At 42.0% G+C, this 129,970-nt stretch overlaps 1 protein-coding gene and 1 long non-coding RNA gene across 2 annotated transcripts; both read left to right on the forward strand.

Annotated features, from left to right (window-relative positions):
• Window positions 1-2,694: 2,694 nt before the first annotated feature.
• hcn4 (hyperpolarization activated cyclic nucleotide-gated potassium channel 4) lies at window positions 2,695-95,675 on the forward strand. Its single transcript, XM_088641458.1, has 8 exons — window positions 2,695-3,826; window positions 35,830-36,253; window positions 60,466-60,627; window positions 62,596-62,814; window positions 76,131-76,277; window positions 77,415-77,655; window positions 84,956-85,120; window positions 93,545-95,675. Exons 1-8 carry the CDS (start codon window positions 3,150-3,152, stop codon window positions 95,056-95,058), a joined length of 3,549 nt encoding a protein of 1,182 aa, XP_088497584.1. The 5' UTR covers window positions 2,695-3,149; the 3' UTR covers window positions 95,059-95,675.
• A 20,436-nt stretch (window positions 95,676-116,111) lies between these two features.
• Window positions 116,112-122,478, forward strand: LOC148659342 (uncharacterized). The gene is made up of 3 exons (XR_015940443.1): window positions 116,112-116,350; window positions 116,575-116,736; window positions 121,464-122,478. It is a non-coding gene; the product is annotated as an uncharacterized LOC148659342 (long non-coding RNA).
• Window positions 122,479-129,970: the final 7,492 nt, after the last annotated feature.

Raw genomic sequence — 129,970 nt, forward strand, 5'->3', positions numbered from 1 at the left:
AATTTAGGATGAAATGCACTGTGCAAATTAATTATTATGAGTATCACAGATATGATCTGAACTAAATTTTTATCATCATCGCTTTCAATCGTCCAGAGCTGGACCGTTTAGAGCCTTAGACAGCAAGGAAACCTTGAAGGCCAGCCTCAATATCACCGAGAGCCAGTGTGGTTCACAGAGGACGGGGGTTTAGTGATGCCGACTTGTTTATTTTGGCTCACAAGCCTGTACAGCCTGCTGGGATTGGCTCCGGCAACCCCTCAGCCCGGAATTGGATGGATCGGTTTGAGAAGGGATGGATGGAGAAGCTGCACATTGTACGTACTACCACCACTGCCGAGCAGATCTGAGTCCTTTCATCACTGCGGCGATGTAGACTGCAACAGAACAGGTTATCCTTTATTCCCACAAATATTAACCTGCTTAACGTGGGCAGGTGATTGTATATTTTACTATTGATTGTATGTTTTACTTTATGTATTTATTTTTCATCATAATGTATGTTTCTTATGTGTTAATGACTTAATGTTGTGTTCAGTGTCTTGTGTATTATGTTGTGTCTTTTACTTGCCTACAAAGCATATTTCTCATCTGGGCAGATAAATGAAGTACTAAAGCTTATTGAGTATCTTTCACTGTCTTCTTTCAAAAAACAGCTGGATATGACCCTTGGATCATTTATCTACTACCAAACTAGATGGATGAGCAGCAAGACCTTTCTCATGTCATCTTTTTCTATTTTAAAAGATACACCACTAAGTGTTTAATCCACTTGCTGTATTTACTGTGCAGAATGTTTTCCCTTGTTGAACAATATTATATTCCGTTTGTCTACACCTTATTTCGATTAAGGAACAAGTAATAGGTTTATTCCATGCTGAAAAAAAGAAAGAAAACACAACGTTTCGGCCGTGGAGCCTTCTTCGGGTGTGTCAATTTAACTTATTTCAGTTAGTTTTCTACAATCAAGCGTTTTTGCAAGTTGTCTTGAATAAACGTTTGATTTGGTTAATTATGTCTTCAATCACCACACCTCGATATATACCAAAAGGAAAAAAAAAAGTTTCAACCTTATTAGCCGTATTGGAGTCCATCGGCTCGCATTAGAACTCGAATCGTGAGGGTATATTTCACTGCAGCAAATCTCTCATCACCTACATTTTCATCCATAAGTTCTTCCATAAGAAAAGTTGAAATCACGCTTCCCAATCCCACTCTCCCCAACTTCAATAAGTACTGTGAAAAGAGCACAGTCGGAATAATTTCACCCAATTTCTGGTAAAATTTCTTTACCATAGCGGCTTGTTAGCATGTGCTGGACCACACGCTTCGAGAGACAGGTGAAGCGCGGAGATGCGCCTCCAGCTGCCTGCGGATTTTTCCAGACCGAAAAACACAACAATAAAAAAGATTTCCATCTTACAATCTCCAGTAACCTGCAAACCATTCTTACATTATTTTTAAATAAAATAAATTTAATAGAAATAACTTTTTATTTCTTAAATCTAGAGAGGAAACCGAGGCTACCGTTTATACCCGATGCCTCTCAGTTGGGAGTTTCGGTGCAGATCTAGTCATACAGTGTGCAGAGGAACGGACATTCCTGGCGACTAGCTGTAGTTCTCTCAATTAAAACAAAAATAATTGAAGCCTTCTTTCTGTCCTTCATTAACCTTCCGGGGGTTGATGGGTGTGATGACCATTATCTTATAGCATTTCGCTTGCGTGGCTTTTAATCCCCATGGTATTTAATTAAAGCACTTACCCAGTCATTGGAAGAAATTTATCAGCGGTGATAAATGATCCATTCAATCTTCTCTTCGAATGAGATGCTTCAGTAGGGGCTGCAGCAGTTAACACTCGCATCCCTGAAACCGGATAATTAATCGGGTTTCGGAAAGTGTAAATAAATGTTTTTCTTACCATCTTATTTAACATCGGGTCACTAAGTAATTTACATTTGCGGTTTTCAGATCTTAGATCAGCAGTTCCCTACGGAAATAATTGCTGATTAAAAGTTTTTGTCTACAATATACAGTATAGTGCCATTACATTTTAGCTTTTTTTCACTGTAGTTTAATGTTTGTGATCAAGTTTTTTTCTGTAGAAGCGAGGAACAACGTGACTGTTTGCGTGCACGTACTGTAGACTGATGCTAAGTAGAGTTTTATGCTTTAATTTCTCTACCGATATTTCTATTGTCAGCGCAGCCTGTAGAAAACCTCCAGCCGAATTTCTCCCGGTTTTAAATTAGTGGGTGTAATACAGTGTTTTTAGCCAATTCTTACAACTGGAGTACTAAATACTGGCGATTCTTTTTTCAATAATAGTTGTTCGTCTTCAGATCTATCGTACTTGACATTCAAAATAAAAATACATAGTGAGGGGGCAAAGACTATCTGTACACACACGTTTTGTCGGTGCGTGGCTAAATGCCGATTCGACCAGCTCCACAGCTCGCTGTGCTCGGAAAACAATTCCCCGCAATGATATTCTGAAAATCCCATTTATACAGGAAGAATAAGAGAGCCCTCATTGAACATTCGCCCTTTTAAAGCCCAGGCTGCAGGCTTACAGTAGGTGGGGTGGGCTTATTTGCAGTTCCTGCTCCTATGGCAACCCAATAGATCAGATAGCTTCATGAATATTCCCAATACCAGAAGCTGGAACGATAGATCAGTGATGTCACCGGTCTCAGGATGCGGCTGTAGATTTCATTGCACTGTTCATTATTGACAGCAGATACGGATCTGGGCAGGGAGCACGCCGGGGTATTAATGACCTCCTCATCCTCGCACGCCCCTCACCTGCCATGCTAAGGTTTCGTGTGATTTTATTTTTCTACTCAAAGGATTTTGCATTCCAGTGCCTTGCAAGCCGAGACTGAAGTACAGCGGGGATCGAAGCCGGGTAGAGGAGGCATCTTAAAGTGCCAAGAAATAAACGAGATGGTCCGTTTCTTGCTAGCGCATCACAACCGCTACTACCACCTCTTTCATGTGCATCAGGATGAGGCTTGGAGTCTGAGATGAGCACCAGACGACACGCACACAGCCACAACTAGGGTGCTGCGATTCGTGGCAATAATCGCAACAGTAATAATCCGGTTTTAGAATTTTCCAATTGGTCGGTGTCAATTCAATATCATAATGGACAAGTTGCCCCCTTCCATGCGCAAGAGGCTGTACAGCCTGCCCCAGCACATCGGGCAGAAAGCTTCGATCATGGGAGATGGAGAAGACGGAGACAAGGACACACGGAGGAAGAGCATTAAAATGAAGCCCTTGCCTTCACCGTCCTCTGCGGGTAGCTGCAAAGGTATGGCGGAAACCAAAGGCGGGGATTCGGTGATTATGGAGACAGACATCGGGAGACCCGTCAAGACCAGCTCAAACGGTGACTGCAGGAGATTCAAAGGCAGTCTCTCGTCCATCACCAGCCGGCACGTCCATGACCCGGACTCGGCGGAGGAGAGACGGCTCATAACGGAGGGAGATGTCACGCCGTGTGAGGAGAGCCCCCCGCCGGGGGCGGTGGGCTCTGTGGCGGAGCAGGGAGCGTACGGCGGCGGCTCCAAGGATCAACAGGCATCCCCGGACCAGCCATCCGGTTTCATAAAGTTGGATGGAATCGACCAAATCCTGCCGGACGACGAGCAGAGATTGTACCAGGCTGGCTTCATTCACAGGCAGTTCGGAGCCATGCTGCAGCCGGGGGTCAACAAGTTCTCCTTAAGAATGTTTGGGAGTCAGAAGGCAGTGGAGAGGGAACAGGAGCGGGTTAAATCCGCCGGATTTTGGATAATTCACCCCTATAGTGACTTCAGGTAACAGTGTGCTCCGTGTATTTTTTTGTCTTCTAGTGCTGCATGTGTGTGTGGTGGTTGTTGGGGGTTTGTTGAGAAATGTCCGACACCTGCACTTCATTTATATAGCATGTGTGACCGCTTTTAAGCTTTTAAGTAGTCATCTTTGTTTAAACCATATATATATACAGTACACAGCACTGGAATGAGATGGAATTTCATTGTTCCAGAGACGTGATTTAGACGCAAAACCTGGTGGGAATTATTTTTTTTTCTCTCTCTAATTCCAGTAGGTGATCGGAATTAATGTGCCACAGCGACATTGTCTGAAACGAGTTCTCGGTAACACAAAGAAGTTGTATATAATAATCTGCTCCTTATTTTACCCCGATGTGCACAAGAGATTATTTAAGGAAATTAGAGACACTCTTTCATTTTTGTATTATGTAGATACAACAGACAGCTCCTGGGATTCGTTCTGAAGGGCATTGATTCGTACGGTTAATCTTTATTTAAACAATAAGAGAGGTATTGCATTGCAAATCATTATGGCAAGAGTATTAATTTTCATTGTGTAATGTGTTTTCATGTATTGGGAAAAACATTGAGATGATTGCTTTTAAGAGACTATACACTACTTGAAGTCTATTATTACACGTCCACTGTCCACAACAAAACTGAAAAAGAAACATCAAACTGAGACATCAAGAGACATTTTGAGGCAGGGGATAGTGCAGCTGGAGGTGTTGCTGTCACAGCAGCCCGGAGCAGGGAGCTGCACGCAGTGTTCCAGCGCCTGGCTGTGGTGCTCTTGAAGGGATCAGCACATCCTAATTACAGCTGCTGAGGCTGGGAGCCATGCACACTGGGAGGGACCTGCCTGCAGGCTTTGTGGTGATGTCCCTACATGGCTGCACGAGTTCTGAGATGGGGGTGTCTTTACTGAGGGCTGTCCATCATCAGTACTTGGGGCAGGTCACCAACAGGAGTATTAAGGCTCTACACTAGTGTCTAAGGCATGGTGGGTAACCTGTGCTGAACTAGCACAATTTACAGGGCTGTTCATGCACGTACTCAGTTTCTTTGGTAGGAGCTGTGTCTACTGAATAGCCAGAAGTATTTTTCTGTTAATTGAAGTTCTTGATTTATTTATTTTTCTTTTTCCAAGATATTCAGGTGTTAGCAGTGGAAAATAACCCTCAATCTGTGTTGATATTTATTTCAAAGAGTGCATCTTTGAGATCTTTATGGGAAATGCTTTATACAAGATCGAAAGTGAAATACTGTAGGATTTCTGAAAAAAAAACACATTTTAAGATGTGTGCAGGTTCTGAAAATAGAACTCAGAACAGTTTTAAACGCCGATAATTAAGCAAAGTTCAAGCATGTTTCAGAACTGTCCCAATTTCTAACCAAAACCACAGTACAGAAGGAAGTGCTTAATTGCAGACACTACAAGGTACCATGTTCTGGGAGAATAAACGCCACACTGGCCTTATGAAAGGCAGCATCCGCAGGGGGAGAAGCCTGGTTTCTAGGCCTCAGATCTACATTTAAGTCAGACAGATGGATAATGCAGCTCCTTGTGTTATTAGAGTTGGTCTCGAGCGGTCAGGCTTGTTCCGGAAATAAGTACCGATCCTGCCAGATGTACGGCTCACTAATTTGTCATTACATACAGGCACCAAACAATAACCTATGACCAGTGGACACCCAGTAATAAAATCAGCTTCATTTATTAAAGACCTGCACAAGGAAAGGAAACAGATGATCCTGATTCTTCCAGGGCTGAGGTTAACAAGACCCTTCATTTGGAGGAGCTGAACCTTTTATAAATGAAACGAAGTAGCCATTGACAGATTATGCTTGGGAGCCTCTGTGTGTGTGTGTTCTATAACTCTTAAGTCAATTTTATATTTTGCCACTTCTCTGTATTTCAATCTGTAATAAATACAGAACCAGAAGAACAATGATAACTGGAAGGGAATTCATACTGTTTCTTTTGAGGAACTGAGGATGTATTGAAGTTAAGTGCATTACAGAGTTCAGAATTAGGATAAACATGAGGTCAGCTGCTCTTTTTCTGTTTACTTTCAGTACCTATTAAAGCGGCTATGATCTCTCAAGCCCTGTGCAGCTCTGAAGATTTAGCTACTAGAAGCCACCCAACACAATCTGTGATGTGATCTGTTCATAGCTTTAGGTAAAACAGCGACTGCAACTTTAATCTTAAAGATCCCTTATATAATACACTAAGAGCTTTGAGTGGGGAGCTGTGTCAGTAACCAAGTTGCAAAGGAACGAGCAGATGTTGATTCCTCTCTGAAAAGTGAAAAGAAAAATGCAGCAATATTTCAGCTGTGGAGCCTTTTCCTCTCCTTCTCTCCCCCACACACTTGACAAAAACTCTATAACCAAAAGGTGTATTTTTACTTTTTAGTTCTGTATTGTGGAAATATCCTGCTTGTTCCATTATAACAGATTTTGACTGGATGGGTGGTGCATTAATTGCTTTAGGTAATTTTCTGTCTGGAACCTAAAGGTGCTCAGGGAGTGGTTTCATATACCTCAGTGCATCTGCGAGGAGTTGAAACTCAGTATTGCACATGCAGGAGCACCCTCAAGGTGAGCCACAGTGATGCAAATCTTTTTATACAAGTGCTCTGTTTTTGAGTTGGCTAAACCGGCCTTGAAGACATTTGCATGCAGCGCTTCAGCATGCAGGGGCTGCAAAGGAACAAGTAAAGGTTCATTCCATGCTGAAAGTAAATGAAAAGAGACACAACATTAGACACCTGAAGCAGCTCCAGCTGAAACATACTGTTTCTTTTCTTTACCTTTCAAGATGGAATGAACCTTCACCTGTTCCTTTTAAACCAACTTTGTTCTAATTAATTAACCCCCATCCTTCAAAAAGGACATTGTTTCCTGGTTCACTAAAAGAACATTACTTCACTGGCAGAAAATGTAATCAAAATATATTAATTCAAAGTAGATTTATCTTTTGTTGTTTTAAAAATTAACTCCCCTTCAGTGTTTAACCTGAAGGCATCTAGTCCTATTTCACAGTCTTGAGATACAGTATTCAGAACTGTTCTTCATACACGGGAATAGCACGGCTGTTTCCCACCATATTCAAGTAAGGGATAGAAGGTTTCAAAACTCTTTCAAACACTAGGACAGCTAGTTTTCCCCTTGACTGTTATCAGAGAAATACCACCGCAGCATATAATCTGACATACTGAACCCTAACTGTGGCACACATGTCAGTGGCACACTGTGAATGTGCATTACTGTGTTTTGTGATAAGTGTGCAAGAATGTTACACTTTAAAATGCTGATAAATCAACCATGATCATTAGAATGCCACAGAGGAATGTGAAAGATAGAAACATAGAATGCATTTAGATTATCACTGTAAAGACTGATTACTTTCTGACCTAACATTTAAATTGATTCACAACCTATCAACCTAATGGCTAGGCACAAGTAAATTTTTTTTTTTTCAGAACCGCACCGTAGGGACCCTGTGAAAGCAAAATTAAGCAGGTGTGGGTTCACAAAAAAGTGAATTAAAGCAGATTTTTTTCATTCTTGTCAAATGAGCCAGTGTTTCTGAGCTGTCACTTGCCAGCCCTGGTCTCACAATGCAGAGTGAAGCGGAATCCCTCTGGCTCTGAGTGCATCCGCAGCCAGAGAAAACCCGTCAGCCCAGAACGAGAACACACCAGGCTCCCACTGGTGGGATCACACCTGGAGAGGAACTGCTTTCAGTCCCTTCTTTCCTGTGCTTAACGTCTCTCACTCTACCATTCTCCGTGTACGAATGATACTACATACTCTAGTTTATGATTTTAATTTCCAAGTTTAACTTTTTTTTTGTCATTTTCATTGTTTCTTTTTCATTCTCATCAGCCTTTCCTGTCCTGGTAAAGTCAAACCAACACTGTCACATGGTTAACATTCAGTGTAATGACAGGCTTCTGAGCTTTACAAGACAAAGCTTCCAGTTCTTATAACAGAGGTGTCTATGTTGTCTGTTATACAAGTAGAAAAATTCTAACAGAGACTACCAGCCGCAAACATTGACTTAATACATGCAGACCTCAGTCTTCTGCAGTTCTGTTTTCATCACAGTGTGTTCTACACAGAGGACTCGGCGTGAAAGACGGTAGAAGTATCTTTTCTTGCATCAAATGGTTTCAAATAATATCAAAAGGTCATCATGGTATTGAGCCTGAAGAAGCTGCCAGTTCGGTTATAAGGATTACGAGTTCATGTTCATTCATGACTGTCTTCATCTAGTCAACATGAGAAAGCAATACATCCAGTCAAATATGTGTTGGGAGATTATGGAAACTTTAGTTTTTTAACAATTTTTTTGTATTTCCATTTTATATCTAGGTATTGGGAATAGACAATGACTTTCTTATCTGTCTGATGATGACAACTACTCTTCTAATGCCCAGGGAGAATGAGGAGGGCAGACAATCTCTGCTGACCTCCCCCTCCCACCAAGCCAATCACAAGGTTAGAACTGTAAAAAGTAGTGTTCAAATGATGCAGCACAATTTTTAAACCCTAAAATCTTCAGTTTGATTTTCAGAATGGCAAAAACAAGAACGAAGTTGCAAAGAACTTTCTAAAATCTGTTTTGAGTCTCTAAATTTCAAGTATTCAGATTGGTATAAAACATGCCACTATAAAAATTCAATATATTCAGTTGCATATACCAGGGGTTCAAAATCACTTTGATATCTGATTCTAACATATATTTCCTCATTCTGATAATGATGTCTTTTGGTCATCGCAGTGCAAACTGGATAATTTCTGCTAAGGCAAAAGTTTAAGAAAAAGAGTGACCAGAATAATTCTCAGTCTTAAAACAATGTTGTTCACAGAAAGGTTAAAGGAATTAAATCTTTAAAGATGTACAGTATAGAAATGGATGCTATTGAGACTAATTCTCTGGGTCTCTTCAATGACCTCTGGCCATAGCTGCAGTTAGTGTAATTGTGTTACACTGAGAGAGAGAGGAAAAAGGAAGTGAACATTATTGATTCTTCATAGTGGACTATGGACGATCTCAGTGCTGAATTAAGACTAAATTAAGATATGGAACATTTGATTATTCATAAAGCTGAGAGAAGGACTTTTCCAAATCACCATCATCTTGAGAACCTAAGAAGGCTTGCAGATGAGAAAAGGCCATTTGTCCCCTGTTATTGTTTTGGTAATTTGTTAGCTATGTGAATCTTAAATTTCATCTATCAGATTCCAAGAGTTAGAGTTTAAGCATCACCCACCTGACAGAGATGCATGTCACAGACACCTACAACTCTTTATGTGAAAAACTGTTTCCTACTCTGTTTCCTAATTAAATTAACTTTTAGTCTCCGGCAGTGACTGTGTCCTCATTTCCAGTACACTGGCAAACACCGTTTGCAAACGTTCCATTTGCAAACACCTACAGTATGTGAAATATTTATTTAGTACATTTAACATTTCTTTCATCTTTAGAGCTGTATTTTTAAAACTCGTCGACATTATGTATTTGAAACACAACCATCTTTCTTCTTTCATTGGGAAATTACTGTAAAATGTCCAATTTCTCATTTCCCATTTCTCTGTTTGCAGGCCCTGTCTCAATCCTTCATGGATTCATGTTCATGTTTTTCTTAAATTGAAAAATGTCTTAAAATGTAAACCCTCATTTAGTAGTCACTTGGTAGTAGTTGGAAATAAGACATTCTGTAGAGTGTTATGTGATTGTGGCACTTTGATCCATATTCTCTAACCCTGTTATAACACTTGATGGTACTTTAAATGGGAGACTTTAAATTCCCACTTAGCAGTGATTTAGCAGTTTAATTACATTTTGACTATACACATTGTCATGTGCAGGAAACCCACAGGGACCATCAATTCCCAAAGAGGCAGTAGCTTGTGCTCAGTATACGAAATGTAAACGTTATACTTTTGCAACAGTGCAGTTATAACTGCATTTTAATTGTTCAGGTTTTTGAAAGCATGAAGTATTTTTATACCCATCCCGATTTGATTTGCCAGTTTACAGTCATCCTGCCTTATGATCGCTCCAGTAAACTGGGTACCACACGTAGAGCAGGAGGAACTGGGGGCAGCTCATTCAGAGTGAGGCCATCCAGAACAAGTCCCACAAAGGCTGCTCTCAATCCCGCTGAGTCCATGCCCCTGTCTGAGTTAGTGTTGGTTTCTTTGGTAAATAAAAGCTTAATACTTAAATATACTTAATATATAAACGTATTTATTAAAATCAAATTTATTGATGCAATGAAAAAAAATGAACACTGGGAGTATATAAAGATCTACCAGCACAGGACTCAAAGTGGGCAGCTACAGCAGACACATGACAATACAGGTGATGGGTTTCTAAACCTTCTCCATTTAATCATTATTTAAACCATTAAAAATCCACACAAAGCAGAGAATGGAGGTGGAAACTGTGTGGAGGTGCATTCAAAGGATAAATACTCGAGGTACAGAAATGTTTGCTGGTGTCTGGGTTGAAACCACTTTCTAGGCTTCTTTAAAGAAATGATCGAATGAGATCCTGGATTAATTACCTATGAGCAATCAAATGGGCAATTTAGGCCAAAGAAGATGCATCCTGGCATATGTAAACATTCATATTTTAAGTTCTCCTGGGATCTTTCTTATTTCCAACCTTTTTTTCTCCAATTGTTGTGCTGGTCACAAATTTGCAACAGCTGTCCCTGTGTGCTCTGTGTTGGCATCCTCTCCAGGGTGCCATCACAGTCGCACTTTGTCTTTGCTCTTTGTTCCTCCAGTCTTATGAGGAATTAAACAGCTTTCTGATTAATGAGATGATTTTAAATAATTTCACCTACTGTAAGATACAAAGTTTCTGTGCAGCAAAAAAGTGATGTTCATGTATCCTTAAACAATAGCAAATGCAATGTGTTCCAGTTTTTCAAACAATAAATCAATGCAAAGATCTTTTTCCTCTGAAAGTAAGTTTAATTAAAATGTGAAATTAAAAAAAAAACATGACGGGTTAGAAAATAAACATGTGGGACCCCCAAATATCACACCTCATATTCAGAGAAAATATTTACAGTAGAAAAGTTCAGATGATATACTGATCAATTGTCCAATGAAAATGCAACTTGATTTACATTCTAAATATTAAGCAGGGAGGTTAGTGATGTATTTGGTTGGGATAAAAATATTATAAAAAATAACAGGTACACAGTGTTTATTTAATTTGAGCATAAATTACCAAACAACTTAATGAAGAATCTGTATAGACATCCAAAAATACATTATTGAATTCATGAGAGAACAACGAAAGATACGACCATGCCTTGCATGAGCAATGAATATTGTCCGTCTGCTATTAGCATTATTGAAGGAGGCCAGTCTCTGGGAGTCTGTGTGAGAAGAGCACATGAAGAATGAAAAGTTCTCCTTCAACAACAAGGACACTACTCCAGAGAAACCAGGACAGATCCTGTTCTGGAAAACAGAGGGTCACCACTCATCCACGTCTGCAGTGATAACTGCACAAGAAATAACAAAGGCAGAATGGCTGTATACCTCACTATCTGCATGAAAATGGTCTGCACACTTTAAGGCTGAACACAGATCACATGTTAACAACTGCAAGAACCACTGTCTTCTATGGGCCAGGGAATTTCTGAGACATTGGCAGAGAGAATGCTGGATGGTTTCTTCGCCCATGGCTAGGTGCTTAGCCTTTGATAGACCTGATGGAAGACAATGTGTGTGGACGTGTCATGGTGAACATTGTGCTGTCTCTGGCTTTGTTCAAGCCAAGCAGTTCAAGAAAGTTGTGTTGATTTTCCAACAGGACAGTGGAAGACAACACTGACCTCCGATTACAATAATTACAACAGCACAACTTCAAAAAACTGTGGGACCAGCACCCCAATGTCATCAACATGTGACAACCCCACTGGCTTGAGCAGCTAGCCGCAGCTGCAGAGTTTAATCACATCATTTAAGGCAGTACTTCCTGCCTTTAATACCTCTACTGCTGGACCTTTGTCATCATTAAACAACTTTAATGCAAACGTCCATGAATACTATTTTTCTAATTTCGGTTTCTGAGGTGACATAATGATTAATTCAAATTTATAAAGAATCTGTGACAAACCTTACAACCTTGAAACCACAATATATTTTGCTTTTGTTGACAGCTGGTTTGTCAATGTCTGTGAACCACTTTCCCCAGATCTGCATACCATTTTTGGAGTCGGACATCCTGCACGTTAGGTGGATTAAACAGTTCTTGAGAACAAATGTGACATGAGGTGAATGATGCTTTTTTTATCTGGCTTTTTCATCAACTGCCTATATCACTTTGTCATGAGCGAATGGAGAAAGCCTGTATTTTTTGCATAATGGTCAGCAGACTGACGTGTACAGTATATCTGATGTTCAAAGTCCTGTACATTTGCCGGGCACATGCATCTAAAAGTTGCATTTGTTATTCAAATGAATTATATGTCAGCAAGATTCTTTGTAACTTAGTGAAATCAATCATTACATCTCATTAGCTGTAAGTCTGGGAACAAAGTCCATGAAAGAGTAAAAAAATATATAATTTAATCCTTCCTCTTCCTTAAGATGAATCATACTGTGTTTTCTGTTTCCGGTCGTTAAATCTTCAACCTTCAGTTTAATCCTTTGCTATTGCAATGACATTTAGATGATCCTGAAAATTTGGATGCATGAGTAGAACACTACAGTACTGTATTTCCATGAATCACCACTGGTATGGCAGACGATGACTTGAAGTAGGGAAAACATGCAGTTTGTGTTCAATACTGTTACCTTATTGTACACTGTACAAACTGACAAAGGAAATAATGACAGTCCTTTTATGAACTATGTTTCAAAGAGCTTCTAAATAAGACCACAATTAGTGCACTCAGGTGAAGTAAAGATATGGATTAAAATATTTACTTGAGGTTTTTTTATGCAAATACATGAATACTCCATACAACACAGCACGTCTTTAAGGAATTGAAATCAAACTACATGCAGCACTTAAGGTGCAATAGAAACAACTCTTGGTTGACTCTGGAGTGCGTGTGTGTCTGTGTCTGGAGTGTGTGCGTGTCTCTGTCTGGAGTGTGTGCGTGTCTGTGTCTGGAGTGTGTGTGTCTGGAGTGTGTGTCTGTGTGTCTGTGTCTGGAGTGTGTGTCTGTGTGTCTGTGTCTGGAGTGTGTATGTGTCTGGAGTGTGTGTCTATGTGTCTGTGTCTGCAGTGTGTGTCTGTGTCTGGACTGTGTGCGTGTCTGGAGAGAGTGTCTGTGTGTCTGTGTCTGCAGTGTGTGTCTGTGTGTCTGTGTCTGCAGTGTGTGTCTGTGTCTGGACTGTGTGTGTGTCTGGAGTGTGTGTCTGTGTGTCTGTGTCTGCAGTGTGTGTCTGTTTCTGTGTGCCCTGTGATGGACTGGCGTCCTGTCCAGGGTGCATCCTGGCTTTCTACCTATTGCTTCATTGGATGGCCCCCAGTTCCTCCACGACACAGAACTGGTTAGAAAGTAGGTGGACGGATGGATGGAATTATATCCAATCAATTTGAAAAGGTCAGGGTAGGGCTGAGGAGAAAGTCTTTACTATCAAATATATCTAAATTGAACTAGAAAACCTTGAAATTCCTTTTAATTAGTGCATCTTAAACAATATATTAGAAACCTTTTTGTTGTAATTTAATTTCTTTAAATGCAATGCATCACGAAAAAAATTGTCAAGGCTTTTTGGCAAAGACTCCATTGACCACTTTTTATTACGCTGAGACAGTACCGCAGACTTGATTATAGGAAAATGTTATCCTGGCCCACTGTGCCCATCAATCATCTCCTTCCTGTTTCCTCTGCCCGAAGCTTTCTTCGGCCTTGTGCTTCCTCACTGAGCTCTCCTTTGTGACGGTTAATCACTTTCCATCTGTAGGATTAGGCTTCACTGGGGTGCACAGAGGGCACCTCCTCTGTTTACTTTGACAACAGTAGCAGAGAGAAAAAAGTCGAGAGAAAGAGTTTTGAAATGTGCTGATGACATCCAAACTGACTCTTTTGCAGTATTTAAGAAACTGCTATATTAAATATTATATAAATATTATATATTAATACATGGTATATAATATATAAACATTACAAAGTGGAGGCCTGGACAGACAAGTGATTTTTTAATAGTAGCTTAATATGTGCGATGTCATCAAAATAACTGTGTAACACAAATATGGTCAGCTCTGCCTTGTTGGTGCTACATTTCTGTATGACACGTTGTATTACAAGGAGAGAAACTTCAGGAGTGATGCTGCTAGGAAGACACCTTGCATTTCACCCCAACATTCTTATTGTTTCTGTGCCTCTAGTCTGCTTTATTTTGCTTATCACAGCATTTATTTTTCAGACCCTAGTATTCTTATAAGTATTTCATTTTTATTCTTCCTATTGTATAGTTTATGTCCTCACATTATTTGAACTTTTGGATTATAAGCCGAAATTGTGGTGTATACCACTCTGCATTGCAGTGTACACAAAGCGAAGCTGAGGGGTTGTGTTTTCTACATACAGAAGACCTAATCCTCGTGATTATTCTGAGGGTCCTGTACCTTCAGGTCTCCACTGGGCTGTACAGGAAGCAGTGGACATACTGACATGCAATTCTCTCTGAGGGCACAGAAGCTTGTTCTGTACCTGCAGGTCTCGTGGAGAACTAAGAAACTGGTGGGAAATGCACGCATCCCAGAAACACAGCAAGGAAAATATCATGCTTTGTTGGGCTGTGTGCCAGCTCAAAAAGGCAGATGACTTCAACAACACAGCCTAAAACTGGTTCAGAACAACTAGTGCCAAAGTCTCTTGCCACAGCCAGGGAGAATGTTTGCTTACAGTAATGTCACACAGTCCCTCTGGGCTGATCCTCCAGCTCTGAAATGATGCAGAAACCCAAGGTATCTCAGCCTGTCTTCCCTGCTGTGTCTTCTTCAGGCCTCCATGGTGTTGAAATGTTCACTCATCTTATCTCAGGAGGCTGCCCTGAGCTTGGTCAACTCTTCTGCCTGAGTCCAGCACAGGCCTCTGGTTAACAAGGCTGCTTTTCAAAGAAGAAAGGATTAGCAGATGTACCGGAGGACACTGAAAAGTGGGGTAATCAAAATAGGTTGTTGTGCCCATCTAAGAATATTAGGAGTGCGTATCAGTAGAGATTATTATGGTACAATTTATTTAATGGACAGGCAGCAGAGTGATGGAAAAGCACCACGTGGCTGGGGTGGTTTATGACAGAGAAAGAGCGAGCTCAGTGTGACTGCAGAGTGCAAGCTTTTACCATAAATGTGTTTTTTATTGTAATCCAAGATAAAAAAAATCTTGCAGTTACACAGGATAACAGCTGTGAGTGAATGCCCACATTATGATGCAATCATAATCTCTTAACCCCAGATTTGCTGGTTTCTGCTAGTAAGGTAATAGTCATGATATAAGATGTGCATAGCGTGAATTAGCCCCTTGTCTTCCTTTACGCCTCCGCTGTCCCTGCACTGTTCGGTGCGATTGCCTGCTTCTCATATTGTTGGCAGTATGTGTACCATGGTAATCATGGCGTACTATAATGAACATCCTCAGAAAAAAATGTGTTTTAAATCATGTTGTTCCCACCATTCATTGCAGCAAACACAAGTCAAAACCAAATGTGAATGTACTAAGATACATTCATCATGCCCAGCTTTCATACAGGGGTTTACAGTAAATTTAATATTATTTTGACTCCATATGTGTATTAAGGCAAGTTTAAATTAATAAAGCTATGAGTTTAAAAATCCAGCACCTGATGTGTGTTTATTCCAAACTGCTTTGGATTGTGGGGTTTCTGCTTCCCTAGACATTATGCTGCTCATTTGCTCCTTACAAACAGGAAAGGAAACAAAGCAAACCTAAAAATTCCTCAGCAATAGGAGAATACGCCATTAAACTTTCCCATCCTCTGGAAGTTTGGGACTGGCCCTGTCACTTTCCTGAGACATGTAGCATGCTCTTCTGCAGTCTGTGTCTCTAATGGGAACGGGTGTGAGAGAAAGGGAGAAAAAATAATTCAACTATTGAGTCTGATGTCATTTTTCATATTTATCCATTTGGGATAAAACTTCTTCCATCTCCAAAAGAGTGTGTGCCCCCATAATGTTTTATGGAAATAGGTTGCCTATTTGTTAAATTCTAAGCTGGAAAATAATTTCAGCATCAGTTATTTCTTTTTTCTTGCGCCTCTGCCTCATCTGCTGTGCCACGCTCATCCTCGCCTGGCTTCTTATTTCCATGTGCAAGAGGTGCGCCGCAGGTACTGTTGTGTTCCCCTTCTCGAGGAACAGGCGATCAGCTCTTTCATCTGCTCCGCTCTGCTGGGAAAGTATTTCATTCTCCAAAGGGAGGGGGTTTCCTGCTTGGAAACGTCAGTTTCTCTGCAGCTCTCCTTTCTGCTGCAGTGATCTAATCCTGAATTAGGAGGCAGATCCTCCTTCTTTCAGGCAGTTACACTTGTCATTTTGAATGAGTGTCAAGTACAGTAGCTGGGGAGGGTTCCTGTGGAAAATGTTCTCGTATTTGAAACTCACTTCATTGCTAAATGCTACTGACAGGTGTGTCTCTTACTGCCTTTTGAGTGCTTATACCCCAGTATAAATAAGCCGCAAAATAACACTACTGAGATCTTCTTTTATTTGTAAGCATGTCACAAATTACTGTTAGGAATACCAGGTAAATATCACCCAAACCACATAGTTCCACTTGTGCCTTCTGTCTCATACTTCAGTGTTCATTCTGAAAGAACCCACTGGGATGACGTCAGTGTCTTTGAAGATGTTGAATACTTGTATCGGGTCCCTTCATGGTCTTCTCTGTTCACTAAATGACTAACATGACTAAAATGAATAAAATGTTCAGTTCCTTCAGCTCGTCAGTGCAGAGAGGAATAATAATGTAACTTTCAAGAGGTTAGCACAGTGGCCCAGCTGTTAGCATTACTGCCTTGCAGTGCTGAGGCTCTCGGTTCAATTCCTGAGGTGCTGTCTGTGTGGAGTTTGCATGTTCTTCCCGGGTTCATGTGGCTTTTCTCTGAAGGCTCTTGCTTTCTCCCACAGTCCAAAGACATGCTGGTAGTTTAATTGGCTTCTGGGAAAACTGTCCCTGGTGTGAGTGTGTACGTGTCTGCGTGTGCCCTGTCATAGACTGGCATCCCATCCTTGGTGTATCCCGACTTTTGCCCAGTACTTCTCAGGACAGGCTCTGGGCCACCATGACTCTGAATTGGATAAGTGGTTAATGAAAGTGATGTGATGATGATGATGTGATAACTTTCCAGAGCTTTGCACTAACCCTAACCTGGTCCAGTGTGTGAGCAGTTGAGACACTCATGAGTGAACGGCAGTCTGGTCAAGAGGCAAGACTTAAAGATCCGCCCATCCTTTATAATAAACCAAGCAGCTGCTGCAAAGCAATGTGTGCTGGGATACAGACATTTGTAACCCCTGTTCTGCTTAGTTGAGAATTGTATAGAGTTCGATTTTTTTGTCTGTAGTCTGGAGTCACTGTTTGTATTGGTCTAGATGCTGCTAAGCAGTCCGAAAACAGAGCCAGTGAACTGTCTACTCACTTGTCATTCAAGCTTTACTTTCCAATCACAGTATTTTATTGTAATATTTTAATATGTACTGCTAGATAGGTTCAGGTCAGACAGTGGGGGTTTTCTTGATTGGGCACGATCAGAAATTAGGTTTCTGGAACTGACAGCATCTTATAGATAGAAATATTCCCTCCCTCTGAGGACTCCCAAATACAGGACTAGACGTTCGTTCTTTGGGGAATGAAGTTTTCTCACAAGAAAAATAACTTGATTGTGGAATTTTGCTTATAAAGGGAAAATTGAATAACCTTTTCTAAAAGAAAACAAATTGCTGTTAATTAATCCCGTGTTACCCTTCAGTACCTTTTTTAATCTAATTTTGATTTGTAATCAGCCCCAGTGCAGGAGTGATTATAATAGCCAGCTTCACCCTCTGGCCCGCGAAGCTGACTCGCGTATTTAGCATTGATCCCTCTTTGTCAACATGCTGCTCGGGCCTAGAGCGGTCTGCTGGCCTCAGAGGGCAGTCCATTACACCACGGCTCTGGCACTTTCTCCACTTGTTTTTTAAGATAATGAGTAAGCTGATAAAGTTAAGCCGGAATCAAAATGGAAATGAGTGACTTTCCTAGCTGATACTAAAGGTGTTATTTGTTATCATTTTTTTCTTTATTCCAGCACAACATTATGTCATAATCTATGTCATCTAAATTATGGATAGCTATAAAAATCATGCTCTTTAATTAATTACTGAAAATCTTTTTTCCTTTATCAGATAAATTAACTGTGATTTAATTCTCATGTTCACCGATGACCAGAAATGGCTCTTGTTAACACACTGCATATTTCCTGCCTATTGTCCAGTTTGACGCAGAAGTTAAAACCATTAAGAAGATTTATGAGCCTGTATGTACTTTTCTTTACCATTGTGAGTGACAATATGGTGTTAATCTGCAAGGCAATGACCTTATCAGCTGCAGAGATTTTAATTCATCGAACACAAAAGCGTGACTTGGTGTTGGGCACGATGACAATGAGTTGTTCTTGTGTTAAATGTTTTGGTGCGTGCGGCTGTCCTTGAGCTGAAAACAAAAGGTTGGATCAGAAGCTGTAGGAAATAACTGGTTTTTCTTTCACCCCTCTGAGAGCCCTTTGTTCCAAATCAATTGACTTTACCAACTGTGTTTTAAAAGGGATTTCAATTGCACCTCTTCTGTAATTTGCATCCTTTCTCATTGCATAATTTATCTCATCAGTCACTTTCCGTCTCTGGATCTGCTTCAACGACATAGAGAAAGAGTCTTGAATAAGAACAGCGTCGACGGGGGCTTGGACAAAAGATGGATTCTACTGGGTGTTCACAGATGTCCATAGAAATGCAGCAGCAGTCTGTCAGCAGTGAAGTCAGTTAACTGCAGTTGAGATGTGGGTCACAACTCAGAGTCGTATGTACAGTACGTCTAAATGATGCTAAATCTTGGAGTTTTTAACCTGTAAGCTACTGCCTGTAGCCTTGAAGCTCTCTATCGTATCAGATTAGCCAAGTTTGCTGTTGCCTTAAATAATACCAGAGGTAAATGCATCAACAATCATACCTCTTTTGAGGCCTGGTGTGCTCCCAGTCCTATCCTCAGGAATCATGGAGATAAACATTGTGCTGCTCCATTCCCAGTATTTTGGGCATGATCCATAATATTTTGATGAGCAACATTGTTCATCAACTGTCCAGTGAAAAACTGCTTCTGGGCAGCTTCTCCAAACACAAGAAGAGGTGCAGCTCAGGTTTCACTGGTGTCTTTTCTTGACTCTTCCCCAGCTGGCACTCGTCCCCTGCTGCTCTGGGGTTCGACAGCATGAGTGATAAACAAAGCAGAGTAATCAGAGAACTGTGGAACAATAGACTATGGAAAATAAATTAATAAATTAAGTCAGATAAATTATTCCTTTTAGTACCAGATTATGTTTTTTATTATATTACAGTATGTCATTTTTTCATTTCATTCTTGAAAATATTTTATTTTCTGTAAGAGTCATAAAAAAGTCAGTTATTGATATTAAAAGTCAATGAGGTGTTTTCCTTCCTTCTCTTCATAAATCCAGTCTCAGGTGTCTACATCGGAGGCCTGCTCTCACTCCAGAGTTCCTGAACATAATCGTAAAATTGCAAAGGCTGCAAATCTCTCTGGATTTTAACTTTAAGACAGAAACAGGGGAGCACATGTGTAACTGGACCAGGAACAGTTCTAGATGTTCATACTTCTATGCCTGTCTGGTGTTTGTGACTCCTGTAATTTCACAGTAATGAACCATTCCAGCAAAACTTGTACCTGAGAAACCCTCTACATACCGTAACGTTGCTAGTGTTGTACAGTATGAGCGGATTAGCAAGTTGGAGGGGCTGCCTGCTTGTGGACTGAACCACAAGCCCTTCTGCTTTCTGCTCTTCCCAGGTATTTAACTTCTCATAGCTACCAAATCTCAACATCCTATAGAAACTTCAAGGACTCTAGCAGTCCAGGACTTGAATAGTACAACATTATGGCACAAAATAATAAAAAAATACATCCATCTAACAAAACATTGGGTTTGAGGAGCACCTCAGAATGATTGTGCAACAAAACGAAAAATACAGACAACCTTTTCCAGATGTTAATGGTTTGACTAATTTTCAAAAGCTACATCAATACATATAGTATACTGTATATAGTATAAATTATATAAAACTATTTAAATATACTGTTCATGTAATACAGACAGGCTAATACAAACTGGATCTTAGCAACCCTGACAGTATAAAAATACAAAAACAACAAACTGAACAACAGTCATATTGCCTTTGATAGTGAGCAACCTTTATTTTCTCAGTTCAAATTTTATGTTTTTCATGTTCATTTTATATACAGAATTACATCACAGTTTCTACACATTGTTCTTAAGCATGCTGGATTTGGTGATGTCCTTTTATTCCCACATGTCAGGAGAAAGGTGCTGTGGCTGAGCTTGGTTAAGTATTGTGAACTCAGCAACAATTCAGAGAGATTAAACTCATGTTTTATCCACACAAAGTGGGATGGAAGGTTGTTGTTGTTGTTTTTGACTGTCCGCTTAAAATCCCTGAGAAGGATAGAAGGGCTTTGACTCAGGCTGTTCCATTTACTGATTACATCACCTGGATCAGGAAGATAATGGATGTGGGATGGAGCGTGTGGAGGGCATGGGGGGGTGGCGCAGGGTGACAGGGCAGACAGACAGAGAGGGCAGGAATGGGGGCCCCAGGTTGCAGGAGAGCAGCTGATGCCCTGCAATGGGCAACTGACCCCGCAGAGCTATCAAGACATGTCAGAGTGTGGATTCACTCACCCAACACCAAGAGCCTGATAATGGGATTATATAAATGGCAGAAGGGGGGTGGGGGTTGGAAAATTCCTGTACGATAATGTGAAGTTCTGAGAGTCTTTAAGTGCTATTAAGATTGGCATGCCTTTAGAAACATTAACAGGGGAGATGCTGTGCTTTGATGCTCTTGGCAGGGCCCTTGCCTTCTTCTGCCCTGTCTGACATGGAACTGAATCACATCAATAGCTAAAGGCTTGGAAGTGGTGCTGGTTTAGATGGATAAATGATCTGATCTTAGTGGGGATGGATGGGATGAAAACTAGGATCAGGTGTATTACCTGTGTGCTCTCACATGGCTGTTAATCTCATAGGGTTAGTCTGCCACTTGATTCTGTTGTAGTGCATGGCTGGTTTTCTTCTTCTCCCAGGGGTGCTCCCCTTGTTTGCTAGTTGCAAAGGAGAGGAAGGGAGCTGTGGTCAAAATCACTCCGCTGCCATCATCATCACCATCATCACCATCACTGTCATCTTATTCATCACCATCATCATCATCCCCACCATCCTCATCACCATCACCATCATCACAATCATCACCATCACAATCATCACCATCATCATCACTATCATTATCACCATCATTTTAGAGCAATGTTTTTTGTTTTTGTCTTTATCGTGAAACTAGACAGAGAACAAACCACTAACACTCTACACCTCAGAAACATCACTTATCTTGTTTTTGGTGAGCAGAGCTCAGAACTGGTGATGTGGCCCTGGTTTGTGCTTTGGCAAGAGTGGCTGTGCATCTGTGAGTCGAAGAATCTCCAAACTGAAACTTCAGTACAGGACAGAAATGGGCCTTTCTCATAGCTTGTCCTGGCCAGCACACAAGGCTCCAGCTCCTGCTGCCTGGCCAAAGCCAATGGCACACCACTGCTCTAGTCTATGGCAAGATCATGATGTGAGTTTGTTAGTTTGTATACTAAAGTAAGACAGTGTGGGGCAGTCAGGGCAAATCAAGGTGTGCCTGCTGTTCCCTTGCATGTGCTCATGTTCTTCTCATGTGCACGTCTTTGGCAACAGAAAGGTTGAACATCAACTTGTGTGATCAACTTGTGTGAAGGCCCTCATGCACGTGTCTGATGTCCATAGGGAGGGAGCTGGGCCAGCAGCACACAGGGCTCCGACTGCTGGTTAGGGAACGAAGGTCTTTGAAGGACAAATAATGCCGTCTGTATGGCTGTGTCACTCACTGAGTGGATCTATACTCCAGTAATTTCACAGTAATTAACCATTCAGACACATATACTATGGATCTGTCTGTCTAGCCCTGAACACTCCTGCATTACAAAGACATCATACTACAATGTCTCAAGACAGCCACCATTGTCTTGACAGGCAATTTAGGGATGTTACTGTCTTGTAATGTCTAATGTGGTCAGATGAAAAAAAAACAATAGGAAAGAACACCAGCAGGGGAGATTAGTTTACACTTCAGAGGAATATGTAATGTAACAGTGTAAAATTGCCATGTACGTTTACTCAGGATAACGTGCATTAAGATCACAGAGACATCCTATTCACAACTCAGTGATTATGAGTGGGAAAACTGTCATTCCTGTGCTTGTAAGCTAACTGTAACTTTCATGTGCAGCGTTTGTTCTTGTTTTGTGGTGTAACCTTCTTAGTTGCAGAATACCCTAGGCAATTCTATTTTTCACGTAAGTTCTGACCACTTTTGGCAGTTAAAGTTGACTCCACACAGTGACCTCCACAGACCTGTGCTTTTGTTGCTGGGAAGATGAATGGTATTCACAGGTGGGGCGGAAGAAGCTCACTCTCCATCTCTCATGCTGTGCCCTGAGACTCTCGCTCTGACAGTGTCGCACTGCTGCAGTTCAGACACCCCGCCAGCTCATCTCTCCTCTGCTCATTCCTGCTGCCATTTACACTCCAGGCTCTGCTGTCATGAAATTCTGTCACCTCTTCCAGCATCCCAATTAGCGATCCTGTTTTGCATTACGTGACAAGTCCCAGCACAGATCAAAACACACGTTGTGATTCAATCAGTGACACCCACAATTTTTTGCTTTTGTGTGCCCTGTTACGTCTGCAGATATAAGCATGTGTTTTATATGGGCCGGTTTCTCTGTGCAATCACTAATTTGTTTGAAAGTCCCTCTTTTCCTCAACAGGGTTACCCTAGATTAGTCTGACATAACAGACAACTTCCAGATCAATCATTCGAAGGTTAAAAATAAAAATATAGCAGGTTAATAATAAATTAGACAAGAGTTTTCCACTAATGAGAACAAAACCTCTTAACACAACAGTGTTAATCTTATACACATGGCTTCTGGGTAAAAACCCAGACATTTCCTAGTCTCTGGCTGTCACTCTCTGCTCTACCCATCTAATTGTGGGAGATTTAAGAGTGGGAACAAGGTGTTTTCTCTTAAATAATCGCCAACAGCTCCTTCAATTCTTCACCTCCTCCCTGTCGCTCATGAAACTGTACCCCGAACAAGGCTGTGTGCTGAACTGCAGCAGCTCAGCGGGCTGGAAAACAGCCCTGGAACTGGGAAAGGAGAAAGAATCAGCAACAGACCTGCGTAGTAAATAAGACGTTTGGCTTGCATTGAGCCACACCAGGCCACATTCACAAAGCGTTGGGTCAGCCACACCTTTAGAGAAAACACAGACAAAAGTTTTACAACTTTTTATGTTTTTTCTTAAATATTATCACATGACAAAAAAGGAATAATTAAACATAAAATATATTACTGGACCATTTAGGGGACACCTGGGTACATTATTACTTTTACTTCATTTAAGAGGGAGAGTCAGGAGTATAGCACACAAATTGTTGCATTTATTCCTCAATCTGTAACTAGAATTTGTAATTTCACCTTCATTTGTATTTTTGTAGTTTCCCATTTCCTCTGGCATTGTTGCTTTCTTGTCAGCCTGCACATCAGTCAATGTTTTCTGTCACTGAATAGAAGGGTTTCATTAGGCCTAGGAAACGAAGGATCAGTTGCCGTGGAATGTGGTTTAATCACTTATCAATTAGACCAAGGGAACTAGATCAAGTGAAGTCTAGGATTTAGTTTTAGGACTACAGAAGCTCATGAGTGAACTGAAGCTCACACTGAGCTTGTTTCTCTCAGTGCATTTCCGACTGATGGATTCTGTGACGTTGGAAAATCGTGGCTCTGCCTTCCACTTGTCTAGGGCTGTATTGTAAAACAGTTGATCCCTTTTGTTGTTATAATTGTTTAGAAGGAATGCTGCTCTTTACTCAAATTTTTATCTCAGAAGTGCTCTTGTGATAAACAGAGAGATGAATACATGAACTCCAGTATGTGACCTTCTCTGTCTTGTAATCTTATTACAAAGCAACATGGTTGAAATGTTAGATAAAGGTTAGTTTTTATCAATTTTCCCCTCTATGTGTTCAGTAAATCCGTGTTTTGTTATCCTAAGATGGAAGTGATTTGCTTCCAGTCCCACGAAATCTTCTTACCGTGTATCCTTTCTGTGCGGACGGAACAACACACCCACTGTCCGTCAGTCCATCACAGCGACATGTGAGCTCCTGTCAGATGCATTTCATAATACTGAATCACAAAGGATGGGCTTGGTTGCAAAGCTGTCACAGGATAATTTATTTTAATATAGCAATGGAGTAGGATTCAATCTGCACCCACCTACAGTATAATGTCACGTTTTAGATTGGCATGTCCTGACAGAGGAAATCTGTAGGAATCTTAGCAGCTACTCATACTTCATTTTCCATGCTAGCAATCTTAAAAGGCCCAATGTTAATTACCAGGAGAAAACCATTATAGCTGCTATAAATACCACAGGATTTTCTGCTACAATAAAAGTCTTGCTTCAGTATGATAATTATATTTTAAACTGACAACTCACTCTATAGTCTTGAGCAGGTGTTGCTTGCTGGTGTTCCTTTCTTCAATCCTACTAAAAATATCCTTTTTTACTCTCTCTTTTAGCATATTCGAAATTTATATTTTATCAGTAAAATCTTGTTACTTAGAAATAAACCTGTTTACAATTAATATTACTTTATTTTTACTTGACCTTAGAACAGTTAATAAGTAGACAGAAAAACACATCTGCTTCTCACCTGTTTGCCAGTGATGTTTTGGACAAAAACACAGATCAGTCATCTCCAACCATGGTTGTAACAAGTCCTTATTAAATTCAGAAATCCAGCCAAATCCTAATTCACTTAGATTCAAAATCAAGCCCCAAATCATATTCAAATCAACATCCAAGGACTGAATGCTTGGAATACTTGGTGAGGACAGCTTGTCTTAACCCACCTGGCAGCATCCTGGCCACAGGACGAGGAGACTCGAACCCCAGTCAGAGTGAGTGAACCCAGGGGCAGCTGCAGGGCGGAGACGCGGCAGAGGAGGGAGGCTGGAGACGAAGGCGTTTGAGTTCAGTTATGAAGCTAGTTTGGTGGTGATGGCGATTAGGTGCAGCTGTGTGAGATTGATTTGTTGCTATTATCTATCTCAAACTACAGGGAATAGGTTCCACTTAGTGCTGCTTAAAGGCGAAACCTATTGAAGCTTACTTGGTGTCCCTCGCCAAAGAACATTTGGCTTCCTCCTGAACTTCTTTTAAAAACACCAGCACAAGCCTCTACCTCCTGTTTCTGAAAAACAAAGCTCTTGTAATCAGCGGATCAGCTGAGCAAAGTGAAACTGCCTGCTTGTGATAGATTGACTCTAGGGATCTTGACATATCAACGTCTTTTTTTCAGGCTCTATTTGGTTTAATATTTATTAAAACAAAAATTTTATTACCTATTAGAGTGAGGCTACAGTTACAAACTCCAACTCTCCGTGGGGCACTTTTCAGACAAGAAGGGAAGCGTGTAATTAATCCCATGTCAGAATGTCCAAACATCATTCTAACAGAGTTAGTGAGTTTACAATCTCGACGGGCATGTTCTAGCAGCCTCCAGTATCAGGCCAATTGGTAGTACAGTCTCTCTATGGGACAACCTACTGCAGCAAGGAGATCTATCAATGGATCTCTGGTTCTTTAGGGGGGCCAATAACTCTTTATGCGTGAAATAATTTAATTTACTGCATGAGGATAGTCCAGTTCTTAACCTCAGATCTGCTGATTCAGGGCCTTCTTAGTCTGCTGAAAACATGGCAGATCACTGGCTCTTAGAATCTTGTTTGAAGGACTACAGCTGTGAAAAAACACACACCTCAGACTCCACATCTGTCACTGCTTTCAAAACCTGCTTAAAATCTTCTGTTTTTGCTGAATTGTGTGATGTAATTTGACTTTTGGTTCCACAAGGAGAATTTACTAGGCCATTCATTGTACAGCATCGTTTATAATTTAGAAATCAAATTATATTATTGTTGCACCTGTTGTTTAACAAATCCTTTGCAATGGATCAATATAGTCTAATTACATAATTGGCATTCAGAGGCAGTGAGGTTCCACATGAGGAAGAGAACAAATAGGAGACACTCTGTGTGTGATTGGCCATTCCTGGATTAGTGAGCTGGTGTATACTGTATGTCTGCAACCTCTCCATCTATCAGGCCTGTGGATCTTGGGGAGCAGAGCTGCAGATCCTTGCGGTATACTGTATGTTTTGGTATAGTTTTCAAAAACACTTGTTTAAGAACATATTGCACAGGAACAAAAAGATCTGCAAGCTGTCTTGTTAGTTTTTAGAAATCATGTTGGAAATCCTTTTTAGAATAGATGTTTAGTTAGGCAATACAACACAGAAACACAAGCAGTGTATCTACAGGTTTTAAACGACATAAACTCAAACCAGAAACCTTAACACTATTTACTGTAGATGTTGTCTAATGTGATAAATACATTGTCTTTGCTAGGATATAATTGAAAGCCTTGAGGAAACAAATCTTCACATATGTATGAATTCCATTTTGCTGCTAATTGTTAATTTAGTCCCAACAGGATCTTCAATGAAAAACCAAATAAGATTTTCTTTTGTCATTTCCTTCTCAGTGCTGTTACTACGGCCTCAGTCTAAAGGAGCTTAAACAGCACACATTTCATTTGAAAAAGAAAACAACACGCCTTTACTCATCTTCTAAATATAGAGCCAATGTATTAAGTAAATGCACATTTAGTTAGAATATCAGTTATTTAGTCTTTCATTCGTAGTGTTGGCAGATGTGATATCTGAAAGTCAAAGGTTGCATTTCTTAATGTAGCTGCCTCTTAAAGGCTGTGCAACTGATTCTCACTAATGCACGAGTCTACCACAAGACTGCCACATTTCCACTGATGGATGGAAATATATTCCAGACAGATGGTTCTGACATATTTGTTTTATACACAGTCAAGCAGGCAGCTCAGGCAGCTCACAAAGGGAATAACACTTCCATTAGCTTCTTACAACACCTTCTCTTGGCACAAAAATTGTTCTTTTAAGAAATCCTGCTAAATAAAACATGAAATATAATTAAACTGTGCTTCTTTATTTAACTCTACTTACTGTATGCTTACTTTTTCCATACATTCCTGTGGTTTAACTTGACTTTTGCTACATTTCCTAATAGGGTTATGATAATTCTATGATTTGCCATAATAAGTCCAGGAAAAGCTCTGGAATACTGCTCATGTACATGTAAGCTACAGTAAATTGCAGTAAGAACATACTCTGTAACAGTAAAACAGACCACAGAGTGAATGAGGGAGTTATATCACTGTGTGAGTCGATTGACCTGAGATTGGGATGTGTCTTTAGCTGCCTTTGACTGGGAGAAGATAGAAGATACCAGGAGTGTCTCTGAGCTCCATGTGCTCAAGCTGGACAGGGATCTGAGTGTCTCTGAGCTCCATGTCCTCAAGCTAGACAGGGATCTGTGTGCCTCTGAGCTCCATGTCCTCGAGCTGGACAGGGGTATGAGTGTATCTGTGCTCAGTATGCTCCTGTACAGCCTGCCCGGTGGGAGAAGATCAGCAGTCGTCTTTTCTTAGCATTTGTAGTCTTTCTATCCTGGATTCCCCCCTCTCTTTTGATCTCAATAATAGTTTCAGGTGCTTTCTGCAAGCTTGGTGTAGTTATCAGGTGATGGTGATCATGAGGTCTACTCTTGCTGACAGACATGCCATAGTCAGCAGATTGTTCAGATGTTCAGGTGTTTGAAAGCAGAATAACAATCATCCACTGAAAGCATAAAGAAGATATACATTTATTGGGTTTTGTACTTGAATAAAACAAGGATTAAAATGATTAAAGGATCATTCTCTCACTGATGTAAAGTTCACCTCCCTGTTACAAATCTTGGGTGAAAGCAGGAGGGCTGGGAACAGTGCTGCCGTCGCCTGAAACCAGCACAGACAGTGTTAGAGGGGAGAAGCCAGTGCAACTGCCTGATTGCTCACATTACCAAAGAGCCTCGTTTGGCTGAGGAGAGTGATCTCTACGCTCCAGAGCACTTTGGTGGAAAAACCAAAGGAGAAGTCCAAAACAGACATTGTTTCTTGAATCTAAAAATTGTTTAACTGTGCCTCTCTTATTTACCACTATGGTCATCCCTTTGTACACAATCGATGCTGAGTATTGGTGATGCTCACAAGTGATCCATTCTCACTGCTTACTGTACAGTATGTGTGGCTTTCCAAGGCCGTGTGTCCCTGGGGCGGAGCAGGTGCTGGGAGGAGTGGGAAGAGGCAGCTGTCTGCTGTGTAACAGTGTAGCACTGGAGGGGGCGGATTTCTTATTCTGTGGGGTCTGCTGCTAGATTGAAGTGCAAGGCTTGTGCAGAAGCTCTGATTAAAGAGCTGAAGCAGATATCCTTATCCTCTTTCCTCAGAGCCTACGCAAGTGTTTGTGAGCTTTACTTGTTTATTTCTGTTTATGTAGAAAGCATTCATCAGAAAGCATCATATTAGGAAGTCACAGAGCTGGCAAAAACTGACCAGGGGTCTTGCCGCTTCTCCACAGTTGCTCCTCTCTGCCCAGTTCCTGTGATGTTATTTCATCTGTCTTGCCTGAAGCACATTTCAGGTTTTATGGAGTTCTTATCAAAGTGCTCATGTGTCACAGTGAGCACACTGCTCTGCATCTGGACCTTGCTGCTGTGACACCAGCTTTCTAGACATTTGTTCATTCTCATAATTGCCAAGTTTAAATACAACATCCTCAGATCCGAAGAAGACGTGAAGCAACTGAATTTTGAAACTTTCTTAAACCATCAGTTTTCAAATTCATGGATGTCTATTCTTGCATGTATAGAGCTGAGAACTGGGAGAGTGTCTGGGGGTTCCCAAACTGTGGGTCACGACCCACAGCCAGGCTGGGAAACTCCCATGTGGCCTTCAGGAAAAAACAGCTCTGTCTTTGTTCTAATTCTGTGACCCCTCATGAGCTGTAAATCCCACGTTGTTTATATAATCTAAGTATGAGCTTTGTGAAAAATCCACCAAAATGTAATTTTGCAAGTTCTGTTGCATTTGTTTTACTGTCCTGCTTTTGTGCAAGAGAGAGAGGTAACCTAGCAACGCATGAAGCATCCTCAATCAACAAATGATTGAGACTTCAGAGTCAAAAAAGTATTTTCTGGTTATGAAATATTTTCATAACTAGCCACTGAAAAATAAGGCTTGCAGTTTTGACCTGAACATACATCATATCATAATCATGTTCATGCATTGTAATAAATTATGGTTCTGGTTGATTTTATTAAGTTGGGCTCTCTGGAATGTTCTGATTTGTGAAGTGCTGAGAAGTTGAATCCCAGTCTGACCCAGCTGTGAGGCCTGTGCTCACAGCAGAGCTCCCTACTGTTTCCATACAAACTCCTCTTCACAGACACTGACCAGCACACAGTACAGCCACACTGCACTGGTCCTGCCCAGCGGAGGATTGAGACTGTGGATAATGTGCTACAAAAATGCCAACAGCAAGTTCACTATTCAATTAAACTAATACAGAAATAACAGAAGGGTAATAAAGTAACATGAAGCTAATTAATGAAGACAAATTATGATATAAACACACATCATCTCGAACGTTAATGGTACAAAATCACATTACACATGCACCAAGCAAAAGGTAATGGGTTCCTCCTTGTGGTCCTGGGACACTGCTAGCCTGGCTGCATCTCTCTGTACTTACCAGCGGAATCTGCCTCTCTCTACAACCCAGTGTAATCATGGTGCCACATTTTATGTTTCTCAGACAGAAACAAGAAGGATAAAAAGTTGATATTTTCACAAAAAAAGGGGGCTTTGGTAATCATAATTTCAGTTTTTACAAAAGAAAATCGTGCAAGAAATAATCTTTGTGTTAGCAGCACATGATTCCTGTGCTGATGATTCATGATTCATGATCATGATTCACACGATGTCTAAGAACATCGAGGCCATCTATAAGAACGGACAGAGCCGACTTTACTTCTTGAGGAGGCTCAGGTCCTTCAATGTGTGTAGTAAGATGCTACACATGTTTTATCAGTCGGTGGTAGCGAGTGCCATTTTCTACGCAGTGGTGTGCTGGGGCTCTGGGATTAGAGCAGTAGATTCCAAAAGGCTGAACAAGCTCATCAGGAGAGCGAGCTCTGTCATTGGGTCTGACCTGGACCCCTTGGAGGTAGTGGCTGAGAGGAGAATGATGTCCAAACTGGAGGCCATCATGGACAACTTCTCCCATCCCCTCTATGACAGGCTTGCAGGAATGAAGAGCACGTTCAGCAATAGACTGATTCACCCACGGTGCGACAGGGAGCGCTACAGGAGGTCATTCTTGCCGTCTGCCATAAGACTGTACAACGCATCCACCTTGCGTCTTGGCAGAGGCAACAGCGACAGTGACCTGTTTCTGGACTAAACGCATATACACATATACTGCTACATCTGTTCTCTTTCTTTTTCTTTTTCTTTTTCCCGTTTACAACCACTTTTGTGCAATATATGCCAGGGACCTGTGCAATACATTTATATTTATATTTATATCTATGGTTACATCTATATTTATATTCATACGTGTGATACGATTTTCTGTGTACTGTTCTGTTCTAGTTTCCTCTTGTGTGTCCGGACTGTGAGTAACTCTTGTATTGTATTGTATGTATTGTACTATTAGTATATAATTCGTTACACTGTGGCTGTGTCGTGTGTGTTAAGCTGCTGTTGCACTGCAATTTCCCTCACGGGATCAATAAAGTATCTATCTATCTATCTATCTATCTATCTATCTATTCCTAGAAGCTTCTCAACACTCCTGGGTTTTAATTTTTTAGAACGTGGATGAACACATTGAGAGGAACAAACTTCTAAATATAGCACAGCCTCTGAGGCAATGGATCCGTGTCTGATTTGAGGCACTGAAATTACTATTCTTTTCTTTACTGTGAATCGGGATAGCCTATGCCCAAAATCTAGCACTTTGCAAATCCTGTCCTGTGTTTTTCAGTGACAACCTGGCTTTTCCTTCTAACAGATAGATCTCATACTGGAGTACACACAGTATATGCAGTACTGTACATAACAAAGAAGAGCCTTGGTTTTTTGCCTTTGTCCTAAATTTGTTAGGGTTCTTAGATGGTTTGCTGGATGTGGGCATTGTTTAAAACTATAGATAAATAGAGGAGAGTGTTCTAAAACTAAACATTGAGAGTTTGCATATGATCATGGGTATTTTTCTTGTGAAAAAGTAAAAGTTCTCTCACAGAATTTTATTGTCACATGTGGCAGTTCATGGAAATCTTTGGTCACTGCACTGTTACTGGTTCCAGCAGTTCATATAGTGTGGAGGCTTATTTGCATCTAAAAGGCTAAGAGTTCTGTTGGACTGTTTGTATGTTCACAGCCAATACTGTACATCAAAAGAGAAGGGTTTAATAAACTGGACTGTTAATGCATTAGTGATGTAAGAAAAAAATGTATTGAGACTGGAAGAAAGGTGTGGAACAACAGGATCGTGAAGAAGTCCATAGGATTGACTGTCAATGGCTTTGAGGATTTCAAATCTTTGAATCAAGTCTCCTTGAAATCTTAAGTGTTCAAGACTAAAAAGATGTAGTTATTTCCAACTGAATGTGTGCCTGATTGCTCTTCACTGCACTGGCTCAAGAGCAGCAGTAACATCTCCCGTGGTTCAACACCTGAAAAGATAAGGCAGTTTTAAAGCTGTGTCAGCTTCTTTGAGGTTGTGTTCTTGGTTGCAAGAGAGCTTTTCTTTCTACGGAATGACTCCTGGAAAGTTGTATTTTTTGTTCTACATGCAGAATGAAACTCAGGGTTTAATTCGGTTGTGACACAATTCACAGTGGGATTGTATATCTTTGTTTTTCGGCTCTTTTATGAGGTCTATAATGTCCATGAATGTTTATTTATGAAACTGGTACTGTTAGGATTTTCAGGACTCCACACATCCTGTGAGACCTTCACTGAGCAGGGGGTGGGAGGACATATTAAGCTCCTAAGGCTCATATCTATGGAATATCATGCTGAGAGGGATTCTTGTGGTATTAAATTGCTGAGAAATATTTCAATGTCTGCCTACCAAATCGACCAGCTCAGAGACTGAACCAACATCCATTTCCCACGGAAGACACAACATTTCCAAATTAAGTCCTATTAACTACCAAGTAAAAATGCATCTCATGCTATTTTAATCCTGTGCAGACTTTATGTTCTGGGGCAAACCTGAAATCTTGATTGAATTTGAGGATGTGCATTCAAGTGCCAAGTTTACTACGGTACAATTGTACGTGTTCACTTAATTACCTTGCTCTATATTTTTATAACTAATTTACCCTTTTCCATCCTTCATTGTGATTTTAACATATTTTTACTATTTTGTCACTATTGTCTGTGGTAACATGGCCTGTGATTTGCCAAACCGAATGTTTATGAAGATAGTGCATTACAATGGCTGTTGTAATGAATCATGGTGACATAGTGAGGCAGAGGTCAGCATTGTGCCCTGTGTTTGATTACGGACCTGAGGTGCTGTGTGCAAGGAGTTCGTAAGTTCTCCCCATGTCCCTGTGGGTTTCTTCTGGGTGCTCCGGTTTCCTCCTACGGTCCAAAGACATGCTGATGGGTTAATTGGCTTCTGGGAAAATTGGCCGTGGTGTGAGCGTGTGTGTGTTTGTGTGTCTGCCCTGTGATGTACTGGCATCCTGCCCAGGGTATACCCTGCCCTGTGATGGACTGGCATCCTGTCCAGGGTGTACCCTGCCCTGTGATGGACTGGCATCCTGCCAAGGTGTACCCTGCCCTGTGATGGACTGGCATCCTGTCCAGGGTGTAACCTGCCCTGTGATGGACTGGCATCCTGTCCAGGGTTTACCCTGCCCTGTGATGGACTGGCATCCTGTCCAGTGTGTAACCTGCCCTGTGATGGACTGGCATCCTGTCCAGGGTTTACCCTGCCCTGTGATGGACTGGCATCCTGTCCAGGGTGTACCCTGCCCTGTGATGGACTGGCATCCTGCCAGGGTGTACCCTGCCCTGTGATGGACTGGCATCCTGTCCAGGGTGTAACCTGCCCTGTGATGGACTGGCATCCTGTCCAGGGTTTACCCTGCCCTGTGATGGACTGGCATCCTGTCCAGTGTGTAACCTGCCCTGTGATGGACTGGCATCCTGTCCAGGGTGTAACCTGCCCTGTGCCCTTTGCTTGCTGGGCTGGGCTCTGGCTCCCCACGACCCTGAATTGGAAGAAGCTGTTAGAAAGTGAATGGATGGATGTAATGATGAATCAATATATTCAGTTCACTAAAGTGCAGTGCACAGAAAGAAAGGTAAAAACATAAGAAGAAGAAATGAAATGAAAGTAAAATAAACTAAATAAAGGAAAACCTTGGTATTACTTAAAATTTACATGCAGATCGTAAGCTCTCATAATGACTTCCTGTAGCTAGAGATGGAAGACAGGTGAGATTTTATTTATAGAGCTGTCGACTGTCAACATCTTTTGCTCTTCTCTTTACTTGGATTGGAGACCAAGCTAGATTTTTTATGAAATGATTATTTCACCGTGATCGTGAAGCACATATTTCTTGTGGTGCACATTCCTAAAGCTAAACTTAGTTTAAAGCTAAACTAAGGCTCTCTTATCAATGCAAGGAGCATACAGTCATCCCACGTTGTACGGTCAGTCACTTATCTCTGGAGATATATTTACTTCTATGGGAAGAAAACAGCTAAACTGCAGAATCTTTGAAGAAACATTATACACAGAAAAATGTTTAAAAATTGGAACAATTACAGTTCAGTTTAGGCAATTACTGCTTAGATTAAGTTGTTGAAAGCTAACTAGGACCATAAACAAGCAGGCACAGGGGTTCTAGAGAGACAATGGTAAAAAGCTCCCCTATTGGGCAAATATATTCCTACTGTATATCTCTGTCACACAGTTCTTGTGTCTTATGTCTTATGTCTTATGAAGCCATATTGCTGATTTTATTTTGGGCTAAGATTGTGTCCAGAGGAAATAAATGGCAGAGAGTCTATAGAGTACCAATGTCAAAGAGGGTATCTTTACCAGTGAATGCTGGAATGGGTTTAAGTGAGACTGTGTGAAAGTCCCCCTTAATCATTTAGCTTTAGTTAAAACAACGCTTTGGGGGCAAAACGCTTCAAAGACTACAGAGTTGATGTCTCACACCTGAGTGGCTGTACTATAGCCAAAAAAATGCTTTCACAAATGGTGTTGGTGCTAGGCATTTTAATCCCACACATTGTTTAGTGCTCATCACTGATAACAAACATGGAAACACAACATTGTCACAGCTTTCGGTATGAAGACATGCTTATCAAGAAGACGTGATTTAGCAGCCATATCACCCTGCAACTCACAGCTGACAGCCCACTGAAGCTCAGCAGTGTGAGCCTGGCCAGTACCCGGATGGGAGACCTCCTGGGAAAAACTAAGGTTGCTGCTGGAAGAGGTGTTAGTGGGGCCAGTAGGGGGCGCTCACCCTGCAGTCCATGTGGGTCCTAATGCCCCAGTAGAGTGATGGGGACACTATAGTGTTAATAGGCGCCATCCTTTGGATGAGATGTAAAACCGAGGTCCTGACTCTCTGTGGTCATTAAAAATCCCAGGGCATTTCTTGAAAAGTGTAGGGGTGTTACCCTGGCGTCCTGGCCAAATTTCCTATTGGCCCTTACCAATCATGGCATCTCAATAATCCCCATCTATGAATTGGCTTCATTACTCTGTTCTCCTCCCCACTGATCACTGGTGTGTGGGGAGTTTACTGGTGCACTCTGGCTGCCATCGCATCATCCAGGTGGGGCTGCACACTGGGGGTGGTGGAGGGGATCCTCATTACCTGTAAAGCTCTTTGAGTGGAGTGTCCAGAAAAGCGCTATATAAGTGTAAACAATTATTATTATTATTATTATTATTATTATTATTATCAAATCTGAATGCATCCTAATTGCAGATAGTTATGTTGTAACACTGACCTTGCCTTTGGATTAGAGTCATCTTCCTGAACCCCAGTGGTATACATGCAAGAGGTATTTAACTATGAAGTTTGCAGCAATAACTAATTTTGAATAAAACATGAGAAAGAAGTCTAATTAATTTGCTCACTGATTAAAAAGAGAGGGATATAATGTGATTGGTTTGTCTGGATGCTACATGATCAAAAATGGAATTAATTTTTACTTGTCATTATTTATGTCTCTGAACAGCATTTATTTAAACTTGGCAGTGCTAATGACATATAAAGAAAATATTGGTGTTTTTAAGGAGCATAGAAATAAGAGGAGAACAGAAACTTCTGGAATGAATATCAGCTCAAGATTACATGGAGCCCTGCATCTTGCTCATGGTGGAGAGCCCATTGCATAAACGTGCACTGTGTTTTTCTGTTCTCTGAGTTTCTAACATTGATTTACATCTCATAAAAATCAGTATATAAATATAAAATGTGCTTTCACTGTTTTATATCCCTGTGTGCCTTCAGCGCGCGTGTCCCTGTGATCTTGTGTCTATGGCACTATGACGTGCCTCCTCTCCCCTGCACCCGCAGGTTTTACTGGGACCTGACCATGCTGCTTCTGATGGTGGGCAACCTGATCATCATCCCGGTGGGCATCACCTTCTTCAAGGACGAGCACACGCCCCCCTGGATCGTCTTCAACGTGGTGTCGGACACGTTCTTCCTCATCGACCTGGTGCTCAACTTCCGCACGGGCATCGTCAAGGAGGACAACACCGAGATCATCCTGGACCCCCAGCGGATAAAGATGAAGTATCTGCGCAGCTGGTTCGTGGTCGACTTCATCTCCTCCATCCCTGTGGACTACATCTTCCTCATCGTGGAGACCCGCATCGACTCCGACTTCTACAAGACGGCCCGCGCCCTGCGCATCGTGCGCTTCACCAAGATCCTCAGCCTCCTGCGGCTGCTGCGGCTGTCCCGCCTCATCCGCTACATCCACCAGTGGGAGGAGGTAGGCCTGCTTGCTTCCCGCTTCGGGGGGCCTGGGCCCGGCGGGCTCGATGGAAGGCAAAGGGGAGCTGAGCTGCAGCTCCGGACAGCAGTGTGCAGCAGTGGGCTCAGCTGTAGCTCAGGACAGCAGTGAACTCAGCTGTAGGCAGAAGTGTGCAGCAGTGGGCTCAGCTGTAGACAGCAGTGTGCAGCAGTGGGCTCAGATGTAGACAGCAGTGTGCAGCAGTGGGCTCAGCTGTAGACGGCAGTGTGGAGCAGTGGGCTCAGCTGTAGACGGCAGTGTGGAGCAGTGAGCTCAGCTGTAGACGGCAGTGTGGAGCAGTGAGCTCAGATGTAGACAGCAGTGTGCAGCAGTGAGCTCAGATGTAGACAGCAGTGTGCAGCAGTGGGCTCAGCTGTAGACAGCAGTGTGGAGCAGTGGGCTCAGCTGTAGACGGCAGTGTGGAGCAGTGTGCTCAGCTGTAGGCAGCAGTGTGCAGCAGTGTGCTCAGCTGTAGACAGCAGTGTGGAGCAGTGTGCTCAGCTGTAGACAGCAGTGTGCAGCAGTGTGCTCAGCTGTAGATGGCAGTGTGCAGCAGTGGGCTCAGCTGTAGACGGCAGTGTGGAGCAGTGTGCTCAGCTGTAGACAGCAGTGTGCAGCAGTGTGCTCAGCTGTAGACAGCAGTGTGCAGCAGTGGGCTCAGCTGTAGATGGCAGTGTGCAGCAGTGGGCTCAGCTGTAGACGGCAGTGTGCAGCAGTGGGCTCAGCTGTAGACGGCAGTGTGGAGCAGTGAGCTCAGCTGTAGACAGCAGTGTGCAGCAGTGGGCTCAGCTGTAGACGGCAGTGTGCAGCAGTGTGCTCAGCTGTAGACAGCAGTGTGCAGCAGTGAGCTCAGATGTAGGCAGCAGTGTGCAGCAGTGGGCTCAGCTGTAGACGGCAGTGTGCAGCAGTGGGCTCAGCTGTAGACGGCAGTGTCCAGCAGTGGGCTCAGCTGTAGACGGCAGTGTGCAGCAGTGAGCTCAGATGTAGACAGCAGTGTGCAGCAGTGGGCTCAGCTGTAGACAGCAGTGTGGAGCAGTGGGCTCAGCTGTAGACGGCAGTGTGGAGCAGTGGGCTCAGCTGTAGACGGCAGTGTGCAGCAGTGGGCTCAGCTGTAGACGGCAGTGTGGAGCAGTGGGCTCAGCTGTAGACAGCAGTGTGCAGCAGTGGGCTCAGCTGTAGACAGCAGTGTGGAGCAGTGGGCTCAGCTGTAGACAGCAGTGTGGAGCAGTGAGCTCAGATGTAGCTCAGGACAGCAGTGTGCAGCAGTGGGCTCAGCTGTAGACAGCAGTGTGCAGCAGTGGGCTCAGCTGTAGACGGCAGTGTGCAGCAGTGGGCTCAGCTGTAGACGGCAGTGTGGAGCAGTGGGCTCAGCTGTAGACAGCAGTGTGGAGCAGTGAGCTCAGATGTAGCTCAGGACAGCAGTGTGACACAGTGGGCTCTCTGATCACAAATGAAAGGTTTTGAGCTCGAATTCCAGGTGAAACCCTGCTGTTGCACACTGGACAAAGGTACTTCACCTAGATGGTTCCAGTAAAATATCTGCTGTATAAATGGGTACAAATGTAGGTTGCTTTGGTTAAATGCGTCAAGTAAAATGCTTAGTTAAGAGGAGGTTCCCCACCCTGTGAGTTTTTATGAGATATGCAGCATTGCAGCTTGGGTCTGACATTCCCTGCAGCATACTGCAGTTACACTGAGAACATTCACATTTCTGCAGTTTCAGCTGTGCTAAAGTGACTTTTTGTGTTCAGCAGACAGGCTGACATGGTGGATTTAGAAAGGTACACGTCTTACACCCCAAACACCTCTTCCAGTCTCATTCTGATTACACAAATGCACCTTTGAAAGAGATATGTCTTGAGTTCTCATTCGCATAACCTTACAGGACTCCTCCACAGTGACAGTGCAGCAGGGGGTTGTTGTCTTCTAGAGCAATTGTGTAACCATAAATGGGAATTTACTAGACTCTAATCTCTGTGGTGGGATTGTAAACAGGGCTCTGTAAGAATTCTTCCATAAAACATCACAATTGTATTCAGCAGAGTTTATTGTAGATCAACAGAGTACAAACACACAGAAATACTTCTGTCTAGCCTGACACTCAAGTAGCATTTATTACAGCTATTGCCTATAACAATTTAAAATCCAATACAGCAGACATCTTCACCTCCTGGGCTAGATCTCACTGACACAGATTTGGCTGCTGTCTTCATAAGAAGTCAGAGAGCATCTACAGACCTAACCAATTAAGTAAAATTAACCGTTCCTTTCATAGACGCTGTGACAGCTAAGTGAGTATTCTGCCCATCCAAAGGCTTCCACCAGCTGATACTACACTGCCTTTTGTTATAGTATTTAGCACGTATCTTGTTGGGTTTGTGCTACTAATTGACATAGACAGTTATTTATTTTACATGCTGTCAGGAAATGTCTGATCATACTGCCTTATAACACACTGTGACAGTGGAGCACACCTCCCACTGCTCTCTCTACTCCGCGGTGCGTGGGAATGCGCAGCTACAGCACCTGCGGCTCATCAGGTCTGCTATTGAAGATCCCCACGAGTTCACGGTCGGGGTTCAAGTTCTGAACCAGCGTTCTAACGAAACGGCTACTAAATTATTATTTTCCCTTTAGCGGAAAGACTCTTCTTTGTATACAGTATAGCGAAGAAGTCTTGCCTTATGATACGACTACACACTGGCACCCAGCTCGCTCCCTGGCTAAGGAAAAGAAGCGCTCTGCCGGTGCTCAGGCAGTCCACGCAAACCCACACTATTACAACACATACACCTTAATAATTCTATTGCTTTTTTAGGAATTACTGTATTAGGTAGAAATGCATGAAAATGTTGAGAACATTAAAGTACGAATGAAAAGTCTTGGCAAAAGGGTGATGCTTTTGTCAAATGTGTGGTTCTTTTTAAAGGAGATATGACAGGGGCCCTGAGATCTTTTTACCCCATCTGTAGAGGTATCATGGAAACGCAGGGTCTTTCACTTGTCATAAGATATGGAAGCAGTATCAGAATTAGAAATTTTGAAGAGAATATTAAAAGACAGTTTTGGGAAAATATATTGGCATGTTCTGAAAGTCAGCTTGGCCTCAGAGGAGGACGTTGATTCCTAACCTCCGGCTGCCTAGCATTCCTTTGTTGAGTCACATCTAGAGGAAAACCCAACAGACCCTGTTCCGCAAGTTGGAGGGGGATGATTGTTAAATCTACCACCTGCTGTTTTCTGAACATACTGTATTTAACTGTAGATTTGATCATTCTTTGCCAGAGTGCTTACCAAATTGTTAAGATCTCAGAGCTGCATTGAATAGGCAACGGGTCAAACAGGCAATTTAAAAGAAACATTATATTAAAAGAACAATATTTTATTACAAAAGTGTCTCAGATCCTAGGCATAAACACTAAAGGGGCAACACTGTTTATAGGGAGGACAAGACAACATACTGTGGGAAAAAGTACATGAAATGACCACAGGATGGATTATAGCTCATCATCCACAGTGCCAATCATTCTGTTTCTTTTTATTTAGAAAGCGTAAGGAAGATAAATAATTTGACATGTCTTGTCACCTGGTGAAGCCATGCAACACACTCAGCCCAGAGCTGAGCCGGAGAATTCAGTGGGGAAGCTTCCTTCAATGGCTCTGTGTGACAAAGGCCTGCACAGTTGCCAATGTTTTCAGACGGCAGTAGGGGATTTATTTCCCTGTTCCCGGAGAGTGCTGATCGGAACATTTAGGGAATGCACCCCCAATGACAGAGTTCAATTCACTTATTTGTAACTTCCATGGATTATTGGTTAAATAGCAGAACATTTTTCTATTCATCTAATGTCTTCTGGGTTTATGAGATAATTCCTTTTGCTGTAGCTCCTGCCATTGAGCACACATTAGCATTAAAAAGCACCCCAGTGTGATTGTGAATTTTGAGCAGAGGCTTCGCCACACAGCCTTTCTCTGACAGGTACAGACAAGTCAGCCATAGCCGAGCGTTCATTTGCATTTAGCTAAGTGTGAGTCATGTTATTTCCAGTGGGGAAAGAAAGAGCAAAACAAGGCACAGGTTGTTTTTTGTAAGGCTTGGCATTCTGGTTATGCATTAAATGGTGGTGCACATTTTAGAAAGAACTGAAACTCTCCTTTTAAACCAGCTTCATTTGTACCATAACATTAGAAATATGCATTTAGACACACACATTTACAGTACCAACAGTAAAGGAATACACATTTAACGGTTAGGGAATACACAGGTCTACAGGGAAAGACCTACAGGAGAGACATACGCTCAAATGTACTGTACCTACACACACTGTGGCTGTGCAGAATGTGACTCCTGAGACTAATTTAAAGAGTGATAGTTTATGACATCCTATGACATTTCATTCACAAAAATGAAATGCTGGGTGAAGGAAGGACAACATTTTAAATAATTCAAAAGACAGCACTTAGATTCCTACATTTATTCTTTTAACAAGTTTCTGCAAGAGCATCTGTAAACACTGTAGTAGTATTTCACCCTATTTCATGTTCTGCCTTTAACATAACATCACCTTATTACCCCTATACAATTTCTTGCATAAGGAATTAATCTTTTCACCTACCCCAGCTTGCTCTCCATGAGACACACAGACAGGGAGAGAAGCTTGGGGTCAGAGTGCAGGGTCAGCCATTGTACAGCACCCCTAGAGCAGTTGGGGTTAAGGGCCTTGCTTAGGGGCCCAACAGAGTAGGAATCCTCTGCCAGCAACCTTCCAGCCACAGGTGCAGATCCTTAGCCACAGAGCCACCCTAGCACTATGAATGTCATATACACATGATTCCACCTGGACTTTGACCATTTTTAAACAAAATACAGGCCCTATATGGAAATGTAATTCTATTTATATGTATATTTTTAATATATTTTGAGATTCATTTTCAGAATCTTTTTTAAAGCCTCCCATAGTGTGGCCCAACTGAGAGAAACAAAGCTGCCCCATTTTCACAGCATTAGAGGAGAATGTGCGCACCTGAGCAATGGTACTGCAACTATCTCATTTGAAATTAAACCTTGTAGCCTTAGCCGTCGCCTTTCATGAGGTGGGCAGGGTGTATTGATGCAATTCCTAAAGAAGGTGTATAAGGAAGGGACTGAGATGCTCTGCAGTGCAGCAGGCAGCCACCATCAAATTCATTAAATAGTGTAAATAAGATCGGCACCTGAGCAATGACCAGACACCTTCGTCCCTCTCCCTCAGCTGGTGTCAACGTGTTTTTCCATGAGAGGAGCAAGACTCCAAGCTGACTTCACAGGTTTGATTAACGACTGAACCCCAGCCGCAGGAGGAGAAACAGAATAGAATCTTCACTGCCACATGACCGAGGACGGTGGAAATTGTTGTTGGTACAGCTTTGCTACAGACATAAAACAGTAACATACAGAATATAATTACAGGACTGAATACACAATATACCAAAAAAACCTAAATATATGCCGAGTTGATACTCTGCAATATAAACATAGACAAATAAGTGCAATTTAAATGGGATACAGGCCATAAAGCACAATGCTACATTTTTAATGGCGCATTACTTGTTAAGCAGCCTAATAGCCATCGGGAAGAAGCTGTGTTTGAAACATGAAGTTTTGGATGTCAGAGAATATTGATTTGACCTGCTGTCCAGCATGTCCCCCAGCCGCCTGCACAGCTTCTTGTTTCCAGGAGCATTCGAAGGGAGAAGCTCATCACGCCGACGCATTCTTTCAGGGAGAATGGAAGTTGACCTGATGGACCCTTGAGCAGTTTCTAGACTGAGAGAAAGAGCAGCATGTTGGAATTGTGTAGCCCTCAAGAAAAATGAAAAGCGACATTTCGCTTCCCGGGTGTTGATTGCAGCTGGCATGGTTACAGCACATGTGGTCACACATCAGAACCGTACAAGGAAGGAGAGTGATGGTGAAATGCTCCTCACCAGGTCTTGTGTCGGTTTGCGTTAGGAAAGACGCCCCGAGGTAGTGTGTGATGTTCTGGGTGATATAAACATCACACACTACGCTGTTGAACGCAGAAAATCATCAAACAAAAGCATTTTCTCCAACCATACCAAGCTGTGTCCCTGTCAGGCCACCTTCCTCCCACTCACTGCTCTCCTCAGCAGCAGCGGCAGTGCTGGGGTACCAGAGAAAGGACAGACGCAGCTTCAGAAGCTACGCTGGGGCCAGCGCAGCCAGAAGGGGAGCTGCTGCGTGGTAAGGGTGTCACGATCGAGCCAAGCCCTCCCAGCCTGAGCCACAGCTGGGCTTTTAGGCTCCCTGTCACCTCAGGAATCCAGAAGCAGCCTTTCATGAGCTCAGCCATGGGTTTATATCATTTCCACATTGAATTAACAGTCACAAACTGGGAGGTGCATATTTGTCCTGGAGCCAAGAACTTATCTTCCAGTTCAGGATGATAATGTACATCCTATAATTCTGACTTTGGTTTGCTTTGAACATTACTCTGTCAGCTGCAGAATACAGTTCCTTAAGTGTAAATTAAGAAGAATAAGAGACCATTTTATATGGAAATATATCTAAGGAGCAGATATCCAAACAACAGATGAATAATGCCACTAGATAGGCAGCAAAAGTGTGCATAGTCACAATTTTATTAATGTAGTGTTATTAAATAAAACATTGGCTGCGTTTCCTCCTCTAATTTATTTTTTTCTTTACACACAGAAGTGTCTTGAATTAAATTAGACAGTGTGTTTATTAAATGAAATCCAAATTAACATGCTAATGACTAATCTCTTACAGTAACCTAAATAAGAGATGTTCACAATAAGGCCAGCTCAACCTTAATACTAAACCAGTATAGACTGAAGCTGTTTAAGTAGCTGTAAGCTGCTTTTGGATAATTTTACGGCTTGTTTATAAATTATATAGACACGGCACATGTACAATGTCAGATTTTGAAGCTTGGAAAATGATACCCACTGAACAGTATTCTGATAAAATATTTCTGTTTCCACATGAATTACTTTATTCTAATTTACTGTGTTTTAGAACAACATGTCCTTTCAATCACACTCCCCCAGCAAAGGACGAATATATAAAATGTATAAATACATCAATAATCAATGGGACAAATTCATCCAAATGAAAAGACTGATGATAAATATGTGTTAGTGGGATAAAGTTTTTAGAAAGTTGAAAGGCATGAACAGATAGTGTTGACATATCGTCCTGTGGAAATACAGAGCGCTACTTAATATGGATACAAAACAAGAGTTTCTAAGTACAAACGGATCATTATCTGGCACCTTACATGGCCTTAAAAAGGAAACAGGGCTTTTTTTGGTCAGTCTATGATTGTCTCTTCTCAGTCATTCTCAGTCATTCAATAAATTTGTAGATACAGTTTAGTCCTGTATCCTGAAAGGTTGCTGGTTCAAGCCTTGATTGTCATTAGTAACCCCTTTGTGCTGCAGGAGGTGAGTAGGCTCCAGCAGGCCAGGGCAGCATCAGTTGCTGAGCAATCACATTCTTGAGCCTGGACAGCTACCGGAGAGCTGGTACTGCTCCCGGAGAGAGGTGCACTGCTTCTTAGACAGGTGCTTAATCTCCTGAAAAGCACTGTGTAGCTCACAGGGTGTAAAAGTGGCGAAAGTTTCTCAACTTTTTGCATTTATGAGGCAACATCTACAGACCTTTGCGCTGGAGCACAGGTTGGGTGCAGTTGGGTGAATTCATTCACTAATATCTATTAAAAGTTTGGAGGGTAGACAATGAAAATTAATTGATGTTTTTCAAATTTCAGAAAATTATGACCACCCCTAGACACCTTTGACAACTTGTTTGCATTTATTAATTGAGAATTGCCACATGTTTTTTTATCTTTTACCATCTAATCTGGAAACACCAGTTGTTACACCACTGGCCCCTGCAGACAGCAGACTCAGAAGCTGGAGGAGTTACTGCTGCACCAGAAGCCAAGACCAGATGAACTGGTCCTAGCCCAGTCCCAGGAGTGCTGAGCCCCACAGCCTCACAGACATTCTCAGGGTAGAGAAGAGGCACCTGAGCAAGGCAACAGAAAAGATATTTCAGAAAGATTCAGGTATCATTCAAAACAATGCCTTGCTAATGAGGATGACTATGCAGGAAAATATAGGTGGCTCCTTTTGAATATTTTGCAAATGTTTTATGCTAAGTACCATTTGACCCACCCTCTGCAGTGAATTACCCCAGTAGGGATAATCTATGAACTTTGGGATCAGCATGATCCTCTACACTCTAATTCCTCTAAAGTGAGTAGTGCATTTGGATTTCATAAGGAATGAAATGCTTGAAGTGACTTTATTTTTGTTAACCCAGTATTCTGGAGTTCTCGTGTAATTATTACACGGTGAAGGGAAATAATAAAATGATACATTTTCTCACACTACTGTATATTTAAACCTGTGTAACAAAATAAGGGCATTTTCAGGTAATGGTAAGGTAATAAAAAGCATTTTCAGGTAATAAAAAAGCATGATGTCTGATGTTGATCACAGTGTTAAAAGCTTTTGAAAAATACCATCTGTTTGTTTACTGTGCTGAGCAGAGGCCATTTCTATTAATACTGGCATTTCAGCTTGTTGAGACTGATGGGTCTGCAGCACAGACGACATTCCAGAGATATGGTGGATATGGAGGGAGTCATTTGAAAATCTTATGTTTTATATTGAAAAATTACACACAACAGCACAATGAATCGCTAATGTGCTTTGAATGATCTTGTTTCAAATACGCTGAAGGGTATAATTGTCTTTATTGAATTTTGGTTAATTTCTGGCAGATTTCCTGTTTCACATGTTTGTTGTTGTTGTGTATGTACAGTACCATGTGGGTGCCTGTCTTTATTTTGCAGGGACTGGGCTTGTAGGCGTTTTGGAGTTTCCTTCTTTATTTGAAGCCATTAACATTTTAGATACTGTACATTTGCAGCATCACTGATCAGATCCAGTGTCAGTGTTATGAACCTCTGTATTACACCATCCACATCTGGATTGTCTATTTATTTATGTCATTTACTTTGAATGTGTGGAGTAGGTTGTGTATATACTACATACAGTGTTAATTGCTACTTCAAAATTACATAACTGCAAACCTTAAACAACAAAATGTGAAAACTATGCGAGGGTCTCAATTCATTTGCAAGGCATTTTGTACTTAAATGTTGTCGAAGACCCTTTTAGCCAATGTCTGTCTGGACCTTCTCACCTTTCTATCTCTATTATATATTATATCTCTGCAGCAGAACATAGCAGGAGCCTGGTTCAGGTCTTAGAGTGAAGCCAACCCCCTTGGCTTTGAGTGTGAACAAATTTATTGTATTTCTTAATGTGTCCACTCAGCAGACAAATATGAAAAAAAAAACAGCAGGCGGAAATGTTGTTTTGGTCTACAGAGGTCAGAATTTTCAATTTTTGGCCTGTCAGGTAGCTGGAAATGATTGAAAACCTTGTTGTAGGTGTGTAATAGCTTGGGTAAAAATCTGAGACAAATTGATCAATTTGAAAAAATTCTACATCATGTTATGTGAAGACTGGACCCGGAATGAAATTTCTCGCTTATAATAAATAAATCATAAAAAATATTGAAAGCAATAACAATAAAAAACCATTGCAATTGCTATAAAAACCTTTAGACACTGCTAGTGAGCCTTTTTCTGCTGTAAGGCATTGAAAAAAACCTCAGAGTTGCCTTCTGCTGTGAAAAAAAGGAGCACTGATAAGAAACTGATTGATTACCCCTTCTGAGTCAATGATTGACAGCTAGAAGGCAGGCAGAATGCAGCCTGAGGCTTCTAGAGGAAGTCTAACCCCCTAAGGGCTCTGAATGGCTGAAAATAAATGAATGACAGCGTTTTTTACCAATCAGATCACCTTATTTCTGGCGGTCCTGCTTTAAATATCTATTCCAAAGTCAATAATGTTCAGTTTCCTCCAGGTCTGGAAGTGGGTTAGTCTATCCTTTTGTGGATATATATCGTGCTTCAGAATAAGGTAAACACATGGGATATATATATTTTTTGCTGGTTTTTGCTTTTGTGGTCTTGTTTTGCTTGCTCATTGATTACCTTGTCGATGCATTTTGGAAGTTTAGAAATGCATCATCAGATAAAAAGTGACTTTGTGATATTATCTTGTTTTTTTTTAAAAAAACAAAGTTTTTAAAAAGTTTTTTTAAAGCTCCAGTTGTCCTTTATCGATTGATACAATGTTTTTGTGGTTTTGTTGGTAAACAATTATTAAATATGACGTAGGAATCAAAAGTAAATATTTATTTACACCATGGACACTTGCGACTACGCCAAGCACGGGACACGTTTGATTAAATGAACGGTTTTGTGAAGCTCTAGTTGAACCTTTCTTGATTGATAAAAGGTTTTCTGTAAATGTTTTGTGGTTTTGGTGATGTAAAATGATGAAGTGAGTTGCGCCTTTTAAGACAAGTTTCTTAGACAGTAGCCACATGTGGCCACGTTTGCACTAAAAGGTACATATTTAATTTAGTCGGTCAATGTATATATAGTATAAACATACAAAAAGAAATGTATATGTTTACAAGGTCTTCACATGTACTGTATATCAAATTTCAGTATGCATGGTAGTTGTAGGTAGTTGGTCAGCATGCATAGGTTGCAAAGGAACAAGTAATAGGTTTATTCCATGCTGAAAAGAGGAGAAAGGAAACACAATGTTTCAGCTGTGGAGCCTTCTTCAGGTGTGAGAAAGACGGGGCAGACAGCAAAGATTAAATAGCACGGGAGAACAAAAGCTGAGAGAGGGGAGGAGGCAGGAGGGGCAGAGAGGTAGAGAGGCCACTCAGGAAGTGCGAAGTGGAGAGGGGTGAATCAAAACCTGCATATGAATAGAGAAGATGACACGAAAATAAGTCTGTCATTGAGAGAAGGGGGAAGGTGTGAACCTAGTTTCAGGATATTTTTTTGTTTCTGATGTCTTTCTGCTGTGGGAGTTAAGAAACCCTTCTTTGAGAACGTAGACGAAGAGATCAGTGTGATCATGGCCGTTAGAGGTGAAATGAGGAACTGTGAAATCTTTAATCTTCACAGCCCTAACATGTTCTCTGAAGTGGTCTCCTAGTCCTTCCAGTCTCCCCAGTGTAGATAGCTTTGCATTTTTTTGCAGGAGAGACAGTATATGAGGTTGCTGGAGGTACAGGATGTCGTCAGTTAGACAGGATTGTGAGGTTGTGATTCCATTACAGCTTAATTCAGTTTGTCAGAGATCAGTAAAAAGAAGACTTGGAGGAAGAAGTATCTTTTTAACTGCAGAGCTGCAATGTCTCTGTTTCAGGTGAAAACATCCACAATTTCAGAACACTTAGTTCTCAGCACATTAGGGTAAATCTCCAGTCTATCCATCTTGTGCACAACGGTTATCAGTAGCACAAACTACAGCAGCAAATAAAAAGTAGCAGGCAAAAGTGAATTATTTGACTTGTGTGTCAGGGGAGTGGAACAACTTGATGGCAATTTAACAGAGGAGATGAGTCACTTTTGCAGAAAACTATTCTCTTGACATAAACCATGGCCACCAGTCCTTCAGAAGTGTTTGGAGAATATTTGCAAACACGACTGTTCAAAAATCTGGCCACGGCCCAGTATGAAGTCTCACACATTCATTGCACAATCCTGCAATGTGCTGTTTGTCATTTGAGATGGACACAGAAGTCTGATCTCAGCTCTGAGCAAGATGAGCTTGGTGTGCCTGGGCAACATTGTTTGAAATGGTTTTGGAGAAAATGAAAAAATAAATGTCTGTGTTTCGTTTCTACAAATCTACATGGTACAGCTTTATCATGACCTTTGATTCTGGCCCTATATTTAAATATAAACCAGTCATTCAAGGCAGCTTTGCTCAGAGCCTCAGAATTTCATAGCAGAAGTTACAATGTCCAGATCCGTAGCTTTCTCTAAAACGGCTCACTATGGGATTTAGTTAAGTACTGGTTGCTGCTCACAACATTCCTGCTCAGCATCACATCCTGCAGACACAGGCTGTGCAGCCTACCTTGAGGGTTCATGAAGAGCTTCTCACATGTTTTTGCAAAAAATAAATAATCATCAATATTAATGAAGTGTTCTACAATAGGTTTTTGGTTTGCTTTCCTGTGAAAAGTAACAGCGAAGAAAGCGTCTTGATAAGGCTATTTAAGGCTTTGAAATGCTCTGGGCCTCTTTATTGAAATGAATAACTGTCTGTGTTCTCTTGGGGCTCAATCACCCAGGATAGCTTTGCCTTCCTCCTCAAGTGATGCACTGACTGGATCATTTCTCTTCAAAGTGTTTGTGCATACATTGTGACAAACGCATATTTATTTTGGGCCTGAATTCACAAAATGTCTAACACTAAGATTTCTGTCTCGGGAAAAGAGTGCCACCTTTTGCTCCACCAACATCACAACCCAACCAGCAGAGACCTTTTCTTCCTTAGAGGCCTTGTGTCCAAGAGTCAGTTTGCTCCTATCTCATTTTGCAGTTGGGATATGATGAGATTAGATTTAAAGATGGCACGGTTGCTAAATTGCCCAACTGGTCGATACTGGGAAGGGTTCAGACATCAATGTATGTGGTGGAAGTAGTTTCTGGTCTATTTTAAATTAATTTTGGTGTCTAGCAACCCAATGCATTTATCACTTTCCACACATTAGACACAAACGTGGGCTATAACAGTCATCCATTGAACTGTCTGAGAAACAGTAGAGGCATTGTTACAGATTTAGTTATAAAAAAACAAATACCTGCCCATTTCAACAATAACACAGGCACCCCTTTAGAATCTCATGGAATAATTACGGGCTTATCCTCAGCACTCCGCCTTCCTCTGTAATTGAAGACATCACATTAGGTTTCTGCACAAAGCCAAGAGAAATTCCCATTGATTTCTAAAGAATGTTTTATACATTCTTCCACACATCTGAGGAACAGCAAAGACAGGCCTTTTTGGATTTTCTCATTGTAAGGCATTCCTTTACATTTCAATAGAGAAATGAAGACAGCGTTTGGACTCAGTGATTAAGATACACCGAGTTTCAATTTTGGCTCTGGCTGATCCATTACATGTAAGAAGATCAGAACTTAACTAGAGAATGATCTACAGTATAGAGTACAGGCAATTAGGCTCTAGGATTCAACACGGATTGTCCTGGCAAGTAACGGGCACAAGCTGCCAGGTTGCAGGTGGCTGAGAGGGCCTGCCATACTGGATCAAGGTGCTGCCAGGCGGAATCAAGCTCCTCTTGTAAAAGTCATCAGTCCCTGTGGAAACCGAAGACTGGGAGCTATTAAGGTGTAACACTTCTACTTTAAGCTTGGAGCTGCAAAGCATACTGTATTATTACTCTTAGAATTAAGTGTTATTTCACTACAAATATCAACACCCAAGAATTCAGTGTACTTAATTAAATAAATTAAGTAAAAGGATCATGGAGTGTTTTAGTCAGACTTTGGCTTAACCTGCTTGGCTAAGGGATAACCTCCTGACCATAGTACAAGGGTCAAGGACCCCCCAAAAAGAACCAAGCGGCACCCCAAAACATCAAAGCAGAATTATGGAAACATGGAGAAAGTGAGAGCTGTGTTCTGTAATGGAAGCGAGGTAGGCATAAGATGACCATGAGACGGGAATGCATTGATGAGCTTCTGAGGAGGTGGTTTCAGTCTGGGAGGAACAATTTGCTCAGCAGCAAATCTTGACAACGCCTGTGACTGTCACGAACACGGACTGAAATCCGTGTCAGATCTTGTAGAAGACCCTATGCGATGCGGTAAGAGCTGGAGAAAACAGGAGGCGTGGTAAAAGGGAACACACAAGGGTTTAATAGTGCACAAAATAATGGTGACAGTCTGTGAGACAGTGAACGGGAAAGACAAAACGGCATCCAAATCCAGATGGGTCCAAGGGCAGGTCAAAACACAGTCCAAGAGTCCATCAACAAGGAATCCATCCTGGGACCCAACAAAGTTAAAATCCCCGGGAGGGGGGAGCACACGGACGAACAAAACATGGAGGTCCAAGGGTGACAGGGCGAGATCCTCCAGACTCCGGGCTCAGAAAGCGGGAGGTGTCGGGGATGAGGCCTATGCCCTCAGGAGACGGACGTAGGGTTTCCTGGTGCTAGGCGGGCCTCGCGACATCTTACCCTAATGATGAGCCCCGAGGACTGGAGGAGCTGGTCTTTAAGTAATAACGCTAAAAGGGTACAAAAAACACTACGTAAAGAACACTCATCATAAAAAAAGAAACAATCAGTTCCAGTTTGCTAGAATAATCAACACAGCCAGTTTTACTTCAAATTGCAAAGAAGGAATGGTGTAAGAATCACACTTATGAAGTGAGTGTGAGAAGATGTAAAATAAAGACTACTGATGGGGTGTAATCCACATGATTATATATAACATATTGAGTGTTTGACAGTGTGGGCACTGTGGATAGGATAACAAAATAAACCTCTGGGTTCCTGGCCCAATGGATGCCAACCTCCGAGCAGCTGGGTGTATTATTGAGTATGGGCACCAGTTCTGGACTGTAATACTGTAATTGAGAAGGCACTGCACTGGCCCAGAAGCCACAGTAGCTTGAAGCTACACTAATAAAAGTAGGTTAACCAACGGCAGAACAGGAACCATTTGCTATGAATGAATCCAGGGCCTGGTATAGAGACTAAAACTAGGGAGGGTTACCACAGGACAGCAGCTGACTAAGCCAGAGGTAGGACACCAGATAGACCTGGAGTCGAAGAGATGTCATTAGGAGCAGCAGGGGTAGAGAGGGAGGAACCAAGGACTGAATTGGATGCTGGGCAGAAGAGCGTGCAACAGACTAAGTTAAGAACATTTAGGAAAGAATACAGGGTGAGGCCTGAGATTCAGAGGACAGAGTCTGGACAGGACAATAAAGGAATCAAGAGGAAGCAGAATGAATTCAAATAGGCTGACGGTGTGCTGAATGACGTCATCGCTAGATCTCTTCCTTACCTGTTATTCGACGCACAGTCCACACAGCAAATGAAGGTGACAGATGCAAGAATAACACTAGAGGCGAATGTGAAGGAGTATTTCTTTTTTCCCCACTTTCCTGCATGTTGTCTGGAGCACAGTACAAGAAATGCAACAAAAAATAATGTGAGGAAAAGCTCAGCAGGTCATTGGCAGCTCAGGACTTTGAACTGGACTGGACTGGAGTGTTTCTGGTGACATTCTTGGGAGATGTACTGTAGACGTTTACAGGAAGGACTTGTTTATTGTATACAGCATCTTTGATAGATAAAAAGAAAACAACTCTCTTATATGCATTTCATAAACTGAACTTCATGTTCATGGAGTGTCGCCATGTTCTGCTACAGTCCAGTTGATAGTAGCAGGAAAGGTTTCGGAATGGATGAGACAGGATTTGCGAACATCACAGCGAGTTTGTATTTGACCAGAGCCACCTGGTTTTACCAGAAGAAACAGCGTGGTTTAACAGGAGAATGGTTGTGATGCTGTCATGGGAGCAGGTCCTGACTCCAGTGAAATGCGTAGTAAAGACCCTATGCAGACGGTATAATCCGGAGACGGACAAAAGGGAAGACATGGAGAGGATCAGGACGGGATGACCGACAGGGGGGGCATGACGGCAATGATCCAGTGCTCGGGGGGGGCGTAGCAAACTAGTCCAGAAGGAAGCCCAACATGGGAAATCAGGCTGCAGTCCAAGGTCCAGGTACCGGGAGATTCATCCAGATGAACACAGGGAAAAGGGATCCAGGAGCATAGAGGGTAAAACCATAACGGAGCAAGGAGCTCCGAGCCCCGGACTCAGCTGGTCAGGACATCATTCTGAAGCCTATGCTCTCAAGCCACGGACGTGGGGCGACTTGATGCTAGGCGGGCCTCCGGGTGTCCGTTTTCCAAAACTGAGCCCAGAATAGCAGAGCCGCCAGGCTTAAATAGTGGAAAAGGAAACGAGACACAGGTGTAGGAACTTAAAGTAACCGGAATACAAAAGGGTAGGAGCGCCCTCTAGAGGAGGGAAGACAATCGTGACAGATGCTGGGTGTTTTGAAAATGACGGGAAGACAACGCAGATCTCAGTCATCAGAAAGGCGTGGAACTTGAAAAGAGACCTGTAGATGAGGCTGGCTAAGGCTGAAAAGCCAATGATTGAGATACCAAAGCAGTTGACGGAACACTTGTGGATGCAGGTAGATTCCAGGGCTGGATCAAAAAAGACTATTCATTGGAGCAGCAAATATGAGTATCCTTTGCAAAGCGAAAAACTGCACCAAAGAGAAAAATCAGGAAATGACTTCAGGAGTGATTGCAAATTACTTACAGCTGAGTCTGATTGAACTTAGCTGTTGTCATCCCTCCCGATCTTTCGTTACAAACGTCATTGAAGATTTTGAATTATATTTGCATTATTTTGACAAGCAGCTTAGACCTCTGGGTAAAAGTAGAGGAACACAGCTACAGTATAAGGGACCCAACTGATAAGAGGCTGTATCCAATGCTGTACAATCTAGTGATTTACAGTGCAAATGGGCTCAATCAAGTCTGTAGTCTGTTTTCTCCCAGGAAAATGGTTCAGAGGGCACTGTCCATCATCCAAAGGAAGATTTACCAATGAAGAACCTGAAGGGTGGGTACCAGGACTATACCTGATAATTGTTACATATGATGAAATTGTTGCCTAATATTTCTCTCAGCAGAGGAAATACTGCAGGATCAGACGTTTTCCATGAATGTGCTTTGTATTATTGATGACAGATGACAACTGGGCCCTCTGGTTGTGTGAGACATGCAGCATTCCCAGTGTGCACTGAGACAGGACATCCCCTGAACACCATGTCAGCCATACTGGAATATCATGCTTCAGACAGTTTCCTGGTCTAAAAAGCCAAACACAGACAGGCTAAAGGAACTAACTTCTCTAAAGAGATATTGCACAATATATCATGAAATTTAAATATTGACATCAATCATAATCCATTTCCTTCTTTATATTGAGAACCTGAGTATAATAATATGGATTATTAATGTTATTTAGGAAATAGGTCACGCACATCTTATACAATGTGTGTAGAGAGAGAGGGGGTTATTTCTGTGTGTGTAGAGGGGTATTAAAATCCTGAGGGTGACATCAATCCAAAAGACCTCAGTGCTGGTCTAGGTGCTGGTCACCTGTCTTAATCACTAAAAGTCTCCAGAACACAAAATTCTTAATAAGAAAACCAGAATGGAGGGTCTTATTATATAAGGTTTTTGATACCGTGCCCTTCAAAACCCAGAAAAGTACAGAGATGTCAACTCAGTTCATTTCTTCAAGCTCAAAAGCCATACATAGAAAATTAGGGAAATTAAATTCAAAACCTAAGTAATCATTACACAAGCATTAGAAAAGGTTGTGACGTATTTTTCAAAAATATCTTCAATTGTACATTTCTGGCACGCAAATGTAAATTAAACTAATGTAAACAATTATCAATGTGAAGAAAACAAAAACATGATTTAAATGAACACTTCTTTATATTGTCAACATTTTTTCTACATTTTTATGAACAGTGGGTTAATTTCAAATTGGTTTTGTATTTTCTATCTTGTGTTGAGTGTGTCATGATAGAAAGAGAAATCAAATCAAGTTGATTGAAGATGTAGGAGTCAGATGAAAGCTCAGTGAACTTTCTATTGTCAGAGCTGAACTGAAATCAAAAGGCACAGACCAAGCAGGTGACTAATCCTGGACTTCAATGTGATTCCATATTCTTCACTCTAAAATGAGTGGATATTTTTGGAGTGAAACTGAGAAAAAAATGATTTTTTTCACCTTAAAAGAACAATAAAAGACATTCTCCTCTGAGGTGCCCTTTTGTCAATTACTCCTGCTTATTGTAGTGCATGCCTTGGGCAAGAGCTGCAAAAATAACCCATAACAATGTTAACAATGTTTATAATGTTCAGTACTTTGTATTATAGAAAAGAAGAAGTGTGGGCTATGGAATGTATTGAAAAATTATATTGTTGCACCACTCAGCTTTCTAAAGGTTATATCATGATATCCTACTCAGACACCAATACCCCTTCCTGGGAAGTTATCATATTGTCAAATGGTCAGAGTAATGAGCTGTAGAGATGCTAGTGTTTCAACAGGCTGCTGTCACATTACACCTCTGAAAGAGTCATTATTTCAACAAAGACAACTTTTTTACTGTATAAATAGTCGATCTAGACTAAGTTTGGAGAACTAGGAAACAAGCTCAGTTGAAAAAAGCATTAACATTTTTTATGTGGGTATATTTTGCAAACTTAACAGCGGCTTTGTGCAACTGGTTTTCTAGCTGGTGGTTAAGAAAAGTTAATACATTTTATGGGAAAAATATTTGGAATGTGCAGAGTTTTCCCTAAGCAGAATCCCTCTAGAAAATTCCAGCACCCTCATCCATCCCACCTCAGTGTGTACAGATAGTGACAGCTGTTTTTGTTTGTAGAAATGTGTAGAAAACTGTGATCTGTTCATCCTGCCAACTTAACATACAGTTCTGGATACAGTTCCTTACTGACAGAGGAATACGTATCTTTGCCACAATAACCAAAGAGGTTTAACTGCAGATGCATCTTATACATATATATCTTATACATATGTGATATGTATAAGAATTGTGGAAATACACTTTTCACTGATACTATATGTTTATAGAAAACCCTCTTTCAATCTATGGAAGTGCTCCTCTGCAAGGAAAAAACATTCAAACATTAACTAAATGGAAATACAAAAAAAATAGGAAAAGTCACCCAGACATTTTCCTGCTAGTAGTTTCAAAAACAGGCCTGCTGTTACCCAGCTGTGCAACAACACACAGACACAGTTAGGCTATCAAGAGCAATAATAACTGTGACTCCATGAGTGCCCAGGTCAAATGCCCTAAGCTCCACCCCCACCTCTGCTTGATGGACAGGTAAGACTCCATTTACTCCAGAGGTGAGGCAGGTTCTGTATTCTTGATGTAGCATGGTGGAACAGACAGACACGGACAATACTGCTGGACCACAGGCGAGGCGAAAATACAAGCCATCAAAATAGTGATTAAATTAACAATGATAATTACAACTACAAATATATATATATACAAATAAACAATGGACTTTTTATAATAAAAAGTAAATAATGAGGGTTAATGAAAGATCTCAACAGAGGTCATTTAAAGAGCCTCTGTTGCGTAAAGTAACACTTGTTTGCAGTGTGTAAGTATGTGCTGAGCTCCCCTGGATTAATCTTCTCTGTGCTGTGTTGCCCACATGCTCTCTGAAGAGAGAATGGCCTAATTGTTAATGAGGTTTAATATGTGGTTGAAGGTAATTGCTGACTTCCACTGTATTTTACACTAATGTACCGTGCTTTCACTCTGCTGTTGTACAATAGGCTGAAAATAATGATTTAGGACAGAAAATGTTTATAACTGTAATATGTGCGAGAAATATGGAGACTTTGATGGATCCTTGACAATGTTAATTACATCTCCTTTCTGGGCTGAGTGTCAGATTCCTCTTTCCTTTCTGCTAGGTGGTGCGTGAATCTATCATTGGATCACTTTTTTGTGGCATTCTGCGTTAACTACTGTAATTCTCAGCTTATTGGTCTATTAAACCTTCAGTCATTAAACATTTTTAGCTAAAAACCGCAGCAAGACATTGACTTACCAAAAGTAGGACCAAACATCATATTTATTGTCTCATAAAATCTGCATTAATAACCATACTATTTTGCATTAGTTATAAATTCTTTAACTGATGTGTAAAGTGTGAAACGGTTGTGTTCCTTTGTCCTTGCTAAAGCTCCGAACACTCCCCACTCCTGACCAAGCTGTCCTCCCAGGGCTCTGACTGCTTGGACATCCTCAGAGTTCAGATCTTTCCAATTCCAGCCACCTGATTAATGTAACTCCCTCCCAAATCTCAACCTAAAACGTGTTTGCTTGAGTTAGTATCTGGTGGTTACATTTATAAAGCGTCCAGTTCCTCATTAGATAGATAGATACTTTATTGATCCCGTGAGGGAAATTGCAGTGCAACAGCAGCTTAACACACACAACACAGCCACAGTGTAACGAATTATATACTAATAGTACAATACATACAATACAATACAATACAAGAGTTACTCACAGTCCGGACACACAAGAGGAAACTAGAACAGAACAGTACACAGAAAATCGTAAAGGCACTAAGTGGTGGCTCTGTGGCTAAGGATCTGCGCCTGTGGCCGGAACTACTACTGGAGCCTATTCTGTTTGGCTCCTGAGCAAGGCCCTTCACCCCAACTGCTCCAGGGGTGCTGTACAATGGCTGACCCTGCACTCTGACTCCAAGCTTCTCTCCCTATCTGTGTGTCTCATGGAGAGCAAGCTGGGGTATGTGAAAAGACAAATTCCTAATGCAAGAAATTGTACAGTATTTGGCCAATAATGTGATCTTATCTTATGCACAGTACTTTTAGATGGTATTTTATTCTGCACTGCTCTTACGAGAATTTATCATGGCCAATTGTTGTATTATTTTAGTCAATTGCACTTAAATGCAATGGCGGCAAACTGTAACCAGAGTAAAATAGAGGAAAACTGTAAAAAAACAGAAAGTTGCAATACATATTTCAACACATTGTATAAAAACATTTTTGTAAAATGGGGGGTGGCTCTGTGGCTAAAGATCTGCGCCTGTGGCTGGAAGGTTGCCAGTTCAAATCCTGCAAAGGATTCCTACTCCATTGGGCCCCTGAGCAAGGCCCTTAACCCCAGCTGCTCCAGGGGTGCTGTATAAATGGCTGACCCTGTGCTCTGACCCCAAGCTTCTCTCCCTGTCTGTGAGTCTCATGGAAGGCAAGCTGGGGTATGTGAAAAGATGAATTCCTAATACAACAAAATTGTATATGGACAATAAAATGCTCTTTGATCTTTATGAGGATGTTTTTTACAGTTTTTTATCACTTCCAGTTTGCAGTTTTAATAACTGTAGGTTGTGCAGGTAATACAATTACGGGCACCTTTCTTAACAAGTCACCTTTCAGATGTTAAATATAGCTAATTTTAAAAATGCAATCAGATTGCTTTTGGATTTACAGCCATGCTACGTTCAGTCAGTTGATATTAACGAACTAAAAATGTAAAAAAATACATGCAATGTGAAAATCTGGCATCAACTGAACTCAATGCATTTTAAAACTGATTCTCTTATTTAATATTTTCAACACAGTCTTAAGATTTGCATTTCATTATTCTGGTCAGCCCAGAATAGTTGTGTTTCTGAGGAGTTCAAAAGTTTAATACGGTTGTTCAGGGACATCTAAACTTTATTTCACGTGTCCTGAATTTTTGTTAAAAGTAGCACAATGCCTATGATTTGCTGCATTTCAAGTATTTGCATGACAATTTCTGCATGGTAAGTCTGTGAAACCTATGAACAGGAAGAAAAGGAGGCTGGGTAATGTGATGTGCATTTCTCTGCAGAGGTGTATATCCTAATGCTCTTATTCCTCAGAACATTTGTAGGATTCCTACAAAACAAAAACTCTTTCAGATGTGAAACCAGTTTAATAATAATAATAATTGCTTACACTTATACACTTATATATATATATAGACACTCCAGTCAAAGTGCTTTACAGGTAATGGGGATCCCCTCCACCGCCACCAGTGTGCAGCCCCACCTGGATAATGCGATGGCAGCCATAGTGCGCCAGAACACTTACCACACATCAGCTATCAGTGGGGAGGAGAGCAGAGTAATGAAGCCAATTCATAGATGGGGATTATTAGGAGGCCATCATTGGTAAGGGCAAATGGGAATTTTGGCCAGGACACCAGGGTTACACCCCTACTTTTTTCGAGAAACGCCCTGGGATTTTTAATGACCACAGAGAGTCAGGACCTCGGTTTTATGTCTCATCCAAAGGACGGCACCTGTTTACAGTATAGTGTCCCCGTCACTATACTGAGGCATTAGGACCCACATGGACCACAGGGTGAGAGCCCCCTGCTGGCCTTACTAACACCTCTTCCAGCAGCAACCTTAGTTTTTCCCAGGAGGTCTCCCATCCAGGTACTGACCAGGCTTACACCTGCTGAGCTTCAGTGGGATGCCAGTTGTGTGTTTGAGAGTGATATGGCTGCTGCACTTCAGATGATTAAGTTCTGTAAGTGACTACTGCACGTTTTATTGATCTTCCTAGAAGGTGGAATTACTTCTCATGTCTCAGGAGAAATCTTCCACTATGAAAAAAGAGGGTGTTTTTGTTTTCTGTCCCAAAAGACAAGCATGTCTCCCTTCAGATGAGCTCCATCATTGCAAACTCACTGACTTCTTGTCTGCTGATTGCTTGACAGGCTCAGGCACAGCTCAAATTGGAGGAGAGTCAGTTTCCTTCTCTGTAACCTCTTCAGATTCCACAAGCTCTTTCATCTAATGGAACTAGTTTCCCCTCACTGACAGGTTTTCTGCCCTATACAATACCTCCTGTTGCTTTTGGTTTGCAAGAACTATTCATGCTCCTAGACCAGTAGCATCTTTGTGTACTCTGTCTCTAGGGGGCCCTACATATAAAAATGTGTTGTACTGTAGCTAGTTGCAGAGAAGATGTTTGATGTCCTGCAATGACACTGCCTATGGCCATTTCAGTTTTTGGCCATTAACGTATCAAAATGATCTGTACCCTGTGCAATAGTCCAGCTGCTTGTATGCAGATCCGATCAGCGATCTAACAGAGCTGTCTGTTACCACAGTCTTTATTGTTAAAACCGTTGACACAGTGTATTTATAGTAGGCAAAATATGAGAATCACTCTTATTGACACACAGAAGCCCAAATATAATTTCATACTAAAACAACTCCTTTTCCATCCCACATTCATTTCCAGAAGAAGTCTTTAGTGTTTACATATATGTGTATTAAGCATTCCCCCATAAATCGTCAGCATTCATAAAGTGAAGGTTCTGAATAAGATTAGAGTGCATTTCGCTCTTACAAATAGAAGGATTTCTAATATATAAGAGAGTTTATAATTCTATTATATAACTGAGTACACTGTAATGTACTATTCTTCATTTTCATTATCTTAAATTCACCAAAAGCCTAGAGAAATTTAACTTGATTTAAGTTTAAGTTTGGAGGTAAAGTGCCCTTTGTATTTAAAAGGTGTTACAGGACTGACCTAGTTGTTGCTACAGTCACTGAAAGGGGTCTAGTCTCTTCTCTGTATGACTGTTCTCTTGTGTCCAGTCAGTCTCCTGCCGGCTCCCACTCTGTTTACATGCAATACAGAACTGGACCAGCAGGATGAACAGTAGTCCTGACTGGGACAAAACTTCCCGTTCCTCTCAAATCTTAATGCACCAGCTAATCCACTTTAAACAGGCACACAGAACGTGTGCAATGCCACCATATCGGTGGCTCTAGACGAAGAGCGTCACTAACACTCTCCGTTCTAGCTGCTCTGAGGTCCCTGCCCACTCGTTTTGGGGATATGTGACTAACGTGCTTTCAGATGTAACCTTGCTGTGCTGCTGAGCCTCAGCTGCTGCTGCTCAGAGATGATTCACAAGTGGCTGCACTCTCAACCTTCAGGCATGGTGCCTTTTGTTCTCGGGTCTAACTACAGCCAAAAATTTTGTGACATGGAGCCCAGACTGCAATACTCTTAAGCCTCAGTTGTTTGTACTCCAGAATCTGGTCTTCTGGAAAGAAGCATGACTGGATTGCAAATTCCTTTCGCAAAACCTGGGGCAGCTGGAGTTGGGAGTTGCTCGCCTTGACCAGTTGTCCCTTTAGCCTTTTTTAGATTGGAACTCCCCCTCCCCCACTTTTGTGTGTCTTTTGTATTGGTTGCAATTTAGCGTTCGGACTTTAAAAATCCAGCAATTTCATATGAAAGCTGAACAAGGTCCAGAAATTGCCCAAATCCTGGAGAGAATCTCACAGGCTCTGAAAGTGCAGTCTAAGAAACTGAAGCAGAAGCTCTGCCATACAGGAACTTGCCACGAGAAGCTGATCTAAAGATAGAGTGGAGAAAAAGCCAATGGGCTCCCAATGGGCCAACAGGCTTGCCGATGAGGAAAGACTGTAAGATGTGGTAAGATGCAGTAAGATACAGTCAGATGCTTTCTCTTGCACCCACAGATCTTCCACATGACCTATGACCTGGCCAGCGCTGTGGTGCGCATTGTCAACCTGATTGGGATGATGCTGCTGCTGTGCCACTGGGACGGCTGCCTGCAGTTCCTGGTGCCCATGCTGCAAGACTTCCCCAGCGACTGCTGGGTCGCCAAAAACAAGATGGTGGTGAGTACGAGCTCGGCGCTGCCCGGAGCTGAGAGGCACCTCACTTCCCATCTGGTCCCAGTCCTTGCTGCAGAACCCGGATCAATGTTCATTCAGACAATGCTAAAGTCAGTGATCCACTGCCAAATTTGCAATGATGCCATTGTCCCAATTCTAATTTAACAATGTCATCTAATTTCAGTTCCCAATTGAAGGAAAATGCAGAAAGCTCAGATAAGGTGCGGTGAACTTTTTCTCCAGTGCCAGTGAATACTAACAGAGAACAGTAGACTTGTCCTTATAACCAGCTCCAATTAAAAGGGAAAAGGACAGCCTTTGAAATTTTCAGTGATTAAGCAAAATCAAATTGATCATGAAGACGGGTGGAACATAGTTTTTCTTTGCTTCTTCACTTTTCTGCGTTTTGCAAAAAATGCAAAATACCAATTGTTAATCTTCTTTTAGACATTCCTGCGTTTGATATTATACTTATAAAATTAATAGACAATGAACTTTTGACCCACTTTCTCCATGAAAACGCAAAGGATATGGGGTACAAAGTTTCACCACCTGACTTCTTTCCAGGCTAAGTTACAACTGCCCCAACAGTGTAATGTCAAGTGTTATGAGTTTGTGATGTATTTCATAGAAGATAATTGCCCCATGAAAGCAAATAGTTTAAAAGCCCCTGAAAGGTGATGACACACAATTTTTATTACATCTGTTTTGAAGTCCACAGTTTAACCCTTAAATGTTCTACCAAATTAATTTCCAATAATTTCCAATACTGGCATATTTTCTTAGTACAACTTAGTTCAAGGCATTAACTCAGTCTCACAAACTGAACTCTTTCTATGTGTCTCTCTGTGTTCTTACTGACTACATCACCTGGACACCTTCTTTGGTTTATTTTCACTTCATTCTAAGCAATATCTACAGCATTGACAGCAGTGTTACCACCTTGTAGATAATTAGGACTGGGCTTAGTCAATATTGGAAAGGGTCGTCCCCAGGGAAAATAAAGATGCTGCTGTAAGTAGTGTTGGTGGACGAGTTGGTGGTGATCTTCCCTGTTTCTAGACCGTTGTCCCATTGTGGTGACCAAAACCACTGTGCTGTAGATAGTGCCATCATTTGGTTAAGACATTAAACCAAGGTCCTGACTACATTGTCATTAAATATACGTCGGCATTATTTTTAAGAATATGGGTGTCAGCCCTGGTTTCCAGGTTAAATTCTACTCCTTTCTCTCTTATTTCAATTGGTGAGGTAACCGTCACTTCTCCAGGTGATTGGCTGTGTATTGCAGTTGCTGGCACGTAATGACTGCCACACATCTTCCAGGTGGGTGGTCATGCAGGAACAAGTCACCCCAAGCATGTGATGAATTTGCTTCCGGGAGCATCTCATCTGTGCACGTGTATGTACAGTATGAAATGGCTACGTGCTAAACCGTTAGTGCCTATGTGCTAATACATTAGTGTCTGTGTGTGTTTTGTGAGGGGTTCTGTCATGTTTTGCTTTTGCAGAGACAAACTAATTGGCTTTATTTGATTTTGTGTTCTTTGGGAAATCTACCCCAGACAGATTTAAACATGTCGCTTCACATCACACTTTATTGTTATTCCATCTCTGTTCAACAGGCATTACCCAAAGGAGCTCAGAAAGTGCACAATAGTTCATTTCAGGAAAAGATACCCACTGCATTCCATTTTCTTATTTCTAACCTGCTTGTGTCCTACCAACATTTGACATTCCTTTTTCAATTTGCTCCATCGTACCTTATTAGGCCTAATGAGGACCATAGAGTATTTAAGGAGAACAGAAGAGGATTGAAGCAGTGAATGTCACCCAAAGGTCTGAATCACATGATATTTATAATCTGAACATTCTGGCCCTGTTATAAGATATGTGATGTTTTTGCGGAACAGCATCTCGAAAGTTTATGCCACCTTGTATTTATGTTGTCAATGTGTGTCTCCCTCACAGAATGACACCTGGGGCCAGCAGTACTCCTACGCCCTGTTCAAAGCCATGAGCCACATGCTGTGCATTGGTTACGGGCAGCAGGCCCCTGTGGGCATGACCGACGTGTGGCTCACCATGCTGAGCATGATCGTGGGCGCCACCTGCTACGCCATGTTCATCGGCCACGCCACCGCGCTCATCCAGTCGCTCGACTCCTCCCGGCGGCAGTACCAGGAAAAGGTGAGCCCCTGACCCGCGGAGACAGGTGGGAGAGGCGGTGCATTTTTATACGCATTGGCTTTCCGTCTGTATCTCAAATAACAGTGCTGCAGCTTTCACTGAAGTCACTGTCTGGGCTACAGAGGGAGCAAAGGTCTTCTCTGCTGTTGTCATTCTCTGATTCGACATAAAATACAGTATAACAGCTAATGAATAGAGACATGCTTGTTTCCCCATTTTAAGTCAGTCGTCTTTCTTTTTCCTACGTTCTCAGCTCAGAAAAACAAAAATATTTCCTATCTCAACTAAAGGAGTCTCTGACAGCTGCCCAAGCAAGCCCCATCTCCCTCTCTGTCAAATCCTAGTAGGAAGTGGCTGGTTTGGTGTTAATGAGCTGTGCTGCTAAGCTGCCTCATGTTTTTGCACTCTGGATTTCCCCCAACAAAGACAGGAGCCCACTGGGAAAGAAAATCTCTCAGCCCTGGTGAACTGCTCCTTTTAAAATACTGATAGTAAGGAAACAATTCTGTGATCCTCTTGCAGCAAAGCAATCACAGTGCTTGACCATTGTGCTGATCTGTGTGGATTGCAAGCCATTACCCCTGAATAGCACCATAAAAGTGCCAGCTTCTTACCTCATCACTAAAAACAATCTGCATTAAAAACGTCTTGCTCAGGAAGATGCCTTGCTAAAATATATGGACTACTAAATCAAGTCCTTTTTGGATATACTGCCAAATGTAAATAGGAGCTAATCGTAGAAGAAAGATGTCTAACAAAAATGCAATTTACAGATGCAATACCTCTCGTAACTGAGAATGATCCTGCAGGATCATTAGTACTACAGTATTATACAGCCCAAGCTTACTTGGACAAAAACAGAGCTAAAAGCACTGTGAAAATGTCACCTCAAAAGACGACATGAAATTCTCTGGTGTTAAATAGGAAGGACTTGCCTCACTAGGGTACTTCATACAGTAATGACCTTGCATTGTTTTCAGTTGCACCATAGGTCATTGGTCAGACCACTGAAGTCTTCAGACACAGGCCACAGGTAGGGTGTAGTGTTAGCAAAACTATCCATGGAGCCAAACCGGTCAGAGCTTCAACTTTATATCCACCAAAGAACCTTGAAACTGATGCAAAAAGGTACTGGAAGCCCAGCCCACATAGAGGTTTCTCTATCACACCGACACCATCTCTAGTCTCTGACACCGTCTCTGACACCGTTCTTGGCTGAATCAAGAACCTTAGCTTTCAGACTGAGGAAGATCAGGAAGTGAAGGTTTGCAGTAGGGAAAGCTTGACATGGAAATATTGATCAGTGCCTCCTTTTATATTCTTGTGCCATTGAAGCGAGAAGGTAATGCTGTCTCTTAATCTGTATGGGTTTGTTGCAGTTAAACTTGAATTTGCCTTTAAAACCAGTTGGATAAACAACGCAAAAAAAAGATCAGATCAGATCTGCTAATCATATTACAGTTGTTTAAAAAGCCAGTGTTGTCTGCTGCCCTGCTTTCAGGGAATGGCTGTGCCAAGCAGGTCTGCCAGCTGTTTCCTGCTCCCAGTCTGTACCCTGGACCATGAGCTCTGTAGGGCAGTGTCCTGGGGATTCAGTGTGCCTTGCAAAGACACTCCATCTAACAGCAGCCTGACTAGAGCTTGCAAAGATTTCTTTTCCCAGTTTGACTTGGCCAATAGCACTTAGACTGCAGGTTGACTCCTTCGCTGGTCTAATATTTTATATCACAGCTGTTCGTCTGCTAAAAAAGGCATGTTTAAGAAACATTTCTTGAAAATATGTTACTTATACTGTAAATGTATTGAATATATGTATACAGTATCATATCAGAAATCCACCCAGAGCACAAGGAACAAGGCAGAACTGAAGCCTGGCCAGGATGCCAGTCATATAGTACACTGTTTAAAAATGTCTGGTATAATACTGTACATGTACTGTATGTTTAAACAAATTTAACCATCTAACCATTTGAAATATATTTTAATATATTTCAGACCCCCACAGTTCTTCACTCTTCATGCCTGTATTTCAATATAAGTTAAATGTTTTCATACTCATCTTTGGCTGCTTGTATTTTCAAATGTCAATATAATTTTCTATTCACTGTTGAAATGGCACAATTCATCCAAGCTGTTTCGCTGTGTTTCCCCTCTGGAGGAGAGTAGGGACCTGGAGGTGACAAGCCACTTGCTCTTGTCTGAGGTCAGGGCTTGACCTTTCCCTGCAGGAGCCTCTCAGGGGAGTGGCGAGAAACAATGGGCTGCAAACTGTGCAGCTCCATTCTCCAGCACTGCTGCTCACAGGCCCTCGGAGCCCACCTGCCAATTCCAGCTCCTGCTCTTGAAACCCAAGGTGCACAGCAGGACAGTCGTCCCCTGAAGAGTCGCGTGACCTTGGCTTGGTTTGAGTGCTGAGGGGGCAGAGCTGTGGCTCTGTGGCTAAGGATCTACGCCTGTGGCTGGAAGGTTGCCAGTTCACATCCCGCAGCCGGCAGAGGAATCCTACTCTGTTGGGCCTCTGAGCGAGGCCCTTAACCCTAACTGCTCCAGGGGCACCGTATAAATGGCTCACCCTGTGCTATGACCCCAGGCTTCTCTCTCCCTGTCTGTGTGCCTGTGTGTCTCATGGAGACCAAGCTGGGGTATGCGAACAGACAAATTCCTAATACAAGAAATTGTATATGGCCAATAAAGTGATCTTATCTTTTCATTGTTCCTGGGAAAGAGACGGAACCACAATTCCCTCACAATGGCTAGGAAGAGGGACAGTTCCCATCAGGCACTACGGTAGTTATAGAGAAGGCCTGATGGCTGTAGAATATACAGTATGATAATTGCATGAGGGCAATGCCCACAGGGGTACAGTACGTAGATGCAGTGTCTGTAGGTTTCCATATACATACTCTAATGTCATATGGAGGAAACTCCTGACTAGAAAGATACTTGAGGGGTGTGTGCACAGCCCGAATTCTCATAATACACTGTACAGTGAGAGTTTGAATTCCATTTAGAACCCCAGCAGCAGCTCATGAGCACCTCTGGCAGTGGATTTCTCATTCTTCCTCACCCCACTATTGACCTGGACCAGCCTTCCTGCTCCTCTGAGTCCTGGTCAGGGCAGGCTGAGTGGCAGTGTAGGCAAAAGTCTGTGCAGACCTGATGGACAGATGCTGTGTACCAGCATGAAAGACTGAGTGACGAAAGTGTTTAAAAGGGATTAGACTACAGAGGCAATTGTTTTTTGAAAGTAAGGTTTTCATCTGAAATTGCCTCCCACAGCCCTCTATTTACAGTATATCACAGCCTTCTGGATTTAATGAGTTGTGCAGTTAGAGGTTACTGATTTCCATATTTTTGATTAAGAAAGAATTACTACTTTGTGTATGAGTTAGGATTGCAGTTAGGAGAAATCAGGGGATGTTGAAATCAAGAGCTGTTTATGGTTTCTGATCCTAAGATCCTTGAAATGAAAGATATTTAAGCTCTTTTCATTGTTTGTTTTCAGAAAGTGTGCTATTTGGTGATAAGGCTATAAGAGGAATGGTATTTTGTGGGTGTTTAAACCATCTTTGTCTACCTCATATTTATTTTAGGTCCTAAAATAAGAGTCAATGTTTACAATCAATCAATATTGATTAGAACATTTGGTTTAGAGTAGATTGGACTGGAAAAAAAGACAGAAGCCCCTGCAGGCCTACGGCATTTTCAATTGTCAGTGATGACTTGTCATGTGACATATTGCGCCCAGATTTTGCTGTGGGCTAATGTGTAAAGACTCCAAGCAGGAAGGAGAAACAAACTAAAACAAAAGAAAATGCAAAATACAAGCAGCACACACAATAAATACTACAACATTTGTAATAGTAAAGCTGACAACCCAGGGATATACTTAGTTGCTACTGGATAAATTATCCCTACACTATCCCTAAAGTTATTATTGAATCCAAATTAGAATTAAAACCTATTCATATCAATAAAAAACAGAGCAGGCAGACTAATTGTTGAAATAAATAAAGGACCGAACTGGTTAACAGAATGAAGGGTTTATTTTGAAGGACTATTTTTAGGCAATAAATGGATTAGTATTTTGTACAGTTGATCTCAGACAGGATCTCCTTAAGGTGAAGTGTAATCTGTAAAAACAATTCTCCGCCAATAAAAAAAGAAACTCGGCAAACAGTAATAACAAAGTCAGACTACAAATTATTATCAGAAAGCCCAGACTATAATCTGCTGTGAGAGAAGACATTTCTCACAATGTGCCTAAGTGTGATAAATGCTGTGTCTGTCACAAGCAAGTCAACAGTCCTGAATTGGCAATGGTTTAACAAGAACAGCAATTTACATAAAAATGACAGAGCGATATTTTTATTGTTATACTACAGTAGAAAGCCATCAATGTCACGATCGTAGGCCCCTCCTCTTAAGGACTCTCCAGCTCTCCCTTGTTTATCTTTGATTTCCTGCACCTCCCTCCGGTTCCAGCCCCCTTCCTATAAAAGCCAGACCCCGTTACCCCTTTTATTCCCCCGACCCCTCGCCAGACCCCGCTCTGGCTTTTAACTTCTGTCATGTCTTTGTCTTGAATGGACCACCCGGCTCTGGACTTTTGCTTTCTCTGGATTTTCTTACGGACTCCCTTCGGACTAGTTTGCCTTGGCCACGCCCCCCTGTTCTTCTTCCAGCCCCTTTCCTAGTCTTTTTCCCCGTGTGTCTCGCTCCCCTCCGGATTCTGCCGTTGCATAGGGTCCTGAAAGACGCTTTGTGACAATCAATGGTTACTGCCTTTTTCCACTGCCTGCTAAGGAGCATATTGTTACACTGTAGGTAAAGGTTTGAAAAAAAAAATAAAGTGATCGTTCATATGCACCATTCGATACTGGGCAATAGGTGCATATCCAGAGCAGGCAAAAACTGAAATTATCTGCATGACAGCATCTTGTTTGAACTGTTTGTGGAGGCATGAGAGAAAGCTGTAGTGTAGATCCTTTTGTATTTCAAAGAAAGATATTGTACTTCATCACCTCTATGAGGCAGTGGATAGGTAGCAGACTCATTGTCAGACGCATTACAAATCAGAAGCTGATTTCCTGACAGAGGGATCCCCAGCAGATGCATTTGTCAGCTGCAAGTTGTGACATGCGCAAGCTACAAATTGCACTAGCAGCTTGGCGTTAGGATAGTTATATTGGTAAGAATGTAACTGAGCAATTATGCACAGGTTCTCTGGGCATAATTAATGTGAATCCTAAAGGTGATTAGACTCCCGGCCCAATACTGAAAAACTTATTTCTTTATGAAAAACTTTTTGAGTGCTTCCAATTTTTTTGCCAGACTTGCTCCTGTTTTCAGAAGCGTCGGTGAGCAAAGAGCTTTGAGTTTCAACTTCAGCTGATGCTCACGGTCGTCAATCTGCCGCTCTTCTGGCGAAGACGTGCCTTCTGTTTCCCCTTCCCAATCGATCTCTTCTTCGCGCTTGTGATCCCAGGTCCTCATTTCGTAGTAGAGCCTCAAGTAACCGTAGGGTTTACTTTTTCAACACCTTTGAGCATTTTGAAAACTTCAAACAAATTACAGTGGCTTGTTTTCTCTGATAGAGATAAACGTTCTGTCCCTGTGGTCTGTATGTGTGTGGTCTTTGATGTCAGGAATGACTCGGGCCACTCTTCTCTGAACTATATAATACTGGGGCAGGGGGTGACATTTCCACTGGTCTGCCACTAGAGGCCACTAAAGAGGGCCTCAGTGATTTGCAATACACAGCAAATCACTTCGGTGTAATCGGTAGTTACTGTATATGAGTGATTAATCTTGATGCACTTTGTCACATGAGTTAAATTAAAGGACTTTGTGTCACAGTGAGAGGTGAGGGGGTGAGGGAGGAGTGTCTGTCGCAGGACTGGGGGAAAGGAGGCTGTATACAGGGAAGTATCCTGCAGCAGCTGGACCTGAGGGGTGGTATTTCGCTCCTCCCTCAGGAATAGTGTTTCTTTATTATGAAGAGGACTAATGCACATTTTGTGAAGTTTCAGAACGATACCTTTTATTTTGAATTAATGGCTAGGAAGGCTCCTGGACTTCAACGTTATCAAAATTAAGCTGAAGGTTTTTATGTGTAAAGAGTCACATTACCCAAGACAGGGATATTTCTAAATATCCAATCACTGTTTTGTCTTTTTTTAGTGTTTCCTCATGTTTTACAGCTGAAAACATTGACAGCCATTAGCAGCTAAAGCATTTGAAGAGGTTAGTGGTGGGTAATGTTAAGATTAGGGTTATGTTAATGTTAAGATTACTTGGGTGCTAAATTGTAGTGTCATCAGTAACCCCTTACAGATGAGGCTGTTGTACCCTTCATTAGGTTTTAGAAACTGCTCTAGTGTCAAGCTCCTGACCGGAAGCTCCAGGTTCAATCCCAGGTAGGGGTAAGCGATGGGGCTTGCTCTAATTCCTTCCAGACGGCTCCCAGGTCCACTCAGCCTGCTTTCCAAATGAGTGCCAGTACTGGGGGTTCATCCTTCTGGGGGTAATAGGCTGGCTGGAGAATGATGCTGACCACATCACCTCCACCTCCAGTGTCGGATGGTTGAGAAAAATGGTGGCCCTTTCCCCCCATCCCCCCAAAGACCTTTATGGCCTGGAAAGGGACCTACCTACCTACCTTCATACTGACAGACTCTCACATGCAGTGGCAGCGCTGCAGTCAGTCAGCAGTGAAATCTGGCATTACAGCCACAGGCCACTGTACGCTTAGACTGCGCATTCTCAGTCTGACACCGTTCCAAAGGAGAAAAGGAAATAAAGCTTATGTTAAAAAAATACAGCATAATTAAGTGGCTGGCTTCTCCACTGGGAAATACATCGTTCTGTTATTTCAGGCACGATCAAGCGAAAGAGAAGCTGAAGGAAGCAACAGTGACAGACTGTAGCACCAGGCTGTGTGGTGCTGTAAAAAAACATGCGAGCACACACTGGGGTAAAGAGGTGCCTCCGTGCACATCCATGTAATTTTCTCTTGTGCCCTCTGATTCATATTTCACTGCTCATTCTGTAATATATCAACCCAAGCACCCTGGCTGTCACAGTGTGATGGGATATTACTCCACTGTTCACAATGGAGATGTGATTACCTGCTTAATGTTGCTGATGGTTTTATTTCTTCAGAGCTTCTGGGTTTCAGGCAAGAATGAACAGTCCTTTAAGAGAAATTATGTAAGACGGAAATTCCCGTTGCGTACAGTAATATGTCACCCTTGCCTGGGGAATGTATTTAATAGTAATCATAGGTTATTCATTCACTGGACTCTCAGTCACAAAATCAGTAGTCATTTCTGAAAGATCCCAGAGTGTTTGTGCAATGCTTTCTTTGTGTGTGAAACTAAAACCAGTCCAATCTTAATCGTGACAGTTCTGCCAATCTGGAAATACACCTTTCCAAATCAAATTTGAATTTATAAGACCCATTTTAAAATTGTAGCTTCAATCTGACGTCCATCCACACGGTTCAACAGCCCAGAAGAAGCCACACAGCATGTGTTTGGGGAGTGTTCACAGTTTATTATCGTAGAACCAATTTTTCAGATCAACAGGCATTTTTCACAGGTTCCTTGATCAGAGATTGACAAGGTTTTACAATTTCTCTAGCAATTGCCTGGGGGATAAATATCTGAAAGTTTTATGCTGATTTAATTTATTTCAGTTGTCTATATTTTGCAGAAAATATTTTTTTTCTTTGCGGATCTAGACAATTATTAAATAGACAAAAAAAAGATTTCTTGATAATGGAGGTGATCAGTGCAAGTCCCATGTTTCCTAAATGAGTGTTTTCATTATTCAGGTTAATGGAAATATAAGGATGTGTTAATAATGAACATTTTAAGAACGTTTGTGAACTAATACTGTACCTTCATGTGGGCACATTATTATTTTTGGTTCTGCTGTATAAATTAACTTGTCCGGAATACTGGACAGTGAACTGCTGTAAACTGTCATATTGGAATATAATCCTACACTGGCATCTGTCCGTTTCCATTCTCTTCCAGTCTGTTTCATTCGGTTGTTTTGTTCTAGCCATCCTGCCAGCTGGTTAACCTAACAGTGCCTGTAATGCACGGCCCATGTCACAGAGCCTGCCACAGCGTCCCTATGCTTTCACCTGCCAGTGTTCTTTACATGGCTGTTTAACTGCCCCTGCCTCAGTGCCTGGAAAATCACCCAGCACATGCATGGTGCACAGCTGAGAAGCCTGAATCTGGAACTGCGTGTGTTGCAGTCAGAAGCATCATTAGCATGTGTGGCTGGCTGTGATGGCAGTGACCGCAGCAGACAGGACCCCTGTCTGTCTGGGCCCCTGTGTGAGCCTGTGTGTGCGTTTCAGCACTCTTCATTGGCGCAGACTTACCTGGAAATCGTGCCTGTCCAGAGAGATGTGCTGTTATCAGCCAAGACAGAGCAACAAACCTTATTTGATTCCTGTTCCCTGCTGACATCGTACACAAGTGGACACATGTCTGAGCAAAACCAACACTGGCAAGGTAACAGGTCCTGACCTGACCACTAATTAAGTTCATTTCCTCGAACAAGTGCTCAAGCCAGGATTAAACTGGAGCTTCCACCAGCGGCCAACTGCACATTGCAAACCTGACACTCAGTGGCAGAAGCCCAGGACATCCAGTAACCCACTGTCCAGCAACAGAGTCTGGAATTGGTGCCCAGCAGGTGGGTCAGAGTTTTGATTTTACATGGGCTTGGATCTAATGTGTAGAGGAATCTCACTTTTATCTGTCTCTTTTACACCATTCACATGATGAAGCACTTTCCTTTAAACCGACCATCTCAAAGCACAGCGTACCCTTGATCATGAGGCTGTACTGCAGGGCATCGCTGCAGGGGACAAGGAGCAGTTAACTTGCTGCGTTGAAGGTTTTTGATTTTGACCGTGACTGTTATTTGGAAAGACTTCATCTCTCACGGCCTGGGTGCACTTTCCATCAGCAGTTTGTTCAAAAACACAGCTTGCAGAGTTTGCCAGCTGTTGGCTTACAAGCAATATTCAATGTGTGTTGTACAGCAGGTGGCTGATTGACTCGCTAGCTAGTTCTGAAATTGCAGTAGGTGCTTGCGTGTCGAGGTACAAGTGTGATGACAGGGAAGTACTGTACTTTAATGACACAGCTGAAAGGATGAGAGAGAAACAAGAAAGCAAGTAAGCAAATGTTTATATGACTTCCTGTTTAGTCTTCTTAGAAGATCCTTTATGGCTCAAAGGTGCAGCTCAATCCAGAGGGCTGACATTCTTGATATCTTTGAGCCCTGCGGAGTTTTGAAAGGGAAACTGTTGCTTCTGTAGGGTACAATCTGAATACAGCATTTTTAAATGCTGGAACACTCTAGGTCAGGAGTCGTACTGTAAGTAGCATTCATAAGCAAAACGAGTATTGTGATCTAACTGTTTCTGACATCATTCTTAATTTGTTGATTGTTTTATGTTGTTACTGTCTATAAATACCCAAATATATAAAAGACCTAAGCATGTATTTTATATTTTAATTTTTTTTAGTATTACAAATATTTTAAAAGGGTAAGGAGGGTTGATGTATTAATAGAAAAGGCTTTAAAGACTTTAAAGGCTTTAAACTTTCTTTTTGCAACCATTGCAAGATTTCTTGTGTTGTACTAGAAATAATTTTGGTCAGACAGGTTTCTAATTCTTCCAAGAAATTCTCGAGCAAGAGAGAAGTGTATTTTCACATTTTTGTATTCAGTTACAGTACATTCTTGTTTCCTGTCTGGCAATATGTACCGTATTTTAGGCTATTGATTCTATTTAAGAATCTCTTCACAAGTCCTCTATCTGTCCACTGTTTTGAAGGGGTAAGAGGAAGATGCAAACTTTTTTATAGTTTTTAAGTCTGGGCAGCTAGTCGTGTTGCTCCTGTGTTGTTCCTACAGGTGGCAGCTGGATGAGATCTACTCTCTATAAGATGGGTGAAACAGCCTTCTCTCTTTCCTAACCATCCTTTTGTTTCAATTCGCTCGGCCCAGGAGTTTGTACAATGTTATTTTCCTTAATCAGCAGAACTCCTGCCAAAAACGATTTGGGAAATGACCAGCAAAGAAACAATTTATGAGGACACACCTATAAATAAGAAAATAAGAAATAAAAAGAACAGTTTCACAAAATAAAATAGTGAGAAGGAGAAGAGATAACTCAGGACAGTGTGGGTACATTACAGCAGGGACAAATCTGTCACCAACATGTTGGACATTCTTCATATGAGCTTTTTATATGGGAATAGCTAGGGACCACAACAAACGGGAGTTTTTTTAAATGAATAATACTTTAATTGGCACATTAAAAAAATCCAACACCAACTCTAACCTCTCCTCGTGCGCACGTGCCCCCTGCCTCAGCACTCCCGGGCCTGGGGGGGGCAACACGGAGCCTCCCAGTGCAGTCAGAGTGTGTCTGAAAGACAGTATCCAGTGTCAGGAGTGCGGGAAACCAGCTCAGAATGGCGGTTTCTGGCTGCTGTAAGCTTGGCTTTTCCTTCTTTGCTTGACATGTAATACTGTTGCAGATTCTTTTAATACGTAAAGATAATCTATCTCCAGATGTGTAGGCACAGAAATAGCATACTAGTAGTGCTTTTGATAAAAAAAAAACATCTGAGCTAGATGAGCCCAAAGGCCTCATTTGTAAGGTTTCCTATCTTATGTTATTGTGCTCTAAAATATTCAAAGTATAGCAACCTGCTGTATATTGGCCTGCTCTCTGAACTGGCTGTGGTCTGCCTTCCAAGAACTCCATACTGGGCTGAAGGCCATGCTCAAAGGTGTCTGGAACAGTGAGCTGCTTAGATTAGCAGTTGCCCATTGCCAATTATTTGAAAAATAGATTAATTGTTTTTCACCATTTTGATTGGTCGAGACAATCACTATGGCTCATAACGGGATCTATGTCATGGCCATTACAGAGCTGCAGATGGGAAATAAGGCAGACATTCCTCCTTATGTGAAGGTGATTCTGAAGCAGTTCCAGAAGGCAGTGATTAGCCAAGGCGGGATGGCCCTTTTGTGTGCAGCCTATCTATTGAACTTGGGAACAGTTCTTCATCCTGCGCTCTCTTTCTGCCTTGATATCTCTGCCATCTCTACCTTTCATTGTTTCTCCATCTCTGCCGTTCATTTGCAGTTAGCTCTTGCTGCACACATCAGGCTTTGTCCCAGTTAGTACTGGCAGTGCACTCCCCCTAATAAATGTTCTCTTCAGGGCTTCCCCCAGTGTAGGACCTAATTAAAGCTGAACTTTATATTCTGCTTATTAAGTAACTTTCCTAGCAGTTCCCAGTTCTAGTAATCTTATCTTAGCTTCATTTCAATTGGGACTTCGAAAATACAGAAAAGGCATAAAATAAACCCTTTTAAATCATTGGCGGGCATTGTTTTTAAAGTTTACAGTATTCTGTTTATAAACCTAACTTGGAAGCTCTGATTCAGTCCTATAGGCTTCTCTATTCTAGTCTCAGGTACCATTGATAGAGGATTCTGGAGTGTTGCTGAGTCCTGTTGTAGCTTTGCTTCTTCATGAATTAAGATGTTATTTTGATCTGACGTGCATTGTAGTTGAATCACTAGGAATAAAACCCAGGAATTAAGCATATTGGAAGGTTTATGGAGTGTTTTTGTTACAGTAAATTTGGCTTAACCTGCTTAGCTGAGGGCTGAGCTCCTGGCCAGAGGACGAGGAGGCTGGGGCTGCCCTGTGGAGTGAGGAGTGACCAAGGGGCAGCTGCAGAGGGGGAGGTGGGGTGGAGGTTGGATGCAGAAGATGTACAGTATGTGAGGGAGAGAAGGGGATCACGTACAGTATTTATGATATTTTAAGTGAGGAAATAACAACAGGAGTGATTATGAATTAATAATAGCTGAGTTGCATTGAATTTAACTGTGGTCTTCCCTCCTAAACTTATGTTTTAAACTCCATGGTGACCACATTAAGCACCTGATTTACAGATTCACTGGGAAATTAATCCAAGATGCTCTGTTTTATGTTTCCAAATAAAGAGGACCTTCTATGACTTTTGTGGTCATCACATCTACAAAAATAGTCAGGTGCCTTAACATTAAAAGCACAAAATGTTTAATGGAGTAGTTCTTTAGACTCTGTGGAATAATTGTAGCTTAGGAACCTTTTTTAAATACACCTGGTTTCAACATGAGAACTGCACCTTGACAGAAGACAAGGTGGCCAGTATGCAGTGTGAAAATTACCCATTCCTGCTGCTTGTGACAGTACTGATTAGTATGGGAAACTTATTATTGACATAGTTTGAGCATTTCCCAATGTTTCCACATATACTTTAGTATGCCATATTCATAAGGCTTGTGTAATGTTTTTGGAAAGCTCAGTTCCAAACCATTGACCTGCCTGCTCAAACACATGCTGTACATGTGGCAATCAGCTCACATGTGAGAAGAACACCAGGTCTGTTTCAACAATGAACTGTCAAAATGCTGTTTCCAAAAAGGAGGCTCTGCTGTGCACATAATGCCTGCACAGAAGCTGACGCGATAACAGGAAACAAAAAATAAAATAAAGGATAAAGCCCTCAGGCAGAACAGGCAGAACTTGAGGCTGCTGCAGCGTAGTTCAAGGTAGTGCCGCACTGTGAGATGAGGCAACAGAACAGAAGTGACACAGGCAGCATGAATTCATCACTTTCCCCTTTCTCTGGGTTGTCAAAGCTCACCCTCGTGTGGTTTACCAGCAATGACTAATCGATTGTACCCTGAGTGAGACAGCAGAGCGAGACACAAACTTGCCGAACGCTAGTGGAGGGATGTGGGATTCTCAGGGATGCGGATTCCCGTTGCTCTGCCCGTGCAGGGGGCTCCTGGCCCTGGGGAGCTGCCAGTGCTCTCACTCAGGGGCAGCCAGGTCCCTGGGGGCTCTCTCTGGGTTGTACCACCCTTCTTCTTACAAAGAGAGCCATTAAGGCTTTAAAACTGCACCTCGTCAGGATCTCAGTGTAACATCTCACCTGAAACACAGCACCTATGACAGCAGGTTTCTCCTTATCAGCTCCGCAGCATGAGCACGACATTTCCAGTCCAGAGAAGAGAGTATCACCCAGTGGCGGGTTGTGGATCCTGGCTCATACATTCAGAATTAAACACAGATGTTACCTAATGAAGTACAGTGGCCGTGCTTGCAATTGCTGCAGCTTCGATGACAAACTGCGATTCATAATTGTCATCCTCATGATGGATGTCTGTATAATGTTGACGGCGGCGCTCCTTATCTGTCTTTTCAGTACAAGCAGGTGGAGCAGTACATGTCTTTCCACAAGCTCCCCGCCGACATGCGCCAGCGGATCCATGACTACTACGAGCATCGCTACCAGGGCAAGATGTTCGACGAGGAGAGCATCCTGGGAGAGCTCAGCGAGCCGCTGCGAGAGGTAAGGCAATCAGTTTCTAGCAGCTGGATTTCCCAGAGTACTGACCTTGGAGTGTGTGCAATTATTAGGATTCCTGGAGAGAGCTTTGGCCACTGGTCTAAATACATCTGTGGAAACAGTTTTTAAACAGTCAGTAATGGATAACAAATTTAATCGCTGATTATAATAAGTGGTAAACTCAATTCATTTAAAAATAGTAACAAATAAGTGACTTGGCTACAAATTGTACATGCTTTAAACACATGGTCTTTAAACACATGGTCATTTCAATATATTTTTTTGGCAAAATCAGTCTCATGCTGGCAAAAACAGAATTGGCAGTATTTCATATTCCTAGAACAAACTGGCCCTATGCACACATCAATGTTCTGGAGTTTCAGATTAGTTCCTTTTAAATTTCCTGAATTTATTTGTAAGTTTCTTTTCTGGATCAAACCAGTAGTATACAGCATGTGTGCAAAGGTACTGAACCGATTAGAACAGTACGTGGCAGAATAACCCCGGGCCAGAGAAGTGCATTCTCGGCACTTTTGTAAGCAAACTCACTCTAAAGGAGTGGAGAAGAGAACTCCTCATGCAGTCACTTTTTAGATGTCGGGATGTCAATTCAACTGAGCTGCGCTTATCCTGGTTATTGAATTCAATTTAAAGTGAACTTTATTTAAAGCCCATTGTTAACTCCCCAGACGAAAACAATTTGATTGTGCTATTATTCAGTAACATCCGTTGGCGCAAAACCAGTCAGCCTGCTCTCAGCATCATACTTAACTATTATTTTGCCATTATTATCAAAGTGAAAACTTTTCAACTTCTCCTTTGTAAAAGCTTACTTCAAATCATGGTGATGCCATAACAGACTGAAGTAAGACAAGGACAGATTGTACAGACATGGATAGATTTATTTAACCAAGATAAAATCACTGAAAGGTTTAGAAAAAGTATTTTGAAACAAACATACTGTATGACTTGTTTCTATAGGGAAATTAAATTTGGCTTTTTAAAACTCTTCTAAGGCCTCTGTTATTGTTCCAAACGTACTGGAACAATATAACGACAAACCATCTCGAAGACAATAGGAATGTGACCACCCTACACACGTTAACAGCAGGACCCTTTCTTTGGTGACTTTCTTTGCAGGAAATCATTAATTTTAACTGCCGGAAACTCGTGGCATCCATGCCTCTGTTTGCCAACGCCGACCCGAATTTTGTCACCTCCATGCTGACGAAGCTGCGTTTCGAAGTGTTCCAGCCCGGCGATTACATCATCCGCGAAGGCACCATTGGCAAAAAGATGTACTTCATCCAGCACGGGGTGGTGAGCGTGCTGACGAAGGGCAACAAGGAGACCAAGCTGTCCGACGGCTCGTACTTCGGGGGTAAGAGGGCCTGCTGGGCCAGTTCTTCTGTACATCGACACAGGGCGCATGAATAATGTTCCTTCACTCCCCACAGGCTGGTTGATGTTTCCTCACTGAAAGCAGAGGCTCTGCAGAGTCAGTTCTGTGAACTATGTAAATTTATTATAAATATCAATGGAGGGAAACCTCCACAGCTTCAGATTATATCACTTTAGCCAATTGGTTTTGTGACATTATTCTCCCCCTGCGCATTCTGGCAGTCAGATGTCAGGAACTTGTTAGGTAACTTGGTCTGGTTAAAGAGTGGGCAGACAGAATTTCTTTATTAACCTTTGCTTGAGCAATATTATACATCACCCATATTTTTACACTCCCTGGAGTGCGGAGACATATCCAGAGACTGACCATTGAATCCCTACCAAGAGCAGCATAAATGTTGAAAAGAAACACTACCATCCTACAGTGCAGCTCACACTTGGCCTTTGTCAGTGTCCCTTCCAAGATGGTTCTGTCTGAGATAACAGCATCATGAGCACCTTTGACATCAATTTAAAAGAAGGGGAAGCGCCTACAGTACATTCTCTTAAATTGAAAACAGTGAAGAGCTGAGGCTCCCTTTCGTAACTCTGTGGCATGGGGTTCCTGGCATCTTCCTGGAAGGTGGTTTCAGCCAATTTCCATAACAGACTTTGGATCACTTGTTAAAATGTGGAACAGCCACTCCTTGGGGTATACTGCAGTTTTAAAATGAGGGTATAGCATTCAATTTTTCCAAATGAGGATGCCTTTAGTACTATTAGAATAAATGGAAGCCTTCAATGCAAATTTGTAAAAGAAGACAAAGCTTTTACCTCACCTGATTAAGGTGTACAAATACAGGTACAAGGTACAAGTACAAGCACAGGTGCCCTGCTCAGCTATCCCAGAGTGCTTTGCCTTACATCACTCCTCTCTCCACCCTTGCTGAGGTGACCACACAGTCATTTCCTCAGCCAGGAGAGTAAATATCAAATCAATACCACACTTTCTCTCCCTAAGTCACACCCTGTTAGGTTTATCTGAAGCTGTTGAAATAATTTCTAGCAAATTCAGATTCCTTCACACAAACAAGTAGTCATATTGTCTGAGAATTGTATTCCATTTTCTTTAACTTGAAAGCAGAAGTAACCTGGAGAATATCTCAGAAAGTTTAGGCACCAAGCTTTGGTCCAGATAAACCTTGAAGGTCAGTCCACCAGTCAGTTGAACTGACAGTTTTGTCAGGATACCAGTACATTTCACATAAGAGACAGAAGGGTTTTCTGAGAAGAACAGGCAATGTTTGAAATGTGTATATTTTACATACACTCCCAGTTTGAGATGGAAATGTGTAATTCCAAAACTGCAAATGCTATGTCCATATAGATTTTTAATTACTTTATTTATACTGTAAATAGTTTCCAGCACTTTCTATACAGAAAGCTTTAACTTTCTGTTTGTATGAGGAGCAGTTCCTGGCACTCCTGCACTTCAATTAGAGAAAAAACACAATACCTGTGGGGAATTCTCTACCAAACACGAGTTAGTCATTCATGAAATTAATTTCTGTGAATGTCAGATACAATTTTCACAGCTATGTTCAGCCTTTATTATGTTCAAACAAATTGAGTACCTGAGTAAAACAACGCAACAAGAAAAAGAATATGGGGCACCTGTGCTCTGTTATGGCTCAAAATGTTCATCTTACGTCTTTCAAATTTCTATTTTCCTTTGTCTCGTTAATAAATATTATATACTGTACATACAGTACCTATGGAAGTAAACGAGCAGGGAGCGAAAGGGGCCCATTTTAAAGTCCTCACAGGTAATGCCTGAAACCATCGTTTCTGCTACTCTAGGGAGGTCTAGATATTGTATATCAGAATTAATTGAAAAACATGGAGGAGACAAGGACAAGGAAAATTGCAGACTCCACTGGTCATTATTGCAAGAAGCTACAAAAACAGATTGCATCCATATTCACAAGTTAAAGAAACAAACTTCATTTAGGCAGGTACTGTCTGTGTGAAACTGTCTCAGTCTATAAAGACAAGTGAGAGGGGGAGCCTTTAGTTTTCCATCGCTCTTCATCCTGGCCAGGCCTCTATAAACAGGCTCTCTGGCTGATTCCCAGTGCGTGTTGCTCACATTATCAGCAGCTGCTGGCACTCTCTTGTTCACTACAGGCTCCTGTTACCTCTTCCAGAAACTGTGTGGATGCATTAAAGAAAGAAACAAGGAAAATCTGGTCTTGTTCAAATAAATATACATCACCTACACTGTATATATCACCCTCCAACTTCCAGCTGGCAGCCCACTGGAGTTTAGCAGGTGTGAGCCTGGTCAGTCTTGGTCAGTACCTGGATGGGACACCTCCTGGGAAAGCTAAGGTTGCTGCTGGAAGAGGTGTTAGTGGGGCCAGCAGGAGGCGCTCACCCTGCGGTCTGTGTGGGTCCTAATGCCGCAGTATAATGATGCGGACGCTAGACTGCAAAAAAGATGCAGTCCTTCAGATGAGATGCAAAACTGAGGTCCTCTGTGGACATTAAAAATCCCAGTATGATTCTTGAAAGGAGTAGGTGTGTGACTGTGGTATCCTGGACACATTTTTCCCCTGGCCTTTACTAGTCATGGCCCCCTAACAATCCTCATCTATTAATTTGCATCATTACTCTGTTCTCCTCCCCACTTACTATTATTAGATGCATAGTGAACCAATAACAATCTAAATCACTCTTCACTGGCTTAACAGAGACCTAAAGAACATGCAGACGCTCTGGCACTTCAGGACAAGGATCAGACAGCCCCTGTTTTTGGAAATATTTGGTGGAAAAAATAAATTTAGAAAATGAACTGGAAAAATTCACTCCAACACAGAAACCCTGCCCACACTTCAGAAATGGGAATTGAAGCTCTTGCAGTCAAGTGGAAACAAAGTACTGTTAATTATGCATTAGACCCAGCATTATAATAATCTTTATAATAAACCCTTCATTATAATAGTTTTAATGATTCTTTGTTTTCTAAAATTCACATTCTGGAGTGCATCAGGGATGAATCTGTCTTAATACACAGTGCTACAAGGCTTTAAAATTACACTGACCAGCTAACATCAAGAGCCATGATCTCCAGGACTGACACCAATAATTTCTTCTTTCAATAATAATGAGGCTAATGAATAATTAGCTTTGTGCATTATACATAAACTGAACATTTACTGTCAGTTTAATTACAGTGATGCACTGACTTACACAGTGGCCTGGAATACATAAAAAGAAAATTAACATTTCTGTTTATTCTACAGTATATCACATTTTTTTATTGTTCCCATTAAGCACTGTTTTGCATCTGGCAGTTGTTTTCTTTCTTGAGATTGGGAATTGGCATAGAGGGGAACTTGAGGGGCCCCAGGTTGTACGAGCCCAGTTGGGAATTGAGCCAGGACTCTGGGGTTAACACCCATACTCTTACAAATAATGCTGTAGGATCTTCAATGTTAATACGTTTGAGTCTCGGTTAAATATCTCATTCCAAGGACAACACCTCCTACACTGCAGCAACTCTGCTCACTGTACTCTGTGTACTCTGTGTACTGGGGAACTGGTGGCACATCACCACTCACAGCAGAGGCACAGTTCTCCAAGGAGCTCTTCCAGTGCAGTTCTGTCCACGGAGTGGAATACACAGTAACTGCTCAGTTACTGTATATTCAGGAGAAAGCTTTACTGTATGAGGATGTTGGATGAATTACCTTGTAGAAATCAAATTATCCAGGTGAATAAATGCACTTCTGGTTACTTCTCATGCCTTTGCCTAGGACTGCATTGCAAGAGCTTCCCTACATCTGGAACCTAGGAACACAAGGCAGCCTTTCCAGCTTGTTTTCCTCCTAGAAAGTGACTGGCTCAGCTGGCGCTGCGGGAGTTTATGGACAGTGGAGGAATGATCTTTGAATGCTCTCTAGGGTCTTCGTATTGGAACATTGATACCGGCAGCATCTTCATACTGTAGCTTATTTCCTGTCTTTCACTGTTCTTCACTGAGCCACAGCACCTTTGTAGTGTGATCAAACCCAGTAACACTGCGTGCCCACAGAAGCCTTAGATAACATCACTCTCAAGCAGTTTAATTGGTTAACGCTGCATAATTAGTCATATTAAAAATGACCACATGGTGCTTTTTTGAACTGTCACAAGTCGGCCTCACACGCCGCTCCAGCCGTGGTACTGACGCAGGGTCTGGCCAAAGGAGAGCACAAACAGTTTGTATTCTTACAATCTGCTCGTGCAGCGGCTTTGAAAAAGGAGTTCTCCAGCACTGACATGAAAAGGTGAGGCCTGGTTCACATTAACGCTGCTGGCTGCCCCCGGGGACGGCGATGTGAAGTGACAAGACTGAGGAAGTCAGGGTGTTAATCAGCCCTGGACAGGCAGCTCATTGTTCTGCTCTGAGCCAGAGGACACCCACACCACAAATCACACAAGTCCTGGTGTTGTCACTCTGTTTTGGACTTGAAAGAAACAGTATGATGTGACTTCTTTTATATTGCTATCATATCATATTATTATAGATAGGCTAATATTAAGAAATATAATGCTTATTATGTACAGTATACTGTATATTTGATGTGTTTTATATATTTTTATGTATCATAAATTTGGGTCATTCATGTATATTATATTGTAACGCTTACGGCCGACAGGCACTGTGTAAGACTTGACTTGACTTGACTTGAACTTTATTGCCATATGTAACCGGTGCTGGTACAATGGAATTCTTACTTACAGAAAGTCTCTCGATTGTAAAACAAGTGTAAAAAAAACAAAACAAAGTGCAAACAGTGCATCAAGACAATGTACAAACAAACAATAGACAATGTGCAAGTAAACATGCAGACAGTTTGAATGTAAACAATACAGACGTGTAAACAATGACTGGAGACGTACAATAAATAAATTACAATGAGGTAGATGGTGATGGTGTAGGTGTGGTCCGAGGGGGATGGCTAAATGTGTTCGCCAGTCTCACTGCTTGTGGACAGCAGCGTACCAGAGCAGGTTATGTCACCGCCCTTCCCTGTGATAGCAGGACTACAGCTACTGGGCTGTGGAGAGATCTCTCTTTAGCTCACGGGGCTGGGTCACTGCAGAGAGACGCGGGAGTCCCGGGTTCGAGCCCCCGACGGTGGGGGGCCGACCTAATGCGGCAAGGGCGCCCGCCTGAGCCCCCGTTGCGTTACAATATATAATGCAAATACGCATTTATGGTTTTAAAGTTACAGCAGCTGTACTGACAAGATATCAATAAAAGTATTGTTGTTCTGCGATGCTTTTCAGAAATTCTTTGCTAGTTTGTCTGTTCTGGTGAAACGATTCACGGGAGCAAATTAGTATGACCCATTCGTTGTGAAAAGAAAAAAAAACACTTCTTTAGATCTCAAATTTCACTTTTGAACACTCTTGTTCCATTCTGCAAAAATGCTTTATCCAGCTGCAAAAGGCTGTGTAAATTTGTTCAAAGTAGATAAAGCTGGCACAGCTTATATATCATCTATATTGTTATATAATAAGCTTATTTCTGATGTCATATATTCATATATTATGTTGTGAGTCATCTTGGTATGACTCACAAAACTGACTTTGGCAGCTCATACATTTTTTCAGTGTATCTGATGTGATGTGATCTGGTGCAAGGATTGTGCACTCTTCCTGACAAGAATTATATGACTGACGCTCAGAGCTCTGTTGAAAACATGGAAACATCCAAGGAAATATCACATGTGGAGACAGTGCTTGCTTCACAGAAGATCCAGTTTTTTGTCTGCGGTATTTTTTCTCAAGCTCAACTAAAACAAAAACTAAACATGGCATCCCACAACCAGAATTATGTACCGCAATACAGAGATAAAATAATCACATCTGTATGGTATGTTTATTGACATCATGGTAGAATTTCGAAAGCCAAACATATTTAATGACTGAAGACATTTGGTCGAGTTAACAATGGATGGGGTCCATGGGCAAGTACCCACTCATGCGTTCTGAGTGGCCAGCTAAACTCAGAGTGTGCAATGATTGGCCAGCTGAGTTCGATGAGTACTATAATTAGCCATCTGTAGTCAGTGATTGTTCTATTGGGCCAACAAGGGCTTTGATTGGTCAGACATTGTTGATATCCTCTTACACCTGGCATGACAAAAACGACAGCTATACACATTGCTGTACTGTTCACAAATCTTAAAAAAACTGTGCATCCAGATTATATTCAATACAAATTTCATGCATTGAGGTGGTATCCATGAGGTTTGGAAAACTAGTCTCGACAAGTACAGCAGTGCAGGTTTAGTTTGCTGAGTGGCACTGGTGGGGTTGAGAGGTTGACTCCTGCAGACCAGTGACTGCTGTCTGTATTAGAGGCTTTGTCATGCAGTAGGCATCATGGCGCCACTCATGTTTGAAAAGATGTTTGCGCTGTTTTACACTTAGCAATCAGGACAGCGGATTAACACTTGGTGTTTCCAAAACTGGGGTTTCATAAAAAGCAAATTAAAAAAATGTGGAAGTTGAAGACCCCAGCTGCTCAAAAACCTTAGCTGTCCATTTCTCTTTGTATTCTCCATATGTGAGGTGCACAGCAGTACCTCAGCCAAAACAGCAATTTCCACAGTGTGTTGCAGCCATTACTGAAGTGGAGCACAGTAGCCGTTCCTGTGCCAGTGTGCCGCTCTGCTGCTTGTTTAATGAAGCGTTATAGCTCTGATCTGGCTTTGCACATGCGGTCTGGCTGCCTATGAGCAACTCTTACTAGACATTAGTCTTATATGAGTGATATCCTTTACTGTTTATGTCACAAATTGCCTTCATTTTGCTTACACCGTTAGACACAGGGCTTAATCAAAACTGCCTTTAGGTGATCTTGCTGTGAGTGATGCCACGGTTACCAAAGTCTAGTCGCAGAGTCTCCAGTGGCAGAAAGATGCAACTTTAAGATGTTATCTTTGCATGTAAATGAGTCTGCCAGCTACCAGGTGCTGCAAGATCTTGACTTGCTGACTGTGTGTAACATCAGTCTCCAAATCACTGCCCCATGCTGGGAGTTGAGAGATCTGTGATTTCTTGGCATGTTGTGCTATTGAATATTAATATTCAGTTACCAGTGAGGCAGTTATAATTTGCGTGACAAAATCATTGATTTCTCTGTTTGGTTTTGGAAATGAATATTAAAAAGAATCTGGTTTACAGCGCAGACAGCTGAGTGTTTGGAGAGAGGCCCCAGGTGAACTCTTTGTTGCTCTGTGCAGAAATCTGCTTGCTGACCCGAGGCAGAAGGACAGCCAGCGTCCGAGCGGACACCTACTGCCGGCTCTACTCGCTGTCCGTGGACAACTTCAACGAGGTCCTGGAGGAGTACCCCATGATGAGGAGAGCCTTCGAGACTGTGGCCCTGGACAGACTTGACCGCATCGGTAAGGACTGGTGGGCTGATGGGCCCTCCTGCGTGTGACTGTAGTAGCAGTGCCTGATTGAACACCAGGTGTTCAGGTCTTTAGATGTGCATGCTGCAATGTGAGCAGTGGTCACTGCTCTAGTCCACTTATACTGTATGTTCGTTTCACGAGTCCCAGACTCGCCGGGTCCCAGACCCGTTATAAGTCCCTGACTTATTGAAGAGGACACCCCTGTGGCTAGCTTTTCAAACTATTAGTTCTTATAAAGGATCACTTACTGATGTCAGACGGCCACGGATTTCTCCAGATTCTTCTCTTAAAGGATAAGTATTTATCCCCCGAGGTTCGTCCAATTCACAAAAATTATTCACATAATACGTTTATGTTCCTTAATTAATATCGTTTATGACCTTCAGATACGTTATGCTCCTCTTCTTTTTATGCTCAGCTGCTAAGATTTCCCTTTAGTTGTAAAATTCCATATAAATACTCAATACTAAGTGGATTAAAATGTGCACAGTAAAGAGATTAAATGATTAAATCTTTTCACTACCGACCAATGCACCACGAGTGCCCCTGTCGGTCATTTTTGCCAGCCAATCACGTACTGCGGTACGCCGCGGTGGCTTGTGGGTAGTTGCGTGCTGTACGGGTTTGTACCGGGACGTTTGAATGGCTGAATCTGTACAGTACAAGATGAAGTTAAATGCAGTGCAGCGGATACACCTGTTACTGCAGAGGGCTTCATTTCCATCATACTGTATTGTATATACTGTATATCTAAAGGACCTTTTATTTAAGTCTAGTTTGACATGATGTAAGAGCCATCCCAAAGAGTTTAGTTCACATTTTTGTTTAAATTTACAGTGCTCAAAATAAGACAAAAAGCTTGAAATATCCAGGATTCAATGTCTTTCTTACTAAAGAGCCCACAGCTTGTAAAAGTGCTATAAATGGATTCTTTTCCTGATCCTGCCAGTCGCACTGCTTTCACAAGTGAGAGCAAGTTATTCTTTTGTGGATAGAAAATGTCAAAGACTTCCAGTGAATGTAGCCTCCTGGGCAGCATTTTCCATCTGTTTTGAAGCATATTAGTTCCATGGCTCGCTGTTTGAAAACCCTACATGGTCCGGGGATAAATTCATTCAGAGTTAGATTCAAATTGTGCTGGAGGGGCATATCTACAAAAAATGGCTTGCTTGTTCTGCGGTCCCCTTGTACAGAATGTGACTAAACACTTCAAATGTCATTCAGAATCCATCTCCAAAAATAGGAGAGAGGCAAGATTTTCTTAATATATCTGGCCACTTAGCATCTCAGGTAAATAGATTTTTGTGTGACATTAGGATAAAATATTTAATGTGACATTAGGATAAAATACGATAGTTTAAGATGCATAGTCAATGAACAAATCAAACTTTAATTCATACCCTTTTATTTATCTGACTAGTTCGAGTATTGCTGATGCTTTCTTATTTCTTGACCAAAAACAGCACCACAGAAACCAGTGAGGTGATGAGACTGCCCTTCTAACATGCTAATACAGTATGTTTATCATTCTGATACTGAGATAGAAAAGGCAAGGTTACAACATAAGAATTGTTACAAATGAGAGGCCAATCGGCCACTGTAACCTATTTAGTAGTAGTGAATAGCTTAAAGAATCTTATCCTACCTTTTCCTAAAAGAAACCAGGGTATTGACTTCAACAATATCCTTGGGGGTATCCCACAACCTTTTGTGTACAGAAATGCCTTCTGTGCTCAGTTTTAAACGCAGAGGACATCTGCTGAGTTGATTTTTTCGATTTTTTCAATGACTACAAGAATTTTGAATGAAAGTATCAGGTTCCCTCATAGACGCTTTGTTCAAGACCAAAACGGTTCTTTTCCAGCCTTCTGCAAGAGAAAGGCCTATTAGTTTATGTTGCCTTGAGATTTAACTTTAACTTTCTTCATCCAGTCAATGTGGTGAAGGGATAAATAGTTCAGGGTGTGAATGGATAATTGAATGGGGGTAATTTAAATCACTGGATCAATAGTCAACTATTGTACATTCTAGTTATTCTTTTGTAAGACTGGCTCCATCTCAGGTCCCCACGCAATAAAAGGGACCAGACTAATTGCTGACCTGAAGGAAATGCCACATTAAGACAGATCAAGGAAACTGAAACTGAGTCTTTATTCGCATTTTTGAAGTTCTGAATGGCAATGGTCTCACTATTCCAGAGCACTTCAAGATCAACAATTGATGTAAGGACCTAGGGACACAGGAAAGCAAACTTGCTTTTGAAGTGTTTTGAATTCTTGCAAAAGATTGGTTAATATCTACATTATCTACATTAATAAAGTATCATTTGTAGTCCCTGAACTTCAGTGCCGCACAATTTGCTTCAGCACTTAACACAAACTGGAATTTGTATTTAACAGAACTTTATAGTTTATACTGGAGTTTATACTACACACTCCATTGATCTAACAGAACAGTCACAGATGTCCACTGAGACACATTTTGTTAGGCTGTTGGTTTCTCCCAATATGGTGATTAAAAAAGCAAATTCAGCAAAGCGTAGTGAATTTGACAGAAACAGCTCCCTCTGATGCCTTCAGAACATCTAAAGCATGGTAAATCATCCTGTACTTTTCACTCATTTATCCCGTTAGCACTAAGCTATCTTATGGTTTCTTTTAAAACCATAGGGGAGTTATTGAGAACAAATTAAATGAGTTCAAAATGTAGAAAATAGCCATGGGAGAAATGTAAATTTATATGGAGGATTTCCAGGTTAATGTTCCTTTAGGATACAACTGAACCATGCAAGGCAGGGCAGAGATATTTGGCAAATCAGAGCTCCACCACGGTTTGTGTCCATTTCTGCAGCCTAACCTCAGCCAAAGAGAGACTGTATCTAAACTGTAGATCCAAGGCTGTAGAACACCCTTGAAATCTATGGTTTGTACTGAAGAAAGCGCTGCCAAAATATTTATCCCCAAATGTATTTCCAATGTCCAATGACAAGACTTTTGAGCTAAGCACTGCAATGTCTTATGAACCCACAGCTTCTTGCTGTTTAAATGCAGCTACACTCCCCTCTGCTCTGTACCACAAGCCTCTGAAGCCCTGGCCCACAGTATCTTCACAGAATCTTCTGAGGTCTGTTTCAGATGAGCTCGGAGTGACTTAAATAGGCCGACTGTTTTCTTTTAAAAAATGATCAGGGCTCTTCCTTAATGGAATAATGTCTCTTTAAAATCTTGACCACAAACTGATAACCAAGTTGCTGTCTGCGTGCAGTGATACAGTGTTTAAAAGGTCTCTAGTAAATTCCACTTTAAATTAAGTGCAATGAACAGAATATGAGATTATAGGTGGAAACAAATTCAAAAGACACTAGAACTTTTTGACACAGAAAACATGAACATGTAGTGTTCCCCAGCACATTTTGTGAAGGTGAAAATGCAGATATCTCACAGATATAGGCTTGACACTCTGATCAATCAGTGTGCAGGATAGTGATAAGCAAGCATTAGTCATAAATTTGACAGAGGTTAGTTTAACATCTACACTGCTTCACATCATGACCTGCTATATGTAAAGTCAACTTTTATACATTTAAATATTGTTTGGAATCACTCTCAAGAGCCAGGAAGGAACATTACTCTGCTGCTTTGTTTTGTGCCAAAGTCTAGACGTGTAGACACTGTCACAAGTTACTACTGTAGAAATCACTCAATGATTAGGTTCTTCAGGTGAGCAGGAAAGCAGATTTTTATTGTATGCATGCAGGAGCACAGAACAGAATACAGTTCTGAATGTACAGGGGTAGCTCAAATTTAATACAGCATTGTTTCCCTTATTATACAGTGAGAGTCACACCAATTTAGTCATATAAGAGAAAGCCAAAACAATAGCAGATATTCCAGCAGAAAAACATCTACAAAATATTTTCTTAGGTGGTTGCAATTGTTTGCATTAGTTTCAAAACGGAATGTCTGCTACCTGCTAAAAGAGAGTCATGAGCCATTGCAGCTATCAGCCAGCTACTCAGCAAGGCTAATGATAATTATGAGAACAAGGCCTGTTGTTCTTTTCTCACAGCACAAAATTCTTTTTCACTATATACACACAGTATCTTGTGAGCATTAACAGCTCACTCCTCCCGGAGTGCTTTCTCTTTGACACCCGCCTGACTGTTATGAAAAGTGAGTAGTTTGGACGAGACGAAGCCAGGCAATCTCTGATTCACATTGATCACAATCATGGTGACTGACAATATACTGTACACGAGCAGCAAATATCAATTGTTGCAGTAATTGGTCATCACATTTACCTACCAATCTAATAGACTCATTGTCGATATTTTTGTCATCATTTCTCTCAACACATCTAGAAAACTTAATGGCTACTTTTTTATACAACAAAATACAGATTTGGATTAACTGCTCTTTTAAAACACAATGACTAAACTTTCAGTAGAAGGTCACAATTTAATTTGTTTCTGTAGGAAGAAGGTCACTGAGTAATAGCAAATAATTTGATTTTTTTGTGAAGCTCAATGTCAAAAATAACAATCATCTAATTTATTTATTTGATGATTATTGTTTTATTGGATGTACTCCTTATTCCGAGATGTTTTTCAAGGGTTAAAATAAAAAAAAATAAGTCAATTTGAAACAGAACTCTAACAAGTATAATGGGTTACAATTTTTTGGCATTTGCACAAAATGAAAACTAACACAATAAATGAGATCCAGCCTAATTGCTTGACAGAGTGTATGGTCTGCAAGTGCAGCTCTGAACTGCTGTTATTTTGCTGGAGAAAGGAAGATGTCTGTTCACTTCTGTGCTGAATCTGCTTCTGGCGAGAAGGTCTGCCTCACGTTCTTCTAGAGAGACAGACCTTCTCCTGTGAGAGCTTGTGTCATCAGGGATTACAGGAAGCCCTGGGAAAGTGAGCTCTTCCGCATCAAGCGAAAATGACGCTGGCACTGCCGGGAAGCCCCTGCTGTCAACCGAGCTCCTGCCTTCATTGTGTCTTTGCCACAAGCCCTCCTGTGCTCAGCAAAGCATGAGCTCCTCTCCTCTACATTGGCTTCACCTTTTCAAGCCCTCTTGCATAATGAATTCATTCATATAGCACTGCTCTGCTAATTAATTACTGCCTTAATGGACCCAGCGCAATCTGATTTGAATTAACTGGGGACTGCTGCACCTCACCTGATAAACTAGTAATTATATTCTCAATCGGAAGTGTTGATATTCTAAAAGCTGTTTTTCCTCATTGTGATATTTTTTTTTTTGCCAGGGTGCATTTCATTTGTGATGTGTCGTGTTACACAGAAATATTTATCTCTGTGTTAAACCTGTCAGGCACAGAGCTTTTCTGGGTGGGATGGTCAGTATAACGTGTTTCCAGCGCCCAATGATAAACTGTTACGTTTATTTTTTAGAAGGTATGAAGTACTCATGCTGTAAATCCAAACCATTTATAGTCGAAAAGCTGACTTTGTTTTACATTTTAAAATTGTGCTTTATAGAAAGAGCATTAGTAAAATGCTACTACTGAAAAAAAATGGAAATACTTTAAAATATGAAAGTTACTGAGTGCGTTTTTATGCACCATGGTATGGAAACAGGGGATCGATGCCAGGTAAAAAAAGATATATTAATGTTATTTTTAACACAGATGTATTCTAAAAAATACCACCATTCTCATATATACAAGATAAACGTTTAGATTATTTTCTGTACATTGCAAAAAAATAAGCCATCAGAGTTTTTTTTGTTACTTTATGTAGGGATTTTACACCTCCCTCTCCCCAGTGTTTAATAATTCAATCTATTTAGTTCATTTCTAACAAAGTGTCCCCAGAACTATCACTTTCTGTCTGTATACTGTTAACAGACCAGGCACCTCTGGAAGTCAGCTAGGACACTTGACAAATTCACGGCTCCAGCTGCCCTTTCTCAGCTCTGCACTGCGTCTCCGTGTGGAGATGATGACGTATCCCCGATGCCAATTTAACAACACCAGATCTGTAGGCTGCGTCCTGCACTTCAAGCAGATGCCTATCATTAAGAGTATTTGTTTATTTAGAACTCCCTGGCAAAAGTGTGTTACTGGAAATGACAAAAAAATCAAATAATATTTTGCTGGATGATATTATTGTTATGAAACTGCTACTGGTTAGTCCACTGCTCTCTATACCCTGGCTGACACAGGTTACACAAAGATGACCTGGGGCATCCTGAGTTCACTTCAGCTTAAGAGCAGTCCGCTGTATTATCAAAGAGGACAAAGATGTATCTTCAGTGATGGGTTGTTTATTTTTTGGAGTCCACAGACATGCTCTCCTGCTACAGCTGAGGTCTGTTTTTCCCCACTGGTATAATTGGCAGTAAAGTGGTCTGTTCACTGGGACTGGGACTGTACCAGAGCTTCTTGTCAGAGACATTCAGAGAGCAGAATGGATAAAATGCTTCACTGCTCCCTCCCGAACAACCATGCAGATTAACCCTCTAGTGACAACTGCCCCCTTCCACGTAAGCCTACAGTAACGGATCCTGACAGGCAGTGAATCAGACGCTTCTGGTCACAAAAACAGGGAGGAAGTCAGACTGCACAGCTCATGAAAGATTGTTTTCTCCACAGTTCATATCATATGAAATCCATATGAAATTATGTGCATAATTTCTCATGGTGTCTCATTTTGTTCTAGAATTAAAACTGTTTTCTGGCAGTTTGAAGTATTCAACTATGGAGAACTTTAAATGCTGTTGCAATTACATTTTGAAAAACTTGAGAAAGACTCACCTTCACACCAACAAAAAGTAAAAAATGAATCATGTATATTGCAAAGTTGGTCTATATACTAGTGCACTGCTTTTTCAGAATATTGTCTATATGACAAAATTATTGTACAGGCTATTGTACTATTCTACGTCGAATTGTGTTATTCTATGTAGTATAGCACTAAACCACCTTCTTTCAAATTCAGATTTATGCCAAGATATTCAATGAATAGGTTACATGCACTTGAGTTGTCACCCACTTGAGAAATACCATTTTATTTTCAAGGAGACTGTAGCTGATTTGGCCGAAAGGCCTTTGTTGTTTAGGTTTGTAAAGTGGAAATCAAAGAAATGACTGGAGATCGGCCGCACCCTGATTTAAAATACTATGGTTTGTGCTTTTAATATTCAAAGCACAATCTGGAGGCTAAAAGAATGTGTTTTAGTACAGACAGCCAACCACAGACCAGAGGCGAGCTGGGATTTCAATATTTCATGAAGCTAAGCGATTATATTAAGGGTTCACTGTGAAAACTGATTCTCTGAAATCTGCTCTTTCTAACTAAGCCCTTTGCATGTAAGCTGAAACAGTCATATGGAGGTCTTTGATTTGTCACTGCGTTTCCAGTATGGCTCTCGTTGTCACAAGAAAGGAAGACAAGATGCAGTGTTTAGTTTTGCATGATAGGCTGGGATGAGGATCATTACCTGGGGGACACAGAGGGTGGCCTGTCCTTGACCACTCCTTCCCCAGTAGTTCCAGTGCAGTTCCAGTTCAGCAGGTGGTTCCTTGAAAGTGAAAGCAGTGACTGGCAGGCTTTGGAGAGAGGCTGTGCAGGAGATTACATTACTTTAAAGCCAACTGGACCGCTGTGAAGCAGGACTGTCAAAATATACTGAGGGTAAGCACTGAACCTCCTGATAGGTTTCCCATTGACAAGTCAAAACCCGTTTTGACATAATCCTCCAGGGTTGTGTAGTGGTGGAACAAACGTGGGAAAAGTTAGATGCACACTACATGCAAAAATATTGCACCTTAATGGTTTTATTATCAGATGATAATCAAACTCTTTGTTCATCTTTCCATTATCAGAAAGCTGCTTATTCCTCCTGTATAACAGGGTCTCAGCAACCCGGAGCCTGTCCAGCAAGCATAGTTTTTCAGTTGTGTTATTTGTCTTTCTGAAGTTACACAGTGGATTATATTTTTATCAGTAAGATGTGGTTGTATAAATAAACTCACAAAACAAATCCAGTTTAATTTTTTAGCAACATAATGTGTCTGTATTTCCAATGTAATTATATGACAGGTAAAATACATTATAAATAAAATCAACATTGATTTTATGATGAATGCATGTTTGATGCATTATATATCCATCCATTTTTTAATTGCTTCATCCAATTCAGGGTTGCATTGCACGTATTTGGATTATTTTCTTTTTAACATGCATTTCTTCGGCACAGCCATTATTTAATACAGGAACACTTAAAAATGTATATTGTCCTCAACCAGGGTATGGGAGGTCTTTATGAACAAAAGTATTCACAAAACATTTTGAAATGAATGTCGTTGCACTTGCTGAGCTGTGTGCAAACCTGTAATCACTGATAATGCTGTAACCTGAATATCCCTGTTTGCTCTCCTAGGGAAGAAGAATTCCATCTTGTTGCACAAGGTCCAGCACGACCTCAACTCGGGTGTCTTCAACTACCAGGAGAACGAGATCATCCAGCAGATTGTGCAGCACGACAGGGAGATGGCTCATTGCGCGCACCTCCTCCAGAACGCCCCGCCCCCCGTGTCCACGCCCACACCGGTCATCTGGACACCGCTCATCCAGGCCCCCCTGCAGGCGGCTGCTGCCACCACGTCTGTGGCGATCGCCCTGACCCATCACCCCCGGCTCCCCGCCACACTCTTCCGGCCCCCAGTCTCGGTGCTGGGGTCCCTGAGGGAGCCGTCCAGCCAGCTGAAGAGGTTCAACCCCCTGGTGCCCACCACTGCTGCCTCGGCCGGCGACTCTCCCTCCAGCACGCCCTCCCAGCTCCGCCTGTCAGGAGCCGACACGCCCTCGCTGGCCTCCTTCCAGGCCCAGGCCCAGCCGCCGGCCTCGGCCAGCTCCAGCCAGCCCCCGTCCGCCAGCAGCAGCAGCAGCGCGCCGCCGGGACCCAGCAGTTCTTCCACGTTTCCCTTCAGTCAGTTCCCGACGTCTGGGTCGCCTTCCTCCAGCACTGCTCAGCTCCATCAGCCCCCGCAGCAGCAGCAGCAGCTCTTCCCCTGCAGCACACCTCCATCAGGCCTCTTCCAGCAGGGGGCAGCAGGTGGTGCCGCTGCCAGTAATTTTGGCCCGTCAGCTACAGGCTCCCCGAATCTCCTTCTCAGCCAGCTGCAGCCTCCTCCCCCCAGAGCTCCTCAGGTGGGGTCCTTACAGCAGTTCGCGGGGGGGGGCAGGACTTCCAGTGGACTAAACCTCTTCCACACCCCTCCATCCAGCTCGCCATCATCCAGCTTGAGCCAGCTTGCCCAGCCAGCCTTGGGCTCCCCGTCATCTTTAGCACAACACAGCCTGGCTGGCTTACAGTCCGGCTTCATAGCCCAGCTCCATCAGGAGCGCTCAGCCATTTCAGCTCTGGTCCAGCACAGCTCCGGAACTGCCTCCCCTTCCTATACCCCAGCGGCACCAAGCCCCACTGTCCAGAGCCCCGTGGTGGGGAGAACTTTCCAGTACAGTGACCCCTCGAGTGTGACTGGTTCCCACAGCTCCCTCCTCACTCCACAGACTACTTGCCCAGCCCAGCCCCTTAGCCAGAGCCAGTCCAAAGCAGGCACAGCATTGCCGGTGGGCCGCTTCTCCCAGGAAATCAAACTGATATCGGCCTCACACCCCTCCTTGCCCCAAGAGGTAGCTCAGGCTATGAGCCGAGCATCTCCACACTCCTCCAGGGAGTCTGTCACTTGCTTCTCCCCCTTCGCCTCTCCCACTCTCCTGGGAAAACCCTGTAGCTCCATCCCTGGCCGCATGACTCTCCCCAGGCAGATGTCCTCAGGGTCCATACCTCAAACCCCAGGGACCTCCCCCGCCCTCCCTCCTAGGAAGGGCTCCAGCTCGTATGCTTCTGAACTCGAACCCGTCCGGCCCAAATTACCGTCTAATTTGTGAGGTTTAATCACACCCTCCTGCATCCTTTGGACTGCACACTGATCTTCCTATGTGACATTGTTTCCTCTAGGCTTCACTGTGTTTTATTTATTTATTTTAATTCTCCAGTATAACTGTGATTTTACAGTATGACCGGGTGACTTAGAGCTCTAGTTTTGCTTCAATTGTTTTTGTTTTGTTTTTTGACACTCTCTGTCTTCTGGAAAATCGAACTCAGCAGTGTTTCTGTCCTGTGACCGTTGATGGGAGGGTGTGAAAGAATCTGTTTAGAGGAGGGCCATGATTTTTTATCTCCAAAAATGCCAAAAACAGCAACAGAGGCCAGATACGACTGTAGGCATGGCCAGACGGCAGAATATCTTGCAGGGAAGGATGCTCTAAAACCTGCATGTGACACCATCTCTGGAACAAGGGCAGTAGAAATGTTGCTTTTAAAAGACCTAGTCAACCACATGCGATTGTCTCTGGCTTATAAACCAAAAAATACATGTATTTCCTCTGGATGATAGAGTCTGGCACTTCTCCTTCAACCAACATGGCTTGAGGCCATGTAGGCAGTTACTGAACTAGGGATTATAGACCTTAGGATATGATATGGAAAAAGAAAAGAAAATAAAGCTGAAGGCTTGTTTTTAGAAACAGTTTCCTTACAAATTCACAGTGTCTTCCAAATAAATGTAGCATGTCTTAGAGCTTGTGGAAAGATATCAGCTTGCCCATTTTTGTATGGACAAGTCAAGGCTGTAGACAAAGAAATTGAAAATTTACCTTGGTAAATTACCTTTGCACTTCCATCATGGTTTAACTTTAAATCTTACGCTCGTTTACTTTACTTTCACTGTGCTCTCCTGCATATTTACTGTGCTTTCAACAATGTGCTTTACTACACAAGACCTTGACACTGCATTCTGGCATAGTAACTGAGAACTTGAATCAGGTATTTAAAATCCCAAACAGGGTTTGACAAAATCAGCCCATCTTACATCTTTAAAATCAGCAACGACAGAGACCCAGGGACACAAGTGGATATTAGGTTCAGAAGCATATACAGTAGGAAAAGAAACAGGGGATATTTCATAATGCAGAGAAGAGAGTTTATAGGGTCTGGAGCAGCCTCCAAAGGCATGTTCCTGGCATTGATCAAGTGAGATCCTTAAAGAAATAGCTTGGTAGCATCCTAATAAGGTAGTAAGGTGGACCATATACTGTACAATAGTCTGCTTTATTTCCCAGATGTTTACAGCGACATTCTACCCTTCTAAATAGCTATCCATGGTATTTTCATAGTGTTGTGTAATAGCAGGAAGCCTGGATAAAAGTGTCCAGCTTCACTTTCAATGGCAGCATATTGTAAACCAGAGGCGTTCAGTCCTGGTCCCGGAGGGCTGGTGTGTCTGAGAATTTTCAAGGTCTCTGTAAAGCAGCAGCACCTGAAAAGGCCGGCAGGAGCTATGAATCTGGTCCAGTTAATCCAGAAAGCAGCTAGTTTAGCTTTTGTAGAGCCGACTAAGAAAGAAACCCCATAGACCCACTGGTCCTCCAGGACCAGGATCAGGCACCCCTGGTGTAAAGCAGCACATCAGTGACCTCTTATTGCAGAGGTCCTCTCACAGCCTGAACTCTCGATGGAGAGCAAGGGTTAGGACAAGGGGCATGACTGGGTGTCTTCCAGATCCCCCAAGGTTCACTGGGGGGGCAGTCTCCTCTGAGGGGAACTCTCCAGCCGATGTTCCTCCAGATCTTGTGCGTGAGCCAAGTGAAGCACGCCGTGCAGTCACACTGATTTTACTTAGAGGTGCTCTTCCAGTGTGGGTTTTAGAGCATTTTCTCCTCCTGAATCTGTCTTGTGACACAGTAAGATCTGTTGGTGTTGATTTAAACCACAGAGATGTTGGCTTTGTTGCATTGGGACATTTAATATATTGTAATTATCGGGGCATTTTATACGAAATCACACAACAGATGAAGTTATCAAACTCCTTGTCATTTTTCAGCTACAGTATATTTAGATGTAAGTACAGTAGTATCACCACTCAATACACAAAGGCACCAATCCTCTAAACCTTTCACAGGGAAAAAACAGTTATTATAATGCAATAAGCAGCTTCAGTATGAAAAGAAACAGGATCCACCGAATGGATTACTGACAATTGAACTTAGTGGCAATCGAACTCCATATGTTTGAGTACTGCAGTATCTTGTTTCTAAGTCTTTTTCAACAGGTCAATGCAAAAGTGATTTCTGGCGCTGAATACTTTGGTTGAGTTTACAATGATGAATGTTTTCCTCCACCTACAGCAATGTACCTTATGCTGGTATTGAAATTTATTTTTAACAGAACATATTATTTTCTGTTTGGTATCCATGGGTTTCACAATCATGTAAATTGATATCTCAGAACAAAATGTGATTTTAAAACCCACAGCTTTTTTATTTAGGGTATAAAACCTTGGCAGTTGGCATTTTAAGAGATACAGTATATGCATAGATATCCAGTGAACACTTCCTAGAGCTGCCCTTCAGTGTTTGGTGCACTTCTTCTGTCCTGTCATCCTCTGTGTTGGTCAGTGAAGAGGGAGATTTCCAGGGGCGGGTGGGGAGGCTCAGTACTTCACCACCATACTCTGCAGAACCAAGAGCAGACCCGCTGAGCCAATTGATCATCCCCAGATCTCCCCAGCATGCAAGGTGCGATTGAATTGTACTGCAGCTCCTCACTACTTGTACACAACCCTTTCATATTGCTGTTATTCACAGTTTGTCACCTCCAGGGCAAACACAGCATAGACCTGGATGTACTGGCAAAAAAAAAATACAGTGCATTGAGATAGTGTGTGGGCATGGTTGGCGCCAGAGAGCTCGTTGGTTAACATGCATGATTGGCATTACAAAAAGACTCCCCTGTTATTGCTTATTAGAAATCATATAGAATCCAGAGCAAGAACACTGCCACCAACATTCTAATAGCGTTCCGTTCAAAAAGGTATAATTATGGATAAGTTCTGTGCACTGAATCAGGCAAGAAAACAGCATCGCAGCAAAACAGTGAGTGTTATTTGAAAGTCCAGCAAGTATTTGTGGTTGGTATAAAGTGCACGGTGTCCAGTTTTCAGGTTGTTAGAGTATTAGTAAGGGACACACGAGGACACCTGCTGTATTCTGTTTCAAATTAATTCCTGTGAAAAACAATATCATTCCAGGTCTCGAGGACTATCCTGGGCAGTACAGTAATGCGATTATATCCCTGTCAGATTGCATGAATAAGACACTGTTGTGGCAAATCAGTGTTTGCCAGTATTTATTCATAACTGAATTGTAAAAAGAAAAGGTGTGTGTTAAAAAATTCAATCTGACAGCATTCTCTCTCTCATTTGCATGTTGCAAAGGTCAGGGTTATCTGTGGTGCAGAACACATGAAGATTCACTTTTAAGGAAAGTGGGGAAGGGGTTTGTGTCTTTAGCACGATGACCCGAATAAAGATGTGGTCTAATTAAGAAAACATGCACTATGACTTTGCTGTAGGGTCATTTGGTATCTACTGGGGTAAATTATACAATTTGCAGAACTGCATCTGGGTGAGATTCTATTGTAAGCATGGGACAAAAAAACGCTGTGATTAATTACTTTAATTTTGTACTCTGGGCTATCAGTTAATTAATAAACTAGAGGAAACGGAGGGCATGCCACCCTTGCTGTAGTGGGTACCGTGAAGTACCCATCAGCTGACAAACAGCACTCCTCCCTTCACGTTCAAGCCCTCTGCAGCTACAGTCTGATTTGACAAGGCAGAAGCTCACCTTTTCAGAAAAGCCTTGGCCTCAGTAATGTGCCATCCTGACTGCAGCCTGTCAGTGATAAATGGGTTTTGGAGTCTTTCGGGTAGTGTTATATAGCAATACAGAACCTAACGCATGGCTGCCAACCACAGAAGCGATGCTAAAAGCCCTTCTTTTTTTTCTTAAAAAATGTGTTGGAATAAGTACATATTGTTTACTGTACTCATAAAAGTGTTTTTGTAGATTAAGGAAGTGGTTCTCAATGGCATTAGGGCCCAATAAGGGTGCATTAGTGGAGCATCTTATCATGACCTCTTATCATTGAGTGGCACAACAAAAGCCACCCATATGAGAGAAAAGCTCTTGATAAAAATATATTTAACACAGAAACGTTCCTTTTAGCCATTTGTGTAAATGGCTTGTGCAAGCTGTTCAAAAATACTGAAAAACTGAAATCTGTTGTTTTATCTCAAATCCAGCTTACAGCACTTCTGTAAAGCCAGGCTCAGTTTAACTCTGTGGCTGTTGAGCCCTACAGTTCCACCACATGTGGATGCCCAGTTGGCTTCTGACAGCTGTCTTCTGTATTCTGGGGGCTAGGCTAAGACCACTAAGTTATATTGCTGGTCACATGAAGAACTAGTGGTGAAAGGCAGGTCACAGCAGGATAGGATTGGTGACATTGGGTCAAAGACTGGACCAGTACAGAAGAAAAATAGCACTGTATACAGTACACTTAGTGACTTTGATGCAATGATGATTATGGTTTCATAAAGCACCTGGTCGTTTTCTGTGTTATTATCTAGAATAAACCTCTACATTGAGGTGGCCATAGCACTAGCACAGCTGGCACTGTTGCGACAGCATCTGTTAGTTCTTTTAACTGTAACTGGACAAATTAATAAGAAATTCAATGAGCTACTCATTTCAGCTCTTTGTCTGCCTGGCATCTGTTGACCATTGCCAGAAATGTAATCGCTAAATCTCACATCCCTCCCGTAATGTCCAGTAAGATACAGTACAATTTGTGCCCAGTGGGTTATAATAAAGGAACAATTCTACACTAAAACCCCACAGAAACAGGCATCCAAATGATGGTTATTCAATCATGATTACAGGGGCTTCCAGGTAGTTTTTAAGATATAATTTGTATAATTTATATTCATGGTATTATAAATTAAAGATGTACTAAGTTCACTTTCACTTCCAGAAAAAGAGAGAAAGTTGGAGCAGTGTTTAGTTTCATAAACTTAAAGAGGCCACCATTACCACAATAATAAGTCAAAGATCATTGCATATGTTTATTTTGTAAAAATAAATGTACAATGATCAGGGTCCAATTTCCCTAACTATCCATAAAATCGTCATGTCCATGCGTGTTGCAGGAAGTTAATTTTTCCCAATGGGTTAATAATTCAAAGATGAAAATTAAATGTTTAATTCTCATTCTTATTAGCGTCAGTAACATGGTTGCATTTAGGACAATGATATTGCAGTAGAATGCTATGAGTACGACAGTCTTGCTGGTCAGCTGTGTCACTGGCCACTGGGTCAAAAATGAATATTGCTGAAATACAACATTGTCTCTGAACAGACTCGCCATCTTAAAAACTTACTGTGACAATAGAGTGAAGGATAGAAAACATAAAATCCTATAATCTATGGCAAACCGTCGCAGAGCAGAGTAAATGCATGGTGTAAGTATTGTAAAATTATTCGAAATTGAAAATATATTTTACTAGTTTACTATGGTAAGTATGATAAGATTGCAGAGCCATGTTGTGCTGGAATCTTCAAAAGTGTTGATGAGGGAAACTTCACAATTGTACTATTATTATTGCTACTTGTTCGTCTATCAATGTGAGTCTCTTATGTTCAGATCAACATTGCATATGAAGGTTTATTTTACAAGAAAATTATTTTGCTGATGCCCCAAGAATCAATTGAAACAAAATGAGGATAATAGCCAATATAATGTTAGACTTTAAAGAATTCATGTTTTTTAGGGCTTTTATAAAATCGAAACAGCAAAAAGTTCAGGATGTTCGTGAGACAGACACAAAACGAGTCGCTGATGTATTGAAGGGCTGATCTGGTCAGACATACAGCAATTAACTGGCAGCTTGCAGGACGCTCACACAGATGGGATGTATTCTCATTTTATGGTAGATTGTCTATTTCAAATATTTTTCTGCTTTATGAAGATGCTGTTTCTGATTGCAAATATTGAACACAGGATATTAGATGAAACATTTCAGTTTTCATACAGTGTCCTAAGGATTTTAATTCTGGTCATACTGCAGACTATTTTCAGGGTTTTTGCTTGGGCATCCCATATCTGTCATCCAGTACAGCAGCACCCTCTGGTCTGGATTATGCTGTTCTCTCGTTTAACAGCCCTTAATTGAACTAATTTTCTTTAATTAAGCATTTTAAATCATTATCAACTCCAATTTCAATATATCAGGTTCATGTTAACCTTTTAGGGTTAACATAAAATCTGATACAGACCTGAAAACAATTCAGAGGTTTAGCTACACAAAGATTTTACCACTCCATTTAGAAGCGGGTGACTCTGGTTTAAATGGAAAGTTCAATCTCCCCTCCTTTACTACGAAATTCCAGAAGTGTGGTTTACTTCAATAAAAGAAAACAATTCAGTTGAGTATAATCTTCTATTGACGTAAGTAGCTAAGCAAAAATTCCAATACAAGACCTGACAATTGGCCCCACAAACACAGAACCTAAACTACATTTTTTTTAAAACTTATCTTACATAGGAGGTACTTCCAACAATAGCAATTGTAAAATACTTTGGTTTGGTCAGTATTTGTTGATAAAAAACTACATAGGGTTATGTGTTTCACTGATCTGAACTGTTTGATCAAGGAAAGTGAATGCAGATCAGGATGATGTACTGTATTAATTATCAGTAGTTAAAAAACTAGTGCACAAAAGACGTGTATATTGTGACAATACATCCTGGTAGCAAAGCCGCAATATCAGTTTACAATTTCTTTCCATATTAAAGAAAATACCTTCCCCATCTTAAAGTGCCAGGGATCCGTGGGAATAGGCAGTGAACCCAATCATGGTGAAAAGAAATTGTGTGAGAGAAACACAAAACATTACTTCCAGTTTTCATTTCTTGCATGTGAATTTAGGATTATTCTTATGAGTGTACTATTCTAAGAAATGTTCATTATCATCATCACTCAGAGATCATTAATATGTAATTATTACTACATACCAGATTGTTCCCCACTCAACAGACTTCTAAGGTGCATAACATTTTTAATTTATGAATTGTGCATTTCCAGGCCTTTATCAGTCATAAAGAACTTCTGAAAAACATAGAACTAAAAAGTATTTGTTCAAAAAGTATGTTGAGTTATACAGTAGTTTATTATTTATTATTTCTTTATAATCCATATTGATATACCATGATCTACCTTTAGTTTGTATTACATCCATCACAACAAGTTGCCAAAACATGTAAATTAAAGCAGAACCGTGTAACAAAGAAAGATACTGCAGTGTTTAAACAAGGAGCTGGAGCATTGCATTGTGTTTCTACACCTGTGTTTCTTATACTGCAAATCACCTGGCGAACTGGGATGTGTGACAGAAGAGACAAAGTCTATATGTTTCTTGAGATTTGGGATGGAAGGTATTAAAGTTTTGCGAGGGTACAAACAAGAATGGCGAGCACTAAAAGAACTTGCTGCTTTCAAAGTATACACCTGTTCTCAGGTGAACTGGAACTGAAAGCATTGTGCATGTTATTGCTGCTTACAAAGTATGAATGCAATGTATGAGTATGGAAGAATCTGATCTGTTTTTAATTCAAATGCATTTTGTTTTGGGATATCTTTTCAAACTGCTTCTTATTAAGCTGCTCCAACTATGTCCAAAATATTTCAACTTAATGCTACACACTACCTCAGGTTTTTACGGTCTCTTTGCGTTCTGCCAGACATCATGAGTCAACACTCTCCTTTGCAGTAGTTCGTAGAGTAAAGAACAGGTGAAAATGAAAACAGCCTCCATCTGTCACATCAGGTTGATTCTGCAGTCTCAGCAGCAGCTCCGGCACAAGGAACCTTTAACTTCACTTGGTGTTTTCCCCATTCCGGGAAATCTCTTTCTAGAATTTGTAGGAAATGAAGCAAATGAACCAGTACGAGTGATTTTCTTTTTTACAATGCATTTGAACAGGTGATAACAATATATAGTCTGCCTTATAGAAAATGGACTGATTATGTCATCGGTATATTTGTGCTATTCGTTTTAAATGTAAACTCCTTAAAGACTTCCTTGTAAAGGCTTCCAAGCTTCACCCATGGACGTATCAGACTGTCCATGCAGGTACAGCAGCTTTTGTAATTTCTCATGAGTCTGTCCACTTTGCTTTTCATCCATACCTTTCTCCTCTCGCTTAATAATCAGTGACACATATGCATCTTGTCCTTTCTGGAGAGTTTGTCTTTGACTGAAAGGAAGGCAGTGCAGAATTGCAAGTAGCTACAGTACAGCCACCAAAATCTCATCCAGAAACTGTAAGAGTTTTTTCCAGAGAAAGTAGAAACCCAAACCACTGAGCATGATAACAGCATGATTAGTGACTAAATTAGGGAGCTAGTTCGAGTGAAGGATACATTATAATAATTGCATGTAAATTCGTCAGCACTTAATTTGGATTTGGAGCCTCTTAATAAGAACGCCTTATCAAACGTGTCATTTGAAAATTGGTGTTTTCCTTATGTGACAGCCGTACGTGATGTTATTACAGAATGGAAACTGAAGCTGAAATCTGTGTTGCTTTGCGAAAGATACAAGAATTGCATACTGTGAAGTTATATGTATATTTCATCTGTTAATATCTATTTATACATATTTATATAGTTTTTGTTTTCCAGTATGCATTCTAGAGATTAAAAATGGGATTGCTGTTAACTGAAGTGAAAAGCACTGTTCATTGAACTATGTATACCTACAAATACTTTTTTTGAAAGGAATATGTATTGCTCTAAACACTGTATAATCTCATAATGTTTAACATATCTTGGACTGTGAAAATATGTACTTTATCTATTTCTAAAATAAGGTTCTTATTTTCTTTTTGTAAATGGAGTGAAAGTCCTATCGATGACTGACTGAAGAGACATGTTTCTGAGGGAGAACACTATTTTTGACTGCTTTGCTATTGATCTAAGGACACCTATATATTAAATAATATATATTATTTTTTTCTGTAACCAAATCTGAACTCTGGGAAAAAGCAATAAGGGAGCTGTACAGGGCAGTGCTGTCTGAGTGTGTGTATCTGAAGTGCTGGGTGTAAAACATTCACATCTAGGAAGCAAAAACTGGTTTGGAGATAAGCACACATACTGGATAATATCACAAGGTAAGAAATAAACAATTATGGATATCTCTGTTATGTTTAGTACACTTTTATTTATGCCTCATGCTCTCTTGCACCTTTATTTAATCCTACTATGGACACAAATGTCTTTGTAAGTTGAAAAATTGGTTAAACTGGAGACGACATCTGAAGATGAAATATAATGTTGTTATCCTTTTTTAAATGTTCAGAGGGTTAAATCATGCTCTGTTTTACTTATCAGCTGATCCAAGGCAGCACAAGTAAATACTGAAAACTGGGATATAAAATTGACTACTTTAATCTGTTACAGGAAGGAAAACACAAAATGCAGGAGAGCTTGGCACTGCAGAACCACTCTCATTGCCCCTGTACTGCATTTGTTTCAGTGACTTTAACAAGAGCAACCTGTTCACGTCTGCCACCAGATTCACATGCCAGGCTGTCTCCAGCCTCTGACCAATTAACATCTGAGTGGCCAGAACTGAAGGCCATTATTACTGCTTCCTTCAGTGAAATAGTATTAAACCAACAGATGTAATGAGAAACGCATCAAATACAGTCAATGTGTATTTCTCCAGTCAATCTTCAGTTCAGTTGTGTTCCCCTGTGTATCTGTCATAGACCAGAGTGTGGTTATGGTTTTGCAGAATATTATTCTGACTAATATTCAGAGTTATTAATTGAAGATTTTCACATTTTTGTAGCCTGTTTATTGGTATTTTAAAACTGAGATTTTGTAAGATTTAGAATACCAATACAGAGGCTTTAAAGTTTTCACCCTTGTCTTGTCCCAGAGGAAGTGGATCATGTGGCCAGAGACTCCTCCAGTCTTAGTGCCATAAGGAGCTCAAAGCACAGACTCCCCCTGGCTGGATCAGTTGTCCATGAGAGGTTCAGCGCTTGTCATGTTGAGCTGGCTGGAGTATCTCATCAACAGGATTACAGCCCCTCTGCAGTGGGGACTCGAACCCATGTTACTGCAGTGAGGCAAAGTACAGAACCCTAATCACTGCTGCCCTTTCACATGAATCGCGCTTGTTAAGTCCTGCATGAATGGACTGACTAAGTGCGGATTGGTACACTAATCTGTTGCGGGTGCTTTTCGGACACAGCGTGGCCACATACACCAGCCCTCTGCGTTCTGCAGTTCACAGGGGGTGACATCCATCCTGATTTTGGATCCTCCTAGTGACAGCCACTACACAGGACTGCTAGTACTGCAGACAACTGCATTTATGTAACAAACAGTAATTTAAAAAATATTCATATTTACACAGAGCTAACAGTAAGGGAGTTTTACTAAAGCAGTAAGGATGAATATGAACTTGTTACAGGACAAGGGGTGCCTTTTATGTTTTATCAACTACTAGTTTGTTTCAGTGTCCAAAGCTAGAATTACCCAAACACTATTTTTTATGAATTCTGATCTACATAAAAACATTTGTGTGGAGTTGCTCCAAACTGCTTCCCAACACATTTGTGTATTGCCTTCATTGTCAAGCGTGCTGTGCAGAGCGATTTGCAGATAAAACCTGCTATAAGATGTGTTTGAATTCTCCACCTCATTTTTAGTTGGGTTTATTTAATCTTTCCATATTGGTTTCTAGATACAAAATTTGGTAACCTATCCATCCATTTACTTACTGCTTTACACGATACAGGGTCCTGGTAAGCACAGGTTTGGTAATCATTAAAGTTATTGATAAGTAGGCATTGAAATAATATTTCAATAATTACCCAGCACTAACTAACTATACTATAATTTTCTAAAAATACGTTATATCTCACATACGTTAACCAGAAGCAGACTCACTGCGGTGTAAAATGCTTCATACAGAAAAGTCTACCCAAACAGTTCAAATCAGTGCCAGGTGCCTGTGGGTTGCTGATGGTATCAGTGAGAGCTGTATCGCTCTTCTGTCCAACAGCTTTGCCCTACTGTCTGCACAATGAGCGTACAGGACAAAAAGAGGGGTTTTCAGTGAGCGGGTGGTCTTGTCTCCATCTCCCCAGTGCAGATAGGAGGAACTGTCAGCTGAACTGACCAAGAGTAGATATTTAAAATTAAAACAAAAATGCATCTAAAATTTTGAAAAGAACAGATGGTTTCGCATTCACGGACAGTTAGAAATGAGACACAGGCATTTTAAAGACAGGTGAGGTGCCTCAGCAAATAGGGTTGTGCGTTGTAAAAGATGAACTGTCTCAGGCTACCCCCGTGAGCATCGAACCATCTGCTTAATTATAATTCCCCCTTGAACTGACCTTCCTTCTCTGCAAGGAACTGATTAAGTAGAAAGTTTTACTCTCACATTTCCTGAAGAAATAATCAGACCCTGAGATGTGGATTGCAGAAATGGAGAAATAGCTTGAGGTGACCAATCAGTGCTGACTGATCTTACAGTGCATTACTTTCAGACCATCGCAAGAGAGATGGCACTTTGTACCTACAGTACACTGTCTACATAACGATCTGGTCCGTATTGACAAAAATAGGTCCTTGACACTTGAAAGCATTTTACAAAACACAACAGTATCCTTTTCATTCATTGTTGCTGCAAGAACCTGCTATCACTTGTGTGTCCCTGTGCTGTGGATGGGACAAGCCTGCCTGCTCCTTACTAACTGTATCAGCTCTCTGAAGCTGGACAGCTCGTCTGCCTGCTCTGCAGTGGCTGCAGCATTCAGGTTGTGCCCAGACATACTCATTACTGCAGGACAGTCAAGAGGCTGCCCACAAGCTGATTGCCAAATGTTTTCAACCAAGAAAGAGATGTCACACACTCTGTCCTTGCACATGGAACAGGTCCACTCAATGCTGCTGTTGCACTAAATAACTGCAGAGCCAGAAGATGTTTCCCTACTTTCAAAAAGTAAGAATGAATTAGAGCACAAGGTGGATGACCTACAACCCAGTTTTCCAAGAGCCAAGAGGCAGAGAGGTCATTAACAGAATAAAAGATGTGTACTGTACAGTATAAGAATCTATTTCAAATTTCAAGTTGTCTTTCACATATTTCTTAAAATACTGAAATTTAAAGTTTCAAGAAATGACAATGCACTGGAACTGTTCTAGAAACACTGACTAAGATCTTGGTGGCACTGAACAGCACATGGCAGTTAAAGACAGATAAAGGCTTGATTGCCAGACTGATTGACTGTTTATGTTGTGTCTGTAATTCCAACCCTCTTTGGCATGAATTTATGAATTAATTAAATTGATAGAAGGTGATGAATTCTGCCCAGAATTGTCTTTGTGCTAGAATGTCAATGTCATGTCATGTATTATTGGAAAAAAGCACTGGTCTCCCAAACCTTGAATTGGTAACCCAACAGATTTCACAATGTGAAGACAACTTCAAACTGGATGAATTCAGCCCCTTTCTTAGTTAAGGAGAATGCAGCTTGCTGTCCAAACATCTGAGGATAACGTCAGCGAGGCGGGTGAGAGAAAGAAGGAACGGGAGCAGAGGGCAGTCCCAGGGTGCACTGGTGCTGGAGCTCCGTGGTGTCAGCTGGCAAGGATGAGGAACGGGTGATAGCAACATGGTGTCGGGAGTCCGGACTGGAAAGGACTTCTCAGAAAAGGATTCTCTCGGAGAGACACAGGCCTGAAGATGGGAAAGTGGAACAAGTGGTTGGAGTTTGGTTGTCTGCGAGCAGGCTGTAGAGACAGAGGACATGGAGACATGGAGCAGCACGGTAAGGTCATGTGAGAGCAAGCGCCAAGCCTGGAGAGAAGAGCAACAGGTGAGAGAGCAGGAAGCGGGATTTTTTTATCCACATGGGCTGACGTGGCTGAGGTTGGATTTTCACCTCCTCCCAAACTTCATAAAGTTACCAGATTCGTACAATCATGTGTTTGTAAAGGGTTCTACTGTTTTTACTCATGACAGTTTGCCAGACAGTCCCCTGATTTGTGACAGGTTCTTTTGGAATTTTCCCTAGACCCAGATGACAGGGACTATATACTTATAAAAGCCCGTCCACTTTGCTCAAGTCCTTTAGCCACAGCTCCTGGCACCTGCTGGTGTGATAACAAGCCTTGTCAGGCAGCCAAGTCCGTGAAGCAGTTATTTATAAATGAAATTGCAAGTCTTTGGTGACCAGGCCAGAGTCTTAATTTAAATCCAACTGAGCATGGACGCCTGCCTGAGGTCTAAATTGCACAAGATTAAAGGCCTGGCTGAACCTTTTGCCATTCTGGGTAAGGAATGATGCATTATTATACCACAGTCATACATTAGAGACAAGTGTAGCTAAAATATTCTGCAGGTATTGTCTCTGTTGATGTTTTGCCTGGTTAAGTAAAGTTGTTTGTGTATCTTAGATTCCAACACATGAAAGGTGTGTGTAATTCATAATGTGGTACATTTGGTGTGCAGTAGGAAGTACAGTGTACAATCAGTATGCAGAACAGTGTGCCGTCAGTATGCATAATAATAATAATAATAATAATGTTTCTTTATCAGCCCTATACAATTTCTTGCATTAGGAATTCGTCTTTTCGCATACCCCAGCTTTGCACAGACACAGACACAGAGACAGGGAGAGAAGCTTGGGGTCAGAGCACAGGGTCTGCTATTGTACGGCACCCCTGGAGTAGTTGGGGTTAAGGGCCTTGCTCAGGGGCCCAACGGAGTAGGATTCCTCTGCCGGCCGCGGGATTTGAACCGGCAACCTTCCGGTCACAGGGCGCAGATCCTTAGCCACAGAGCCACCGCTCCGCTGCAATGCAGTGGTACAGTGTACACATACAGTCAGTGTGCGGTAAGATAAGGTGGTAAATCAGAAAAGATCACTTTATTGGACATATACAATTTCTTCTATTAGGAATTTGTCACATACCCCAACTTGCTCTGACACACAGACAGGAAGAGAAGCTTGGGGTCAGAGCGCAGGGTCATCCATTTACACAGTACCCCTGGAGCAGTTGGGGTTAAGGGCCTTGCTCAGGGGCCCAACGGAGTAGGATTCCTCTGGTGGCTATGGAATACAAACCAGCAACCTTCCAGCTGCAGGCGCAGATCCTTAGCCACAGAGCCACCGCACCACACCGCCCCATGTATTTATGTATGTACTGTACAGTATGTGGTACGCTGTGCAGTCAGTGTGCAGTACAGCGTGCAGTCAGTATGTGGTACAGCGTGCAGTCGATGTGCGGTACACTGCACGGTCAGTATGCGGTACAGTGTGTAGTCAGTACAGTATGTGGTACAGTGTGCAGTCGCTTTGCAGTACAGTGCACAGTTAGTATGTGGTACGCTGTGCAGTCAGAATGCAGTACAGTGTGCAGTCAGTATGCGATACAGTGTACAGTCAGTATGCGGTACAGCGTGCAGTCAGTATGCGTTACAGCACGCAGGCGGTATGCGGTACGCTGTGCAGTCGGTATGCGGTACAGTGTGCTATCGGTATGCGGTAGAGCGTGCTGTCGGTATGCGGTACACTGTGGAGTCGGTATGCGGTACAGTGTGCTGTCGGTATGCGGTAGAGCGTGCTGTCGGTATGCGGTACAGCGTGCTATCGGTATGCGGTAGAGCGTGCTGTCGGTATGCGGTATAGTGTGGAGTCGGTATGCGGTACAGTGTGCTATCGGTATGCGGTACAGTGTGCTGTCGGTACGCGGTACACTGTGGAGTCGGTATGCGGTACAGTGTGCTGTCGGTATGCGGTACAGTGTGCTGTCGGTATGCGGTACACTGTGGAGTCGGTATGCGGGACAGTGTGCTGTCGGTATGCGGTACAGTGTGCTGTCGGTATGCGGTACAGCGTGCTGTCGGTATGCGATATAGTGTGCTGTCGGTATGTGGTACACTGTGCAGTCGGTATGCGGTAGAGCGTGCTGTCGGTATGTGGTACGCTGTGGACTCGGTATGCGGTACAGTGTGCAGTGTATGTTAAAGCAGGAAAGGAGAATATTGCAGTGGTAGCGGTTCTCCAGGTCTTCGTGTCCCAAAGACTGGCCTTCCAGTAACAGGGCTGTAACCTTTGCTCTGTCGTCTAGATTTTAATTATTTCAAAGTTTATCCCAATGTATTTAGTGTTACACTTTTATTAATTAAAACATACATTACATGGCTTTCGTGCAGGGAGTCCAGGTAGTGTGTGAATATAATCCACTTATTCTTGGCATTTGTTCCCTTGGGATAGATATTCCTCATAAGATTAACTGCTTTTTTTTCTCCTTGTGTTATTTCACGTTAGAATAACCTACAATTCCATTGAAAATACTTTAAGACATTATCTGATATTTAATACATCTAGCTACCATGCAATGAATAAGGGAAGAAGTGTAGCATTACTCAAAACTGAAAGCTAAAATTAATCATAATAATATACTTTATAAAACTCTTTTAAAATTGACTTCTGAAAGTAAGAAAAAGGACACAATGACAGGAGACAGCAGAATTCTACAGTTCTGATGAGGGTTTGGAGTACAGAAGGAAAGCAATGGGGCAGACATGAAGGTAATATCACAACCGCGTACACAGTCTGCAGGTCCTCTGAGCTGCCTACAGGGCCGGCGAGGCTGTCTCAGATCTGCAGTAGCAACGTCTCCGTCAAAAATAATGCTCCTGAAACCCTTCAATCAGAGCTCCATGGGCAAACTCAATTTGTAAGAGCCTTTCATGTATATTCAGGTGGCAGCACGCTGTGTAACAACACCGGTGCTCGCACCATGTGGTCAATTGACAGGATACAGAATGACAAAAATAGCATAGTGCTGAACTGGTGGCACAAAGCTGTTTATCTGGCTCAGATGTGCAGTGCCTGCACCGTGCATGGATTCGTTTCAGCTGCAAACAATGTCTTTTTAATTAGTACTATCAGGATGTGAGAGGAGGCTTGTGTGTGTGAAGGAGAAATCCCAGCAGCTGACGTGCGTGGGTTCCTCTTTATCCTCCTTCGCTGCGGGGGGGCGCGCTCGGCGAGGGCTGCCTAATTCATCCGAAACACTGGCAGTCAGAGCACTGTCTCTCAGGCCGATACAGAAGGGACGTACTGCGGTCAAGCCCGTGCCACGCCTCTGAAACAAACAGCGTAACGTGTCAGTGCGGTTTGATTATCTCTAGACACCCCGCAGTGTTAGCTGCAGTTTAAAAACATTTTCTGTTAAACATAAATTACCATAATCATTATTTCATACATTTCTCTAGCACCTAAAATGTAACCTTGTCACTTAAAATACATGTTGTCTGAAAGACGAACATGTGCCTGACAGCAATGGCAAATTTTTAAACATACTGTCCTGTCTCATTAATTATCCTAATACACACACTGCATGTACTGCAAGCAACCACGTTTTTTAGGCTCTCCTCTTGTTGTAAAACAGAGCACTAGAGGCATTTTTATCCCAATGATTATGCGAGTCTGGAACAGGCTACCCAGCCTTGTTGCTGAAACTGGTAGACTGTCTTCTTTGATGAGACCCTGGGATCAATGAACTGCTAAGTTCTAGATGAGCCAAATAGTGTCCTCTTGGCTATAACCTTCCTCGTGTTCCCAGTTCCTCCTGTTGTTGTCCCTCCTCGGAGCTCCCCTCACCCTCCTGTAGGTCCTTATCTGTGCCCCTCACCCGCTGCCACTAGCTCTGTCAGACTGCCACTCTTGGCCAGGCCAGTTACGTCAGGAAGTCTTTAAATACCTCGTCGAGATAAACAGATGACCACTTTGCTGCTTTCGGTTTCTGAAACTAAAGCTTTGCTACAGCTGCAGTTGCACCTCTGGAGTGAGATTGAGGTGGCTTCCACCCTACGCCTGCGGATGACATGATCTACAAAGGGCTTCACCACATTCTGCCCGGTTGGGCCGAGTCAGGTTTTTGATTATTGTAACTGTTGTAACTGCAAAACACTTTTTTTAAAAGCTCTGCAGGGGCCTTCTCCATTCTCTGGCTCCCTCCCATCTTCACTCTTGACTTTGCTTGTATGAAACCTGCGTGCCGGGAGGGGCTGACACACTGTTGTGTTTCAGAAAGACCAGGGCTGCTGGCCAGCAGCGACAGGCTTCACACTCAAGTGCCATCTAGTGGTTGTTGCGCAAAGAATCGCTTTTCAGGATGGTAGGTACTGATGCTGATGTTTGTACAGTACCTGGAGAATTGTAAGTTAATGTTTATCAGTTGTAATTGAATGGAATTGTAATGTTAATGTTTTGCAGTATCAACTTTTACAATACTGCTGTTATGATTCCCCCTGATAATAAATAAATTATCATCATTTTTGTTTATTTTTTCTACCCGTTATCTGTTATGCACACATGTACAGTATAAGTTACATCAGAACTATTCACTTTTATTGGTATTTTACTTCTCATTGTTACTCTTTACAGTCAGCACATTTCTAAGTGGACAAGCAGCCATGAAGGACAGCCAGTGTCAGGAGGGGAATTCTGTGATGCTCCCTCAAAGGACAGTGTTTTCATGAGTGTGTGTGGCCGGGGTGACGAGCTCTCACATGCTCAGGCAGGTCTCGGAATCATTCATTCAACACTGGTTTAAACACAGACTGCACATGCTGTATATGCTCAGCAGTGCAATAGACTGCAAAAAGTGTTTGTGAAGCCAGAGGGTGTTTCTGTGGCTCATCAGGATGTGCTGCAGTCTGAAATGATTTTTGGTGCCTGGAAACCTTTGGTGAAACCAGTCCCAGCCTCATTCTTCCCTCCACATAAACTTTCAACAATTACTTCAGTGAGGGGTTTGCTCTTGTTTAATGCACTGGTTGCCATCCAAAAATGAAAAGGGAATGGCTCCATAATTACATGGAAATTGCAGGGGAGATTATGCTTTATGAACCACATTTCTGCTTTTAATGATGTTTTCCTTATTTAATGGATATATGCATGAGTTTCAGTATGGCAGAAATCAAACCCAGAACTGCAATTTGTATTAAGAAAATTGTTCTTGTATGCTTGGCAGGCTTACTGTTGCTCTGTGTGGCATAATTAAAGTCATACTAATACAGTAGTCCTCTCCAGTAATTACAGCCTTTACCTCATAGACCTACCATAGCCACTGCCATCTACTGTACATAGCAATTGCCCAGGGAGAAAACAGGCTGGTATCCACTGTGAATGAACATTGACGACAGTAAGCTGATCTCTAATGATACACACTCAAAGACATCTACTTTGTAATGCACAGTGCAGTGGAACAAAAGTGCAGAAGTAGAAAAAAGTCTCTGTCACTCCTCTAGCATTAGAAAAATTAGGTTTATTTTACAAATGAGTATTTGCAAACTCCGCTACTCCACTACTGCCTCTACCTGTCAGAATTACATTCCATCTGAGTGAAAGAAGTTCCGGGTGACAGAAGAGAAGCCCAGGAGATGGGTTTGAAGAGTTGAAGAGGTGTCTCAGCCGCTCTTCACAAAATCTCATTGTTTATATAGAGTTCACCAATCCAAAACAAACCAACACCAGTATGTGCTGGATAACAGTATATGTTGTGTTAGTTTTTCAAACAAAAAGCAAAACCTGAGAGCTTCAGTTCTGTTTAGCTTAATTTCATTGAACCCTGCATTGCATTGCATTAAACTCTATTCCACTCTGAACTCAATTTAATGTGCATAATGTGAATCACAGGTAGAACATCACCTGTGATAGGTGTCACGATCGTAACCCCTCCTCTTAAGGGCGCTTCAGCCCTTCCTCGTTTGTATCATTCCTGCCACCTGTTCCTTGTTTCTCCCCTGTTCAGTTTGCCTTTATAAGCCAGGCGCTCACCTTACTCATGACTCTGCATCTGATCCCTGCATTGTGCGAGCCCTGGACCTGGTAGCGCCTGGCTCCATTATGTTTTTAACTTCCTGCTCCTGTCCTTGTTCCCCCCGCCGGTCCTGACCCGGCACCTGATTTTAATCTCCTGTTTGGACGGATTTCCCAGCCTTGGACCTTTTGCTTTCGTTTTTGGATTCTCCCTTTTGGAGTTATTCTGGACTGTTCGCCTCGGCCACACCTCCCCGGATCACCAGCACCGTATGGACACGCCCCCCTGTTCATCCTTGTTCCTGCATGACTTTTCCCTAGTGTATTCCTTCCTCACTATTCTGGATTGTGTCTTCCGCATAGTGTCCGGAAAGAACTGTTCGTTACAGTAGGTACCTGTCACCTGTGACAGGTAGAACAATCACCTGTAATAATCACAGGTAGAACATTTCACTGGTGCAGTAGAAGCACTTTGCCAGGATCGCTGGCAGAGCCCTCTACTGTAGGTCACAGATTGCTGGCTCATCTCCCTGCTGACCACACGGGCAGGACCCCTGAGACCCCTGTGCACAGGCAAGCGTGCGGACACGTCGGCGAGAGGCCAGTCACTCCTGCACACAGAGCTGGCCCCCCCTTCAAGGCCTGAAGGAGCCTGTGGCACAACATGGCTCTGGCAGGTTGGAGACACAGGTCTACAGGTCTGCAGAGGAGAGGCTGCAGAGGCCAGCTGAACTGAAGGAAGGCTCCAGACCGGTGAGTTACAGTATACATTATGCCAAATCCAAACGTTAGTGAGAAACATTCAGGAAATGCTACAGTTCCTCTGAATCCTCTTTCTTGTGTTTGCAATTTGTTTGCTGTGGTTTCCACAGTCACCAGCTTCTTTTCTTTTTGAAGCACAGCTGAGAATCACCAAAAATTCGGCATTTCATTTCCACAGCAGTAAACCTGTGGGGAAACTGTGGGGTACAAACATGAAGCCACCCCCTTCGTTCTACACTGCAAACCCTGACCAGCAGCAGGACACAAGTGTCGCGATGAGGACTGAGACAGCTGTCAGCCCCCGCTGCAGGTCCAGAGCAGCTGCACTCCAGCACGGCCAGCCCGGCTCTGAACCCCTCTGGGATCCCAGTCACAGATGGCTAACCACAGACTAGGAACCACATCAGGACTCTCCTGGTAGGGCCCAGCCGGTCCTCTGAGCAGGGCCTCTTGGATGGTCCAGAGGATGAATTCTTGTAGCCTGCCTGCCTGTGACATCTTTTACACCTGGACAAGCTCTTTTTTTTTTATCCAGCCTTTAAACACATACGTCCTGGGTAAGATTAGACAATGCACAGCTCCTTGCAAAATTCCCCCCTTCCATCAGTACTCTGTTTGGTTGAATCCCAAGGGACATGAACTCGTTTTTTAAAGTACACATTTTTAATCAGAACTTGAATGATTAAACTGAACACTTATTTGGGTGAAATGTTCAATCTCAGTAAAAAAAATAAAAAAAAGTCAAATATGTTGATTATATAAGCATTCTGCCCGCTCAGTCAATATTTGATTGAAACAGCCTTGGCAACAATCACAGCTGCGAATCTGGATGTTTGAGGCCTGTTTCTCCTCAGCAGGGACAGGGAATCCAGCCAGTGTCTCTTCACAGCTAAAAGCATCAGCGCACTAAAACTAAAATTGAAAAATCCCAAGAGGACAGGTCCACTATGAGACTAAACTGCAATGCTGAAACATTCATTTCACATTTATTTCAGTACATTTATCTAAAACAAGCTTTTTACATTTTATTTTCCATATGGGAAAGCAGGTCTTGGAAACCTTTGGACATTTATGAAAAATATGGCTTGAATACTATTGACCCCTCCAATTCAGTCTTAACCTGTTTAGTTTAGCATAACCAGACTCAAAACAGAGACATCTTGGAACACAAAGGCCTAAGAAGGGAAGAACAGGCAGATGTTGCATAAATATGTCAGCTCCGGGCATCGCTTTGAATGTCAGTTTTCCACTTGTGCTGAGAAAAACATGGCTCCTGGTAACAGCGGTGAAGAAGCACACTGTCACTGGTAGCTTTCACTGCAGCTGGAGCAGTTATCTGTTTCATCTGACAAGGTGGTCAGGCCTCAGTTTTCCACTCCTTGAGCTTGTCACTGTGGATCTTTATCTCCTCGCACCGTGCCTGTCTTGCGTCTAGTTTATCTGGGGTCATCCAGAGGGTGGATGGAATAAATCTACCAGGCGCCTGAGGAGAGGGGCCCTGGAGACAGGGAGCTCGGCAGGCATCTTGGAAAAGCCAGTGAAAAGCATGGAGACAGGCTATCTCAGCAACTTCCACTGCAATCAGGAAATTCAGCTTTCCTAAAAAAACGGAGGGACTAGCAAGCACGAAGAGGAGGAGGAAAAACAGCACAGGTGAGACAGCAGATTGCTGCTGACAGTGGCCCCGCCCTGTTTACCTGCTGTATGTATTTCTTTTGTCTTTTCCACAGCTGAGACCATGTCTCTCATGAACCTCCTGGTGAATACATATTTCACCCCAATAGTAGGAACAAAAAATCTGGGGAAATATATCTGCTCGAATGGGGGAAGGCTGCTTTTCTTTGGATCTGAAAGATACTTGTGTTATTATTTTACAGAAAAACGTCAAGATCATGTAATGGCAGAGCCACACAGCCCTGGTGCCCAGTCCAGGGTGTCCTGCCTTGTGCCTGCTGCTGGCAGGGACGGGCTCTGGCTCCCCGTGTCCCCGGATTGGATGAAGAGGCCAGAAGATGGATGGATGTAGTAACAGAGCACAGGTACAGCACCTTCATGCAATTTAAGTTATTATAGTTCTAATAAAAATGTGTGAGCGTACCGGACCATAGCTGTTCCTTTGTTCCTTTCGAAGAACTATGAAAAGATTTCCAGTAATATCATTATTCCTTCTAGAGCATGTCTTAAGCTGTTCAGGTTCCTAGAGTTTCTTTTCAAAGTGAAGTTTTGACTACACGAAACATATCGTACTGAAGAAGTATGATGCTGGATGTTTGTGAAATGCACCCCTTGCTCTTTAAAAGAAAAGCCTGTTAAACTTTGACCAGATTGCATTCTGCTGTTTACCTCGTCCTCCCTGCGGTCTGGATTTCACCCCTCGTGATTTTCACTCTTCCGGCTGGAAAGATGTTCTCCGAGGTGGAAGACTTGCCAGAAATCACACAGTACACCAAGAGGCTCAGGTGCAGACGGCACAATTCCGCTAGTGTGGCATCATGAAACCCGTGAGTCATTGGGATGCATGTGTTACAGGACTGTGAAAGGTGCAGTGGTCCAGTCTGGGTAATGCTTATTCGCTTACTTGATTTGTGACGTACCTTTATTACATCATATTGATTTCAGTTATTACATCAGTGTATAATATATTAAATATTTCTCATTTTCGTTTTTTCGATGGTAAGCTTAAAAAATACTCTTAAAATGTCAAAAATATGCTTGATTGGACTGGCAACCTAATTGTAATTCAGTATTAATCCTGAATAAAGAAAACAAATAAAATGTTTTGCATTTTCAGTATACGCTGTGGCCTGTGGAATGTGGATTAGCAGTGTTGTATGAGCATTAATTTGTTTAATTCAAATGCAGATCTTCAGAAATTCCAGAATCTTTCTTTTATTTAGAAACCATAAGCAGAATGTTGAATTCACTATTTGTAAAAAACAAACAGTTTAGACAACAGTATAGAAACAATCACCTGCAATCAGGAAGTTACATTTATAAGTAAGGATTCAATGCTATTTTAAAGCCAAAAGGCAGTAATTTCAGTTGGGTTTTGTTTCAGGAAATGCAGTTTTCCATGGACTCAAAATGACATTAACCTGCACTTTTCTTTTTTGTGGGAGAGGAGACAACGGTAGGCAGTAACATCCTGTCCTGTACCATGACACAGGTAAAAATTACGACAGTATTACTGATTCAGTCATACCTTCTGATACAGGGAGTATCAGATGCTCTTCTTTACATGCTTTTCTTATGCAGGGGGTGCACTGTTGTGCAATTGCTAAAACATTCAAGTTATTTTCATGCTCTCTGACTGGCTCACATGACTCTTTTCCAGGCGTTTGTTTTTCCTTATTTGAGACACTGGAGAATCTCAGGGGCCATTTGTGTAGCAGTTCATTTCACCTCCCACATGGGTTTTTCAGGATGCATTTAAATGCATCTAGACGCTATTAATGGAAAATCCATTTTTAATTCTTCATGTCATGTAAATGCTAAAAGACTTGTACATTTTTCTATGAAATGGAATGAAAAGAGTGATTAAAAGCAGGCTGAGCATGATCCAATTTAGATTTCCGGGTGTGATATTAACAGAGTCTTTGCGGATGAATGTGCCATTAGTCCAGTACTGATGTTCATAACTTTAATAATGAGGTTCTTCCTTTCACAAACCCCTAATCTTGCAAACAAATGAATCTTCTCCAAAAAAACTACTGAAACTAGTTCAAGAGTAACAAAATTAGAGATACCTGACTTTCCCAAAGCAGCAGGCTGGGTAAACTGGCCACTCTGTAGAGTACAGATTAGACAGGCAACTCCCCTGCAGAGACAACTGGGCCAAAGACCTAGTTTTCAAATAAGTTATACAATGCAAACAGACAAAATTGCTACAATTTAGGGGAAAATTACAAGTATCACTATATCCATAACCTCTTCATCCAATTCAGGATCTCAGGGGAGTCAGCCGATACAGGCAAGCAATGGGTGCAAGGCAGGATACACACTGGGCAGGACGCCAGTCCATCACAGACATCACTAGATCCTATGATAAAGACCTGCGGATCAGGGAGGCTTGATGGTGCTGGAGCTGGAGCTGCTACCTCACAGCCGGTCCCCCCTCTGTGGAGGCAGCATGTTCTCCCTGTCAGTGGTGTGAGATTGACAAGCCATCTCCTGCTTGTCAGTGTCGATCGGCTGTTTCAAACAGTCTCTTTCTGTGTGGCCCTGTGACAGTCAGCTGTCCCACCCAGGGAGAGACTGCCCCACACACTGTACAGCTTGCCACAACTCCAAGAAGGCTAACCTCTCTGATGAGGGATGACATTTTGTAAAGTAAAATTAGAACAGCTTAATCATCTACCACTGTTGCATCTATGCTGGCTGTGCCACTGGGAGCTATCTTTGATATTTACAGTAAAAGTACAGTAAAGGCAGTAAGAGTCAAAGACCATTCCATCTGCCTAACGGATAAGTAAAGGTTCCTGATGAAAAAACTGGCCCTTTGTGGACTGGCTGTGCTCACAAATCATCCAAAGTACAAGATCCAAAAGGATCTCCAGGAGATTTATTGTCTAAGCGAGTGGCTGTACCAGTGGGAAATAAATTGGGTCAGTTTTAATTCCATTAGTGTGAATGTTTTATGGGCCTTTACTCAATACCAGAGCAACACCCTCAATGCAACTCCTCTAACTCATCGATGACATTCATGCCCACAGGTTCAGTGTAACAGCTCATTCTTGATGACAGCCGATTCCTAGTGATTTCTCCCTCAGTGGACATCCCCAGCTGTCTGTGAATAGGTGCATGCCTGGATTGTGTTAGGACCACGGACTGAGATCCGTGTCAGGTCTTGTAGTAGACCCTGTACGATGCGGTAAGAGTTGGAAGAAACAGGAGGCGTGGTAAAAGGGAACACAGGGGTTTAATAGTGCACAAAATAATAGTGACAGTCCGTGAGACAGTGAGCGGGGGAGACAAAGAATAGCATTCAAATTCAAAAGGGTCCAAAGGCAGGTCAGGGCTCAGTCCGAGAGTCCATCAGCGAGTAATCCATCGTGGGACGCGACAAGGTTTATAATATAATGTTTCTTTATTAGCCCTGTACAATTTTTTGCTTTAGGAATTCATCTTTTCACATACCCCAGCTTTTCTCCATGGAGACACAGACAGGGAGAGAAGCTTGGGGTCAGAGCGCAGGGTCTGCCATTGTATGGCACCCCTGGAGCAGTTAGGGTTAAGGGCCTTGCTCAGGGGCCCAACAGAGTAGGATTCCTCTGCCGGCCACGGGATTTGAACCGGCAACCTTCCAGTCACAGGCACAGATCCTTAGCCACAGAGCCACTGTTAAACACATGGAGAGACAAAACATGGAGGTCCAAGGGTGACGGGGCAAGATCCTCCAGACCCCGGGCTCAGGAAGCGGGAGGTGTCGGGGATGAGGCCTATGCCCTCAGGAGACGGACGTAGGGTTTCCTGGTGCTAGGCGGGCCTCACGACATCTTACCCTAATGATGAGCCCCGAGGACTGGAGAAGGAAGCGGGAGGTGTCGGGGATGAGGCCTATGTCCTCAGGAGAGTTCTGGGGTCCCTAAGAAGTTGGTAAATCCTTCCACTTAAAACAAAATCACCTGATTCAGGTTGGCAAGAGCACAGCTGCACTGAAAACGTGTAGATATACAGTACTGGTCTACCTGGACCGGGGATCAAAAAATGATATCCTGAAGATCATCTGAGCAAAACAAGGAAATGTGTTCGACAAAGCTCTCAAGGGTTTATATTCAACTACAGTATAATATTAAATACTTTTTACATGTTAGAATTGCTACTGCTTTCCAAGAAATGGGTTCTGCAGGATTGTTTTGATAGGTTTATTGATGTAAATGTGCACCTGTCATTTCAGAGGACATACAGTATTCATGCTCTTCCTGAACATGACCCCTAATACAGGCAAAACCAATCTAATTATACAGCTTTTGAGAAAAACACACACAACCAATAAAAAAACAAGTGAGGATCAATCTGCACACATAACTAATATAGGCATTTCCTAATTAGTCAGAAAAAAATGTATTTACTCTCCCAATAATCATTTACAAATGTCCTTACACATTTACTATTCTCACACACACACACACACACACACACACGGGATGCCAATTCATATCAAAGTGAATGAGACTAATTTAGGTGTTATACCATGATGAAACTGTCTACTTTCTGCTTTAGGAATTCTTAGCTTTGACTTTTTGCTGTTTTTCTTATTAGTGCTGTTCAAATTTCGAATTGAATTAAATTGTACCCCTATGAACTTCCCTCACTGAAGAATATACTCTATCCACAATTGATAATCAAAATCATTATCTAAAGCTTTGCTCCTGTACTGGACACCTTTGCATTGTCTGTAATGTACAGTATTTCCATTAAAATGTCTCCATATTCAAAGATGGAATGTGATGTTTAGCATTAGTGTTCACTGCACCTGATAATCACAACTCAGAAAACAAGTAAAAAGCAGCCCACATTCATGTTCCTGATAGAAAGAAATGGCTTCTGCCTGAAGCAGAAAGTGACCCATTAATGAGCCTGTGACTCATCACAATCATGAAAAATGCAGGGTTGAACCAACTGTTTCTAATCCCAGAGGCCTCGATGGGATGAGAATAAAGAAGCTGGATATTCAGCACAGCACCTCCCCTCTCTCACATCCCTTCTCTTGAAGTTGTCCTCCTAAACCCCTGAGGCTAACAGCGTTTCATTCCTCCCCTGCCAGGGCCGGATTCCAGGAGTCTTTTCCTGCCTGCAGCGAGTGACGGGGCAGCAGTCGGAAAGGGCTCTCTCTCTCTCTCCTGCTGTCACCTTGACCGGCACACCCAGCGGTCAAGCGCAGGACCTGCAGCAGCTCTCTGGACCACTCCTGCTTGGATCTGCTCCTCTAGGGGAAAGGGGGTGTCCCTGAAGAAGTCTTGCAAAATGGGGTTTCAGCAAGAGTTTTCAATTCTTAACTTTTTATGTTTTAAAAAAGAACAGGACCAGCCCTTTTCATTCCCTTGACATCGGAGTCCTCTTGTCAGAAACGCAGTGCATCTGCAGCTGGCTTCGAGAGCACCACCTCATTGTGAAAGTCGTAGTGCTCCAGGAGACGCACAGCAAGCTCCTGGATTGACATCCAGCTGGCCTGGGTGAGGTAACGGGTAAATCACAGGTGCCCCAGCCTGCCCCTCGCCAGTCTCTCCAGCCAGCCAGCTGCTCTGCGAGTCGTGGGCTTCAGAGTGGACCGGACTTTCATTTGTTTAAAACCTCTATGAACTCAAGCAACCCTGCAGTATGATCTCTTTGGCTAGTGAAGGGATTCATTCCTTATTCAAACATTTGCTTCACATTGTTCGAGTTTTGTTTTTTTCCTGCATTATCTCTAGCTCCTGTGTAGCAATCTTTAACCTATTGCTTTTTCTGACAATCACAGGTGCACACTTGTGTAGCTTCTGCAGGGGGCACCACTGTTTCTCAGCCCACACAGACTCCCAAGTCAGAGACAGAGCTGGACCCCTGCTGTGTTTCAGGGCAGGCTTGCTAGCACTGGTGTCAGAGGTGGACTCTGCTGCATATCACTTCCACTGAGCCTGCCATGGCTTCCTGTGCATCAGGCCTTGTACAGCTTCAGTGAGTTTGAGCTCTACTGCATAAGACATGATTGTACAATGACTCATCATGGTAACTTGTTACAAGATCTCCTAATCTTATAAACTTTTACTGCAGAAAAAAAAAACATCAGAACACAAAGGGTTCAAGGCAGAAACAGGATTAGTGAACAACATCATGTAAAACAATGGAACATTTTCTATAATATATGTCACTAATTTCTGCTGTATTTGTCATATCAACTCACAAATTTCCTAATAAAAAAAAAATTCCTGAAAGCAAATAGGAGACCTGCAGTGGAAAACCCCAGGCTCTAAATTTGATGACAGTATGTTTATTTGACTAATCTCAAACTATGTACAGCAGCTTGGGGTTTGTAACAACACTACTTAGAGGACTGTTTTTGAAGAAAATCAATAGCATTATGAAACATCTCAATTGTATGAATATTTGTGGAAGAATGGACATATTTGTCGGTTCCACACTGCAGCTGCAGACACGAGTCTCTGCACGTGGCTGATGTGGCTCAAGGTGCCACCAGACCTGGTGTAATCGGCAGGCCAGGCTCTCGCCTGCTCACAGCAGGAGCCTGTCTGAGTGAGAAGACAAACTGCTCAGGGTTCAGAGTTCATTCTACAGGCAGCCATCAGCTCTCCCGTCACCTCTCCTCGGCTCCGACCTTGAGAAGGAGAGGAGCTCAGCCCACTCTGCTCGACTCCCTGAATAATTAGCGACGCGGCGCTTTTCAAGTGCTCCGCTACTGCGAGGGCGCCACATGTGCTGCACTGTACTTTGCACAGCAATGCCAAGCACGAGTTTTCCCATGCTTTTAATATCCATCAAAAACTGCCTCATCACTTTGATATTGGTTGCATCAAAAACTACTCAATGTATACCAAGATACACAGAGCTGAACTTACTAGAGTAAGGAGAATACTTCAGATAGTCTTTTCAATGTCATATTCCTTTTTGCTTTATCTGGTATTATTTGCTTTCTGCTCTAATTTGTGAGATTTTTCTACTTACAAATACTTCTAATATGCTGCATAACTCATGGGTATGCCACAAGTGCACACCTCTGACCTCTGACCTCCATCCTCCTGCACTCAGATCCTCCACTGAAAGTGTAGGCGTGGTTTAACTGTATATGTTAGGGGTTGCCAGTTCAAATCTAGCCTATGCCACTATCTGTGTTCGGAGTCCCCAGTTGGAAATGCACACTGCAAATGCAAGGTCTTTAGCATATTCTAAGCTAACTTAGACTGGTAAGGAACATGTTAAAAAAAATTGAAGATGACATTTCCAGCCCTTTTGATTAATCTTTCCAGCCATGCATTTTTCAGTACTAATCACTGATCATCAGGAATGTTTTTGTCACAATCTAAAATTGAATAACTTTCTGTGCATCTTAAGTGGCCTTGCGAATTCCTCTGCTCATCAACTCGTTAGCCCAGAGCAGCTTTGCCAGAAGGCAACTGGGGGGTTTTGAGGATTTCGGAGAGGTTTCATGCTGCAGTGCTTTGCCCAAGGGTCCCTGTCTTTCCAGATCCACCTTCGGGCTGATGGAATAGTCTGGAGCCAAGAGGACAAAGAAGTGACGGTGTTTATGTGGTGCGAAAAGTAATGCACTGTATTCTATATATGACCTTTGAAATCAATCATCTCAAAGCAGTGAAAGACTATGGTGGATGAAGAGATACAGAGCTGGAGGGAGGTCTTATTTCCCAGGCTATAAAATAAAAGATTTATCTGCATTGAAAGTGCTGGTAGCCGTTACTCAGGTGTTTAAGAATGAATGTAATAAAACTTGGCTACAATGCATTATCTTAAAGACTGTACTATTAGTTGCAAATAACTCTATACCTACAATGTGTGTACTGCAAATCATTTTTCTCTCTCGGTCACATGACGAGGAAGACGTGCCATGAAGGCAAAGCCCACTGTGAAGTGCTGATCCAGTGACAACTTCAACGGCACCCAGTTACTCTTGAGACTAGGGCAGCCCATCGAGGGCTGTTCAGTGTATTAATCTCAGTGCTTTAGCATGGAGTCGGGTGATGAACTGATAGATGAAGTCTGTTGTCTTTTTCAGCGAAAATGAGAAATCTCACAGTTTTCTCCGGCTGTCTTCCTGAGAGACTCCAGGGACAAAGCCTTTCTGCACTGTTCTGTCTTGCATATTCTGTCCTAGTTCTGTCGCCACTGAAATGATGTGGTGCCAAGAGGTCACCTGAAATAACAGCAGGAAAGCTTATTTCAAATGGATTTCTTGCCTGCATTGCTTTCCTATTGCAACTTAATTATGCTCGAGTCCTGAGCACAAGAAGTTAGGAAATTCAGTTCCTTGGACTTTGAAAGCAAATGTTTTCACACCCAGGACAGAGCTGGAAGACGTATGTCCATCTGTGACTTCTTCACTTGTGTTAATAACGCAGGCTAACAAGTTCAGAAAACATGACTTTGTCAGAAACAGCTTTAAAATAAAAATCAGACTCAAAGGATTATAAAGTGGAAGAACAATCTGTAAAAGATGCTCGATAGCAACTGTCATGTGTTCTGCTTCATCAATTGGTACAGCAGACAGAGGAAACCAAACAAACATCTTTTATCATTTTCATGCCAGATGTACTGTAACTTCGAATCAACATTACTAAAAATATCCATGGCACTACAGCAGCAGTGTGTTCACATTTCACTTTGGCTGAGATTAGATGTTTTGAATTTACAGAATCTGAGTTTCACATAATGTGGCCACAAAGTCCTAGAACATTTATGTAATACTGCTGGAGAATTGCTACAGATTGGGGTCCCCCCCAGGGTGTACCCTGCTTGCCAGGACAGGCTCCAGCACTAAACTGGAAAAAGCAGTTACAGTAGAAAACGGACGGATGCTGAAACACTTTAAATTAATGTTGAATAATTCTGCTGTGTGACCTCAGTACTACGTTACATGAATAACAGAAACCTATAAAGCTAACAGTACATGACATAAACATAATAGGTACTGTAACTGGACTGGAAAACCTGTCATACATTACAGTGATTTGCCCAAAACAGGGCTTTGCCTCTGTGTTCCTCCCCGCCACCAGCTCATTCACCTGTAGTTAAAAAGACACATCTCAATAAGATGCAGATTTCAAGGCTTGTGCATTAAATTATTTCACCATTAACTTGATCTTCAGCTCTACAGTCATTAGACTTTCAACAGCACTTGTCTTCTACTTTTCAGTTCTAATGAAAAAACAAGCTGGCTTTATCAAAGACTGTGTCATGAATTCCTTGGGGGGACACATTAGCTTTGTACTCATTCATTTTTGCGGACTTTGTTTTGCTGGTGTATAAAAAAATAGTTCTTTTTCATTTAACACAAACATGACAAAACTAACATTTAACTAAAATGAAGCAATCGTGATGCAATCAGACTTGTCTTCCACTAATTTGTTCAATTGGCATCTAGTCTCCCAGCTGAGAGTTCAAGGACATGACAGAGTACCCTTTTCAGGGTTTTGGAAAAGCCTGTTAAATTTCCTTGAAGAGATATTTTTTGTTTCTCTAATAATACCTTCCTTTGAAAACAGAAACTTGTCTCAGTCAAACGAAAACGCGGCGTTGCTCTCTCGTCCCTCTGAACGGGTCACACATCCCAGGAGAGCATTTTGCTGCTGTTGCTTGAAAGAGGGTTACAGATATCGATATTATTACACCCTGTCACAGAATAAAAGAACAAGGTTAATCATTTCCTCCCAGAATCATGTGGCAGACTCTGTCTTATTCTTTCTGGGATCACATCGGCTACTGTATAAAGAAATAAACAAATAATAATCAGCACAGGGTAAGAGAGGTGTTCCCATGGTAACCAGGTCCTGCAGAAGAGGAAGGGAGACTAGGCCAGACCATCTACTATTTGCATACAAATTGCCCAGCTGTTACCTTGTCGTTATGGCGATGGCATAAAGCAAGAGAAAGAAATCCGTGCTGGAGGAAGAGAGCAGTGAGCGACAGGCAGGCGTCTGTGTGACTATTAGAATAATAAAAACCAGAAAGAGACTCCATGAAAACAATGAGCCTTGCTTATTAAAAATGCATTTAAGTTTGGAGCATATTTAGGTTAGATATTGTTTTTGCAGTGTATTTTTTACTTGCGTGATCGACATTGTGATATATTTATCGTGCAAGTGGCAGAAAATAACACAAAAACAGCTAAGAGGGTCACACTGCAAATACACTGTTAGGAAGCTGCTTCAAGGAATGAATTGCGAAAAGTTTAGAAAAGAACAGCTGCTGTGAACTTTGTGTCTCTGGCTTTTTGAGAGAAAGCGTTTCTGGATTCCCAACAGGTCCAGTATTCTGCAAGAGCCTGACCCTTCACAGCCTTTCATCAGGGGGATGTTTTTTCCTATGGTTAGGTTGTGCACACCTGCGTCAGGCCTGCTGATGTCGACACTCCCTCCACTCCAACCTCAGCCAGGAGCAAAGACGTTCCACAGCACCAGCCTGCTTGTCTTGAGCACGGGGATCATGTCAGTGCTTCTCAATGATGTGAACCACAGTTTGGGGTAAAAACATCAAGCTCACACATTTCATAAAGCAACTGCTGTTTCAAACTATAAAACGCAAACTCTGGTGGCAGATGTCAGCACTGCAGACAAGAGGTCAGGACAAGGGCAGCTCCGTTTTTTCCTTATCCCTTAAAATATTTAAAATAACATGTTATTCTCATTTATTAATAAATTACATGTTTGGAAATACATACATTTAGTTATATCCCTCAGTGCAAGAAATTAATTAAAAAATTACATTATAGGCTTGTGCAGTCATCTCTTGCAATGGCACAGTGTTTTTGATGATGGAAAAGAACTCATATGTAATCTGCTTTAAAGGGTAAGAGCATTACTTTAGACATGTGAGAGTTTTACAGGACTCTTTCAGCAGGAAATATTGAGGCTTTATAAACAGTCAAGGCACTCATCATTCAGCAGTTCAACTTCAGAATCTGAGGTCAGCAGATTAAATTACTACGGTAATCTGTTGGTAGAAAGGAGCCATCCTCTGGTGTTAATGCTAAGACTCGCTCATTAATACAGTTCTTCTCTGACGAGGCTAGAAGGGAGTAAGAGAAGCACAAACTTGGAGAAGAGATCAACTCTGCTCAGGGACCCCTGGGAAGAGAGCGAGTCTTTACTAACCCCAAGGGGCGATTTGCTGTACAGCAGCAGATGACACATAGAAAAACACACAAACAATACACGTATACAAGTCCAAGAGAACTGCTGAGCAAGGTTATGGCTTCTAGTATAGGTAGGTGTCTAGTATAGGTAGGTGTCGCATTTTAAATCATTTTCGTAGTTAGAAATTATGAAACGCCCTGTTAAAAGCAAGGAAGTTTTTATGCCCGTTGAAGTAAAACAAAATGCCTGACAAAGTATGGCTTGGACAGATTCCAAGTGCTTGTACAAATGTGCTAAAGAAATTATACTTTGAGTATACAGCTTGTCCAAAGTCATCCATTATTAATACTATTAGTAATATCTTCAGTAAAGGCTTTGATGCATAAATATTTCTGATAAAGGTAGGTTGCGTACTTTTGTCCAACTGAGCAATCTTGCTTTCATAAAATATACCAACATTTTAATGACTGATGATTAACATGCTGTAATACACAGTTCAAAATTAAAGGCTCAAATGCTGTACATGAGAGGTTAAGCTCCCCCTGGCGGTTTTACAAGGCGACGCCGGATAGTTAGTCACGTGACACACGTGAACCGCGTGATACCCCGGTGGGCGTGTCGCGGTATGCCGCGAAATACCTCAGCCATTTTGAATGGCTGCATCTGTAAATGACCTGTTTGTTTTTAAATTGAGAAATCTGTATCTGCATTCTGTAAAGAGTAATTAGAATTCATTAAACAAATGGACTGAAGAGTCCTGTAGGGTGGAACATGTCTTACTCTCGTAACTGATAGACGTGGGGCAGGGCCAGAAGATCAGTCCCGATGACTTTCTGACATAGACTTGGTCTGACTCCCCAGTTTGCTCTTACTCCTCGGATCCTGATTCCCTCACCAGCAGATCAGGGTAAAAGTTCTGCAGGGATGCAGTTTCAATAAAAGGCTGATAAAACACCATCAACAACAAATTCTCAACCTCAAAATGTTTAAGCTTCCTTAAGAAAAAACGATGTTGTCGCTCTTTTCTGAAGGATAGGAGTTCACGATTTCAAGACTCAAAAGCCTACTTTTAGATTTTCTTGTGTGTTTAACTATTAAATAAAAAAGACAGTTTTCATGAAAAGTCTCAAGTGTATGGATCACATATACACAGTAATGCTATTACATTTTAAAAAGTGAGAATATGGGTTTATTGTCCGCTTTATTCCTTTGAATTACAAAGAGTAACGGACTGAGCTCAGGTCACATGAGTTCCTAAAACAGGAGGAGCTCAGATTTTGGAATTTGACTGGAGCTCATGCTGCCGAGATTGAGCTGATTACAGACATGTTGCAATGGAGATTCAAAACGACATGATACTGAGGAAGGAGAGAAGATCAAAAGGCACAGCCCTGCCAGAGGCGAATGCTCACTGCCTGGTTATTGTCACTGTGAATGAAGGTGACCTCTGTGTGAGAGAAGCTGTCTGGAGCAGGAAAGGTTCAACTGTAACAATCACCAGACTAGTCCAGCGAGTCCCTCTGCTGGCCCAGGACTGTCTCACCGGCTGCACCAGCGTGTCCGGAGAGCAGCGACTGGGGTACAAGTGCCAGTGAACAGGGAAGAAGTGCTGCAGGAGGCTGTAATTCACTGCTGTTCTATACAATCTGAGCATTAGTAACATCTTCCTATTCGCGTATTTACGAAGGAAGTGATATGTTTTTCTCTTGCATTTTCCCTAGATAATCACAGATGCAAGCTGGAGAATATTGCATTCTCAGAAAAATAAAGAAAATTACAAAAGCCCCTCAGGCTAAAGACACTTGAATTTGCAAGCATGGAGTCAACCCACACGAGTTACAAGTTGCAATTTAGATCAAAAACGAATTGTAAGACTGCAGAAAGATCTGTGGTTATGTTAGATAACATACACTGTAAAACAGCTTTTGTGTTGCCTCAAATGTATTTGGATTTGGTGTATTTGGGCAGGGTTTGTTAATAAAATTACAATTCTAGAATAGAGATCCGGAGAATAAGATAATTCAGCTAGACCAACATTATTATTCGTCGTATTTTGTAATAATCCTGAAATCTGTTATTGAAGAAAAACAGAAGTGGAGAACATATTCACAGCTCCACTACAACTGGACGTCGGTTCACAGCGCCATCTAGTGGGCAGTTGTGTGTCGTGTACCCGTCCGCTTCTCTGCCCCTGCCTGCTCTGTCCGCCAGTCACTCTGCTCCGCCGCTCGGTTTTATTGCGTTCACAGCATCACGGCTCAGTGTTGGATGCTGCTGTTCTTGTGTCCACACGTCTAACGAATAGAACCAGTGGTGTAAATGCCGCTGTAATTAAAAAAGGTTCATGCTTAGACTTTATTTTAGGAAAAAATGCTTAGACTTTATTTTAGGGTCTCATTCATCAGGAGTCACCCGACCTTTATTATTATTATTATGGCAGTTCGTGAGAAAGCTTTGCGGTGCGTTGAAA

This window comes from Lepisosteus platostomus, chromosome 7 (assembly GCF_059453375.1).
Source record: "Lepisosteus platostomus isolate fLepPlt1 chromosome 7, fLepPlt1.hap1, whole genome shotgun sequence".
Taxonomy (NCBI): Eukaryota; Metazoa; Chordata; class Actinopteri; order Semionotiformes; family Lepisosteidae; genus Lepisosteus; species Lepisosteus platostomus.

Bases quoted from the DNA above. Each gene is read 5' to 3' on its own strand.
- hcn4 (XM_088641458.1), top strand. From the start codon at position 3,150: ATGGACAAGTTGCCCCCTTCCATGCGCAAGAGGCTGTACAGCCTGCCC. The intron at 36,254-60,465 runs GTAGGCCTGCTT...TTGCACCCACAG, and splicing joins ACATCCACCAGTGGGAGGAG to ATCTTCCACATGACCTATGA. The intron at 62,815-76,130 runs GTGAGCCCCTGA...CTGTCTTTTCAG, and splicing joins GGCGGCAGTACCAGGAAAAG to TACAAGCAGGTGGAGCAGTA.